The 144,179-nt window shown below is 38.9% G+C and overlaps 2 protein-coding genes across 10 annotated transcripts in view; one reads left to right on the top strand and one right to left on the bottom strand.

Moving 5' to 3' along the window:
- dhcr7 (7-dehydrocholesterol reductase) overlaps positions 1–212 on the bottom strand; it is a 7,909-nt gene extending 7,697 nt beyond the window's left edge. For both annotated transcript variants that reach the window (XM_042484428.1, XM_042484421.1), the window contains exon 1: positions 124–212. The gene's annotated coding sequence lies outside the window, so the exon portion shown is untranslated. The remainder of the gene's footprint in view (positions 1–123) is intronic.
- A 23,171-nt stretch (positions 213–23,383) lies between these two features.
- Positions 23,384–111,031, top strand: mtss1lb (MTSS I-BAR domain containing 2b). 8 transcript variants are annotated; one of them, XM_042484467.1, is made up of 15 exons: positions 23,384–24,031; positions 51,497–51,558; positions 52,186–52,259; positions 88,243–88,327; positions 89,736–89,827; positions 91,359–91,433; positions 92,613–92,621; positions 96,900–97,057; positions 97,848–97,955; positions 98,036–98,133; positions 99,255–99,540; positions 99,803–99,877; positions 103,959–104,114; positions 106,071–106,236; positions 109,148–111,031. In XM_042484467.1, the coding sequence occupies exons 1-15, from the start codon at positions 23,945–23,947 to the stop codon at positions 110,020–110,022; spliced, it is 2,406 nt and encodes an 801-aa protein (XP_042340401.1). In that variant the 5' UTR covers positions 23,384–23,944; the 3' UTR covers positions 110,023–111,031. The 8 variants fall into 8 exon arrangements, with proteins under 8 accessions (XP_042340401.1, XP_042340373.1, XP_042340380.1 ...); XM_042484439.1 differs by lacking the exon at positions 103,959–104,114 and adding an exon at positions 104,607–104,789; XM_042484446.1 differs by lacking the exon at positions 103,959–104,114 and adding an exon at positions 104,607–104,789 and having other exon boundaries at positions 99,258–99,540.
- Positions 111,032–144,179: the final 33,148 nt, after the last annotated feature.

Raw genomic sequence — 144,179 nt, forward strand, 5'->3', positions numbered from 1 at the left:
CGACATCTTTTAACGGTGCTACCTAAAAATACCGAGGATATGGACATTAAAAAACGTTAAAAAAACGTTTTACCGGATTGTTATTCCTGTAGAGATGCACTATGACACCGTGGCTCAACTCACCTGTAGGTTACGGACAGTCAGAGGAGCGGCAGCCTGCTTGTCTCTTCTTTCCTCCCTGGCCAGGTGCTGGTTATCATGTAACCGCTGGACAAAACTCACCGTAGCCACACAGGCTCCGCCCATAACGCCACTACTTATTAATATTCAACCAATGACATCCGTGCTAAGGCGGGCCTGGGGAGTGAACTGGCCCCTGATTGGGTAATACTAACTGGAGCCACTACCACCTGACAGACAGAGTGGTGGTTGAATGGTTTAAACGGAGTCAATAACTGGCAACATTATGAAACAGCTGTCATTATTGTCTTGTTGTGTGGTCCAATACTGGCCTTTGACATCCTATATTTTGTAACAGGCTGTTATATTACGATGATACCAATCATTAAAGAAAAACAAAAAAGACAACCTTGTCTTGGTTAACTGATAATGGTGTTTCTCCTTCAAGCATTTCATAGACAACTAATTGAATTTTGACTTTTGAATTTCGACATCATTTTTCTTGTGCTGCCTACAGATGCCATTCACGATAATTTAAACCTTTGAATCATGAGCACATTAGTTTGATTTATATATATATATATATATATATATATATATATGAGAGAGAGAGAGAGAGAGAGAGAGAGAGAGAGAGAGAGAGAGACTCCATTATTGTTTTTTGTTTTGTTTAGTTTTATTTTGGCACCTCTAGCAGGTCACCTCCTGTTTGTTTGTTTTTAATTCATTATTTATTTAATCTTTTTTTTTTTTTTTTGATAAATTTCAGGTAAATTTACCAGTTTCTTGCTGTTTTGTTTTATTTTTTTTTTATTTTTCTATTTTTCTTTGCCAATTTGCTCATGTTTGAAAGGGTTAAAATGCAAAGCCTTGAAATGCACTAACCAATCAACCAAATGTATGAGTGTGTGTCCTTTGACAGTTTCTTTACCATTTATTTTTGTTCTCTAATATTTTTTCATTCTGCCCTTCCCTATGCATTGTGATTAGGTTACATGTTACTAGCAACTAGGTAGGCTACCTGAAATAGTTACAGTACTGATTAGAAGTTTTTTTTTCTTTTCTGTAAGCTATAACATTTCAAAAGTACTGTTCATTTGTCACTGATAAATGTTGTCTGTGTGTGTGTGTGTGTGTGTGTGTGTGTGTGTGTGCCTTTGTTTTCAGGTGCATGTCCATTAACTAACCACTAGAGGGTAGCACTCAGCTGTAACAGAAACATGAAAAATATGTAGTGGCTGTACAGGCCAAAGTCATGAAACGCTCATGAAAAACTGATATCACCACCAGCAGCGCCTGTCCATGTAAGGAAAAGTGAAAGTTAAATTTTATATTTATTTCCAGCTAAAAAAAAAAAAAAAAAAAAAAAAAAATTCAGCCAATTTAGATTTGTATCATGGATCACACTGCACATAACTTGCTTTCTATGTATGATTACAGTCTATACTGAGCTCTGTTTCATACTGCTTGAAAGTCCATATAGGGAGTTAAATATCCCATCTGAATTTTCTATAACAAAACTCTTTGAAAGCCAACATTCCAAGAAATGTCACTTGATCACTATGGGAGCTCTACTGCTCCTTTTCTGACCATATTTAGTAATATAAAAAACATTTGGAGTAAAATGTATTAAACAGTTCTCTTCATTTTATATATTGTGCATAGTCATGAAAAAATATATTATGGAGACCTTTTGCAATGTTGTCTTTAAAAATGTATGGGAATCCTGGAAGAGCAGAGCATTTTCTCCAGCCAGCCTGCCATATCAAATATCAACGTCATGATGCCATGAATGGAGGCTGAGCTGCATTGGAGCCCATATTTGTGATCTTTCCGGACTTTTTTTTTTTTTTACAAACCTCTCTCAGGCAGTGTATCCACTGTTAAACATCCAAGTCAGTGTATTCAGAGTGGATTCTCAAATGCTGGATTATGGACTAAACCTGCCAAAAACAAAGAGCAGAAAAAAAGCAGAGAGAGAAAGAAAGAGAATTAAATGAGTCACTGACCGCATTTGAGTGTTATATCATATCTTATAGTCATGTGTATATATAGGCAGGCAAAGAAAAATGATGGAGAGGAAGAGAGAATCCTGTTTATTTTTATTTCCACTTTTGGAATGTGTTGAAATGTGAACAGTTGATTAGGGGTTCTTTCTCTGCACTGCTGGCTCTAATATTGGGAGAGGGGATACATTCCTGTCTCCTTTGTTGTGGATTTTTTGTGCTACGTTAGACATTCCGCCATCATAATATCCTCTTTATATAATCAGCACCAAACATACTGCTGAAAATCTTCAAGGCTCTGACTTCGCTGGTTAGAAATGCAGCCGTATGCTCACTGGACAGTAAAAGGTTTTATTTCAGAAATGTAAGCATGATATTGCTTGTTTCTTAACCTTTCAAAACTGGTTCAGCATCAGTTTTCTTGTGCTGTGTCTAGATGCTTCGCACAAAACTATTTAACAGTTTGAAACCTGAGCAAACTGGTTGGATTTCTTTCAGAAACATGAGGAAAAAGGCAATGGCCAACTTGACAAGAAATGTCCCACAAAGTGCAAGTAAAAGGTGATGAAGAAAGTGACTTGAAAAAATAGTTTTGAAAAAGGGGGGCGAACTATAGGAAAATTATCAAAAACTAGGGTAAATGTCCAGTTTTATGTTTTTTTTTAAATAATTATAATGATATATTTAAAATAATGTTACAGAAAGAAAAATCAATATTACACACACACAGACACACACGTTTGTTTTTGTTTATTTTCAGGTGATTTTCTTGTAACTTGATTAATTTCTTGCTAATTTTTGGGCCATGTTTTTTTAAGTTGCTCATTGTTTTTGAAAGAAATCCAACCGATTTTGCTTGGGTTTAAAATGGTTAAACTGGAAAAAAAAGACAAAAGAACGTGATCTTGATTTGGTTCTTTTCCAGGTCTGCTGGTTCCCTGCAGAAGAACTTCTCCTGCAGCATCATCTTGATAAAATTTCCTTTACTTTTATTCTTCTAGATCTATTAATCTCCCTCCTATTTCCCTCAGCGATTCCCCTTGTTTTTTGTTTTTCCAGCAGTTTTCTCTGTCTGCGTTCCTACAGTCCTTATTCTGTTTCTCTCTCTTTTCATTCCTATAGTCTTTGATCAGATGCCTTGTTGCTATGCCGTATCCAGACACTGTGATGTATCTGGGCCAAGCAGCAGACATCAGCGCTTTACAATGTGTCTGAGACAAAGAAGAGATTTTGTGCTGTTGGTACGTTCTGTTACTTTGTGGAATTTGAAGTTTGATGCAAAAAAATGTACCAATTTACTCTCAGGGAGCTCATTTCTTGAACACTTTGGTAACCTGTTTGACATTTTGGAATTTCTGTAGATGTTAAGATAACTTCCTTACTTTTTGGCCTGATTGTAAATGAGATGTAAGCTGTGCTATCTCTGTCTATTCTGTTGGGCACCAAAATGTTTTTGTTAAAGCAACATTGGCTTTTGGTTTCACACACAGGACACCGCAACAGATATCTTAACCTTTGAACGCTTTTTTAAACATGGGAAAAAAGCAATGAGTAACTTAGTATAAATCTTTTACTAATTGAAATAAGTTGATAGATTAAGAAATGTATTTTAAAAAGGCTAGGGACTATTTTTTTCATAACAATATTTTTTAAAATAATTTATGAAATTATTATGATTTTTAAGTACTTTTTCAAGCTCATGTCTGTGTTTTTTAAACTTTCTTTTTCTTTTCCTTTTTAAAATGCATATTTGCAGGAAATTTCCCTGTACTTTTTCATAATTTCTTGCTAATTTTTGGGTCATTCTTTTTTCATTGCTCATTACCGTTCTCGCTCAGGTTTTGAAAGGTTTAAAGCTGCAGTCTCTTGGCATTGATATCTGATGGCGAGGGGTGTGACAACGGGTTGGTAATTGATACCCTCAGAATTAGAACGGGCTGGTTAGAGATATTGGCCTTTTCTTGAATGTAATGGGACTAAATGGCACTTGGCTTGTGGTGCTCAAAGCACCAAAAAGATACAATTGAAAATCCAACAGCAATGTCCCTCTTCAGAAATCATGAACTGGTTACTTGGGATAATCTACAGACCTTGTTGTGAGCAGTGTCATGCAGGAACTATTTCTTTCTATCAAACTACACCCATGAATAAAAATGCACACTTCCTCCTGGGTGGTGATATGATTTGTGGGTGCAGTACAGTAGAAAAAGGTAGTTTCTATATTAAACAGCTCACAACAAGACCTGTGGATTATCTTGAGTTGTCTTTATCTCTGGAAAGAGACCTTGCTGTTGAGTTTTTCCAATGTATTTTGTTGGGTCTTTGAGTGCCATAAGTTGAGTTCCATCTAGATCCAACATATTGAAGAGAAGGCAGACAACTCTATGGCCGATATCTCCAACACTCTGCAACTCACACCAAAACAATCTAGACTGTATAAATCACACTACAAATGAGAGGAAAAAATATGTATTTTGGGTTTGGGGTGTGAACTTTCCTTTCAAATTGTGTTTTTTTTTATTTTTATTTTTTATCTTTAACCATGCCTTAACATGAAATTGCCACAAATACATATACAGTACATCTGTTTTTTTGGTCTCTTTTTCCAACATAGTTTTTAACAAACTGAATAGATTAGTACAAAAAAACATTGCCATTATTATTGTTATTGTTATTATTATTATTATTGCTGATCGTCTGCCATAATTATTGTTATTATTATTATTCTCATTTTATATGGAGGAGGGTATGTGCTCTGTGTGTGTGTGTGTGTGTGTGTGTGTGTGTGTGTGTGTATTTGTGTGATAAGTATAAAAAGAGCAGGCAGCGGTGTGTGTGTATGCAGAGCACATATGCGGGTGGGAGGGTGAGTTGCCTGACAAATCTTACCCTAATCAGCTCCCCTGGGACAGTGCATGTGTGTCTGTATGCATAACAGTGTGTGCATGTACGTAATACTCTGAATTTATGAATATTGTGTGTACATGTGCTGCTGGGATTGTGCATGCTGGTGTGTGTGGCTTTGTTGGTGTTTAAGTGTCTTATGAAGCTGGTCCATGCTGTATCAAAGCTGCAGTGCAACATGGCTTTTAAATAATTTATTGTAAATGAAAGTGAAAAATAAATGAGAGCAGATCCTCTCTCCTGTTGTCCTGATGTAAAATGTCTCCCTCCCCTCTCCTCCTTACCCTCACTGTCAGCATTGTCATCTAACATTAAAATCCATTATTTTGCTTTACATGTGTCCATGTTCCCCATATTTTAAATATAACTGGCTGCCAATGAAGTGTCTCACCTCCTCACAATAGGTGCTCACACTGAGGCTCTGCTGATCCATTCTGCTGCCATGTTTCGAATTTCAGGGGCCATTTACATAGCAACAGCTCAAGCATGAATCATTAAACTTTTGTCACGGTTTGGCCTTTCGTTCACATGATAAAAGCGTTATATGGGCCCAAAAAGCAAACTTTTGAAACCAGTTTCCAGAGTATAATTTTTTGAAAACCCTTTCTATTGCTGTGTAAACTGGCAATGCGCGGATCCTGTGAGAATGGTGAAGTCATGGTCACACTTAGCACATGCGCATTGTGTTTCAGGCAATTAGTCATTCACAAGTAGGAGGACAACAACAACAAAAGTTACCGAGCTGCGTTTGTGCTGCTGACTGTACTGAGTTTATTAACGCTGTCGGTTCTCGTGCGTGTGTTCAAGATTCATTAGCGTACTATCAGCCTACTTAAGGCTGTGTAATTACCACAACATATTAGTAGTTAGTGAATGTAATTTGTTGAAGAGAGAGCTGAATTATGCCGTTAATATGACAATATTAAACATAATCTTAATGGATGAAGAAGGTACAGAAAGTGAATAAATGGATAGACTGTTACAGAAAAACATCAAAAAAGATATAAAATAATGATACAAATAAGCAACATAACTATTATTTCCTAAAATTATTTGTATGTTTTTTTCTTTTTTTGTTTTTCATCTGAACTTGTAATTTGGTCATTTTCATAAGTTCGAATCAGTAGGGTATATTAATTCTATTATTACCAGAAAAGACTTCAGTGTAGTTAAAGAACATTCTGAACAATGGAACCACCTTACTGACAGTAACATTAATACAAGGTTATGTATCAGCTGAACCAGCAGCAACAACATTATGATATCAATCTCTTAATCCACAAAAAACTGGAGACCATGTTAACATAATAGATGGATAAATGAATACTTGAGACAATTAATTTTCATGCTCATTTGACAACAATGGCCTTCATGTTTGTAATGTCACAAAATACAACACAGGTCACATCTTGCTCTGCTTGTTCTAAAAGAAGGGCGTTCCTAGAATATATATGAAGGGGAGGTAATGTGTGTGAGATCGTGTTGACAGGATGTAACGAAACAAAAACACAGACCATCTCATGGGACCTTTTGAAAGCAGCCCAGATGGGCATCGTGATGATTCACTTCACAGTGATTTATTTAGAGAAATTCCAACAGAGAAGACCTTTAATCACAGCTCAAGGTGGTTTATGAAAAAGTGTGTCATATAAGCAGAGATGATCCTTTTTTCTTTTAATTCAGAGAACAAATGCTGTAAGATTGGTTTATCACAAAAAGGTTGATTTTACCTCTTTTGTTCTTGTTTTTGGTACTGATTAACAGTGGTTCGAATAACCAAGGTCGTGGGAGTGGACCATGTTTTTCCTGCCCTCAGCAAGTCCTGTTAGCACCAGTACAAAACCCAATGCATTTACAGTTCACTTTGTAGTGTGTTATTATGAAATAAAAGGTCAAAGGTTTAAAGGGGACCACATGTAGCATTTGCTTTTGTTCAAGAACTGACCCGGAGGCAGTGCTGAGTTCATTTCACATACCAAGGCAGCGCACACAATGAGACTGGGCAGTGGCCATTATATGGCACAAATACAGTTTTGGTCTTCACAGCTAATTTCAACATGCATGACATGTTTAAGGGCTTTGAGTGACAGGCTGTTTGCTGATGGAGTCCTCCGCTTCTCTGTCAGATCCAGCCCTCGCTCCGCCACAGACTCTTGCCCAAATTTGGTCACTTCTGGCTCCAAATAAACAAAATGGCAACAGTTGAAAAGCCAAACTTGAGGCTTCATAACAGGAGTCCACATACCAATGAATGATGTCATGGTAGCTACGTCCTGGTACGTTACATTCTATGGATATAACTAGAGACAGACTGTTAGAGAATATTTATTTCTATAGTTCTTCTGTAGAGTATATATTTTCCTTTATGGCAACTGAAAACATACATTTCTGAGGTGGTAAAAATGTAACTTTAAATGCACACTTACAGTATGTTGACTGCAATGGCTGTTATTAAAAAATATTTCTATCTGAATCTGTTTCTTTTTTTTTTAAATAAATTTACATTCTGTGAATTTGCTATAAAACATTGTCCACATTCTTCACATTTCAGCAGTTACAGCAACTTCAGCAGGCGCAGTCAGCAGACTAAGCTGGACCAGACTGGTGTGTGCATGTGTGTCTGTGTGTGTGTGTGTGTGTGTGTGTGTGTGTGTACATGGATGTGCATGTGTGAGTCTGCATCAGATTAATTTGCACAATAATCACAATATTTTAATTAGGAGTATTAAACCTCTTCATCCAAATCCCCTCTCTGTGTAAAAGCGTAAGACATGATCATCTTCAGATGTTTGCGTATGTCTGTGCGAGCATGTTGCAGATCATGCCTTTGTAAGCCAGCGTGTGTGTGTTCTTCTGAGACTGCTCTGTTTGCGTGTGTTTCTGCAAGCATATTGTAAGTGTGTCTGTTTCTGTGTGCAATTCTCTGTGTTGTGACGTATGTGTGTGTGTATGTGTGTGTGTTTAGTCTGTGAGATGCGTCAGTAACTGGGGCAGAACTGATTGTTGCTGATGGCTGTAGGCAAGCGCAGACCTACATTCTGCTCTGCCATGAAGAGGAGGAGGAGGAGGAGGAGGAGGAGGAGGAGGAGGCGTGCAGTAGGGTAATAAAAATTGGGGTCTCTCCTGTCAAGAGCTTCCCAATCTTTGTTTCCTTCTCTCTCCTCTATCCTCTGTGCATCTGTGCATTCTGTCTGTTCTGACACTTGACAGACACAGAGGCTTACTCAGCACACAGAGAGGAAGTGACTCTGGAAATGAGGGAGAAACAGCGTGATCAAAGAAAAAAAGGGAGAGAGAATGTAAGATGAAATCAGATGAATGAAATAGATGGAGGGGTGAAGTCAGAAAATAGTGCACCACTCTTAATATTCTTTTATTTGTTTTCCAGCATCCCAGGATTATGGACATTAGGGACAAATGAAGATTCATGAATATATGAGAAACAGTACAGAGAGATAACCACACCTCAGAGTGTGTTTTTACTTTACTGTGCTATTTTCTCTGCACAGATCTTTTTATTTTGCTTTTTAAAGTTTTTTTTCTTCTTAGACTTAGTAGATTTTTATTTCAGGCAGTGTAGAAAGGGCTCTGTCAGCACCTAGACCTTTTTTGTTTAATTATAGAATGGTAGTGCTTCATTTCATAGTTGAGAGACACTGAAGGGGATTTCATAAAGATTTATTTTTTAATTGCCTGAAGTATTTTCTTAGGAATTTTCCTGAAAAAAAAACTAAAAAACTATCCAGAACGTTAATGGAATTCAGTTCTGAGATAGTTAATTCAGTTTGTGTGGATAGTTTAAATCTATAATAATCTAAACAAGTCATCTTGTATTTCCTGTTGGAATGTTTTGTAGTATTTGTGAATATTTGTGACATCAGTTGACAGGAAGTAAACATAGACCCAGGCTGTTGTCTAGCAGTGCAATTCCACTGAAATGGTCAATGGAGCTCAGAAGGACGAGTTCACCTCACTAGCTCTAAAAAACTGCCGAAACCTCAAACTTTAAAGTGATAGTTGTGGATTTTTGAAGTGCGGCTGTATGAGATACTTATGTATAGTCAGTGTATTGTATACAGTAGTTGGCGGTCGGGGCCCTCCCGGTTTGCAGAGACAAATGGGGCGTGCATCCCACAGCTCAGCATTACCCTGATGTATAGAGAGGTTGATACCAAAACATGTTTTAGCCAATTTAAAAACAATATCCGAATAAGGTGTCAATGTAGTGAGAGTGTTTTCAACGTGAAGTTTAGTTTCAGTCTGATCGTGTAACAGCCGTTAACAGCACTTACTGCCCCAAACAGTCTAAGTTTAAGTTTTAGGCCACGTTTAGACAAGAACGGCCCTTCTAATAACAAAAAAATATATATATATATTAGTAGGGCAATTTCTTTTTAAATTGCAAAGGAACAACTTAAAAGTCTTTCCTTTGCAATTTAAAAAGAAAAATCATATGATAACACGGTGAAAACGATCCTTGTGTAAACAGATCCACAAAAACAACCAAAAACACTGAAGTATGCATGCCAGGCCAGTAGTTGCAGGTGTAACTTTGTAATGACACACCCATGAAGGACACCATGCGCCTGCGCCTAAAGGCATTCTTCTGCAGGGCGGTGAGTTTATACAAACATCAAAACAATAATGAAGGCAGGCACGAGAACCAACAGGTCAATAAAGTCAGTAGAGTCGCAGCACAAACACGGCTTTGTAGTCTGTCATTGTTATTGTTGTTGTCCTCCTTCTCAAGTATAGCCATTTGTGTAAAACATAATGCGCACAAAGTGCGGCCATGACTTCACCGTTCTCATAGGATCCACACATTGCCAGTTTACACAGTGACAACAAACCACAAACCAAGTGAGTACTTGACAAATAATTGGTAATTAAGATGGTCCAACATCCTGGGAACCGTTCATTGTAAACTTTTTTACCCTTTGGTGAAGCTAGGCAAGTAAAACACTGAGTTAACATTAGTAAAAGATTGTGGTTATGGTTAATACAAAAGAAAACCTTAACTACAGATCTGCCACAGGATGCAAACTAAGGTCTCCTGAGAGAAGGGTGGACAAACTACACACCCATCTACCTGCTCAACCCCCCCTGACTCTCAGCCTCCCTACATGAAGGGCACGTTCCTCTCTGCACTGGCACTGAATGTTGGCACTGGATGTAAACCATAAGGTGTGATTCCTATAATAGCATACTGGGATGTGAATGGAATCACCAGCTGCTCCTTTTTATTTGTCTCGTGTGTTCATGTTGTGTCTGCCTCCTGTATCAGCATGTTAGATTATTTAGTATTATTTATTCATTCTTTATTTTTTGCTCTATCAACAGTGAAACCAAAGTTGTGACTATTCAGTAACCAGCCAAAGTCACATACATGGCTTTAATTAACATATCCTATCAGCTCTTCGCCATTAAATTGTAGCAAGGGTCACTGACAGTTTTAGTTCCTCTTTTGCCAAAACAAAACCAAAAGTTCTCTTTCTTTGAGAGACCTTCCAGTTGATGATAAAACAGCAACCTGCCCGATGACGCCCAAACGAGCTCACATGTTGCCAGGCACTGCTTTGTTGAGAACTGCTCACATCTGCTTTCAGTCGGCAGCATCAGTTGCTCAAGTTCTGCTGCCGCTTCCTCTCAAAAGAAGTGTATAGTCAGCAGATTTCACGGTCAGCTGACATCTGACCCTTGACCTTGCCCAGGGTCCACCACAACACAGAGCTGGAAGCTGCTTTCACTCCAAACTCATTGAGTCACAACATGAATTCTAAAAATATATACTCACCACAGAAGAACTATATCTGAACTGTAAAATCTGACAAGTTGATTTTACTTAAAATAATTTTGGAAACAATTGCCTTGAAAAATATAAGAAATTATGACTTTTTATCCTGATTTCTGTTCACTGTATATCTTAAAGTTAAGTTTACTTTAAATTCATCTGTTTTACCTAATTTTGTGAAGTTGTTGCAACTTAAAAACGAACGTTGAAATTATCTTGTTCTTTAGTGTAAGCAACTTTAGTAAATCAAGTTAGTCTGGCTTAACTGAATCATCACAAAGAATTTTGCAAATGAAGTTCTGTTTTGTCAACATGTTTTAAGAAAATGCAAATATGATTGACTAGTCTGCAACCAGCAGAATCCATATATATAGAAACAACAAATTTTTGTAAACATAGCTTAATTTTAAGTAAACTTAACAATCAGATATAAAGTAAACATAAATTAAGACTTACTTACTTACTTTATTTTATTAAGGCCAAGATTTCCTCCATTTATTTATTTATTTTTTTAGTAAAATCTACTTGTCAGATTTTACAGTGTGTGATGTTTCTAATGGTTATTTTATATTTAAAAAAAGTAGGGAAAAAATAAACAACTATCTATGATGCACATCATAATCTATGTTTGTCAATAAACCTTTAAGGTAAGTAATGTGGTGGTAAATATGGAAAAAAATTAATTAAATACATTTATTTATATATTTAAGACATTATCAGTAATGACTGACATTGGTATAGATTTCAAAAACTTAAAGCTTGTGACAGTAACATTTGAAGTCATTTACAGACTTTTATGTATCCAAATTATGTGAGGGGACTGCAGTCAGTGGTTCAAAATGACAAGCTGAAGCTTCCTCTGTGCTGGATGTGACTCAGCCTCTTTGTATTTTACATCTGTCTCTTAAAACAGAAACATGTTCATGCTACGCCGACTCCATACAGGTCCAGCTTTGTCATCTGTGATTCACTGCGACAACTGAATCATCTTATATGCTAATTATTTTTAGGGTATGTACAAATACCCTTTGAAAACCCACTGTCCTTATCTTCTGCACAATTTTACCACACACATTTTAAGGCACAGGGGAAAATGTTTCCCTTTTCTTAATTTATTTCTCATGCTTTAGTGTTGTAACTATCAGCAGGTTCAGATGGTCCAGATTTTTTGCTCAAATACAGGTTAAGAAAGCAACAGATAGCCATTTAATGCAAAAATGTTTTTTTTAAAAAGCCTGTATTTTATGCCCTGGAAATGATTGTAAGACAGAGAGTTTGACTCTGAAATAGTCAAAGAGTTCACTTGATACCTTGGACTGAGAGAGCACTAATAAGCTGACTGATCACTTAAAATAAATGTCAGCATTGAGAATGAGAGTGGATTAAATGACAGCCTACTAAAGGAGTGAATGAGAACTTTGGGCTCACTTTAGTTGGTTTATTTTATTCAGCATTTCCACCATGTACAATGTGTATCCACTAAGACTTCAGCGCCCCTCCACAGCAGGCAAACAGCAAAAATTCCAGATATACTGATGATCCTTTCTTAGTGTAAATGTTAGTTGTATGAGGGGGGATTCTGTGATTTTAATCTATGCTGTCCATTGTCGGTCTGCAACCCTTTCAGTGTTCATTTTATTCTAACTGCTAGAGCCAAATTGGTGTCTGGAATTCAGTTATTACTGCTACTAGCTGTAATTTATCACTGGACCCCCATGTGTCAATGGTTCTTTGCATCAAACTATGATGCTCTAGGTAACCCTCTTGTGTCAGTTTGGGATGTCAGTTTCCACTCAATGCATAATGCTTTTTCAAAATAAACTTCAGTTTCATAAAGAAATGTACATTTTCTTCTTGTTACATACAATTAACTCAAAGTGGCATATATTTACTTTGTTTCGGCAACAGAACTACTTGCTCATGGTTTAGAAGAAAATCAGGAATTGGTTAAAATAATTTTGTTTGTTCCAACACATGAGATGAGACATTGCATAGTTAAATTAACTGAATGCTAGCTTTTGGTTACTCACAAGACACAAACATTGGTCTCCAGGGTCAAAGTCCAATGTTTGCTTGACCCTTCCAAAACCGCTCCCCTCTGCTCTACATCGACTTTATCGCTCTTTACACATTTTCAGTTGCTTGAACACAAAAAGGGTGCTCTTCGGGGCATTGGTTTTAGGCAACTGAGGGTCAGGACCAAGTGGCTACAGTTTAGTATTTAGTTAGTGTGAAGAAATGCCTGTTGTACAGAAAATGGAAGTCCTATTGTTCAAAGTGTAAACTGGTCAGAGAGAGCTAAATAGCAAGAGGTTAACAAGTGAAAAAAAAAATGAACCAGGATTTTCATTTGTATGAAGGGAAACAGACAGGACTGTTTGCCCCTTCAGTAGCTGCATGTGAGATACCTTCAAATAGAAAGTAGGTCCATAGTAAGGAATGCAGTAAAACCTTGTCAAATTGATTTAACCTGTCTGGAATCTGTCACTTTACCATACACAGCTGTTAATACAGCCACTCTGTTTTCATGACTCTTTGAAGTGTGCTTTCAGGAAAGGCCTTGTGGGAGATAATGAGACCCGAAGGAGGATATTGTTGCCACTGAACACGTGCTCCTCAGTTTTCTGCCAAGTCTGAGGGAACCGGTAAATCTGCTGGGTTTTACGGTGGCCAGAGAGTGTGTGAGCCAACTGTGTAGAGGACACACTTTCACGCTTAGGAACAGCAAAGAAAAGACAAAAAAGCACTGGCTATGTGATATGGATTACATCCTTCCTTCTGTCAAGGTTACAACAGAGGACCATCATACCCAAGTTAATGCTCGCAAACATATAGAGTGCACATATGGTACACACACACACACACACACACACACACACACACAAACTAGAGATGCCCACATGGGAGTGTCCTTTCCAGTAACCATATGAGGTCTCTCTCAGGATGCTGAAAATTTGGCATGAGGTTTGAGCATGTTTGTTTGTGTAAATAACATTGTGTGTTGTATGAAATTTGAGATTCAAGTTGGATTTTTGGAATTCTTCCATTTATTCTGAGTCGAGTTAATAACTTCTGGGGTTCCTTCAGCTTGCCTCAAAGGCCTTTCCAATGAAAATGTAACATTAAGACACCACGTTCTGAAATCATCATGAGGCTCTCATGTGACAATAACATCTTACTGCCTGAGTCTGATACAAGAAAAGGATCCTATCCACCACTATCTATTCCTGTCTCATTTCCCAGCACTTCTCCCTGACATGATTCATGAGTGGTCACAGAAATATCCAGGGCACTGTGACCTTTGACCTTTGAAGCATCACTCTGCTTGCTTACAGTATCATATTACTTAAATACTCCAAGTTATGGATCTATAAAGAGAACTGGATACAGGGTTGGAGCGCCTGGTCCTTCTTATGAAGCCAAAAATGTTTGCCTTCCAGGGTGTAAAATTACCTGCATCTTCCGCATTTTTATACCCACAGAACAGGTGCAGGAAAGACTTATGGCAGCCAAGTGGCCAACTTCAAATTTAGCTTTCCACTAACTTGAATGGGGATGAAGTTATTTGACTTATTAGACTTTTATTGTACCAAACTGATAAAATCTTTTTTACTGGGGTTGTGATACTCAAACAATGGATTTACAGATACCTCTTTTTTAAATGTATGTCTAATAGCAAAAAAAGTCTTTTGGTGTTTTTAAAATTAGTCTGACTGACTCCCTGGGGGCCTGTTCTGAGTACAATACTTTTTGCATTGGTCTATGGATGTAAAATATGTGGCGGATTCATCTTTTTATCTTTGTTTTACCTAAGCCAAACATAAGGAAAGACACTGGAACAGATCCATATTAGAAAAGCCCCAAGATGAAATCAAACAAAAGATCTGCACACTGTATTAAAAGCTACCAGTAATTTTTTAATTGTGCAACTTTTCGATCTAACAGAGATCTTCACAAAGCAAAGATCACAAAGCAGAGCAAGCAATATAAAGACACAAGCACGTTTATCTCAGGTGATTGTGATCTGCTTGATTGTGAGTCAATCCGCTCTCAGGTTGAATCAATCAGACTGGGCCAGTCAGAGCAGAGTTGACTGGCACTTTCTGATACTCTCGCTTGTCTCCATGAAAAGAAACCAAAAACAACAAAAAATACTATACTGAATACAGCACATCAAAACGGACATCAACTATCTATCACAAACCATAAAAAAATATAAAAATGTATGGAAAAAGTATTTAAAAAATGAAGAAATAGGGGGAAAATAAAGAAAAAAAATAACTGATTACTTTCCCATGCAGGTTTGAGAGATACCATCAACTCCACAATCTCAACGCATGCAAGAACTGCCTCAGAAAAAAAAAATGTTTTTAGCTGATTGAGGCTTTTACAGAATTGAAGTTTCTATGCTACAAGCATGGTGATATTAACAAGAGTTAGTATTCATCTAGGTCTTCTTTGTACTGCTCTTAGTCTGGCCCCTCCCCTGGCACTACTTTGCCTTGGGAGCTCCCAGAATCACCTAGACAACACAGTTCCCAGAATCACAGGGACACTCAAACCCCTCCACAACGTTAAGGTGGCGGTTCTCGGAGGGGTTATTATATTACACTATATTTTATTATATTATATTATATTGTGGAAGTAGTAGGAGGAGTAGTAATATTAGTATTACTGGTATTTGTATTATCATTGCTAACACCTCTGTGTATTATTATTATTATTATTATTATTGTTATTATTGTGCATATATATAATCATTTAACATACTGCTTTACATTTTGCAAACTGCTGTTAAGACTTATATATACATTATTATATTAGATATATTATATTATATTATATTATATTATATTATATTATATTATATTATATATTATATTATAGGGAGGAAGAGAGAGAAAAAGAAAGCGTGCAGGGGGTTGGGCAGGTGAGGTGGGTCCTTGATCAGCCTCTGGTGGATCTTAAAGTTTTTGAGGTCCAACAGGGCCTGGAGAAAACAACAAAAAGTTTCAACCTCAGATGTTCTATGTTGGCAGCAGTGGTCTCGCAGAATCTGCAGGTGGAGGCGGTGGCTGCAGGTTGCTGACAGAGGCTATCTGCGAGAATCTGCAGGTGGAGGCGGCTGCAGATTGCAGGCAGGGGCTGTAGGTGGAGGTAAAATGGTAGCTGTCTACCAGAATCTGCAGGTGGAGGGAGCAGCTGCAGGTTGCAGGGAGGCTACAGGTGACCGTTTGGCCATAGCTGTCTGTCAGAACCTGAAGGTGGAGGCGGCACCTGCATGTTACTGACAGAGGCTATCTGCGAGAATCTGCAGGTGGAGGCGGCTGCAGATTGCAGGCAGGGGCTGTAGGCGGAGTTTTGGCCACAGATTTCTTCCAGAACCTTCGGGTGAAGGCGGCAGCTTCAGGTTGCTGGCAGATGCTGTAGGTGGAGGTAAAATGGCAGCTGTCTGCCAGAATCTGCAGGTGGCTGGCACAGGCTGCAGGTGGGGTTATGGCCAAAATGTCAGTCAGAACCTGAAGGTGGAGGAGGCAACTGCAGGCTGCTGGCAGAGGCTGTAGGTGGCAGTTTGAAGATAGCACCATTTAAAAAGTTACGGTGGCTGATAAAGGCTCAGGTGGAGGCGCCAGCTGCAGGGTGCTAGCAGAGGCAGTGGGTGGTGGTTTGAAGATAGTACGATAAAAAAATAGGGTGACTACAAGGCAGTGGTAAATCAAGGTTTGGTGGCCTCCACTTGCAGAATCTGCAAGTGGAGGCGGCAGCTGCAGGTTGCTGGCAGAGGCTGTAAGTGGAGTTTTGGCAGCAGTGGTCTGCTAGCTGTGGAGGCGGCAGCTGCAGTTGCTGGCAGAGGCTGTAAGTGAGTTTTCTGCTAGAACCTGCAGGTGGAGGCAGCCTGGTGGCAGTGGTCTGTGCTGCAGGTTGCTGGCAGAGACAGTAGGTGGCAGAGACAGTAGGTGGAGGTTTGAAGATGGCACTGTTCAAAAAGTTAAGGTGGCCATGAGAGGCTCTTGGTTTCAGTGGAGCAGGACACTTTAGAGGTGGTAAATGAAGGTTTGGTATCAGCTGTCTGCCAGAATCTGCAGGTGGAGGCGATGGCTGCTGGCAGAGGCTGTAGCTGGCGAAGTTTAAACCTGAATGTGGCCGTTAGTGGCTACTGTGGATGTTGGGGCAGGAGACCAGAGACAGCAGGTGAATGCTCAGGCAGCAATTGGGTGGCTGCTGGCAGAGGGTGGAGGCAGTAGATGACTTGGATAGGGTTGTCTCTGCAGCAGAGTGACGAAGGCGGAGAGGTCTTGCAGGACACAGCTACTACTCAGCTTAAACTATAACACTTAACTTAAAACTACAATACTTAACACCATTAACTTAACACTATAATACTTAAATTGAAACTATAATGCTTAACTTAACGTGACAATATTATTTACATATTTATATATTTGAGCTTAAGTAAGAAACGTTTATTTCTTAGCTCGTTTATGAGGCGGTGTCCGGGGCTTTGGTTCACCTGAAATGTCCACGTCATACGGGGGGGGGTGGTCCCCAGCCCCGTATGACACGTCCACACAAACCAGTCCATCCTTACTGACTGATTCAGTGAACATTGGACGCTCCAGACGCTCCCACAGCCGCTGCTTGGTCGGCCATTCTTGTACCTGAGAGGAGCAGAGGAAACACAAATTAAGGCATAACGATGCGTGTCATTAAAAAGCTAATATAATCATAATTGAAGCAGATTATCTGATTTTAAAAGTCAGGATGTTGACAGCATACCTCAGCATGCCATCCACAACTTCGTGGTAGATCCTCTGGTACTCCTCAACAGACCGGTTGTGGATCACCAGAGGGGCGTCGTCAGGCGGCGAAGCAGTGGAGGGCTGGGGGCCCAGGGCCACATCAGAGCATGCCAGCAGGTCCTCAGGCGGGATGGTGGCAGAGGGCCTGGGGACCAAATTCAAAAGAGAGGCAAAGTCACCAGCTGAGGTGGAGGGCTCGGGAGTAGAAACTAAACTGACCACCTCAGGAGTCTCAGAAGACTCGGAAGGACGAGCCACAAAGCTCCACTTCCTCCTCTGGGGAGGGGGTGCAGCAGAAGCAAAGGGCTGGTGCTTCAGCTCAGAAGTCCGAACCTGGGGAAGGTCAAAAACAGACAAGAGGATGTCAGACTACAGTGAGTTCATTCATTACACAGATAACACTGAGAACAATGTAGGACAAAAACATTTTTTCTATCCAAAATATAAAATCAGATATCTTACCTGGTCACCGCTGCAGCACAGACACAATCTGCGGGTGGCAGGCCCCCTGGGTCTCTCAGACCTGCGTGCAGGCACTCTGCAGTAGTCGTGGTCTCGCAGGAAGAACGACTATAATACACACTCATGTCAGAATGACGCACAGTACACTATAAAAACCCATGCTATGGTATTTCAGTTTGAAGACATAATTATCAAGTAGAAATATTTAGCATATATGAGTAACCATTTATTTACAAATCCCTAGCCAATAGTCTTTATTAAATCTGATGCATTTTGAATAATTTCACATGAATTAATAAAATCATTCAATTCAAATTAAAATCACTCTTTTGCTTTTTTCTTTTCCTTTACCTGCCTATTTGTCATCTGCACACAAAGCACTTATTCTTTCCTGATACATAATTTCTACATGCAAAACCGAATGACAAAATAGACTCAATTTGAAACAAAAAAATATGGACGTTTTTATTTTTCTTAAATTCTGTTCACTGAATTAAAATAAAAACATGTTAATTTAAATCAATAAAATTGATGCAAACTGTGGCAGCAATTTCAAAGTTTTTTTAGTGGGTGTTATTTTTTACTGTGTAAATACAACTGACTTGCATAATATGTTGTGCATATCTATAATAGTAGCCTGCCGCAAGTTTACATTTATTTTACCATGAAATGTTATTGTATACAATAAAGTAAGACTGTTATATTTTCTGTCATGGAGTATATCACTTCACAGCTAAAAGAAAATAAAGCAGACTCGCTGCCAGTTGCAGTGACTTATTTTGATTGCAGAATTTATTTTTTTTTTTTTGGTCTAAATGATTGTCATTATTAGTACTTATAAAGCATTGAATATTAAAATGTGATTAATCAAAATCAGTTAAATATAAACATTAGGGCTTTTTTTTATTGAGAAAACCCACAGTTGTTATGTTTACTTGTATTTGTTAACAGGGCAGACCTGCCACATCCAACATGGGGCAACGTATGGCCAATACAATCATTGCAGCATCTATGTATTTATGTCTATGTTTGAAACTGTCTGAGTATAATTTGAAAGGCAGCCATTTGATTGCTATATTTAGCTACTTTCTTTTTTTTATTTAGGTAAATTTATCTTCTTGCAATTTATGCATTTTTAATTAATTATTTTTTTTATTAATATAAGACGAGTACTCATTTTTACTTCAGTAGCATATGTTTTGTTTACTAAGTGACAAGGGGAGTGGGGGTAGTATGAAAGCAAACAAAACAATATATATATATATATATTATCTAATGTGAAAATGTAGCCTGCACACCTGACTGCCTCCTCACTCACAGTGTCTGAACAGCAAGGCCTAATTTGGGGTTTCTGCAAATATTTGAGCCATATGGGCCCACTGCAACCTCACCTGGGCTTACTGTTTTACAAACTGCACGTGGAATGTTTACTATTTATATTTGACCATCTCTGAGTTGCCTACATCTAACTATGTTAAGTTTTGTCTCTTTTACTTTGCTCCAGAACACTTTAAATGCACATCAAAATTCAATTTTAATGTAATTAGCCATATTCTGTGTACCATCACTGAGCATGTGTAGGTTCACTGCAAAGTTGTGTATCTATTTTATTCCTCTTTTTGAGTTTGTTAAATATTTGTATTCATCACATAGCAGCTGGGTCGATATGTGCGTCTGCACATTGACAGAAGCGCTGTGCGCATTTTACGCACGTGGCGCATCACCTGTTACTTCATCAATTAGATCTATTTACATCGATAGCAGGATCGATGAGGATCTAACGGTAAGCGACCTTCAATGATTTCTACATGTCAAGCTGTTTTGCCCCTGATTTCTGGTTTACTTAGTGGAAAAAAAAAAACGTTTTCAGGATGAGTCCTGCTCCAGCGAAGCGGTCGGGACGTTCTTGTTATAATTTTCAAAAAAGTACATTTTCCCAGAGTATATATTTTTTTCTGCACCACCCAGGCAATTATAATATTTTCTAATGGTGCTGCTTACACAAAGTGTGCGTGGAACCACACCATTCAAGATGTTTGTGTTAGCAGCGATAACATTAAATGAGAAAAGTTGATCTACAGTATAATAAATATTTTAATAGAGATAATACAGAATGCCTTAGAGTCTTACTGCATTGTTTTGCCTCATATTTACCTAAACTTAGTGTTTTCCTGTAAATAAATAAATAGATTTCCAAAGTAAGTTGATGCAGAAAACTAATATATGTTCACTCTCATTATTGAAACAAAATGACACCCTTTTCTGCATCACTGTATGCGCATTAAAATAAACAAATGAATGAATATGTCAGCAAATAAAAGATGTGCTACTGTATGTGACTTTATTATTTTATTAACAGCTAGAAAACGCATTTTCTGCAGAATATGCATGTGAATGCTTAAAGCTAAAATGAATTCAGAATTGTGGCTGAAAATAGAGAAATATATGACAAAATGAAAAAGAAATGGCCAAAATTAAAGCTGAACTGCTTTAAAGAAACGAAAAAGTGTCAGAGGAAGAAAATTAAGTTAATTGAAAAAGTAAAAAAAATAATAATAACAATACTGTGAGGCATAAGATGTAGAAAAAAAAGAGAGGCATAAATGTCCTTGAAGAGCATCACATTTTGACATTTGAATGGTTTCTGTATGAAAGTATGCAAAGGTAATAGTTGATCAAAAATGGACTGGAAAATACTACTTGTATTATTATTATTAATATTATCATTATTGTTGTTGTTGTTGTTGTTATTGTTATTATTATGATTAGTAGTAGTAACAGTAGCACTAGTAGTAGAAGTAGTAGCAGTAGCAGCAGTAGCAGTTGTTGTAGTAGAAATAGTAGTAGTAAAAGTAGTACAACTAAAGTGAACATTCAAGATGCAATAATGTTTTAAAGAAAACATTTTAATCTAATGTTCAAAGAATGTTTTAAGGATGTTTATTATTTCAAATAATGTCCCTATGAAGTTAAACGCTGACTAAGATGCTATGTTATGAGAGATGACAGAGAGGTGACAGAACAATGTTATTTTTATGAAACATTCCCACAATGTTACATAAGAAAAAAGGAAGAACAAGAATCAAAAAATAAAACTTTTTTTTACTGTTTATCGAAAATGTCAACCTAACTTCAAGAAGAACGTTTTGGGAACTTAAAGAAAACTTACCGCTGAAAACATGACTAAAACATTGCATTGTTGCATTGCACCATTGTCAGAACATTTTTTGAACCAAAAATTGCTAGCTGGGTCCCCTCTTCAGAGCCAGTGCCAGCTGTGGACTTGTGGGCTTAGGTTTAGTACATTGCAGGTTTTGTGACATAACTGTTCTATATTAGAAACATCTTGTCCAGTGAGTGGAACTGTAACATTCTGCAGTCCTCCAAACACAGCTCCTGCCAAAACTCTGTTTGCATTTGAGGGGATTTAGGAGAACTTAGCTTTCTTCTCATACTGATACAGGAAATAGTGGAAATAGCTGACATGAGCTAATGGCTGTCTCACAAAAAAAAAGCTTACCACAACAATTTCAACTGGGGAATCAAGACTTTTGTGCTACTACTATAGTTTTGAAGAAACAAAGTACTATATGTAAGTCATTTCTTTATGGACCCCAAAGAGCTCTCTCTTAGGTGTCCTAAGGGTCCCCGCACCTATGGTTAAGAACTGCTGAGCTAGACCCTTAGATCATAGTAGACCCATTTCCACTGCAGAAACTCAAGGTAGTTTTACAGGGTCTTGCCTGTTGGTGTGTGTCTCCACCGCAAGAGGACATTTTTTTTTTTTTTTGCCCCGAGGGAGGGGGTTAGAATGGATTCTCACTACAACACATTCTCACTCCAAGCTTGTCACATTGTGCTGCTCTGTCAGGACCTTCCACGTCAATTATGTTTTAGGTATCCTTGTGCATCAGCTGTTTACGTTCTGGAATGCTGATGATGTCAACAAATGCATGTGGTGGGATGACATCAAGTTGGGGTGACGCAGTGCAGCCCATTACCATTTTGTTAACATGTGCGCATGTGGTGGGATAAAGCAGCACGGTCCCTGTGTTCACACAATAGTACCGACTGTCGCGATGGTTGGAATTAGGCACCAAAGTCACAGACCCACAAACCTTGTTTGCTGATGCTTATATCTTGTGCAAAACGGTCTTGCCTGCTGTTTAATTGGTTAATTGTTTATATCCTGTCATGTCGAATAACATGCGAACCACTTGGCTTATTTCATTTCATTTATGTTTTAATTCATGCTTTTAATTGTTTGCAGGCTTTCATGTATTTCTGTTTGAGTGGTTATCTCAACACCTAGTTGAAAATTAGCCAAGGGCTAACACTGGCACATTTACAGCAAAGTTTATTAATGTGCATTGTCCCTTTAGAAATAAAATCAAGAATTAAATAAATAGGTAAATAAAATATTTTCAAACTCTGCTGCTGTTTTTTCCCCTTTTTCAGACCCCCCCTACAAAGCCCAGCTCAACAGATTTCAGTCAAAACAGAGTGAAACTAGCTGTGCGAGTTTACTGCGTTGCATCCCAACCTGCTGTCATAATTTGACGTAGCTTATGTTCTGTATTAGTAAGCCAAATAAATGATAGGAAATCAATCCCACCACGTTTTAAGGAAGTTTCATGTATATTATTTTAAAATAACAGCCCAGCTAGCAGGGAACAAGCACACAATGCTGGGTAATGTTAGCTAAAAGTTGAAATAATGTTTTAAAGAAAACGTTTTTATTCTAAAGGTCAGAGAACGTTTTAAGGATGTTTATCATTTCAAATAATGTCCCTATAAGGTTAAATGCTGACTAAGAAGTAACTGCAACATTCTGAAGATGTTTTGGTGATGTTGAGAGGTTACAGATCATAGAATGAAAAAAGATATTTTTTAACATTTGTTGATGCTTATAGAGAATGTTACCAAAACTTTAAAAAGAACATTCTGGGAACTTCTTAAAACATACCGCTGAAAACTTTACTAAACAGTGCAGCAGTTGCACTGTACCATTCTCAGAACCAAAAATTGCTAACTGGGAGTCCTTGTAGGTCACTAAAAGGTTATGAAAGTTATACTATTAAAAAAATGAATCAGGGTCATCAGGACGCACTCCCACACACATGCACATACTCTTCTGGTAGCTAGATCTATTTGACATTAACCCCCTGCTGAATTTTAACTGGTGGTCTACGGGGTGTGTGTGTATGCTGTGTCTGTGCGTGCGTGCGGCCATGTGACAGGCCGTCCAGAGTGGTCCAGCCTCCTTTTTTTGACTCCTTTGCAGTTGCATGGATCGTATTACTGGCTGCTCTCCCCGCACCGCTGAGCCCACCACCTCTGCACCAATCACAGCCTGCCTTTACCTACGCGCACATGCATGCACGAACGCACAGACACAGACCCTGACATACACACACACACGGCGATCCACCGCTCCGGTTCTCCGCTGCCTTCACATGCGTCCCCACCGACTCCGCGTAGCGCTGGCTGCGCCAAGAAGAGCGGTCGTCCCGGTGGCATCTGAACGTCTCACCGCCTGACTGACCCAGAGCCGGGGAGAGAGAGAGACAGATAGAGAGAGAGAAAGAGAGAGAGACCATCTTTCCTCTCTCACAACCCATCTCCCTTTCGCTTGGAAGAGACCGCAGCAAGCTATTTCTTTCGGCATCTTTTCTTTTTTCCCCCACTTCCCTCCCTCCTCCTGTTCTTGCTGCATCCCTCCGTTAGTGTCGGTCTCCCGGTTTGAAGGAGAAACCGGAGAGCCCGGTCGTGATTTTGTGGAAATATATTTTTCATCTTCTTTTTTTCCTGCTGAGTGTTGGTAGCGCGCAGTTGGTGCGCGCTTCTGTAAATTCCGGTGAATGGTGGATTTGGCAAACATGGAGACCGTGGAGAAGGAATGCGGGGCCCTCGGGGGTCTATTCCAGGCGATTGTCAACGACATGAAGGTAAATAAAAGCTGGCTTTTACGTTTCACTGGATGTGTGATCGCGCTTAAACACATGTGCTTTCCTCCCTGCAGTCCAAATCATGTTGAAATAATATCAGGACACACACCTTGATATTTTGTTTTTAGCTTTTCAATACTGAGTTAAAGTGAGCGTTTTACTGAGTGATGCTGCGGCCCGATGGGTTGTTGGTGCGACCCCCCCCCCCCGTCCCCAGAATATTGGCTGCGCATGTAAACGCCAAGGCATCGGACATTCTTCTGATCCTCACCCACGTTTCTTTACAAACACCCCTAACACACACTAAAAACAGTTATTTCGCTTTTCCTCCCTGTGCGTTGGGCACATTTTGCCATGTTACGCATTTATTGTGTGTTGTGTGTGCTGCATGTATGAGCGCCGTGACTCTCAGGAAAGCTCTGTGTCCGTTGCCTAAATGAACTCCATTCACCTCGATGGGTTTGTGGGGCACATTGGAGAGGCCTTTAAAATGGAATTTGTGTCCGGTAATGGACCCACACACTAACAACGTTGGCACATTCCGTTACATGTGAAACCTAGGTGGGTAATTACATGCGATGCTTCATCATCATCACCGTCGTCAAGCCTGGGTCTGAGAATCCGGAGGCTACATGCATGACTGCTGCATGTTCGGCCCGTCCTTCTCGCCTTTTTTTCAGTGCGTGTCCATGAGAGTGCAGCGTCATTGATTTTGTGTCAGGCTGATCTGGCAGGAAAACATGAAAGCGTGAGAAGCCGCGCAGCCGTCAGACACCCAGTCTCCCTGCCTTTCTGTCTGTCTGTCTGTATAATCGGTGTGTCTGTCAGTCAGTGGTTCTGCAGCTTGATGGTTCCAGCATGGCACTCACAGCAGCTACTGCCAGGCTTTAATGGTCCAGTACCCACCCAGGCTAAATGCACCGATTCGCTCTTGCCTCTGCTGCTGCGAGATGCTGTGGCTGAAAAGTGTCCATCAAATGCTTCATGATACAGTCTCTGTCAATATGTCTGCCGTTCAGACGCCCATGCAGTTTTCTGTCTGCCTGTCAACCCATGTCTTCTCTCTGTCTTTGTCTCTGCCATTCTGAATATCAAACACAAATCTGTTCTCCTCTACACTCTGTGCATTTCATCACTAGAGCTGTATGACCCCAAGTGATAGAGGTCATGGCCAGCACTTCTCTTATTGTGCCATAAGAACAGATCATTGGCTTGCTGTAAGACATGAAGGAGGAGGTGATACGCAAGTATGATCCTGAATATCAAATCAATATTAATCGGACACATCCATCAAAGGGTATTTATAGAAAAGTAAATATATTGACTCATTTCAATCCAGTTAAAGTAATTCAGCATTTTGCTTTTGCTTTACTTTATTTATTTATTTTTTAGCCAGTTCAGTGTACAGTCCAGTTAGGAACAGCAGCTTGCATATGGCATGTGAAACATTGTGCCAGAAACACACATATATACAGTATATATATGCAAGAAATTGGAATTGGGCCTCAAGACTTGTGTAAATCTAGTGTTAGCCAATCAGATGCAGTATTAACTGTCATAGTGTATGTAGCATATCAGAACACTCAGTATTAAGCAACTTTGTAAAAAGATCCATGGGAGCACAGGTCAGATAAGATGATTTTGTGTTATGAGCAAAATGTTTGACAAATTTTTGAGTCTGACTGTTAGTCTTCTGAAAACTGACCGATTGTTATACTATATGTTGGGTGCAAGTGGACCTTTAGCTATAAAACCAATTATTATTATATTTTTTCTGGATTTACGAGTTCTGTCATTTGATAATTGTTATATTTAAGATCCTTTAGTGTAATACCAATACCAAATACCGACCCGTTCTCACTTTGAACTCATCACATAGCGCCGCTCTGGCGCTTTTGGCGTACAAGTGTGACATCAAAAGCAACCTTTCGTGTTCAACGAAAGGTGCTGGATGTCAGATGAAAACGCAGTCAGACAGAACCAGTAGAGTTTTTATTGTATGGTTGTGGACAGCCGGAAGGCACCAGGCCCATCCACATGCACGCAGCTAGACGAAAGCGGTCATGTGCGCATGAAGCACTGAAGGTCAGCATCAGGTGATAACGCTGCCGATAATCCTAACCATCATTACAATCCGCGCTGTTGCGTAAACGTAAGGACCATACTGCTTCATCCAACCACATGCATTTATTGACATCACCATAATGGCAGCGTAAACAGCTGACGCCAAAGGATACCTAAAACATCATAGACACGGAAGGTCACTGACAGAGTGGCACCATGTGGGGAATTCAGAGTGAGAAGGTGATGCAAATACTCGGGTTGTCTTTGTAATGTCAAAAAAATTGAACTGAAATGAATCATTGATTAACTGAATCATTTTCACTGAGTAGAAAATACTTTAATAATTAACTGTCAAAGTATTTTTTCAGGCGAAGATGCCTAACCTTCCCTGGTTCGAGATTCTAAACTGTTATTGCTGTTTTTCTTTGCGTTATGTGATAGTAAATTGAATTTTTTTTATTTTTCTCTTGGTCGAACAGAACAAGAAGCTTTTTGACATTCTGTGGGCTCTGGGAAATTATGACTAGTCCAACAATTTAAAACAACATCAAATTGACTAAATTCAGTCCACATGAACTGCATGTTCAGTATCATGGGCGTAACACTTGTTAACTAAAGCGCCTGGACTTTAGACATGGCAGTGATGAAAATATTTAGCATTTATTATCCTATGATAGAGCATTAGCAGTTCCAGCTATGCAGGCCATTCATCTGTACTCTGGAGTAGCTTCTTCAGAGAGCTGTATAATGGGATGCGCCAACCATGCAGATCATAAATCAAGGCAGTTTTAAGGGTTCCTACTAATGGGAAATCACTATTCTGCCAAATACAACGATTTTGAGATGATAACAGACTTGAAAAAATGTTCTACTCTCTGAAAACCGTGTGGTTTGGTTGCATAGCAACATCAGCACCTATGACACAGCATCTGTACTGCTGTTTTACAGAGTGCAGGCTGGAATAAAGTGAGAGGTTTTGTGGTGCTGTGAGATGTCAGAGTTGTTTCAGTGTATTTTTTTATTGAAACATGAGTTACATCTCAAATGCCTCTTGTTGAATCACCCCGTAACCGCAGGTAAAGGTTTATTCTTAGCAGTAGAAGTGTTTTAGATTGATAAGGTTTGCATGGAGACTTTGCTGAACTTAAAATAGTTCTACTCATTTAAATACAAATCATTGGCAGAAAACATGATATCATTATAATCATCTATCCTGTAGATCTTTTATTCTCTCAAGCGCTGATTTTCAAACAAGAGCAATGATGAATAAAACTGGGGAATCAGTGGTTAAGAAGTTCCACCTTACAGGCGTCTCCCTGCCTTCCCTTCTCTCACACTGTCTCTGTCTTCATCTATTATTCATTTGGTGTCTAATGGTCGTCTTGTTTATGCTATCCAGCTCACTCTTGATATATATGGGTCACTACAACCTCGATTCCCCAATCCCCAAGGATGCACTGCATGAATGTCAGAGAGTGGATGAGAATCATTGAGTCATCAGCCCTCAAACTCCCTTTGACTCAACAGCAAACAATGTGGCTTTAATCGATGTTTATAACTTGACAAAGAAGAAGCCATTCGTCAGAAGGAACAAACGGATTAATAGTTTTTTTCTTTGTTGGTTCTTGGAAACAGGCTGGTTTTGACAGCTTTAATTATTAGGTGTATGCAGGACTTAGGCATTGACATGCAAACTTTCTGCCCTTTTTTCCCCACAAGATCCCTGTTCAGACTCTCTGTATAAATGCCAGAGAGGGTGCAGTGTGTGGAATTGATCGGTTGCTGTATACTGATGACAGATTTCTCGTGTGAATGTTCAAATATCTATAATATCAAACTGTTAAATATCATGCATACTGTTATTAAACTGTCTCCCATTTAGATGAAGGTTTGGGATCACATTTTGTTGTTTTTTGTCATATAGGATAGTTAACTGAAGATTTGATTAGACTAAATAAACAATTAAAAATGTCACCTTTGGGTCAAATGCATATCGGTTCCAAATATCGGTTATCGGTTGCATTAACTACTAATAATCCCTACTGGTATCAGCACTGGAAAAACAGTATCGGTAAACCCTTAGTGCTTACATTATCTACAATGCAGTTAGACAGCCAACAACTTTGAGATTTCTGTGTGTTATGCTTGTAGTGGCTAATGTAGCCTTGAGCCAATAAAGCACAGATGAGGAGCTACAGAGGTTTGGTGAGCTGGCTTCTATCTAACTCTATATCCCCAGATTATTTTCAGACTGCTTTAAAAGATGTAGTCTTCAGTCCCAACTGGCTCTGACTTAAGTAACATCACCTGCGGCCAATTGTCAGATTTTGCGCAGCTCCCTTAAGTGACACAGATACATCTGCAATGTAGAAGTCCCAGCAAGGATTATCAATATTCTCTAATATTAAGATCATTTCTGTCCTGGAGATAGGATGCAGGGTCAGTCTAAACATCCTTGCAGCATTCAGTCGTACCTTTACCTTCGGTTTGTAGACAGCCTATATAACCAACATGCCATCCTGCCACCCCAAGTTTATTGTATGCTTTCATCCTCACTTGTGGACCTGATACTTAGTGTTTTTTGGTGTCATGCAGGCTCATGTTCAAGACAGGAGCCAAGCAAAATGCTGCTGTCTGCCAATGTCAGCAGGTTGAATCCATGCTGTTTAGAAAGCACTTTTTCTTCCTCTTTCCCCATCACCTTCCTCTTCCTCCTCCTGCTCCTCTCGGGTCCTCCCTTCCTCTTTCTCTCCTCAGCAGATCTTCCACCCAAAGCAAAGCAGTCACTTCTTGTGAGTCAGCTCTATGTGTGTGCATGATATATGCAAACAGTGTTTTTTTTTTGTTGCACTGACCTGATAATTGTCATTGAATACTGATGTGTTCTATCTCGAATATACAGTATAAACCTTCCCATATGCTCGTAGAGTAAATTGGGTGTATGTGTCTGTGTGTGTGTTTGTAACAGCATCATGTAGTTGTCTGCCAATGTGTATCCCTGAGGCTATGTCTCGCAACTTTCTAGTGAATTACACACATGCACACACACACAGGTCACAGAGGGGTAATATGATGAGACGTAGAGGTCATGTTCACGGTCAGCTTGCTATATGGACCAGGGATTACTGACTACATGTATTATTTTGTTGACTGTCGCAGCAGGATGGAATAAAGAAGAATATGATGTCCTGCTCCTTTAAGAAACAGAAGTGAAAGGCTTTTTTTTTTTTTTTTTTTTAAAAAAACTGTTTTCACCATGTTAGTCCTCTTTTTTGCCTAATATTAGCTCATGCATTTGTGCTCTAATTCTAAATTGCGGTGTAATATATAGAATGTGGCAAATAGATACACAGAAGATATACTGTGCTTTAGTTTAGGTGTTAAAACTCCAGCATCACTCTTGTTGTTCATGTTTTTTTGTCAATGTTTGAGAAAGTAGAAGATCAGAAATATAATTTTAAACTTCCATATATTGAACCCAATCAGAATTGGCTTTTAAACAATCCAGCACAAACACATGCAAATGAAAGTCTGTTACATTGCAGTTATATAGTAGTTCCAAATTAATCCCACTCATTAACTCAGATATACAGCTATAGATGTGCACATGCAGTATCAGTTGAATGGAGTTAAAATACAGTTTTTATTGCATTTACAGGTACTTAGGAAACAAGTATACATACTTGTTTCTTTACTATAGAAATTAAACCATGCAAATGCTCCCATTTGTACAGACAGCATAGTTTTGCTGTTATTACGCTGTTAAATTGAGCTATGCATTTCAAATCACTGTAAATTGAATCCTTTTGAATTCTAAGATTGTCGTTCAGACTAAATAAGGAGTTTTGAAGACATTATTTTTAGCCCTTGCATCTTGTGATTTCATATTTATAGACAACCTTAATGACTATATTAAAAATAGTGAGTTGCAGCCCTAGTTTCAAAATAAGAAGCATGAGAATATTGTCAGTAGACTGAGAGGGTTTCCCAAAACCAAAAACATCTAAACTAAATACTGTTGTGTCTGTACTGTTATAAATGTTCACTGATTGATTCATAGCAAGCACTGCTATAAAAATATGGGGAATAAGGACTTCAATATTCCCATGATATTATCAAGTGAAAATTGAACTAATATTAAATTAATTATATTTCTTTCACCAGTGGCAGATTTGTTTATTATTTATTGAACTTTTTTTCATCTTTTTAAAGTTTTTATTTCCATCTCTAATTCTTGACAGACATTGGCGTTACTGATTTGTTTTTATGGACTTTATCGTATTATTGCAATCATATGTTATATATCCTTTTAGCCAACCGGATGTGAAGTCATGGTTGCTGTAAAAGAGCTTAATGCTCTGTCAAGTTTCCCTGAATAAACACTTTTGTGATGATGAATTGAGGCCTTCTTATCGTCCGACACACAGACTTGTAGCATCTCTTTCATGAAGGAGTCTGCCCTGTAGCATGACTTGTGCTACATGCTGGCTGTACAGTTTCTGTGTATAAAACAAGTTAAATTCCAAAAAGTTATTGAAACAAATAGAATAAAACAAATAATAAATGCCATTAAATGTTGGTGTTGGGGTGTTCTGGTGGATGAATTGTTGAGAGTGCTAACATATGCCTGGAAAGTCCCCACTTCAATTCGGTTCCAGCAGTGGACCTTTGTTGTACATCATAGCCCTCTATTACCCATCACTTCCTGCCAATATTTCATTTACATACAGTATATATTCAGACCACAAACCCCACTTGGAGCAAGCTCACTTTAAGCTTTTTTAGGGCTGGATAAACTCCAACAGACGTGAGCATGTACAGCAGAAGGCGTTTGGTTCTGTTTTTGCTCCTTCAGGTGTCTGATGTGTTTACACATAAACAATTGGCAGCTGGTCAGTGCGTGCAATCTGTCTTCAATTTTGGGCTTCATGTGAGCATGAATGGTTGTCTGTCTTATGTGTCAGCTCTGGGATTTATTTATTTATTTATATAGTTTCTTCATAGTACACCTTCAGCCTGTTACAAACAAGCTGTAACTGATGTTTCACATATATATGTAATAGCTATTGCTAGTTTCCAATTCCTGTCCCTAGGTAGCCTTTTAGTAAAGACAGAAAGGAGAAAGGTAAGGTATTAAGGTTACATATAATAACATGCATTAACACTTCTGTTAAAAATCCAAATGATAAATGGTAAATGGATTGTACTTGTATAGCACTTTTCTAGTCTTATTGACCACTCAAAGCGCTTTCATATGTCTTGTGTTAATTTTATTTCAGTTGGTAGTGTGTTCCACATTTTAGAGCCTTTTATGGAAAAAAGCTGTCTGCCCCAAGGAGGTGCAATGTGCAATTTTACAGTTGCCACTGCGCCCCTGGTGTTCCTACCACTATTTTGCCTGCTGATACATTTGCATAAAATATCTGGTGTTAAGTTTTGAAGGCATTTAAAAACCAGTTTGAGGGATGAGCATTTTAGAAAATGATCAATTATCACGTGTCCAGGGTATACTGGGATTGTCTCCAGCCCCCAGTGACAGTGCAATGGATAGGCAGTTACAGATAACTGATGGATAGATGAATGTGGTGGACCCTTGCAGACATGGGCAGATGATGACATTTATGTCCTGCTGACACTGAAAGTGTAATCTGCCCTACAGGTGTGCCTCTGTCATGTTAGCGCACCTGTTTGTGCATTTTTTTCTCATTTTTCTTGCAGATCCTCTCAAACCCTGTCAGACAGGTTGGCAGTGTCAGTGTGTTAGGGCTGAAATGGATCAATTTTATTATTAATTAATCAGACTATTATTTATCAGTTAATTGACTGATCATTTGGTCTACAATATGTCAGTGAAAGTCGTTGCGATGTCCACAATCCCAAGCTGACATATTCAAATTGATTGTTTTCTTTGGACAGTCCAAATGTTATTGAAATAAAAAGGTTTAAGAAACAGCAAAAAGTCATGTTAGAGAAGCTGGAGTCTGTTAATTTTTGGCATTTTTATGCATCTGTGTCGAAAGCCGTGTCTTAAGGTGTTATGTTTTTTGAGGTTGTCTGGCTGTCTGTCCTGTTCTCGTGAATGTAATTTCTCTAGAACACCTTGAGGGAAGTTCCTCAAATTTGGCACAAACATCCATCTGGACTCAAGGATGAACTGATTACTGTGGTCAAAGGTCCTCAAATTTGGCACAAACTTTTCTTTGGACTCATCTCATGGGATTTTGGTGTTCAAAGTTCAAGATTACTGTGACATCACCAAAAAAATGCCCAGAAGACAATGATTTAAATGCTTATTCTTACAAAAATTCACACAAATGTCAAACAGAACACGTTGAGGGAATTTCTTCAAATTTGGCACAAACATCCACTTGGACAAAATAATGAACAGATTAGATTTTGATGGGCAAAGGTCACTGTGACCTTACAAAACATGTTTTGTCATCAGCTTATTATGACAAAATATTACACAAATGTTTTGTAGGATGAAATGATGATGTGATGACATTTTATATCCAAAAGATCGGAGGTCAACTACACTGTGACATCATAATGTTCTGTAAAAACATGCCACACTTATATTTTGCAAAACAAATCTGGCACACTTTTAAAACATTTCACATGCCTGACTTTTTCAGCATTTTGCAAGTGTATCCGATGTGGTTAAGCTGTCCCAGTTTAAATAATTCTCGACTGGAGAGTTTCAAATGTCGTTGTCTGAGAATGACTAATAATAATCAATGCTGATACATCGTGAATAGTATTGGATTAGTATTTCTTAATTAATGGACTATTAGGGATTTTGGGGTCACGTCGAATACCACGCCAATAATCAAATCATTGAAGCATTTGGGTCAGCCCTAGTTGCTACCGAGCCTCATAGGGGGTTGGTAGCATCTGGGTGAGGAGTGGCACCTATTTTTTTAGATTCATTATACAGTTGCACTTGACATTCAGGCCATGATGGTCACATTATGTCTAAATAAAGAAAGCCTTTTTATCTGATGCCCCCAGAGGCCACAGATTGGTAGGCAGGTTGTCACTCAGTCATAAAGACTTTATTGCAACACAGTTGCCCTGGTTGTCAGATGACTCTGTAGTTTGCAGAGTGCTTGTTGAAAGAATGAACTAATCAGAAAACATGTTGAATATGAAGTACTTTAAGTTTTCATTTAACAATTAATTTTTACAATGTTGCATTTGTATATTTTTCTACCGCTTAAACAAATACCATCAGTACTGGGGAATGAGACTGATGGCATGGAAACCGTGTTGTAGACTTATTTGCCTACTCATTAATCCTTAGGGACTGTTTGGCACATTTTGCGCTTTCCATTCTTCATTTTTTGGGATAATTTTGTCTATTTTAGCTTTGGCTTCATGCATATGGCATACATTTTTGGCAAGATTGTGTATATTCATACTGTTAAGTGCAAAAATTGCTCCACTGAAACCCATTTAAACTGCAGTTTTGATCACACAGCCATCAAAGCATAAAAACATGCACTGTATTATTTCTGGGTGTCATTCTGGGCTTTTGCTTCGGAATTTGGAATTTTTACTATTTTCCACCCGATTACATCATTTTTATCATATTTGGCATATTTGAAAATAATCTTTTTTTTTTTTGTTAGTTGTTTTTTGTTTGTTTCATCTAAAACATAGTAGTATCTTGATAAAAACCGAGCATTTAAAGGGTTAAAAAATAAACTCAGTGAAATCATATTACTAAATTAATTAATAATTTTTAGAGCCTGATTTAGACGAGCACATTTTATGTGCAGAGCAGTATGAGTGCTAAGTATTTGACGCTGCACAAAAAATAATGATTTTTTTTCTTAGTATTGCTGCTAATTATTGATATAATTTGAATTTGAAAACCACATTTTGTGTGCAAAATTATACAAGTGTGTGTTATATTAAATCCTGCCCCAGTAAGCTAGAAAAACAACAACATCAACAAACCAGGAGAACTGGAAGTAAACTGGTCATGTCCTCACAGCGACTGCCTATTGTTGTCCGGCCCTTTAAAGGCCTTTGAAAATTAAGTCCTGGGCCATGCTTCAGAACTGAAGATGCTCTGTGGAAGCATATCATTAGTCCAATCTGTGCTGTGCTTGTGTCTGTGTGGTCCAGGGGACTTCCCACCACAGCGCTGTTGTAAAACAGAGGGCCGGGGTGCGTGTCAGTGGAAAGATGGAGGAAAATGACAGTGACTGTTCTCTCGTTGTTGTGGCTTCTGTTATGTCCATGCAGTCCAGTTCCATCAGACCTACATTATGAGTCGTCACAAGGGAAAGAGTTCAGGTGTTATTCATAGCATTAATAATGGTTCCATTCTGTTTAAAGGTGGCTTCACAACTGAGCTGTTTAATGCATTTTATCCAAATTAGATCGAATATTCCGTTTTGTTTTGGTTGGTGTGGAAGCTATCAGTCGAGCTCTGGTGGGCGCCAAACTATCAAATTCTGGTCCATCCAAAAAAGTGGATGGCTGACACTGGTGAGAACCCAAATATAAGAAGTGAACCAAAAAACTGTGTCAATTCATAACTTATTATGACTATACCTGGCTTGTTGTCTGTGTAACAAGGACAACACATTATGACTGTTTCTGTCATCACGGCCCACATTCACTACTGTCTCATGTGAAGAATGTGATTCTTGACATCGTTCCATCTCATTTTTATTGTTTGCCTTCTTCTAAAATGTTTGAGTCATAGAAACATCAGAGTAAAACAAGAAAACCGAGTAGTGCATACATTTGGGGTTGCTCCATTATTTCTGAGACCAGGAAGTGTTGATAAGTTTCACTTGGATATCCTTTCCAATAGACAAGTGACTGTTTTGACCACGTGACATTTGCTTTCTATGTTTGGTGCACTTGACAAAAAGTGCATTGTGAATGCTAACTGAGCAAATTAAAAAAAAAAAAGCACAAATGTTGCAGCATCAAAAAAACCTTAGTTTGCAGAGCATCACAGTTGATTCAAGAAAGCCCCTGAATCATCTTAACCGAGTACATATTTTAGAAATGAATGCTATCTTTATCAGTTTGCAACATTCCTTTGCCGAAGCAGGGTTATATGTAAAGATGATGGTGCATCGCAGCTTGTAGGCTACTCGTTTATTGACTCTGGCTTTCTGTTTCCCCAAAGATAGTCTCCAAGACAGTTTGCAATTGTCAAATGCAAAAATTGGGAAGTCAAATTTAACCAAAAGTGATATGCAAAAACTCTGCACATATTTGCTTCACCCCCTTAACAATTATTTCATCAACAGCCATTCAAATGAATTTATTTCTGTTAGCCATTTGGCTGCTCTGAAAGCTGCGGTTTTGGACCCTTAGGATATTTTGACTCTGACATGCCGCAGCATCTTTGTATCTAATAAATTTCTACAGCAAATTCAATTTGAAGGTGAAAGATGTATTTCACTTTTTTCATTTTTATTCATTTCATAAGTATAGGACAAGGTGAAGAAAGAATCTAATTTGTAGAAAAAGCAAATTTTTAAAACCACAAAAGAAGAAAGGAGGCAGGTTTTGGTGTGTCTTGCATGTTAAGGGAAATTACCTTATTGACATGCATGGTTTTGTTTTTTAATGATTCAGATGACCTTGGAACTTTTTCATTACAAAAACAACCACGTAAAAGCATTCAGTTCAGTTTCGTAAGTAAAAGTTGCCAAAATGCCAGCCGAATCCCTGCAAAGGAGCATCTCCCTCGTTACAACTCGTTAAAATCTCGGAGGTAGTTAGGGCCCCGGGGCTCGTTAGAGCCGGTGGAGATGAATTAGGAGGACTGGTCGTGGGAGGCATGGAGGCTGCTGGGAGCCAGCCAAGACAGCCTCTCTCACTGAACCCTTTGTCAGGCCTGTCAAAGCCTTCTCATCACACTCAGCTGTTCACTGTAAAACACTCTGATCATTATGAACAGGCTAGAGACAGAGAATAACAATGAATGTGGCAAATCAATATTCTCTTGTTCATTTAAAAAATAAACTACTGAATAAACAGAAAATTATCTTCATGCTCTATATACCCCATCTTAAATAAAGAGATAGGTTTGATTAAATTCTGTGCTTACACATGTGTGGGGACTTGCATGATTATGGTATCAGTCTACAGGCTGAGTAAGCGTTAATTTATCAGAATACAGAATTTAATGCATGTTTCCTCTTTCATGCCAGAAGCTGCAGTCTTGAGCAGAATGGTACAGCTGTAGAGCAATTCAGAGAGGAAAAATTTACAATGCAGCATCTGCATTCAGCCATAAAGAAACTCCGCCCCTCCTCTCCATCAGCACAGGCAGCCTCAGCCTCACATCATACTGTATTGCTGTGCAGCCCTGCCTTGCTTCCTGTCATCTGTTTTAAAGTGCTTTGCATTTGAACATCCTCTAATACATAGGGCCAGGGACACCCCAACATTGGCAAGATTTTGACATTATGCTACAGTCAGTCCATACTATATCATCTTTGAAAAGTGTTCTGAGCACACAGCAGAAAGATTTCAATGTATAAATTATAGCTTGACTGAAAAGCCAGAAAGATATATGGGCCAATTAGTACATTGCAGATAAATAGATATTAGCATGGATGTCAGCTCAAAGTGACAAGCAATGTTAAGTACATAAATGCGAAATAAGTGTTTGAGGTATATTTACAAAATGTGTGGTTTTTTTACACATTGTGTCCACCAGACAAGTCACAACTAGAGATACTAACAATAAATGGATGATTGATTAATCGGTAGATGTGTAAAATTTAATCGACTGATCGATAGCCTATGCAATGCTGTGACAGTATATGCAATACGTTGCAGTGAGCTTTGATTGAGGAAAAAACAGATTTGGTATTTATTGAAATAAGCACTGTTTTTATTTTTATTTTTTTTTTCAAATAACAATCAATGAATCCAATCTTAATTTTAACAACAATCACTTAAGGAAGGTGCTTACAATTTGCAACCCTAGTTACAACGCTTTATGAAATTCAATCAAAAAAAAAAAATGTGATGTTGTTGTATTATATGAGATATTGTTATCAGATTAAAAAGTCAAATATCAGTATTGTTATCAGTCATTAAGTCATAGTCTAAATACACAAAATACTTGTTGAAGCTCAGTTGGCAGTTTAATTTTGGCATCAGTGGTTGAAAATACCATACTAAACATGTGTACATTGTAATCTAAGCGGTAAGAGAGAACACAAGACCTCTGCACCTCTTTCACTCTGTTTTCAGGCTTTAGAAAATCTAGAACAGCATTTCCAAATCCTCTCCTGGAGTGCCATTTGTCCTCCATGTTTTAGATCTTTCCCTGCTCCCACACAGCTGATTCAGATGATCAACTCATTATGAACTCCCGAAGCTGCTTAATCATGAGCTGATCATTTAATTCAGCTGCGTTGTGGCAGAGAGAAATCTAAAGCCTCCTACAGACTGAGATTTTAGCAACCATACAAGTTTAGTGAAAGCTGCACTGTGTGACAACTTATAAACTTGGGTGTGACAGCAAGTTTGTTGTATGCAGACTGTATTATGAAAATGCCCACTGAATTGCAGGCTGCGGCATACGTCCATCAACATCAACCTACTGGAGCTTTAAAGCCGCATTAACTGATACTTTAAGGTCACTTGGGGGCAGTGTAACAAGCTGGAAACACAACACTAACATACAGATTGTTATGAGGTTGTTATGGATAACCTGTTCTAACTCAGTTACCTTATTACTGTCACAATCCTGGGTTTTGTCTGTTATCTTGAGAACTTAGTCTTTGGGTCCTCTGTTGTGATTTTATTGATTGTGATCTTATTTTATGTTATTCACTTATGGTTTTTGTGTGTTTTGCTGCATTAGTTTTTGTCTGTTTCCTGATTGGTTTCACCTGTCTCTCACTACTCCTGCTGTCCACGTACCTTTTCCTCACTTTTCATGTCGTTCCCATGTGCTTTTCCTGCCATGTGTTTTCTCCACACAACCTGTTTTGTATTAGTCATTTGCTCAACCCTTATGTTACCTACCCTACACTTGTTGTCTCTCCATTGTTAACCTATCCTTGTGTTTTCTTCCTCATGCCAGTCCCTGCCTACTCCACCTGTGTCTCATTCTCCTGATTAGTTCTTTGTAAATATATAAATCTGTGCATCCTTTTGGTTCTTGTCAGTTCATTGTCAATGTTCCATGATGTTGCTGTTCACTTTTTGCTCTTCGTCTTGGCTCCTTGAGTTTTATGTCAACCAGATCTATTTTGGATTCATCTTTTTTTCAAGAATCTGGTAAATATATATGGTATTCTTCAAGTTCCTGTTGCGGTGTGGTTACCTTTTGACTTTTGGTTCACCTGCCTGCATTATCTCAGAGTTACTTAATCAGCTGGTATGGAGTAGCACTGGGAATTAATTTTTAACTTAATTTTTAAATTAATTTGGAGTTCTGTTCCCTGCCATTTATGGTGATTCTTAGTCCATATTCACTATACTTTTTGCTCAGTTTTGCTCTCAACCTTACAGTTACATGCTCTGTTATGTTTACCAACTATCTGCTAACTTAGTCTGTTTGCTGTTTGGTGCTGGACAAGTAGTTCATCAAAACCAACTTTACTGAAAACAGCTGCCTTCTGCAATTAATTAAGTAACTGAGGTTGATGAAAGTGGTAAGACTGAATCAGAACAGTGAAGTTGCAGGCTATACAACCAAAACAATGAGCTGAAAGACACTAGATGGGGGCCCATGGAGTTGATTGACATTTCTCTGGTTTATTTCTACAAGCAACCCCTTTTACATTACATATTTTTGGTAATGTAAAAATATCAATATGTGCATCCTTATTCTGACTTTTTCCTTCGATTTGATTCCTCCTGATACGTAACTGTAATATTGTATTCCATAGCACAGTGGAATTCTGGAGGTCAATAGTATCCCTTCTAAAGCCACAAACTGCTTCAACTACTAAATTAGACTCTAATGATGATCTGCCTCATAGGTTTTTAAGTTATGTGCTCACAGTGTTGAGATTTTAGGACACACACCGTCTCCTGATTGGGTTTCATCAGGTTTAGCCATCATCAAGTTCCTCTGCTCCTCATCTCTGCATACATCATCTCTGTAAGTGATGAAGGTCGCAGTAACGGTTGCCGTCACTTACGCTAAGTGGTCTGACGGACGCACCTTCAGCCTGCATCCACAGCCCTTTCACACGATTGGAGCAGTGCAGATGATAATGACTTTCAGCTCAACAAAGGAGAGGAAAGAAAAGGCCTAGTGAGATATTTATACCTTTAAGAGCCTGGATGATTGATGGCTGCTTGTGAACATACCATCCAATGATAGATAATGTAGATGGCCTTGTCATGGTTTTCTCTTTTATCAGTGAGCTGTCTGCGCTGTGTGTAAATTGCTCTCTACATTTCATGATTTATGCCTGAATATTTATGTTGACTTGTAAAACACAGATTTGGCATGAAAGCTACATAGAGCTGAACAGTTTACTTGCCATGGTTAGTGCTACTAAAGCTGTGAAAACTGGTGTCTGTGGCTCTGGAGGAGATTTCTAAAGTGACTGATGGTGTCATTAGGGTTATCTCGACTTGGATGTGAAGTATTTTTATGAAAAGTCTATGTTACAAATTGCAGGCATGCAGAATTTACCAAGCAGGCAGCATTTTGGGAAACGTAGTATGAAGTGTCTTTGGAGCTTGACACATACATGTGCTTTGATTTTGACTTTTTATATACCCCCATACTGGTTACAGCCATATCCGGTGGTATTGTGGTCTCGGAATGTCTGTATGTTCGTAATTGCATCCGTCTGTCTGTCCTATACTCGTGAACGCGATATCTCAAGAAAACCTCAAGGAAATGTCCACTTCAACTCAATGATAAACTGACTTGATTTTGGTGGTCAAATGTCAAGGTTACTGTGACCTTGGGTCCAACTCATTCTCGTTAACACAATATTTCAATAACACCGTGAGGGAAGTTCCTCAAATTTGGCAAAAACATCCACTTGAATTGAACTATGAGCTGATTAGAATTTGGTGGTACTGTGAACTTGCATCTATCTCACTCTTACAATATTATAATATTAAGCTCTCAAGAAATATGTCAAGAACACCTTGGGGAGATTTCTTCAGATTTGCCTAAAACATCCAGGATTAACTGTTTACATGTTAGGGGTTAAATCAAGATCAGCGCAACCTCATGTCTGTCTTATTCTTGTGAATGCAATATCTCAAGAAAGCCTGAGAGGAATTTTCTCAAATTTGGAACGAACATCCACTTGGACTCAAGGATGAACTGATAAGATTTTGGTGGTCAAAGGTCAAGGTCACTGTGACCTTGAGGTCCATCTCTTTCATGTAAATGTGATATCTCAAGAGGGTCTTAGGGGTTTTTCTCAAATTTGGCAGAAACATCCACTTCCAGTAACTTCCATTTTTAATAACTGTCAGATGTCATGGCTTCATATGTGTCTGGACAGAAATGGATTTCAACTTTAAGTGCAGCTTTACTGGTTTACAGAGGCGTACAACTGTAAGGTGGCAAATGCAATTTTATTTGTCTTTTTCATAGTTGCAACTTTCTTGAAGTGCAGAGCTGAATTGCTGGGGTGCTCTTTGCCATGAACTACTTTTCTTAGCTGCAGCTACTGTCACAGTTCAGGTTAGATGGGTTAAGAGCTAAATGGTTGTAGCCGCATCTGGAACTATTACATGACGTTCTTAAGTACTTTTTTTGCCCAAAACCTGATGCAGACGTCCTATTGGGCAGATGTTTTGCTGATAGGGTGTCTATGATCTCTGGCCTTGCCGCGCAGAGACACAACAACACACAGATGGTTTCCTTTTCCCCCTCATCACTATGTTTAGATTGGAATTAGCTGCTGCACTTCATCAATTATGCAGCGAGGCAGCCTCTGTCTCCTCATCTGCATGCTGATCCTTTTCCCTTTGAAACAAAGTGCCAGCCGATGTGCGTTTTACTCAGCATGGTAGAGGGAATCATGACTCCACTTATCTCATACTGCAGAATGCTTTTTTGTGTGATACAAGTTTTCTTCCAAATTTTAAAGCTTGATATCAAGTGTGTCATAATCTCTTCCATATTACTTCCTCTTCAGCTGTTTTTTATAAAAAACAACTAGCCCTATAGTTAAGGCTTGGTCATCCATCCATCCATCCATCCATTTTCTTTCTAGTCGGCTTGGTTTAGGTAAGGAAAGATCGATCGTGTTCTGAAGAAACCGATAGGTGGGTTTTCATTCCAGATTTGTGCAAAACTTGAGCGATATTTTCGAAATGTCGATAAAACACAATTGTGCAATCACTGCATTTCCACTGAGTGATGTTATGATGTTATGTGACTTTTCCTCTCACAATAACATTCCAAGAAGCATTGAGATACCTAGATATTCAAAACATCAGCAGGTTTAAATCTATCACAGCCACTGTACTAGCCATCATTATTTACAATCAAAGGCGACATAGGTGTGAAAAAATCGATTTACTGACAGAAGTGTGTCCAACTCCACCACAGCAGGTGAAGATATGCCCTCTTTCAGATAGTTGCAATAAAACTATATTATTTACACAGTTTATAATATAGACCAGATCACAATCACAATCACAATCTGCTTATTTGCGATAGCTTCGGGGTAGAAAAACGCAGCATCAGGTACATGTAATCAAACAGCACTGAGCAAACTCTGCCTTAACTGATTAGTTTTAAGCCACCTAAAAAAAATAAAGTTTAAGTGTAGCCTATGCTATATTTTCAATAATTCCCCCACTCTACCTTGCCATAAGACAGCACTTACCAATGGAGATTTGAAGCCATTAAATTAAAAAAAAAAAAATCAAAAGTCATTTTACTCCACTGAATAGAGGAGTTGCTGCTGTCTCCATCAGCTATTGTTGAAGGTAAAGATGAAAAAATAAAGAAATATATATAATATAAAATGTCCTTCACCTAAGTCCCTCCCTAGTGCTTTCATTTTTTAATGCCTGACCTGTTTTGCAGCACCTCTTCCATTCTCATTAGTAACAAACAGTCCCTATTGTACAGAATGCTGAGTCCAGTTGAAGTCCAACTGAGATGGCGTAATAGCTCGACTTCCAATCGAATTATCTGGGTGTGTTAGTCGGATTTCGAGAAATTCATTTTAGTCCAATTTTAGTCAGACTAATATGTTAACATATATTTTAAAAGCCCAATTTTAGTCGAGCTAACACAATAATTCATCTTTTTCTAACACTATTTAAACGTACTGAGTATTTTACATCAAGACAGTATCTACAGTATGTACAGTAAGGGAAACTATATCATTGGCTGGTGAGGCTGACTACAGAACAGACAAAAGACAGCATCATTCTTTTTGGGAGAAGTGGGGAAAAATAATATTGTTTTTTTTTTCTATGGACAATACATCCATCCCCAACCTTGATAAAAATGAGTGTGATACTCTTTTTGAAAACTCCCAGCCAGTAGATTATGCATTTGAAGCACTGTGAAATTAGCCCCTTTTGTTTGGTTCTCGCATTTCTCTTTTAACGTGTGAATTGGCTCGATTATACAACAAAAAATCGGGCTAATCCGCACATCCCTCTCTGCCTGCCTCCACCCGTCCTCCCTCTCCCTCTGTCTCCCTTGCTGGATTTCCTCTGTTTTTCTGTCTTGCTGTGGGGGAAACAAAGGGAACAAAAGAATGAGAGGAGACAGTAAGCTTCTCATCCACTGTAGTGAGTGGTGGAGTGGAGCTCTCAATAGAGTGCTGGGCAGACTGGGTGGACTGGTGGTGCTCTGAGAACTAGGCCAGAGGACTATTGACAGCACCCCAGAGTCTAAAGTCAGGACCAGATGAGACGGAGGATTACTGGAAGAAAGACTGTAAGAGGGAAATGGGAGGGAATAGTTGATATATCGCTCGGTATCAGTGATGAGGGATTATTATTGGAGGGTTAGAGGAAGATGGAAGGGTCCCTGTACACTGCTGGATTTAAGACAGGGATCATGAGGAGGGTAAAGCGCATTTTGCCTACTTTTTTATTTTTATACAAGCAAAATAAGAGAACCTAATTGATACAACCCCCTTTTTCTCAGTCATAACTCCGTTAAAGAAAACACAAGTGTCACACTCATACTAAATGCAGATAAATGTCTATAAATCTCATAATCCCATAATCAGCGTGAATAAATGTTTTGTTAAAGGTAAATTGGGTGATTGTTATCTGTGCAGCAAACAGACAAATGCAGCATCACTTTTCTTGGTGCAGGTTTACCAAAATGCAAACATGTTGGAGCCTGATCAGGAGTTGCCATTTTGTTTTTGCTCCATTCATATTCTGCGTGATGTGGACTTCTTTCACTTTTGTGAATTGTTGTGTTATTTGTTGTTTTTTTTCTTTTTTTTTTTCCTTTTTCTTTCTTTATTTATATTGTCTGTTTCCTGCCAAGGGACCACAGATGTAAATTAGCAGTTCTACTAACTCCGGCATATTTACATTTGTTTTTTCTAATGATCTTCATTAACATGCTGTCCCTTTTAAATAAAAATTCAATTGAATTCAATTCAATTCAATTTCTTGCTGTGGAGAGGTGTTATTTTGTTATGTTTATTGTACTACGTGACATATCTGATGTCTGTTTTATGCACCTGCTCCGGCGATAGCTGAGGACAGAGGAAATATGGTTTTGGGTTGTCTGTCCGTCTCATTTTCTTGTGAACACTATGTCTCACAAAGGCACTAGAGGGAATTTCCTCAAATGTGGCACAAACGTCCACATGGACTCAAGGATGAATGATTACATTTTAATGGCCACATGTCAAAGGTGAATGTCATTGTGAAAACGTCTGTCTCATTCTTGTGAGCACGATATCTCATGAAGGCAATAAAGGGAATTTCCTCAAGTTTGGCACAAACATCCACTTGGACTTAACAATGAACTGGTCTGAATTTGGTAGTCAAAGGTCACTGTGACAAAGTCACAAAACATGTTTCTGAACAAAACTCAATTATTTGTACACTAATTATAACAAAAATACACACAATTCTAATAGAATAAATGATAAAATAATGACACTTGATATTCAAAATGTCAAAGGTCAATTTCACTGTGACATCAGAGTGTTGCAAAAAGAATTGTCTGACTGTTACTGAACATCGGAACTCAGGAAGAGAAGGGGAGACATTTGGTCAGATACTGAAGTGGTGACACTAATCTTAGAGATAGATCTCTTGTGCTGCTTTGATGAAGATGCGTGCGAAGTATTCATGATTAACAGATATGGATGTAAGATGTTACTGCAACTTAACTGGTTCATTGAGGCATACTACTGCATGGTGGTATTTATAGTTTGTATTGGTGTTTAGTAGGACAAGTTAACCTCCTGTGTTTTGTTTTAAAATGTATCAAATGAATGTCTATTTAAGAGTTGATACACAGAAATCAACTTATATTAACTTGTACAGCATTGTCTCATGCATGCTTGTTGTCATTTTTCTGTTGCATTTTTCATGAATGTTGCTAAGAACCTAGCTATCTGTCTTTACACTTCTGACAAAACAGGTCCAGTTTATATAAGACTCATTTAAGCTGCCTTTATTAGAAAGACTGTCTTTGTCAGTTGACTTATTATTAAGAAGTTTATGTTTTCTTGGTTTTTGGTGATAACTTGTTTAATGTGATTTTCCCCTTCTGTGTTCCTGTGCTGCCTTTCTCTCTTTCACCCATCTACACAGCTGTCCTGCACCAGCCACTTTAGTCCCTCTCTGCTCCTCAGTTTCTCCCAGCCAATCTGCTCCCTGTCTGCTCCTCTGCCTGCTCCTCTGCCTGCTCCTCTGCCTCATCACATTATTCCTCTCACCTGAGCTTCTCCCATGTTTTTCTCCACCTGCACTTCATCCTCTCATCTGTGTAGTTTGTATCTAAGTCCTGGTTTTCAGTTCAGACTTAGTTGAATCCTTCATTTGTTTGCGTAATGTTCTTTGGCTTATTCCCTCTGTATCATCTCCCTCTCAAAATGTTGACATTTTTTTAGGGCGCATGAATACAGCACAGCAGACAGAACTCTCCTTGAGTTCTTTTTTTTCCTTCTCATTAGCAGTTTTTCCTTTGCGGGGTGGATATTTGATCCATTCACAGCTGATCAGATCACAAGGATTGATGACAGGAGCAGTTTGTAAGTAAAAGTACATTTTTAGACTCAGCAGAATATACAGTTGCTTCACTTCCAATGCGCCTGATGTTCTGCTGTGCCGTCTCTGTGCGCTATATTTTCCAATATCGCTCCTAATAACCAGTCTAGCTTCAAAATTCTATTTGTAGCAGTGCATGATTTAGTTGTGGTAGCCCGCCACAAATAGATAAATGAGTGGGAAACCCGTCTGTATCAATACTCTGAATTAGTGGTGGACAATATATCAAATATACTGTGGCTTGTTCCACATTTGATATATAACATGACTATATCGTGAACATGGTGTGCAAATTGTCATGTCATTTTCATAAGCCACCAACATTTTTGTTCTCTGCTCTATCTGGATAGCTGTTGTGCACTTATGTTGTCCACTGTGAATAAATCCTCACGGTTAAAGGCGCCGCAATATCTGTTTAACCGTCTGTCAACGCTTACATCCAGCGGTTGACTGGAAACTTGAATTCCACAACAAAAACATGAACGCTTTAGGCCTGAGAAAAGTCCTTCAAAATAGAAGCACTATGCTTTGATTTATTTAATTATAACAACTTTTTTAAAAAAAAATAAATTTTTTATTTAATTTAAAAGTACTTTATTTAACTTCCTTAATTATCAAATGTCATAACAGTAGTACATTCAACTTTTTTATGACAGTGGCTACTTTTTTTTTAAACTTTACTGTAACTGCAGGTCAGTAATTTTGTGTTTTAGTTGTAAAATTTGTTTTTAGGGCATTTAAAAATATTTATATATATATTGCATACCATGATGTTGCCTTGAAATATTGTGATATTATTTTCAAGCCATATTGCCCAGCCCTACTCTGAATATTGTGTAGAGCTCCTTTAAACTTCTTTACATATAGTACCACTTATTTCAGCTTATTCTGAAATGTACAATGTATGGCATTCCCTGCTGAAACATGTTATTACTATGCCGCAAGTCTGTAAATTATGGGAGGGAAAAGCAAAAGCAGTCAGAGAGTTCAGTTGCTAATAGCCAGTGATCATCAGCTAGGGGACAGAGCTTGTAAACCATTTTATTGAACAATACTAAGGTTGGGGAGAGGCAGCACTAGATGTATTGGGGAGTAAGGGTGGGGTAAAAAAGGAACATAGGAAAGGAAGCAAAATATATTTATCAAGATACCTCTGTGAACATCACAAAGTGTCACTGAAAGGAAGGGAGGAAGGAAGAACTAAGGGAGGAGGAGTCTAAAAATGTTCCTAAGGTTGGGACTAAAGTCACTGCCAGACCAAAAGTGTCAACGCTGCAAGGCGCCTCCCTAATTGTTCTGTCCAAAGGCAGTTTGCTGCTTGCCTATATGGTTGTTTAACTCTTTGAAACTTAAGAGATTTTTTTTTCAAAAATATGGAAAGAAGGCAATCAGCACTGACAGAAAAATATCCCCCAAAAATAGCAAGAAATTAGTAAAAAGTACAAAATAATTACCTGATAATTAGTAAAAAAAAAAAAAAAAAAAGAAAGAAAAATGCAAAAAGAAAGTCAAAAAAGGAAATGGCCTATGAAAATTGCTAAGAAAAAAATCTACTAATTTTGTAACGTCATTTTAAATATATTATTATGATAAATTAAAAATATAGTTTTTCCCTAGCTTTTTCTCCAAGGGTTGAGGTCCATGAGTGAAATAGAAGTCATAGATTACTATTTCAGTTTATGCATAAAAACACTACAGAAGGTGTGATTGATTGTCACGCTGCCATTTCCACAGCTCTTTGCAGCACCACAGCTCGTCACTTTCAGTATGACAGAGGAAGCGATAAGAAATTGGGAAGGAAGGGAGGGTGTAACGTAAGAAGGAAAGGTGAAGGGTAGAAAGCAGGGAATATTGCCTATTTTCAGCATAGAAAAAACATCATGGTTGTGTTCACCCTTTGAAACACTGAGTGCCTAAATCTGATATGCCTAGTATTTAAATTGATACAGAAAACCAAGGAGGGAAAAAAGCTTGGATACATTTTGAGTTGTAATATATTTTTTATACAGAGTTGAATCGGGTTGTGTCTGGCTCCGTATGTGTATGTGTGTGGGTGCGCAAGAAGTAATCATGCATGCCCCGCTGACTTTTCTGGTGACACAGGAAGTGGTGATGTAATAGTATACAATCCAAAAGCTTTTTCTCACACTCACTGTCTCCTGGTCTGTCTCTCACACGCTGATGTATTTGCCCCTCGGCCATCGTGATATTTCAAGTCTTACAATCATGTGAGCGCTGTGGTTCTCGCCACGGCCTTTGAGCTCTCTGGTTGAGACAAACACACTCACAGACACATTTATGGAGCATGGAGCACGCAGGCTGAGAGCTTTGCAACCTTCTTAAATGAAATGTTTCAAAAGAATTTGCAAAACAGACCACTGAGGTTGGACAAACAGGCCCTGTCTTTGTATGATTATTCCCACAATTTCACCACACAGATCTTTAACTTTACATCAAAGGAGTGTTGAAAATAATTAATTATGATATTTGCGTTGTGCACCAGAGATTGACTGAATTTATGATCTGACCTGAGTACCCTTAGAGCCAAAGTCTTTGATGTCTTTGGTTGTTCTCAGAAATCAAAGGTTTTCGTGGGGTTTACCATGCATACTAGATGTAATACAGCACATTTTATTAGAATCTAACACTTCATCATTTAATTTGCAAGTTTCATATCATCTTTTTTTAATAAATGTCCTCTGCAGTTGTCTGAGTAGCAAAAAGAATCAAATATGGGATTGGGATTTTTGGAGACAAAACCTTTTTTTTTTTCTTGCTGTGGTTCTGTCCCAAATGATAACTGTGTGCCGAGTGCTGAAATATTTGTCCATGTACCTGATGAAAACATCTACAGTGCAATCATGAGCACATCCATGTGTTTGTGCATAAATGTGCGATCCGCTTAAGGATCCTGGTTTGGAGGTGTGAAAATATGGTCACCCTAGTCTCTGGTGTAGTCTCAGACAATTCAAGTCTGCACAGAACACAAATACAGACAAAGGCACAGTCCCACACACAGACTCGGTGAGTATGTTGCAGCTACATTGCTGTTAATGTTTGTACAGTCGGTGCATTTATTGATTGTTTGAGGTAAATAAAAACAAACTGCACAGATGGTGATATTGTCAGTCTGTTCATCCCTTAATCCATCTGTCCGTCCCATTCTTGTGAATGCCAAGAACACCTTGAGGGACTTTCTACAAATTTGGCATAAACGTCCATTTGGACTGAACAATCAACTGATTAGATTTTGGTGGTCAAAGGTCACTGTGACCTAAAAAAAATATGGTCATAACACAGGACTTTATGTGCTAATTATGACAAAATTTCCCACAAATGTCTATTAGGATATAATGGTGAGGTGATGACATTTTATATCCAAAAGATCAAAGGCCTGCTTCACTGTGACATCATAATGTTCTAAAAAAAACGTTTTCTAGCAATTAATCAATGTCATATATCAGGAACAGAAGGGACGACATTTGGTCAGATACTGGATTGGTGACACCAGTCTCGAGCGTCCATCTTCAAACTGTGCTGATTGTAGAGATCTTCTGTGCTGCCTGGTTGAAGATGTGCAGCATCCATGCTTTAGAATATGTAATGTCTTTGCAGCAACATTCAAAGCATGACTACCTATGAGTCTGGACAGACATAGCTGTAAACTGTAACGACTAGTTCGCGAGGCTGTAATTCTAGTTTTATCATGTTCACAGTGCTGCTGCATTACTTCTCTACACCATCACATTAAACTGAGTTTAGCAGGTGACTTTTAATTTGGTTTGGTCAAAGTGAAATATTCCAGGTAATCATCCATGTCTTGGCTCCTTACAGAACCTCACAGCAGCACACTGACACAGTGGGGGAAGACCTGCAGGTACAGGAGCAGGAAGCAATCATACATACACACACACACGCACACACACATAATGTACACACTCAATCATCACTTGGTCACTTGCCACCAGGCTCTTTTACCTGAAATATGCCAATGAGATGCAGGGCTGCTAGTGGGTGTGTATGAATCTGTGTGTGTGTGTGTGTGTGTGTGTTTGTGTGTGTGTGTGTGTGCAAGGAGGAGGGCGGAGGGCACTTCAAACAACCTGCAAGGCAAGGGAGCAGGATGAGTGTGTGTGTGTGTGTGTGTGTGTATGTGTGTGTGTGTGTGTGTGCATGGTGGATGGAGGAGGGGGTTGCTCTTGGTACCAAGGGGAAATAGGACTGTGATTTCAGACCAAATTAAACCACATCAAACAGGCCAGATCAAAGAGTATACAGCCCTTACTGCCTGTGCCAGTCTGACATCACTACAGGATGCCCCACCCCCGGCACACACACACACACACACGCACACACACACACACACACACACACGCACACAAACACACACATTTCCTCCCTATTGTCCTTCTTTGCTTTTTTTCATTATTTTCTGCATTTCCTTAAGTTTCTTTCTTACATTTTGGCAGATTTTCTGTTTCTGTTCCTGATATTTGGACTTCATACTATACACTATAAATATAATACAACCACCCACCCCCATGCACACAATTTGCAGGCACTTAACAGGGTTATAGGTTAACCTGGATCAAGTATAATGTAATATGTGCTGAGGCTGGGGGTGTGTGATAGAGCAGTCATCCTGTCTACAGGCGGGGTGGCTGGAAGAGGGGGGAGCAGCATCCATTAGAAACACTGCTTCAGCTTCGAATTGTGTTAGCAATCCTTGCTGCTCCAGTCAGACCCTTTGATGCTGCCTGATGCCAGTGGCTGTCAAGTGATCAGTATATATGTGTGTGTGTGTGTGTGTGTTTTGGTGGCTGGATTAGAAGGCTGCATGAAGAGGAGAGGAGGGGAGGGAGGATGCTGTTTTGGGGGATGAAGGAAGAGGTGGAGAGAGTGTGAAAATAAGCTGGAGATGTGGGGTGCCAATGGAGCAGAGAGTTGGGTGTGTGTGTGTGTGCTTTTGGGAAGAGAGAATAGGAAATTGGGGTGACGGCAGAAGCTGTAAATGGGAAAGAGGTACAGGAGGAGAACAAAGCGTGAGATGCAGAAATGTTTATATAAGGGGGAATAGATGAACTGTTATTCAGTGCAATTAAAAACAAAACACTGAAGTGAAACTACAAATGTATTATTAGCAAAATGCAAAAGTGTTAATTAAACTAGTCATTATTCAGAATACTCTCTTCATCTTTTGCATCTTTTTGTGGTTTTAGGTCTCTTTGTAGTCATTTTTTGACTCTTTTGATTCTCTTCGTGCTCATTATGTGTTAATGTGAGTGACATTTTGCAGATTAAGGCCAGGGGGGGCCTGACACTTTGGGCCCTTGACTTGTGCCTGGGAGGCCTGTTCAGTAGTCCAACCAAAACTCTGCACACACCCAAACTTCAAAGTAACGAAAAAGAAGAAAAGCACATTTTTGAGGAGGACTTCAAGAAATAACTGTTGGTCAACTAATTGATCAATCTGTTGACTACAGTAACTGTTTAGCTACATATTTAACCTACTGTACAGTATATACTCTTTGACCAACCCGTAACAATTGTTCATATTTTAATAAAGTTTTAATCTGCAAAATAACTAAGATATTGTCAGAACAATGTAGCGGGGTCAAAATTGAGTTGAGGTATAAATTATTATAAACTGAAAAAACTCAAGTGCAATTAGTCATTGAGTAAATGTACTGTAAATGTCACACTGTTGTGTTTCCAAGCTAGTGTACTGTGCATTTCTCATGATTTGGCTTAGCCAGGAACTACTTTTGTATATGAAGTGTAGCTCCAAGATAAATCAAGGAAGCGAGAGGAACAAGGAACAGAGGAATGATAATACACCAGAAGGAGACAAGGAGTCAGTTTAATGTGGTTCAGTATCTGGTCCAAACAAAACACTGTGCTCTAGAATTTAAAGATGGAAGCAAAGTGATGTGACCTTGAAATTTTAGTAAATCCAATCAATTGGCTGAGAAACACTGACACTGTGTAACATACGTGTTTATAGAGCCACCTCAGACTACTGACCTCATCAGTCCAGAAAAGTGTCATCATAGTGCCTTCCTCAAAATGTTTCCCCACATTTGAAGTATCTTGTCTTTTTCCTGGCACCTGTTTCGCCATGCCAGATACTTTTTTTTTATTCAATATGTAATATCTTTTTTTATATTAATTACACATTAAAAAGTATTGTTGTCTCTGTGTTGCCAGTGCTCCTATCCTGTGTGGGAGGACTTCAGTGCCAAGGCCACTAAGCTGCATTCCCAGCTCCGGTAGGTTTCTTTGACAAGAAAAACATAAATAAGTAAATAATAACAACAGTTTTTCCAAAGTGTTCCAAACTGTGTTTGACTATGGAGAAATAATTTCTAGAGTATATTTTACTGTGCACTGAATGAAATATTTTTGGAAAAAGAAAGACTCACACTGACTCCAATAGTTAATTCTATGAGTTCCAGAGGTTTGGTGATTTGCATAATAATTAACTTTTTTCTGGATCGAAGAAAAAAGCCTTTAGCCCACCATATGACATCACGTAAATCATGGGCTGCCACTTGATAAATCTTACCAAAATTATGGGGTACATGTATTCTTTTAATATGAACTCAAAATTTTTTTTTTTTAAAAAGTGTATTTACATAAAATATGCAAAGAGAATAATTCTGTGTTTGATACCATTTTGTAGATGTGGGCAGAGAGTTAAAGGTTACAGAGGTGAATAAAACTTATATCAACAGGATGTAACAACATACTAACCGATACAATCTATAATTTTTAAAGTCTATGACCAAATTAAATATGCCTGCACTGCATTTCCAGTGCCAAACCTGAGCATTCAATGTGCAAATCATTACTATAATACAAATGTATCCAAAGTAACGTGTTTTCTTTTCATCTAGAACCACGGTTCTAGCTGCTGTGGCCTTCCTGGATGCCTTTCAGAAGGTGGCAGACATGGCTACCAACACCAGAGGTAGGATAACAGCTGTGTGTGTTTGTGTGTGTGTGTGTGTGTGTGTGTGCACTCGTGCATATATATAACAGGGAACATACTCATCGTTACACAGTCACCAACAGCTGTGTTGTGTTTTGCTCTTGTGAAGCGCCCTCCACATGGCAGCACTATTTAGGAATCTCATTATGTCGTTGAGATATTATCTACCAGCCTGCTAAATTCTCCTGTAGATGATGAAAGTCTTTCCAACAGCCTAAAGGGCACACTTGTTTCCCAAACTTCAAAGCGGTGGCACAGCATTGTTTACAGAGACAAAAAAAAATAAAAAATGATGGAAGTATCTCAGAGAGGTCAATAAAAGCTATTTCTGGAACAGGATATATTTTGTGAGACTTTCCAATACAATGGGAAGCTCATTTTGCATTCTAGTGTGATGTAAACAACATGTGTATTTTGGAGGCAGATACATGTATTTTTGGTAGAAAAAGCTCTTTGGTAACAGTTTATGCCAGTTTGTCAGATATTTAAAGGTATATGATGCAGGATTTTTCCTTTAAAAACAATGTCAAACAAAAGTAATCTCCCTCAGTTATCACTTTATGACTCAACTCTCAGTGTGTCCCAGTGTATTTATCTGTAGAGACTCTGCCCTTGTCAGTATTTTCTTATTTTCTTTCTAATTTGGGACATTTATGGGTGTGTACACCCAAAGCACTCAGGTGAGGTTTATTAAAAGGTAGCGCAGGCAGGTGCCAGACTGTAAGAAGCATGCATCCAAGAGGTAAATTGCCAAAAACACACAAATATAGCAAGGCCAAATGCCAAACATGCCAAACCTGGAGTTAGCTTTTGCTTTGACTATAGGTAGCAAATGCGTTAACAAACAGTAACCGTCACTCCTGCAGTATACCTTTAAATTTGATTATGTATGAAGCATCAGAATCCTGAAATCTGTCTTTTTTTTAGTTTTTTTTTTGTTAAAACATTGATGTAATTTTAATAATGAATAAATTTCTGAAGTATGTGCATCTCTCTGCATAGAGAGCCTTGTGTTATGTGAGAACCCTCTTGATATTGGTAAATTACTTCTGTAATTTTTGCAGTCTGCAAACAATGCAAGCAATTTTAAACAGTCGACTACATCACTTGAGTAAGGGGCGACTTCTGCACTTTGATTTGTGGCGCAGGTTGATGTTTTGGCAACTCATTTCTCATTACAAGTTGAGCTAACTTTGTGTTGGGGTTTGTGTTCAGGTAAGCATTTTAATTGTTAAAAAAGCTGCTGTTTGTCACTGCAACTCTGTTAGCTAGCCAGAACAAGGGAAGTGTTGGAAATGTTCCAAGGAGGCGTAAAAATGTACCTTCAAACATGTTTTTGACTGGTTTATAGCAACTTACCACATTTCCAACTAGTTAAAATGTCCATAATGAAGGGCAACCATGACATTATGAGAGTTATTTCTCTGCCCCTGCTGCACACACATCCTCGATATTTTGAATGCTCAACAATATATTTTTTTCCTGTGCTACACTCAGCCAAAAAAACTCACTGAACTTGATAGAATTATGGTGAATGGATTGTATTTTGTGCTTTTTGGCTTGACACTCTTGATATTCCCTGCGTGGGCTTAAAGCTGGACGCTGGTTTAAAATGGAGTGTGGGCTGAGAGCTGAGAGGGTCAGACAAACACTCACCGCCCGCTGAAGGCCATATGAATACTATCGTACCACTGTGGAAGAGAGGAGAGAATCTGTAACACAGGGATTTTTCTCCTTCTGTTGTGACTTATTAGTTGCAGTCGCCAGACATCTATGTGATGCTGACGTGTGTGTGTGTGTGTGTGTGTGCGGCCCCAGGTGGGGATCCTACAGAGGAGGATGCAGGAAGAAGCTCGTGCTGCTTTTTACAGGCCAGGCAGGAAATCACCAAGCTCTGTCAGCTCATTACACATGCCGCTACCACTGCCACACACACACAGAGGCAGAAAATATAACATAAATGATGTTGGCACAAAGATGCGGTCTGTGCATCAGAGGCTCTTTGTACTTTTTCATACTGATGAGTCATTCCTGCTGGAGTCCATTTGTCAGATTGCTGCACAATCGCTGCTCTTTTCTCAGTGTGTGATGTTCTCTAATAGATTTGTTAAATGGATGGAGGCAGAAGACAGCACATAATAATGCTCTCTGTCTTCCTGCCATTTGCTATATCAATGTGCCACTTATTACAGCTGTGTGTGTGTGTGTGTGTGTGTGTGTGTGTGTGTGTGTGTGTGTGTGTGTGTGTGTGTGTGTGTGAATCGAGCCCAAAGGGTACTGATGATCCTGTGCTCTGCTCTTGTACCAACGCTCCCATTTATGAGCCTGTGTTGGCTGCGTTTCCAGTCAGCATGTCAACTAAATTTTATGTGAAGTGAATTGTCTTCATCAGCGTGTTTGGAAAAAGGGAAAAAAAATGGCTCCTCTGAATATTATTTTTGGATTTTGAATATTTCTGGGAGTCATGGTGCTGTATTTTTTTACAATTCCACTGCATAGCCACTGATGATATTGGTAATACTGTGTATGAAGACCACATCTATAATGCATTATGGGAGCATTCTTAGTGAATTATGATGCATTCATAATGTTTTATGACTACACTCATAAGCACACATAATGCTTACTGAAGCACTTTATCAACAGTCATGAAACTCTGGAACAGTTTTCTGTTAGTTATGTATTGCTACATAACTTGATAAAAACTCTTTTCCTCTGTTTATTTGGAACATTTTAGCAGAAGAGAGACAAACTTGAGGTTTTTTTTTCTAGAGATGTCCTGTCGGATCCCCATCACTTTGGTCCAAGACAGAAATATTAGATGGATGTCATGAAACTTGGTACAAAGACATTTCAAATTACAGCAGCACTTTGTTAAAACGATACAGAGACAAATCAAATGATATTCTGACATTTTTAACCAAAATAATGAATTAATTGAATAAGCAATCAAACATGAAGAAAAAAAAGAGCATTAGTTGCACTCTTGCTGTAAAAGCTGCCTTTAAAATCAGGAAAAGACAACACTTGCTGGAGATCTGAATTCTTTAGACTTCTTTCCCTTCTCCACTGCACCTTGGAAATAGGTGAAGTTGTGGCTGAAACCCCGCATCCTGCTTTTATGAAATTTTGGTACAGACATACGTGGTCCCCAGAGGATGAATCCCTCTCCCATTTGGTGATCCCTGACTTACCCTGTGGACCACCATGAAGTTGACATTTGTGATTTTGAGTGAAATACATATTAAAATGCCTTGTCATTCGGTAAACTAATGTTCCCATGAGGGCAAATTGTAATAACATTGTTACAAAAAGCCTTTCTATGTTATGCATGTTGCATACTGACATTAGCATTTAATTTAAAGCACTGCTGTGCCATAGTACAACTTCAGTGAGCTGCTAGCATGGCTGTAGATTCTTAGTCGGGTTTTAAAACTTTATACATCATAATGTGAAAAAAAGAGCTTTGCTGGATGGAGTTTGCTTTAATTTGTTCTTGGGTTGTCTCTCTTTCCCTTTTAACCATCTCCCCAGGGGTTGGATAAGGATATGGGCCGGAAGAATTTGGGAAGAATATTTGTAAACACACCACAAAATCGCAACTTTCAGATTAAATTTTCCCCAGAGATAAAGAAAAATGTAGCAAACATGTCTAAAAATGTGTGGCTCTAGGTTAACATGTTATGTTACAGTATTTATTGTAACTGTTTTTCTGTGTAGTAATTTAAAATCCTGCACAAGTGATGGCACACATACTGAACAAAGCTACACGTTAGATCACATACTGTGTCAGGTGGGTACAATTTGCAAATATAGTCCCGCTAAAGTGCAACTCGTGGTTTATTTGTTCTGCTGAATCACGTCATACAGCCTGATTTTCTGCTGGACCCCCAGTGTTTGGGCACACCTGATATTTTTCTGTTGTGTTCTAAAGCTGAAAAAGTTAAGGATATAATATGGAGGGTGATGGAAACGTATTTTCTTGCATTTTTGATGGTGTGTGTGTGTGAGACAGAAAGAATTTAGCAAGTGGTGAAATCCAGGAGGAAATGTGTGAGTGTTTGTCAATTCCCTGGTGAGAGGTGAATTTGAGTGCACTTTTCAGATGTGTTCCTTACTCCCCTCTTATAGCCCAAACATTCACTTTCCCCAGGGCGGACTGGCTGCATGCGTGTGTGTGTGTATGAGACAGCATACCAGTAAAATAAGTAAACACACAACACGCCAGAGGCCCTGTTTGTGTGTGTGTGTGTGTGAGTGGTCAACACATTCTATCCACAGCTCGTCAGATATTGCCACTTGGTCAGTGGCGTTCACACGCCTGCATGTGACGTGCTAGGCATCTTCCTGCATGTGTTGTTTGATGTTCCCAGATGATTGGTCAATTATATGCCTCTTAAAATGCATTGCGCCTTTTCAAAACACACTTCCCTTTTCAGGAGGAAATGTACATTTTGGGGAGGGGGTTTAGAATTCATGTAGTCTTTTTGTAAATAAACATTGGTAAAAACATCTTGTATGTGTTATTCCTTGTGCAACACAAGCACATGGTTAGGTGTTAGAAAAAAAAAAAACATCACAGTTTGGCTTAACATTCATACAGGAAGCAAACAGCAGGCTCCTGGTTAAAAGTCTGGGGTTTGTTGGATCCATCCACCACCTCTTTTGTCTGCCCCATAGGGAGTCTTCAGCTCCTTATATGTCATTGTCACTGTCAGCGTGTTCAAACTGATGCCTCCCAGCGGTGTATTGATATCATTGCAAAATTTTAAACTATGCCGTCTGCCAGGGATATCATACCAATAGTGAAAGCTTTTAGCGTGTGGTGTCTGTTGCCACAATCACTAACCAAGCGGTGATCCTTAATAATAGTAATAACCTGTCTATATCTGCACTGTGTAAAACAACTCCTCTCGATCTTTTGCTTTCAGAGACTGTCACACATGGCATTTTCACATATTTCACACACTCATGCATATATATTGATATATACGTATAATATATATATATATATATAATATATATATAATATATATATATATATAATTATAGATAATATATATATATCCTTGCTTCATTTTAAACTTTTTACAGTAATGATTTTGTGTCACTTTTTCTTCATGCTGGAAATTGTTTGAGAAAGTTTCTGCTGAAAAAGCTGAAACCACATAAAAGGGAACATGTCCAAATTAGGCCGATGTTACATCAGTAGTTTTGATTTAATTGGAGTCTAACTGGCCTTTTTTTGATGAGTCATGATTGAGTTAAGACCACAGACTCTGTTTTGTCTCTCTGTGCAGATGATTTTATTTATATATTAATCTGAAACAGGCACAATGATTGATGATGAAAAAAAGACACTTTTAGCTTCAGTGTTAAGTTTGTATGACCTTTTAGAGAGCACAGCAGTCAGAGTGAGAGATCTTGTAGTGTTATTGTTTTTCTCATTTTGCTAACCGGCCCCAGAAGCTTTGGTCTGATATGACACTGTGATAAAGGGCATATGTGTTGATGCAACCAAGTACAAGAACCACAGACTACTGCAGACTGTGTAGCCTGCATAGAGCAAAGATATTGAGAAAGGAAAACAAAGTTGAAAAAACTCATATAATTGTTCATTTGTGCCACACCACCATGTTGGGGCATTTTTGGATGATGGATGCAATTTTCTGCCACCACCCTCTTCCTCCTCAGCCATTGCAAGATGTCCTTGCATGCATGATGATGATGTGAGCTACTGAATATTTGGCATCATACTTTCAGTTTATGTTTACTCGTCCCTGCACCCTTTTACCTTTGAGGTGGTTGTAGCTCTAGTGTTATTAGATTCATCTCATCAGAAAAGGTTCTCAATCCCCTGTAACAGGTTTCGACTTTAAATACAGTATGTAAAGTTAAAGTTAGCAACATGACAGTACTGAGAGAGGTCATAGCGTGCTTGTCTTTTTAATACTGTGGAGGGGAAACAGTTATATGAATCTCTGTAGAAAAGCGTTTGCCACCTCTTTTCCATTTTTACTGTTCACACTCATTAACTTCTCTCTCCATTGTTCCCATGATGACAATTATGGTGTTGTCTATGAGTTTCAATAATAATGATTGCATCTCTTTTATAGACCGGGGGGGGGGGGGGGGCTCTCTCTCTCTTTCTCTCTCTCTAATTTTCAACTCCACATACTCTCTTTGCAGTAGCAGCAGTAAAACCTGGGTCAATCCCAGGACTCTCAACTATGCATCACTTGGCACCAGGGAGAGCTGTAAAGCGCCACCGTGTGTGTGTGTGTGTGGTGAGTGTGTGTGTGTGTGTGTGTGTGTGGTGTGTGTGTGTGTGTGTGTGTGCATGAGATTGAGGATGATATGATCTGATGGTACAGAATGTCTGGTGCTTTTATTACCAGCTTCTCGGCTGCATCTGAATGCAAGGTTTCATAATGAATATCATAAATCTTATTAATGCACACACATACACATGCACATAGACACCACCACACACAACAACACAACAAACACAAACACACACACACACGCTCCCGTGCATATTAGATACGAAAATCACCGCTTTGGATGCTTCAGACTTGAAATGCAGTTAAAATGACAGTTAGGAAGAGAACAGTGTATTCTCCAAGACAGGGTTGGTTGTGCATTTAAACATGAATTGAAATAAGTCAGTTTTGGGCGATACCAAATCAGAAATGTCCAAAAAGACACTACAAACAGCAGGAATAACAACAACAAACATATACTTGAACGAACAGGTTCTTGTACTGGATACTTGGAAACTCAGGTGTTCCCACATCACATGAATGCAACATAAGACCATTTCTTGTGGGCGGAAATCAATAAAGCTTAAGGTGCTCCAAAGATCGAAAGATACAGATCACAAACTTTTTAGGTAAGGAGAAAATTAATATGAAAACGTACTTTTACTTTTGTGCCTGTTTTTTCGAACCAAAAAACATTGGATCCACTTGTTCCAGACACAAACTTTTCAAGATGACAAAACTCACCTATGATCATGAATAACTTTCTGACTTTTGATGCCTGGACATTTTTCCACTTTTACTGGTGAGAGGGGAGAGGCCGGCCGAAAGTCAAACTTTTGATCTCATAGTAGCATGAAGGACCAAACCATTTTTGGCATCATAGATAGGAATAGTAAAATAGTTTCAACCACTATGTCAAGGAAATTCAAAAAGATGAAAAAATAAAGAGGTTTTATATGAGTCACAAATGCTATGTATGATATATATATATATATATATATATAAATAATATATATAATAACTATAAGAAGCATATATTTCACAAATAAATTCTATAAATTCTAGCCAATTACTGAAAAGTCAGAGGGACTCCTGCCGCATGGCCTAATGGCCTAATGCCTCCGCACTGGGCGATAGCATTGAGGCCGAAGGCATTATGTCCGTCCGTCAGTCCTATTCTCCTGAAAACAATATCTCACCAACACTTTGAGGGAATATCTTCAAATTTGGCGCAAACATCCACGTGAACTCATCAATGAACTGCTTAGAATTTGGTGGTCCAAGGTCAGAGTTAAGTGTGTCCAATTATAATGTTCTGCAAAAACACTTTGTCATAACTCAGGAAAAGAAGGGAGTGAGACATTTGTTCAGATACTGAATTGGTGACACTGGTCTTGGGTGTCCCTCTTGGAACTGTGCTGATTGTTTATAGATCTTGGCAGAGGGAAGATGTCTGTGATGCATCCATGTTTTTTACAGACATGGATGTTAAGTGTTACACAAACTTGAATGGTATGCATCCACTAAATGTTTGTTATCAGAGATTATATACAAAATAATGATGTGATTGTGGCCCAGCGGCACTCAATGCAGACATCTAACTAAATAAATCTAAGTAAAGTCACTGAGAACATCTGACTTGTTTTATTCATATAATTATCTGGTAGTTTTTTATGCATTCTTGAGAGCATTTCAGAAAAGTACAATTTTGAGGAGATGTAAAAAAGCATTGTTTGTGAGTCAAAAAGGCCCAAATTAAAGAGTGCAACACTGCATCCAATGTAGCCACATTGCTCCATAATTTTCTGGCTGATGATGCCAAACAGGCAGATTGTTGTTTTTTTTATCACACCCTATACACTTGGTGATGTAAAAAATTATCTCCAGCTACATAAAGAAAACAAGAGTGATTCATTTTAGTTTATCCACGAAACAAGTGGGGCAGAAACAAGGCTAAGGTTTATCTCAGCTTCAGAAAGGAGAGAAAATAGGCTGGAAAACTCATTTCCAAACATGTTTATCTTCTTCGGTGAAGCCAAAGGAAGGAGCTTGGGGGCAGGAAGCAATGAAGTTTATGGGAAATGTGGTTTTGATTTTGAGAAACATTACCACTAATAATACCACTGGTTTGTGACATAGCGGCTGCCAGTGTTCCGGACCGTGGTCTTGTGTGTTTACAGTCATTTTTACCAAGGTAGGAATTTTAATTTGAGAATTAGTTTATTGGTGTTTTAAACTACTACATACAGGGCATTTAAAACTTGACAGAAAGAAGAGGAGGACATTGATTTCCTGTGAATAGAGAAACTTAAATTTGAGGCACAGTGGCGCTGTGTGGAGATTGATAGTTAATGTGTATAAATGGTGGTGGAGTGATGCAGAGCAACAGTTGAGGATTGTCCCAGACCTCGGACGAACGGAGTGATGAGTGTATGAAAAGACAGAGAAGTCCATGGTTGAGACAGCATTGAGTGAAGCAAGTAATAAAAACGGACAGAAAGACTGTTGTGGAGAATTGTGAGGAAGTCTTCAACGGCAGGCCTGTGTCTTTGCTGTGGATTAGAAAGTCAGTTGTTCCCAGCGTTTTATTTTAAACTCATAACCCACAGCCCTGTCAGATTCATCAAACACCCACTCTTCATGTCCCAAAATGTCTTCATCTTTAGGGTTGCTCCCAATAGAGGTCGCCATAGCAGATCATCTGTTTCCATTTCTTCCTGCCCTCTGCATCCTCCTCTGTTGCGCCAACTACCTGCATTTCCTCCCTCAACACATCTATAAAACTGCTCTTTGCTTTCCTCTTTTTCTCTTGCATGCCAGCTCTATCTTCAGAATCCCTCTCCTAATATACCCAACATACTCTCCTTTGCAAACGTCCAAACCATCTCAATCACACCTCTTCCTCTCGCTTTGTCTTCACACCGTGTATCCTAACCTTATGTTACAAAGTGTGATTGCTGTAATTGTTTTTTAGTGGATATTTCTAAAGACTATTAACTACAGGTTAATGACATTGTTACAATACATTTTTATGCAATATTACTGTCACTGGTTAGGTGGGTTTTGTTGTTTGCTTGATGTTATTTGCATTTTTAGTTGTTTCACCCATGTCTCTGTTACTTTTAGCTAACTATTTCAACTATGTTTCTATCACATAACTTACTATTTCAACCATGCATTTATCACTTTTAACTTACTATTTCAATCATGTATCCGTCACTTTTAAACTTATTATCTCAACCACGCATTTAGTACTTTTAATTTTAACTTAATATTTCAACCATGTATTCATCCCTTATAACTTACTATTTCAACTATGTATCCGTCACTTTTAGCTAACTATTTCAAGCATGCATTCATCACTGTTAGATTAATATTTCAACCATGCATTCATTGCTTTTAACTTACGTATTATCATCCATGTATCCATCATTTTTAACTTACTATTTCAACCATGTACCCACAACTTTTAACATAATATTTTCATCTATATAGCCATTACTTCTAGCTATCATTTTTTTTAACCATTTATCCAAGACATTATATTTAGCTAACTATTTCAACCATGTATCCATTACTTTTAGCTAACAATTTTGATTATGTAGGTTATCTGCTTTTTAGCATATTATTTCATTATTTTGATCTAACTACTTTTAACATGAATACCTATCCATTACTTAAAACTCACTATATCAACCATGTATCTTAAGCCATTTTAGTTATATATTTTATTACTTCCAGCTATTTAACCCATTACTTTTTAGCATTAATTGTTTCTACTATAATAACCATTAATTTTTAGTTAACTGTGTCAACCATGTATCCATAACTTTTAGCTAACTACTCACTCTTGCTCGTTTACATTTGTGTGTACAGTTGTTACAGCTGGCTTAATTTGGCATAATGTAATTGTTAATCATTTTGTAAATTTATGAAAAAATGCTGCTTGTTTGCCTTTGCTTTTAAAGCTTGCCTGCTGTGTATGTCTGTGCATGCAATGCGCGTATGTTTGTGCATGTGTGTGTGTGTGTTCACTCGGGAGAATAAAACGGTATTCAACACTCCCTCATTAACTAGCTTGCTGCCTGGCAGGGCATTCCATGCTGGCTGCACTTATGACTCCCTGGGTGGGAGGAAGAGAGGTAACACTCAGATGTGAGGCCACTTAAGTTCACTCAGCTACATACACAGACACAGTGCATACAAAACAGACACACATGCAACTCAGCAAGAGTGGTTTCCCTTATTCAGCTCGCAGCTTGGCACCCCCCTGCAAGGACCAACTGCTAGTTAATACCACTAACACACACACACACACACACACACACACACACACACACACACACACATTCTAGCCCCTACACATACAGTTCTGGCATGCATGCACATTATCTCACTGGCATGTGTATGTAAACATGAAGGCACTGCAGAAGCAATTGTGACCACACACATGCAAATACATGCATGTACGGTTCAGCCTGTTGAAATGACATGCAATGGGAACACTGGGCAGTGGGTTTTGCCCTATAGAGCATGCGTGAGGTTAATACTCTTTTCAGACGTGTGATATTTGTTTATAGCTCCTGCGTGTGTGATGCATGCATGTCTCCCCCTTTTCTCGCGGCCGTCGGCCGTCCTCTCAGCCAATCGCAGACAAGTGGGATCACATTTACGAGCGCGGTTGCCAGGCAACAAGCAGAGAGAGAGAGCATGAGTGTGTGAGAAAGAGAGGGAAGTGGTGGCAGAGAAAAAATAGCCATGTTGTTGCCAAGAGGAGAGGAGAAATCTGAGCAAGACGGCTTAATTGCATTTCACAGATAGCATGCCATTCACGGTCAACTGGAGACGCTTTTGATCTGATACAGTTGATCATGCAACCAAAGTGGCTGAATTGGGGTTTTGTGCTATGCATAACTGGGTTAGCATGAGGATTAATCACCTTAACTGCACTGAATAGATTGTGACCTACAATCTATAACCTATATAATCTCAATCTGTTATTTAACTGTCTGCCTTTCTTCAAGTTTGTCTCATTTTTCAAGTTTGTCTCATTTTTCAATGTCCATCAGGACAGTCAGAGAATAAGCCAATAAGCCAACCATTAAGCTACATCATTTTGTCTGGAGGTAAAAACAAAAAGTGAGTGCCACTTTTGGGCAATAAGCATTACTGTGTTTAGACAGAAGGCAAAAAATGTGTGCCTATATACAACAAAATACGAGAGAAATATTAATATTCCCACAGCACAAAGTGATCAGTGTATCCTCATACAACAATTTCTATGATATTCTCCAAATTTGCATCCCACAATGACATCACGTACTTAGCATTAAGTTTTGTAAGTAACTTAAAGTTTATGTGGATAGGTTTAGGAAAAGAAACATGGCAAGGTATACACAATTCCAAACGCTGGCCTCCTAGGAAAAGTCCTGTGTGCTGTGACCCTCCCACCACCCTAACCGGCCTTCTAACTGGAGGACTGCTTCCTTTTTTACTACCATCAATGCAATGGTCATGTGATCAAAGCCTTTCAGCATACATGGCTTCTGCACAAAGTACTGGCTCATCATTATGTGAGATATGTACTAATTTCGGTGCATCACTTTTTGTAAGAAAATGACAAACAGTGCGCACTAACAGCTGGAGGTTATCCATTAAGACAGTTTTTTTAAAATTATATAACCAACTGTCCAAAACCAGAAGACACATTAAGTTTAGTAAAACACTAAACAAAAGTATACAAATCTGTCAGTTGTTAAGCATTTCTGCTTGAAAATTGACAAAATGATTTATTGAATATTAAAATATTTGCAGATTTACTTTTTTTTCTTGACTGAGTAATCAGTTTAGCAGTTACCTGTTGCAGAAATTAGTAATGTAGCTAATTACTTAGATATATAATGGCCTTTTCATTGAGTAATATGTGAGTCATTGATTACAATTTCAAGTACTGTAACCTGCCAAGAACAGGCTACAGTGAGTGCATATAATATTCAGTCATAATCCTGATGTGAAAGGAAAAGCAGCCCATTTTTACTTCCGACTTGTCAAATAGCGCCACTTTTTCAGTGATCTTGGTGTCTGAGAAAGGTACAGAGAGGCTCCTTTCATAGCAGCATGATACACATCAGGTAGCTTGAGTTGTTGACAAAGTGGGCAACAACCCAACTTGTCAAATTCCACCGCATCCTCGGCAGTATGAAACGCACAGGCTGAGTGGATGGGTCAAACAAACTACGGACTTTCAGCCTTTAGCCCGCTGTTTGTTTCCTGCCTGAAAACAACAGTTAATGGAGTGATTTTAATAACAACATAATGTGCTAGTGCTATGTGTCGGTAGTGACATATATCAATTGACGTTTCATGGCATTTGTAACAACAGCCAAGCCATGATGTTGATTTCTAAACCTATCAATGCACTATTGTTGCCCAAACTTAAAGAAATAAACCTAAAAAGACTGTATGCATGTAATGAGCAGAAACTGTACATTTGCTATGTATTTTGAAAAGATACAATGCATGCAGTGAGCATAAATTCACATGCTGTCCCTGAATGTCCAAAATTGATGCAGGAGGGTACAGAATGTGTTATATTTTGATGTGTAGATCCAGTGATGAAGCAACAGTATTTGACGAGTTGGGATGAGAATGCACTGGTGAAACTGTGTGTTTGCACAACAATGTATAAACTGTGATGTCTTTCTTTCTTTCTTTCTTTCTTTCTTTTGTGTGTGTGAGCATGTTTGTTGGTGAGTTAGTTTTTATGAAGTTGATTGGAGCGGCACTTTTTCAGTTCGTGAAAATCTTTATTTCTTTTCCACCAGCTCTTCTCCCTCTGTAAGTAGGCCATGGCTGAGAGGCCTGGGTGTTGTGGAAGGCTACAAAAACATTATTGTCTTTAATTAAGCCTCAACCACAGTGTACATCTATTTCCCTCTCCACAGCCCCCCGTCTCTTTTCCTCCCTCCATCCCTCTCTCTCTCCTCCATGGGCCTTTTCTCTCACCCATCCAGCTCTTCTGTGCTTCCTCTACCCTCATCACTCACCCTAAATGATACTCCTCTCTTCTCTCCTCTCTAGTTCCCCTCTGCTCCCTGTTGCTTCCCAACACGTTTCCCCCATCGAATCTTTCTTTGCCCTCTTCCTTTCCCTCCATGCCTCCTCTCTCAGTCCCTGGCAGCTCTCTAAGGACATTTCCTGATGTCACAGTGCAGTATTGTCCCAGAGGTCAACAACACAGGACATGCTCTGTTGTGCGCACACACACATACACACACACACACACACACACACATGCAGGCTACTCTCTCAGTAGGCATGGGAAGCTGAGCTCAGTGAGTCCTGCTGCTCTGACGCCAAGTCCTGTTTAACGAGACAAGAGGCTGAAGTGAGGAGAGGTATGCATATAAGAGAGAGTGTGTGTATGTGTGTGTGTTGTGGTGGAAAGTCAGTGATATTCTTCCTAAATGTTGTGTTTACTGTTCTTTTTAAATTCAGTGTTTTCATTAAGTTTTCTTTGATTGCATCATGGACGATTTAGTAACTCTGACTGAATTTATCAAAACATTGTGGCAACACTGCACATAGGGAGAACTTGATATATTGTGTGCATGTGTGTGCTTCGAGTTAGTGAGAGTTGGGTGTTAATCTGCAGCATTAACAGCCATCAGCCAGGCGTGATAACTGGCGTGGCTGCTGCTGGCTCAGCTGTACACACATGCACACACCCTCGTACTGGTATTCTTCTGAGGGCCCTCCATTGACCATGTTTGACTCCATTACTCTGTAAGCCCTGACCGTAATGACCAGACCTACACACACAGCCCTTTCCCTGACCTTAATGGGGTCCTCCACCCATTGCTTTTAAAAGTTTTCACGGCATCAATCATTGGAACCGATTACAACAGACGCTAAAACTCACCTCCTTCATCCCACTCTCATCTTTTAAAAGTTTGGTGAAGGCAGCGGTTGCTGACTGTTGTACATGTTTTTGGCCAGGTCATCATTGTAAATGAGAATTGGTTCTCAATAGACTCACCTGGTAAAATAAAGAAAAAATAACTAAAATAAATAAATTGTATCTTTGGTTGTAACAATAAACAGTGGAAGTAGCGGTTCACATTATTAGGTAATACCAGTGAATATACTCCAGCACCTCAGATGCTCAAAAACATCTGAGTTTGTCAGCCACAGGAAAATGTGCTTTTAAGGGGAAACACCCCAGATGAAGAGAGTAAAATTTGAACCATGAAACTTCCCTAGATGGTTTCTGACATTGAGATATTTTTTTATATTAGTTTTCTGAAATATTATGTTTAAATATAGTAATGATTATCTGCAGTTGTAAGTGAATCAGCTCTTTTTTTTCAGCTCTTGAACTTCCAGTACATAAATATGAACTAAAATAAACACCTAAATGAGTATTTTCTTTCCAGTAGTATGAAAGAAGATGAAAATAGCCCAAAATCTGCAACCAGATTAGAATCTTTTTTTTGCATTGGTTCCTCTTAAAACTCTGAAAATACACCACAGCGTCTTTATTCCGGCATGTTTGCATCTTCTGTCCTGCATTTGTCATGTTTGTTACGTACATGCTTCATTTGTCCTTCATGATGTGCACGTGTCCATACAGGTTGGAGTGTATACTTCATAATATTTTACCCAACCCTTCATCCCTGTTTCTGTGCTGCAGCTCTGCCACTGGCTGTATTTCCATGGCAACAGTGGCACACACAGATGTCAGTGTGTTATGTTTTGGGGCTCTCTGTCTTACCCCATATTCCTCCACACATTTTTATAATACATTAACAGTCGTAGTATCTTTGAACATGGAAACTTGGTCTTGACCTTGTGCGACAAAAATCTCATCAAGGTCATCTGAGGGGATGCAGTTGATGTTTTGTCACACAGTGTTAACATAGAGGTTGTGTGCTTTGTTTAGTCTGTGGCAACATGATTTTGTGCTCAAGAAGCCTGTTCGTTACTTAAGCGAGCTGATGGGAATGATCCTAAGCTGCTTATTATTTGTTATGATGTGTCAACAGTTCTCTTGAAAGTCACTGCATGGAAGGACTGTTAAAGAGAGACTCAGTGAGAGAGAGAGACATTAGCAGTAACAGCAGAGCAGTCTTTCCCACAGCAATACCTGACCTCCTGCCAGCCAGTCTGCTCCAAACTAAAGTGTACTCGGGGACACGCTGTCACCTCCTGACCGTGTGTGTGTGTGTGTGTGAGTGAGTTAGCAAAAGAGAAGGCTTATTTGATATTTCCCTGACTTTGCTGTATCCTTCTTCTATGCTAAATCTGTCTGCAAAAATTGGTATTACTATAGATAACTATTCTTTCATTCTGCTAATTTTCATCCAATCTGGTTCCCTGTGATGCCTTTTTTGTGGGGGTCAGGAGTGCGCAGAGAGGCAGAGGAGCATACATGATGCCCAGACTACATTACCCACAATGCTATATTTAGTCTACTGCAGTGTGTGACTCAGCACAGCCAAGCCTAACTGTGGTCTGACAGCACCGCTCTTACTGTTTATGCCGACTCACTACATGCATATGTGTATATATTTTGCATGCTTTTTGAAAAAGACTTGGCCACAAAAGCAGAATGACGGCAATCATTTCATTGAACGTGATTCTGTTTATGTAGCCCAAAATCTCAAATTTGCATCAAAGGGCTTACTAATATGTATAGCATACGACCCCCTCTATCCTTACACATATTAGTAAATTTACCCATATTACGTGATAGATTGTAACCCTAGAATACAAAAATGCTTTAAACCTTTGAAACAAAAGCATATTGACTTGATTTCTTTAACAAAACATAGGAAGAGGGTGACAAGCAACTTGACAAGAAATGGCCCAGAAAGAAATAAGACATTTGTAAAATCTTACATGAAAATAAACCAAAAAAGACAAGTTAAAAGAATGTGTTTAGAAAAATTGATTAAAAAAAATCTGTAAGACAATTTTATATAATTAAGATAATTAGAAATAAAGTTTTCCTGGCGTTTTTCTCTTGTTTTCGATCATACAAAATAGCTAATTTTCAGATAATTTTCTTTTCATCCCCTTTTGTTCAGTTTGTGAAACATCTCTCGTCAACAAGACCATCAATTTCTAAAATTTCAGAGGTCTGAATGCATGTGAAAGAAGAAAAGTGATGTCGATCCAGGTGTTAAAGGGTTAAAAAAGGGATTGGTTTATATGGTTAATCTGTAGTATTCAGTAGTTATCCATGTGTGAATGTATGTGGTATATGTGTTGGTCTGGAATGTATTAGTCTAAGATTAAAAAGGCATTATAACCATAATAAGGGTTAGAATCCATTCATAAGCCTATGTGTGTGTGTATAATACTCTTTGCTATTCCAACACACCCAGACACACAGACAGCCCCCGTTTCCCTCAAGCAACTCATATGATGCATCCATGCAGATGGCATGCTGCATGTTACAGTAGATACCATCTGTAGAATGCATGCTCGCCACTGTGCATACTAACGTGTGAGCACTATTAAGAATGTGTGAGAAGTCGTGCTCACATTTTACATGCATATAAGCATATGCCAAGCTGTGTTTTACTAGGTATGTAGAGAGCATGTGTGCTCTCTGCAGCAGTATGTAATCAGTGACATGAAGTGTGGATGAGCAGTGAATTCCAAACACCTTTTCCATGCAGGGGCGTGATCATGTATGTTAGTCATGTTTCCAAGCCTCTCTATGTGCTCTACATGCAAACTAACGTGTAAAGGAGGTCATGACTAACGGTCACCCCGAGGGCTTCATGTGTGGGAGATTTTTCTCAGTTGTTGTTCTTCTCCTGAAGGGTATGTTAAGAAATACCAGTTGACTTGACTGAAGTTTCATCACTCCCGGTACATTTGCATGCACACTATCATTGCCCTCTTATTCTGAATGTGACAATATTATAAATTTGATACAGGTCTCTGAATTAGGCCTTATTCCAAATGTAGCATTTTCTGATTAAGAAATAAGATGAATTTATTTATTTTAATTTATTTTGTTTATTGAACAAGGACAGTACACATTAATCAACATATCAGCAGTAAGCGTCAATGTACTGTAAATATGCCGGAATTACCGCAATTGCTAAATTTCATCCATCAACGTGGGATATGCCGGTATTATTTGGGTTTTAATAGCATTATTTGGTATGTATAGAGCTCCATGCAAACAGCTATTAGTGGAATACTCATTTTCATTAGCCACGTAAAAAGCTTAGTAAGAATATTGTCTTTATTATTTTTGTAAAAACCACTGTATTTTGTACATGAAAACAAAGTCAAACAAATACTGTAAAAAAAAAAAAAATCCCTTTTTATGTTAGAACAGTGATCAAAGCTCATTTCTGCAAGTAACAACCTTTCTAGTGTCCTTGAGTAAGACCCAGATTCCCTACCACCTCCAGAGTGTCCTCCCTGACCCCTGACCTTCCTGTGTATGTCCTGTTTTGCTCAATAAAATATCACCTGACAAGAACACATGATTGCGGGTGAAAATATTCAGTTTGATAGGTCAAAACTGCTGCACCAAGAACAGATATATCATCTTGTTTGTGACAAAGATGCCTGCATCATTCTTGGGAGCAGTGTGCTTTATAGTTCCAGCTGGTGGCTCTAGCTACATGTTTATAGTGCTGATACACTCTAAGATTGGTATCAATCTTCCAATCTAACTCTCCAGTCCATATTTCCAAAAATGTCACAATATTTTAATCTGATTTTCTTGAAGATATGTGCTGCATAGAGGGTGTTCATCTAGATTCAAATACATTGATATTCCAAGATCATTTTTGGAGATTTTCTATGGTAAACTTGTGCAAAAAACCAAACACTTCACTTCCACTTATGGCAATATTTTCTATACCTTCACATCGGCAATAGGCATGGCTGGGGGAATTATTTTTTTGTGTTGTCCATCCCATTTGCAATACTTGAACACCGCCTTGAGGGAGTTTCTTCAAATTTAGCACAAACGTTCACTTGGACTCAGCAATGAACTGATTAGATTTGGTGGTAATGGCACAAAGGTCAAGGTCACTATGAATTTTCTCTAATTTGGCAAAAGTCCACTTGGACTCAATGATAAAATATTAGATTTCGGTGGGCAAAGGTCAAGGTAATTGTAACCTCATCCATGTAATTTCTGTAAACTTGATATCTTTATAGCACATTGGGGGATATTGTTTTTTCCCTTATTTGACACAAATGTTCACTAAGACTTTTGGCCATAACTAAATAATTCATACTCTAATCATGACAGAATTTCACACAAATGTTTAATATGATATAATGATGAAGTAATGACATTTTATATCCAAAATGTCAAAGGTCAGCAAAAACACATTTCTGGCCATTACTCAACATCATAACTCAGGATAAGAAAAGGAGACATTTGGTCAGATACTGAATTGGTGACACTAGTTTTTGGGTGCTCACCTTGTGCTGATAGAAGAGATCTTTTGTGCTGCAGGGGGCTGATGTTGTGTGTGAAGCATCCATGTTTTCACAGACATGAATATGAACTGTAACTGCAACCTGACTAGTACGCAGAGGCATACAACTACAAGGCAATAATTCTACTTTTTCTTTTGAGGGAAAACAAATAATCTGCACTAGATTGCATGAGTCATCTGAAAAGACATTTCAAAAATACCTCACTTGTCTGTAGTGATAACCTCCTGTTCATTATCCATGAATGTTTATTCCTTATTGGGCTGTTGCAAGTACAAAGGGTAGAAATTTCCCAGCGCTCGCAATAATGGACAGTTGATAATCTCAACACATGATGCATGCACACACCAATAGAGTGACAAAAATATGTTACGGAGATATGATTTCACTTAAATGTAACACAGAGCGGCTTTCTTAGTATTAACCAGAGCAGTGAGAGCTCTTAGAGAGGTTTGGAGGTCCAGACAGCGCAGAAAATCAGCCACCCAGCAGCCAATACTGAGAGAAGGTCTGCCGTGTACACTGGCATCAAACAGTGTCTTTGTTTACTGTTCAGGATTCTTGCAAAATTATGATGAGTGGATAACATTTTCAGGTCTGGATGTTGAATTTTTAGATGATGCCCTGGTGTTACAATTACAGAGCACAATAAGGTACTGATGTGAAGCTGATATAAGACCTAAAACTGATATTCAAACTTCAGCATTTATATTGATGAGAGGAAAAATGTCAGTTTGCCAAGGTGCGCAAATGTATTTTCAATTGATTTTGCTTTTCATTGATTTGTGTCAGTGCAAGGTTGCTTGATTAGAGTAAAGGGGTATTAAAACAGTAATGCACTGTATGATAATGTTGGTGATATTGCTTTTCCATGATAAAGACAAGGCATTTTATGATGCATTAGTAAGGTCATCAACCATGAAGCTGCAGGGACTCAGTTTCCTGCTTTTCTTTTTTTTTTTTCTTGCTTTTTGTGTTTTTCCTTTGTCCAGAATCAGTTCATGATATAAAATGCAACTAAGAAAAAGTTGTTTAGTTGTCAACTTCTTCATTTTTTTTTTTTTGTTTTGTCTCGGCACAAATTTAGCCCAATCATTTTTCTGCTCCCTATTTTCTCCACACATTTCCCATTTTCCTCATCACATTTCCAATATTCACCAATTATATCCAAAGCCTTTGGCAATAGAAGCAGATGGCACAAATTTGTCACCACATGGGGCTGATTGCCTGTTGCTCTGCTGAAATATGATTGGCCATTTTCCAGGTACTGTTGTCGTCATTGGCTTGTAGTTGGCAGAAGTTAGTATGTGATTTAAAAATTATAGGAACAATGTTGTTTATCGTCTATAGCATATAGCATATAGCATCTGTTGGACGTGCTGGTACCCCACCTCACAACCCATTGGACTCAAAAGTATTTGCCACCCATGTCCTGGTGCCATATACCACAGGATACCCCCAGAGGTCCTATGTCCTGTCACAGAGGGGATGATATTTGGGTGGGTGGTGCATTATTCACTTCATTTGTAAGTGGTTTTAATAGTTTGGCTGGTACTTGATCAAGAATAGGCTTTCAGGACCTCAAGCACCTTTTGGAGATAAAACTAAAGATAAAAGCAGCAGAACCACAGGGTAAAAATTGCACAGTAGAGCAAACATAGCAATCCAAACTGATAACACAAGAAACAAACAAGGAAATGAGCAGTTTAACTACCTTAAGTTCAGGAGAACAGATGTGTCCTTCATCAGATTATTATTATTATAATATGATCATGTTAAATGTTTGTCTGATAAACGTTTACTACATGTTACTACAATAACTACTGCGTTTTCATCGAAGACACAGACATGGTTTTACCATACCAAAGGGCTAAACCTCCATGCTAGCTAGACTTTGTTCAGAATTGTTTATATAGCACTCCTATATCTATCAACTTTTACTTTACAACACTCATTGTTCTCCTTAGTGGTAGACAGAGACAGGCAGACAGATCCAGTGGAAAACCTGAACTTAACTTTTTTCTTCCTCTCTTTTCCACAGTTTCTTGTGTAATGTCAGAGCAGTCTGTCCCGCCTGCGTTCACTTTCTCTGTTGGTATTTTTAGCAGCAGAATCTGTTCTTTGCCAACAACCCCCTTTTTTAGAGTAAATATGCCCTGTCTGGAGGCCTATAGTTCAGTCCTGCAGTGGTCTCTGGGGAACTAGTGTGTATCTGTAGTCACTTTGTATATTGGTGTGTGTTAGTGTGTATGTGTGTCAGAGAGATTTAAAGCCTCTGTAATCAAAGCCAGAAAATGTGCATGCTTTCCCAGGCCCAGCTGACTCCACTCTAAACCATTACACCAGCACACTCACTGTTCTACAGGATCCTGCTGATTCCTGTATCGTAATGGGTCCAAGGCGCTCAGCTTTGAGTGTGTACATGTGTGTTTGGCTTGTGAGGGAATTGTCGGGCAGTGGGCTTCCTCCATGATGTTAAAGTGGGCTCTACAATGTTAAGGTGTTTTGCCAAATGGTCTCTGCATTCATGGAGTATTGGTGTTGTTAGCAGTGAAGTGCTGAATTCATGTCCAATCATCACAATCTCAGGGTTTAAAAATGAACCCTAATGGTGGAGGCCCCGATCAAACAGCATTGGAAATGACATTCAGTCAAAAGTAGATGGAATGACACTGACATTTTGTATTACACAGGTCATTTTGTCAGATCTTAAAATTAAAAGACATGAAACAAATACTTTCTGTTCATTTATTGCTATTAGGGCTGACATTAAAGTGGCCGTGAGTAGTTGTGATGTTTAAGAGTTCATTTTCTGGTTCATACTTGTATTTTGGGTTGCTGATCATCTATATTCACTTTCTGTCTGAGATGTTCTGTTTAAGTGCATATCTCTTAAATCCTGGGTCATATCACCAACACGTTCGTAACACATTGCCACTTTGCAGTGGACTTCCGCATCTACATATTACACATTAGGTATTACACCCATCCACTTCCCCTCTGCCTGACCTATAGGGACCTTCATGCTCCTTAAATGACATCAACTTGTTGCTGTCCAGCATTGTTACATACGGACGCACCAGGTTTTGTCCGCCCACCTTTTCACCTGATGCTGACCTTCTGCGTATCATACTGCCATCTGGCCATCTACTGACAAAAAATAGCACCATGAATGGTTTTGTCCAGCCGCATTCTCAGCAGCATATCATGCAGACGCGAAAGGTTGCTTTTGGCATCAGAATCTGATGCCAAAATCACTGAAATCTTAACATCTTGACATGTACCAGCAGGAATCTAATCTGAAATCAGGGACAAATGAACAATATCAGCAACCAAGTTTCCTGTATGTTAACATGTAGCTACATGTAGCAGTGTAGGCTATGTGATGTAAGCACCAGCAGTAGCATGCCTGGAGCAGATGACCATATGAAGAAATCCATCACTAGCTGATGGCAGCTTGTCTTCAAAGTACCTTGAAAACAGAATATTCAGAATGATCAAAAGCAAATGTTTTTTTCCTCACAGAGATTACTTTTACATGACCATGCACCTCATTATTTGAAACTTTGGCTCTTTTAATATGAACAAGCATAAAAGGACCCCTTTTAAACAGAAAATACAGTGTATCCTTCAGTAAGCGGATATAAATGAAGCTGTATGTGACTTTAAAGAAATACTGTGCAACACCAGTATACAGAAAACTTTTGCAATGCTGTTTTATGGCTTCTACACTTTAAAGTTGGTGCTTTTGAGCTGTCAAGTTGTTTAGAAAGTTTCTCCCCTGAGTCAGGAAAGTAACACATCTCTCCCTTAGACAGGAATCTGTGAGTTTTAAAAAGAGACAGAGAGGACGGGAGAGAGCAAGACTGAGATAAAAAACAGTGTTCAACATGCAGTTATCCTTAAACAACAGTACACATCTAAACTCAGGACAGATGTCTCCAGTGACCTTTGAGATAAAGCTTCTGGCCCTGACCTTTGACCCCTTTCTGTCCAATACAAAGACATTTAGGCCTCTAAAGGTGACTTATCTTAACATACATTAAGCTCTCTCCTCACTCTGGTGTCATCCTACTTCTCTGTCAATCAATTTGCCATCTTCTTGTCTGCCCCATAAGAGCGGCTGATATGGATAAAATCTTCTCAAACATACATTATTTTTATTGAAAAACTGTTTATGGCAGGATAAGCATGTCTTTTTCAAGTGCAGGCTAGTTAAATCATAAATATGACATTGTAACATAAATGAACAAAGCAAAGGTACAGTTTATTGCAAGACTGTTGCACTGGATTAAATTGCAAAGCTGTGCATGTTATATAGGGCTTTAAGTATGTCCAGCATCTCCAGCATATTACAACGTTACCAGGAGCAACAGTTACTGCTGCAACGTCATCATCAGTGACTGACCGTGTTTGTGAACAAAAAATATGTGTGTGTTCGTTTATTGCACAATACGATTTATCCATAACAATTTCTCAGCCACTTCTTCCAATATTTATCTTCTTTTTTTTTTTTAGAAGGAAACACTTAAAAGTTGCTGTATCATATTGCAGTATTGTTGTATTCACTTGCTCATTTTTAACTTAAAAGAAATCATAACCACCCCACCCAACCCCCCCTCTAAAAAAACATCAAATAAATAATAAAAAAGAAAGAAGGTAGCCTATTATCATGTTTAGAATGTCCTTATGACAGATTACATGATGAAATAGCTTTATGTGCTAATTACCGTAAAGGCTAATTTGAGTACTTAAAGGCATTAATAGCAGATAATCGGGGCTGAATACACTATAATCACTTCACAGTGTACAGAAGCTAAGATTACGCTCCTGTACACTGCATTTACTTGATGTTTTGGAACAGCTCTCATTAGACAAATGAGCGAAAATTGAACTAAAAAGGTTCCTCACTCCCAGGTATCCCATTACACTGTGATGCAGCTGAATTTCATTCAGTTTTTTTGAATCAGCAATACGATGCTGGATTTCCTCACCAAAAAAATGACTTGAATATTTTGTATGTTCACCCTATGAATGAAAATCAGTGCTACAGATAAAGAGATTTTTCGTCTTCACATTATTTTATGACGGAACTGACTGGCCGTGGAAATCAACCAGACTGGACAAGAACAGCAATTTTTTCAGGTTCAACATCGCAGGCACTCATCTGGGTCACATTCTCCAGCGTGATGGGATTCTGATTTTCAGATTTCTGCCCTAACTTATAAAATATAGGAATTTTGTTATTAAACAAATTATAACATGTTCCAGTGGGAAAGTAAAAACAGAAAATGGCAAATAAGGAGCAAAAAAGTAACACTGGAAATATGTTTTTGCAAAAGAATGAGAAATTCAAAAAAAAAGAGAAGAAAGATGAAACAAATGCTTTGTTTTTTTTTAAATGTGGTTTTAAAACGACTACTTGGAGTCAAGAATGAACTGATTAGAATTTGGTGGTTGAAGGTCAGGCTCACTGTGACCTCACAAAACATGTTTTTGGCCACAACTCAGTCATACACTAGTTATGACAGTATGTCACACACATTTCTAATAGGATAAAATGATTATGTGATGACATTTCATATCCAAAAGGTCAACTTCACTGTGACATCATCATGTTTTACAAAACATTGGCTATTACTCAGAACCATAACTCAGGAGCAGAGGAGGAGACATTTGTTCAAAAACCAAATTGATGACACAAATCTTTAGTGTCCTGAAACTGTTCTGACTGTATAGCTTTTCTGTGCGTCTAGGAGAAGATGTGTTAGAGGCATACATGATGTCACAGGTATGGATGTGAACTGTCACTGCAACTTGAGCAGTTCGCGGAGGAATACGACTGTGAAGCAGTAATTCTAGTTTAGCCTTGAGAGCGTGCGTCAGTCCAACTGTCATTGGCAGTCTTATCCTCCTGTCACCATGGCAACAGCAGTTGGGGTGGAGAGATGTCTTTTGGCAGGAAGTGACCTCGCCATGACCTCCTTTTGCCATGGGTACAGGGAGGAGGTCGGAGGTCAAAGCAGGCATGTTGTGGTGTGTGTGTGTGTGTGTGTGTGTGTGTGTGTGTGTGTGTGTCTGTGTGTGTGTGTGCATATGTGTGTCAATTCCTGTCAACTAGAAGAATTTCCAACTGACAGGAAAACTTGTACTTACAGTCTTGTTGAAGTCTAAAATATTTTAGCAGGAATTTGGTTCACAAATTACCCAGTTCAAGTTTGAACAAAAGCATTTGGAGGTCAAACCAGGTTACAGTTGCTGTTGAGTTAAGCTGGGCACTTAACCTATTTTTGAGAGGTAGAAATTATCTTTAAACATATAGGGCCCCTAATTATTCAGAATTATTTTTCACACTCTGAGTACAGCTGGCAGATCAAAACTTTGCGCAGAAAGTCATTTTGAGGTATGAAAAAATGGAGATGTAGATATTTTTGTTTGGACAAAAGGATATTAAATTAAGGCAAATGGGATCTCAGTTCCATTTTGTCTTTTAACAATCCAACATACATACAATTGGTGTTTGCTTTAGCTCCATGGTCCACCATCAAGTGTCAGTTTTGGCCCTCCAGCGAAAAGTTTGGCACCTCTGATATAAGGTGTAGGGCAGTGATACTCAAGTTGCTTTGCACGGAGGCCACTTTTGCAAAATGACAGGTGGACAGGGGCCAGTTGTAAAAGCCCCCGACAGGTCAGCTGTACTAAGGGCATTTAAAGGATGTGAGGACATTGGAGGTTCAGGGGATCTCCCCTGGGTTTTTTTGTCAATAAACAAGCTCTACTTTAATGCTTTTTATGTGTCCTGACATCTTTTTTAATATAAACAGGGTGTCAAGGTACTGCTAGTAGAGTATCACTGGTTTAGGGTCACTTACACTGCTTACATTGCTCCTAATCCATTAAAATCTTGTAAAATTTATTGATGTGTTCCAACAAACTGCTAATAGAGTTCAGCCAGCCCGTTTTAATTCCAATTCTTGTCAAATATCATTGCTTGGTCAGTGATTTTCACATCAGACACCTATGCCAAAAACTACATTTTGTGGCAGCAGGATACATGGCGCGTTGTAGGTAGACATGAATGGCACTGACCAAGTGGTAATATTTTATGAGTCCATTGAAGCCTTTTACATTTGTGTGGAGCATACTTTTGCCTTATTACTTGTGAAAACCTTTACTTCTGCTGCCTGTGATCCAAGCAGAAGGCAGACAGGTAAACATACTCACCATGAGCTCATTTAAAATTGATGCTCTGGCTGTAACGGCACACAAGTCAACAGTTAGTCATGTGGAGCTGTGATATGTTGCAACAGGTTTAGGGTATCTGTGTAAACTGGACATAAAGACAATTATGTTTTAATTTCCTTATTGGACAAAGCTACTTATAGGACCTTATTTTTCATCACTTTATTAAGTCACAATCATCACTTACTCACCACATTGTTAAGCTACATTATTAATTAGTGAACATAATGAGCCTTTACACTGTTATCACTCGTTATCTCCTCAACCAAAATGCATCCAAACCACATCCTCTTGTGGCTTATTGCTTAAGTCTAATGTTTCATGCTGTAATGCATTCCTGCAGCATGCGGTATTTGAGGTTTGCTGCACAGGATTTACCCTGGAATACACTTAAGTGTGTAGATGCCGTTGTATCAGAGACTGGTGGCTTGTTTTGGTCGGGGTGACTGGTTGCCTGGTTGTCTGGGAAGCACAATCTCTGACTTGGTTTCATAGTGAGAGGAGAATCTAGGCCTCATGAATTATTCTGCTTTATCTGGCGCTGCTACAACTGCAGTCTCTCTGCTGCCTGTCTCCCTCTCTTTAATCTGTCTCTTCCTCACCTCCGTCTTTGCCCCTCTTTGTCTCTCCCTGCCTGTCTTTCTGTCTTTTGGTCGAACTCTCTCCCATTCTCTCATTGTTGCTGTGTCACCGCAGAGATGCTGTGTCAGGGGAACAGATGGGCGGCTGCTGCAGACGTCTGTAACCTTGGCAACCACAGCCTCACCTGCTTTGGCATTAACTCTCCCTCCTTGTTATGCCATCCGAGACACAAAAGCTCCATCATCCACAACTCCATGTTCCTCTTCCTTCTTATACCACCTACTACTTCCTTTTCCTCTTCCTATTTCTGATATTGTTTTTCTCCCTCCATTCCTCTTCTTCTCTTTCAACTACTTTTAAACAGTGCCTTATTGCCAGTATCCAGTGATTATGTTATCGCCGCGGTTGCTCTTATGTACAGTTTGTACTTATACCTACCTGTTATCATTCCATTCATTTACCACCGCTTTGAAAGTGCTTTAGGCGTAAGATCCTGACGCCAAAAGTCACCTTTTGCATCTGCATGATACACTGCTGGATGGCGTCAGTTGAGAGTGCAGCCGGATAGAACTGGTCCCAGTGTTATTATGAAATGGCGGATGGCTTAACGGCACCTACCGACGGATGCTGTCACTTGAGAATGCAGCTGGACGGAACCTGTCATATGCCCATGATATGCGATGGATGGTATGGATCCAAGGAATCCAGGGTTTTCATGCAGGAGTCTGGTAGTCACTTTTAATCTGAATGTGTTGGGGTTTTTTTGGGGGGGAGGGGGTTACACCTTACCGTGTGCCTCATTCCCCTAATCTGTGGCAGCATGTGCATTTACGGTGCTTTCCATGTGCAGTTATTACCATAACATAACCATGTGCAGCGTAATCCCACCATGTGCTTGTGTTGAAATGATCCAGAAGGATACAAAGAGAGTAATATGTAGACGTGGAAGCCCACTGCATTGTCAAAATATGCGATGACTTAGGATGAGAACGTGTTGCTTATATCTACTAAAGTAAGACATTAAACGCTGTAGCCTATATAACCCACATAATCGTGAACCAGTAGGCTGTGATGATGTGACTTCTGTCCTGCAGTCTGTCCTCCCTCATCTGAAGGGGGTAAAAGAGGTCAGGTCACTTAGTATAAAGAGAAACAAGGTGGAAGGTGGACAGGAAGGATGGACAGGTCAAACAAACAAAGGCCTTTGACCCAGGAGACCAATATTTGTGTCCATTGTGAAACCGAAAGTCAATGTTGAGTTAGTTTTAGTTACATACGTATGTGATGTCACATCATGGTAAAGTATACTATGCTGAATTGTCAGTTACTCTTTCTAAACTCTTTCACTGACAAGTGAAAGTGATTAATTTTATTATTTAAATACAAATTACTTCTTTATTTGTCCACTTGGGGTTTAATTCTGTTTTTATTTTCATTTGAAGTACACAACCTGTGCATCACTGTGCTGGACTTGAACCAGCTACCCATCAGTTCCCAAGCCAAGTCCCTGCCTTAGACTGTATAAGGTCTGTACGGACTGAGCTACTACCACCCTGCTATTTTTTTAAAAAAAAAAATTTACAGTTTAAACAAGACTACAGAAGTCTGTCACCAAACACAACCTTTCTCTCTGGTGTATGGTCATGTAATATAACAGGGTTATCCCCCACTGCTAGCATCATACAGTTAAGTATTATAGTGCATAGTTATTGACATGCTGGAAAGAATATATGGTCATAAACATAGAAATCCACAAGAAATATTTGGGTTTGCATTTCTGGTGTGTTTTCAAACCTTACAGCTAACACAACAGATGCCGTCTTATTTAATGAGAGCAGCAGACAGGTGTTTGTTTTGGGAAGAAGGCTGCTGTTCATTAAGGTTGCAAAGTGCTTTTTAGCTGACTGTGTCACAGCTTCGAAATAAATGCACACTGATTGTGTTTTTATTGGTATAGCTATTATAGGGCTAGCCCAAGAGATCGACCAGGCTGACATATTGGCCAATATTAGCCTATTGCAGATACATGTAGGCTTATATCACATTTGGATCAGGCCATAAGAACACATTAGCCTTTTGGCCGACAAAATTCCTCCACAAACAGATGTGATGTCACGGTTATGATGTGTGTAAGAAATACTGTGCAGGGCGATCAAAGGCTTTAAAGACTTTAGAAGAGACATGCTGTGGTTTAATTTTGGTAATATTGTACAAAACAGAGTATGATCCACTGCTAGAATATTGGCTGCTTCATTTTCACAAAGTCGCAGACTGCGGCTGGTGTCACTGTAACTTTAGGTGTAATAACCTGCCTGACAAAGCAAATATCCAAAGTAGACTGTGATGTCTGCCATTATGTTAACATGAATAAAAGCCTTTGCATGTCAGTACATTCCAACAAATAACCTCCTTCTGCTTTGAGGTGAAATTAGGCTTGAGTTATGAAGATAGCGTAGTGTGTGTGTGTGTGTGTGTGTGTGTGTGTGTATGTGTGTGTGTCAGGATGTGTGTCCTATGTGTGTTTGTCCCCATCTAATTGTGAGCTGGCCCAGTATATCAAACCTAGATATCGTGTATGAAATGTGAAATAAAATGTGACTTTATCTCTGTCACCTTGTATAACATAAAAATATGACTAGACTAGACACACTACACACACACATGCTGGGTGCATTTAGCCGAGTGAAATACATCATCAGTACCACTTTTGCAGTTGCATGTTTGCTTGCATTGCACAGCAAATGAAGACACAGAGGCAGATGAATCCCTCTGCAAGATCATAGATAATAGTTGCCATGGAGATGCACTGGTGGGAAGGCCACAGATGCCCCAGGCAGAGAGAGAGAGAGAGAGAGAGAGAGAGAGAGAGAGAGAATGTTATCATTAGAGAGCAGACTGTTTAAAGAGGCTCATTGATATTCTCTGGGAAAGCAACAGTATACGGCAGCATATATGTGTGTTGATGAGGATGTGTCCGTCATCATAAAGTAAATGTAATCACTCCAGGATAGTAACAAGATGAGGTGGTCCCTGGGCAGTCCTGCTACTCTGTTGAAGGGACAGAGTATATGAGGGCTATTGGATAGTAAAAATTATGCAAAAAAAAAAGAATGAAAATGAAAAGAACGAAAGAAACAAACAAAAAAAAAATAATTCGTTTTTTTGCATTTCTATGTCCTCTTTTTAATACATACTTAAATGGTCACTGGTTGCATAGTAGGGTAATTGTACATACACGATAAGAAAACAGTTGCAATCTTGGTAATTTAGTTATTATTTCCAGAATTGTGTGTGTGTGTGTGTGTGTGTGTGTGTGTGCGTGTGTGTGTGTGTGTGTGTGTGTGTGTATGTGTGTGTGTGTGTGTGTGTGGTATTCCCTCTCTGTCCTTCAGTCTCTCTCTCTCTGTTGCAGTGACGTTCAGACATGCGTTTCCTTAGCAGCAGACAATTTGACCTTAGCAACAAACATTCTCGTTCTCACCTTAGCAACAGGCCAAGATCTGCGCTGTCATGGAAACCGTAACAAACCTGTCAGTTAAGTCAGTTGCTAGGTGACGAGAAAGAATAGTTACTTTGCCATTCACTGGGTAGACTAACACTTTACCCGCTCTGTGACTAAACATGATCAAATGTGTTTTGAACCAAAAAAACAAAATTTGACCAGAAAAAAATGTATGTGTTATAGTCCTATATATAGCCTACTGATAAAGAATATTGCCTCTAGAATTGTTTTACTTATCAGGACTGCACATATCATTGTTGAATTTCAATTCTAATTTTGTAACTATTAGGTGTGTTATGTTTGATAGTCCCCTATATGCACCGATGTTGTTAATATTCTAAATAATAATAGTAATAATATTTAATACTTTTCAAGTTGACTAAAGGCTTTCTAGATTTAAAGATTAACATAATGATATAAAGCAGCTGGATCTAAAGTCAAGGCAATAACAACATATTTAAACAAATAAAATGCAAATATAAAAGATAATATCACAAGACTGATAATGATCTTATACAAAGTAGATAGGAAGTCAAGGATTCCAACAGATAAAAGTGCAAATATATAGAAATGCATGTAAAAATACGAACATTATGGCACTACTTTTGTGTTGGTCAAAGTTTACACACAGCTCAGGTATAATTTAAATACTTGCTGCATCTACTACAATAGATAATCACATTTTTCATGATATATAAGTGTTATGCAGAAATAATAGAAAACCATACTACATCACTGAAGCTACAGTACAAGGCTAGTATTCATTACTTTGTCTGGGTGGGTCCCTCACAAACACATACATAGACACACGTCTTTTTACACGGAGCTTTGCAGCCAGGAAGCAGATCAAAAGCAGGAAGGGGAGATCGAGTGAGGGGGAGAGGAAGGAAAAAGAGTAAAGTCATATTTCCCTGGAGGGAGTCCCTCCTGCTCTCTGCTGGACGCACAGACACACAGACTGACAAACAGAAATTAGGTCGGGAGGGAAGGATTTATCTCAGAATGCTAGCACACTTTATTAAGAGAAAAAAAATTATGTATTTTAGGATTACAAAAAGTCCCATGGCTCTGCCTTTTTGCCTTAAACTCAGCTTTTACCTCCATTTCCAAACACACTGAAAATGGAAGCTGCATTCAGGTTTTATGTCTCTGTTTAGCTGCAGGTTTTTACAATGTCTTTGCTTTTTGTGGGACATATACTATAGATGATTACTGCATTTTGTTTTAGATAAAAAGAACCAGAGAAGGCTTACTGAACATTAGATCAATGTACATACAGTGTACATAATAGTCAGAATATTGCCATTTTTCAAAATAATGTACTGCTTATTATATTTGGTAAACCTGCATTAACTTGGGGGCAGTGGAAAAAATGCAGACATATTATCAACTTTTATGTTGGTATAGTGAATTTGTTAGCAACCGTTGCTTATTTTCACATCGGACAGCAGACACAGAGCAGCAGTTATTTGAAGAAATGTGGGCACTAGAAAAATGTGTGTTCAGTATTTAATCTTCTTTATATGCCAGTGTAATGCATCCACTTAACAAAATCAAGCATCCATTTGCTGTTTTTTTTCTGAATTAACAAGATGATTATCTCAGAATTATGAGAAACTTTTAACAAAAAGAAACTGTCGTTTTAGAGCAAAACAAGATAATTATCTTGTAAATTTAGAAAAAAAAATTAAAATTTACACCATTATTATCTTCTATCTTCTATTTTCTTTCGATGACCACTACTTCAGAATTCTGAAATAATCATCTAATTTAGTCAGAGAAAGAGTTTTTTTTACACATATGTACTTTTAAGCCCTCCATCCACTCTTATGGGAATATCTTATTGTTCTTATATTAATTATGTCTTTAACTGCTAAATGTTCCACTGTACTGTTAGTACTGGGCAGATAGTGTACAGGGTTTTATCAGAGCTTTTTCACTAAAAAAAGCTGTCTGCTGCATCTGGAAACACCACTGATGAAAACAGTGACAGTAAACCAAAAAGTAAAGAAAAAACAAACTAAAAGAATGCTCCTAAGAGTTGGTATTGGTGATTTAGTGATAATTCTCTGTGTGTGACCATCTTTGCATTATTTATAGTCATTTTATCTAGTGTCAAGAAAAAAAAGATGATTGCAACTCACATTATACCCAGTATCACAGATTTAATTTTGATGTTTCTGCAAAAACACTTTGCCTTATTACAACAGACTTTTTTTTACATCACATTTATATATATATATATATATTAAATTTGTCTTCCTTTCAGCTCTTTTTTGGCCTAATTTTCCAGCCAAATCAATATTTCAACAATACTAGCAAACAGCATGTTTTCATTATCCCATTTCATCTCATCCCATTTTATCTCATTTCATCCCTCATAGACAGGGGTAGGCAGGTAAACAGAACTGATACAAATGCAGGTTTACTTGTTTTGCTTATTTTGCAAGAAACAGCATGCTAGACAACATGTTTCGAGCCATTGCTGGGCCTTTTTAGTTCAGATAAAGTGCTAAAACATGTTGATTTGCATTGGAAGCAAATGAACACTGACTTATACACACACACACACACACACACACACACACACACACACACACAGTAGCTGTATTCCAGATGTGAGTGTGTTCTGGGCTGCCCTTCATCTAGTTGTTGATCTCCTATGGAGTCTGAGAGGCAGGGTAATAACAGACAAACAGGAAGAGGACCAACATAAATGTAGAGATCAAAAACTCACTCACTCACAAACACACACACACACACACACACACACACATGCGCACACGCATTTGGCTAAAACTCCAGTCCCATGTTTTTTCTCGCCAGCAGTGAGCTCATTAAAATGAGCAAAGCGACCCCTCTCGTCTTCACGCTCTCTCATCTCTCCTCCATCTCTTCCTCTCTAATTTTTCCCCCAATCCTCCTTTTCCTTCAAAACAAAATCACACACACACTCTCTCTTCATCAGATTTATGTTGTGTGACTCTGCTTCCCTCTCCACCATGTCAGTTTAAGATCCACTTATTGATTTGGCATCAGATGACACTGTCAACACACAGATAATACTGTGTCAGTTATACAACTGATTGGCATGCATGGTGTAAACTTGAAGCGTGTGTGTGTGTGTGTGTGTGCGTGTGTGTGCGTGTATATGAATGTGTGTGTTTGGGGGAGGGTGGCTCTGCTTTAATGAATGGTTGCCGGGTAGAACGGGAGGCGTGAGGGAGGAATTTGTTAATTATGAATGGAGCACTTCTCTCTGGATGTGAACAACACACAGTGTAAGTGTATGTGTTTGTGTGTGTGGGGATGGTTTGGCATTAGTAAGTGTATGGGTACATGGTAACATGTGAGTATGTGCCTTATGATTGTTTTGAACAGAGAATTGCTGGTTTTGATCTTGCTGGTGAAATTGAACTAGTAAATATAGCTACCATTAAGATGCTGATGAGTAAGGCATGTTGATCAGATCAGGGCAGCACAGGATCATTATTTTTCAGTTAGATCCAGAAGAAATCCCATGCTGAGATTTACAAAATCTAATGTGTGAGATAATGTGGTTTTATCCAACACACTGCATATGAACTATCACCCTGAACAACTGGTAATCAAAGTGTGCATCATATTCTTAATGTTTTAATGTGAAACAAACAGAGGTTTTAGTTTTATTCTTGTAAAACATATATATTAAAAACATTTTTTTTAAAATCTGATTTGTGATATTGGGCTCTAGAAAATAATAATTTCATATTCTTATTGTATTTTATTTTAAAAAAAACCTTTATATATGTTACTTGTATTTTGTAGTTCTTGGTTTTGTTTTATTCAATATGTTTATTGTCACGCACCAAACTACCAAAGCAAATTCCTTGTGTGAAAGGCTACTTGGCAATGAACCGGATTCTAATTGTTCTTCACAATGGTCCTTTGAGCTAAATGTTAACCTCAGCATGGTAATATTTTCACAAAGATAGTGCTAGCATGCTACATGTCTAGCAGGTGACATTAAGAATGCTGTCTTAGTTTAGCAATTTAGCTTGCTAACATTTGCTAATGAGAACTAAATGCAAAGTTAAGTTTAGGATGATGCTAATGCCTTTTTTTTAGTACTAGATGATGTTACCAAAGTTCTTTCAACTGATTCTTTTGTGATGATACATATGTAGAGATGTCCAGATTTCGTACTCCTAAACATAGGAAGGGACAATATAATGGCCAAAATGGTGGACCAGCCGATATTGCCAAAAATTGTTGTGGTACAGGGACTGCCCATTGTTCAAACTGCTCATAATTACGAAGGCCCAATAGTCAGGTAAACATCACATAGGACCAAGATTCCATTTCTCCAACAGCCCAGTATCTCGAAAACAACCATACATTGCCTCAAAGGGCAAAATATGCTACACACTCTCCCAAAAAGAAGCACATGACTAATTATTATGTATGATGACATGATTGGACCTTCCTGCCCTACTCTGCCTCTGACTGACTCTTACTCATTGCCTTGGTCGGTTGGGTTGGTTTCGATTTAGGCATAAGGTATGAGAATGGTTAGGGTTAAAGCAAGGATAACAGGGTGAGACAATCCAAGGTAAAGTAGGATGGGATATGGTATAAAAGCAAGGTCCAATGATGTCATTCTATGTAATTATTAATTAATGTGTAGTGTATTTTTTGATGATATGTCCCCTGCACATTTGTTTTCAGGATACTGGGCTGTAACAAAATGGCATTTCAGTTCAATGGGACATTTTTTGGACTATTTGGGCTGCACAGTTATGAGCTGTCGGAACAATGACGTGGCACCCATGTGATTAGTGAGACTACAAATATTCACCATTTATGTGATGAAATTAGAGTGCTGAAAAAAAAATGCTGCAGTTTAATGAAAGAATTCAGTTGCTTGATTTGTTTCCTTAATAATGTGGTCACGGTACATGAAAGGTGTAGCAGGAAAAGTTCCATCATTTATACTGAAATTATTGAGTGAATCATTTCGGAGAAGTTACCACCCACCTCTTTTTTTCCAAACACTGAATTTTTTTAGTTTTGGTGAAAATAAAGATGAAAATATTAATCTGGTGCAAAACATTTTGGAATAACAACCTTCCACCCTCTGCACTGCCTGTATTTCTCTCTGTAAGTCTGTCTAAGCCCTCATGATAAACAGTGTCTCTTGAGGAAATCCCATTTGGCTGCTGTTTAATCTGAATTTTCCAGTGTGTACATTTCAGTGGCAGCCGTGATTATAGTATTCACAAGGCACTGCATACTATATAAGCCATACCTCTGCTGGAGTCTTTAAGAACATTACATGAGACTAAAGCTATAATAAGTTTTTTTTTTTCTTGCTGGCTTTCCACCTGTACAGCAGCAGCAGCTCTGAGCACCTTGTTTGGAAGTTAGTGGTGTCTGCCATCAGTTAAACTGACTTTAACTCCAGGGTCAGCTTTTTCCACTTGGGTCTACTCTAGCTTAAAATAGACTGCTGTTTACAGTTGCAGGTTAGCAGCTCACGAATCTGGGTCCCTGAGCCGTTGGCTCTCACACAAACACACACTCACGAGACACTACTTTATTTGGACGAAGAAGGGAGAGTGTGTAGTATCTACAAGAGGCAGACTGGGGTCTTGTGTAAATACTAGCTAAATGTAAAAGGATACAAAAGCTTGGTCGTCGATCATCTGATGAGGAATACAATGCTTTTACCAGCAGTTACTTTGCACAGCATACTAATGCCTGTAATGTAAATATTGATCCTAGCTTTGTGTGGTTTCTGTGCAACAAAAAAAGGGCCTACGGTGATAAATGTGCAATAAGACTAGCATCTGTATGTGTATGCATGTCTGTGTGTGCATTTCATCATATGAACCTGGCTATTTTGTGTTTCCAGGGGCAACCAGGGATATCGGTTCAGCTCTGACCAGGATGTGCATGAGGCATCGCAGCATTGAGGCCAAACTCCGCCAGTTCACCAAGTAAGATACATGTCAATTCTTTCTTTCCTTTCACCGTTTCTGACTGTTTGAACCTCCTTACTTTGATTCCTTTGATTCCATTATTGTCCTTAAAGCCAAAGATGTAGTTGTGACAAAGTTCAACTGTTAGGTTGCCTCTTGTTGCCTGTGTCTCAGCCAAACAGTTGCACCAATGGCCAACTAGCACATACATTCTGCACCCACGTGAGAGGAAATAACAAAGGTTTAGATATTGTAACCCTAGTAACCCTAGTAACCCTAGTTCTATTAGCACAGGTGGAGCCTTCTACTGGGCTCTTTGGGAAATACTTCTGTTATTACCTGTGTGAGACAGAACTCTTCATAGCAGCAGGTGGTGGTGGTCAGTATTTATCTTTCAAAAAGGGAAACCGTTAGACTGACAAGATGGATTGAAGACACCAATTAGCCAGTAAGCCGTTTCTCAATGGCTCAGTGGCTAAAAGCACAATCTTACCTAAGATAACAAGTTTGTTTTAATTTCATGCCCCCTTAACTTTAGCCGTTTGTTTGCTGTCCTCACTCCCAGAGTGATTCATTAACTGAAAGGCTCCACTGACTCCCTTGCCAATTCAACATGCTGAATAGGCCAACAAAAGGTCGACAAGGACCAACTAGAGCCAACAATGTGAGACACACAAAAAAAAACTAGGACGACAGACATGCACCAGTGGCCTGTCATTGACCATCAGCCTGGTGTGTCAGGGCCTTTACGCTGTAGCCAATTGGGATTTTATAGAAGTCAAACCTCATGTGTTTTTATCTACAGCTGACCTTGTTTTTCAAGTTAGGTTGGGGCAAATGCTTTTTGAGGATTTCTTGTCAGCTGTATGGCTCCCATTGGGAACATTGCACTGTAATACAACAACTGGTGCACAACTCAGACCACTCAGGAAACCTCACCAAGAGTCTGTTTTCCACCATTGTTTACCTTTACTTCATTCTCCATGCTCTCTAATGACTTTTCCAAGGCATAGGCTATTATACTGATGGAGATGATAATGATGATGATAATCTATTACCATGGTAATGACAGGGGTCCCTTTGAAGACTGTCTGTATTTGTGTATATGTGCACATGTTCCATTTCTTGTGTGTGCATTTGTATGTATGCACGTGTGGATGGGGGGGGGGCTCCATGTTCCAGATATTAAAATTGCAAAATGAAATGACTTGTGGAGGGAAAAATGTGTAAGGATCTCCTTCCAGAAACTTGGTGGTCGGGAAATGGGTTTCACCACTGTTTACATTAAGTCACATCAAGTCTCTTTTCAAAAAAACACACAATAACAACATTTCTCTGATTTTCACTGAAACAAAGTAGTATTTATTGTATTTATTGGCATTCTGTCTCTTATGTAATGTTCCTTCTTGTTGAATGTCTCCTGCAGTGCTTTGATGGAGAGCCTGATCACTCCTCTCCAGGACAAGATTGAGGACTGGAAGAAGACAGCCAACCAGCTGGATAAGGATCATGCCAAAGGTAAACACACATCGAAGGTCATGATGCTAATTCATAAAACCGCTGTATTACTAAGCTCTAGTCCCACATCCTCCTTTTTGAAGTAGCCTTTCAAACCTACTTCCTTGTGAAGTGCTGCACTGTGGCTTGTTGACCACTATAAAGGTTGGACTAAAGAAAAGTTAAATCAGACAATATATCTCTTGATGTCAATTATCGAAGCAATCACTTAACTAAACTCTAAAAAGTATTTGTATTTTTTTAACAGTACCATTAAAGCATTGTGAGTTAATTAGCCCCCAAACTCAACACAGCTGTTTTCAGTAGTTCGAGAGAAGATTTACAACTGTCAGACCTTATTGTCTCAACAATCCCAAAGTGAACTGTTGATTTCCCCAATTCATATTATAATGAAATCTACCAGGGAGGTGCACTTGCAAGTATTTGACTTGCCAATTTAGGATAATGCTGCAAAAGCTGAGCCAGGGTCAATGTTTGTACCTGTTTTTGGATGGACCTCTTTGTGTCAGGTCCTTTGATATGACGTATGTAGTGGTTGAAATTATGTTTCAATGTAGTGCTGTTAGCAGTCTGATCACAGCTATAGCATGCTTTCACACTTGTAGCTAGCCCAGAGCAAGTATTAAAAAAAAAAAAAAGTTAAAAAAAAAACAAAAACTAACAGGTGACTCATTCTTTGCACAGTTTTTGGACTATCATTCTGAACCATCGGCCATCACATGGGGAATTGAAATTCCACTGGCTTACTGATCTTTTCTGAAACCATTTATTTTTGCTCTGTGTTGCTAAAAGCGCACAAATGAATAAGGGACTAAGAGTATTATTGGTAAAAGTTTCAGTCTCTGAACCAATCAGTCGTTGGTCAGACGACAATAAGCCTGTGGGAGCAGTGGTCAGTATTTTGCAGATCTGGTGAAAACAGCCAATACCTGGATCAACTTCTTCTTCCACGCACCACTCATTTTAGCTGATTTTGATAAATAGATACCTGCAAATAAATGCAGATGAATAAAAGAAGCTGCTAACATAATATTAATATAATGGGCCATAAAATTGTGTGAGGGAAAGTTACTTTTTGGTTGCTACATTTCACTAATTGTTAAGTGTTGGAAACTGCAAAAACACATGCTTGATCAGGGAAAACCCACTCTGTCACGTGCTGAAGCATACTGATTATGTGCATTGTTAGTAGAGGTTGTAAACTGTGCATTGCCCCCACAGGCTCATTGTCACAGGACTAATAGCCAATGGATTCAGATGTTACTCATAACATAATTACCATGTTTGCAAGATGATAAGATCATAAATATATGGATTGCTGACAGAGACCGACACATAAAACATTGTTCAATGCTGACTGTAATCACTAAGGATCACTGTTTTTCTCCAATCAATGTGGAATTTTTATCACTGAGCTCTTGGTTTTATAGCTTCTGGAGCGCCTCTGTATAAGTCGATATTGTAAATGCGAGATAATATGAGTTCACACAGATTGCTGTTACTAAAGCATCTTCATTTATTCTGTTTCAAGAGTACAAGAGGTCACGCCATGAGATCAAGAAAAAGTCATCTGACACCATGAAACTACAGAAGAAGGCTCGTAAAGGTAACAGTCAGGTGTTTGAGCTCAGGTTACTCTCACATAAGACAGAAAATCACATTGTTAGAGGTCACATTTTGCAATGTCACAAAGACAGCATCAATTCTTGCAGGATCAGTGGTGTTTTTGTCTAGCGTCTGTGCTGTAACTGGGGATATTCGCACATTAGGTTCATTTTTATCACTGTTATCCCTATGGCTACTGTTGCTAGTGGTGCTGATCAATATAGACACTATACAATGCAATATAGACACAAACAGCAATATTTCCAGGGCCAAAACTAGATGTTGATATATGGCTTTCATCTGACTTGGATGCATGTTAAAAGCAATTCAAAACAGACTCAAACTACAGTGATTCATTCAAAGCCAACACAAACATACAGAAAATTGAGTCATTCACTGAGGTCAAGAACCACAGACTTTCTACAGTGTAGGTCAAAGGAATTGTTGGTCTGTTTTGCCATCTCGTGGTGCTCAGTAGAATTGCAGCTCTTTTCTCATTTGTCCTGGAACACTTCACTCAGCAATGCAGCAGCCAATAATTAGTGCTGTCTTTCTGGAGCCGCTTCCATTCAGTTGCTGGGCAGATGAATACATAAAAGCACAGCGTCTGCAAAATTGCTAACAAGATTAGATTATTTTTTACAGATATATTCTATCTTTTCTTAAAAAGAACCTTATTGCTGTGACTTGTGTTATTCACTTAAACCTGTTATTATTTTATGTAAAACATTAGTAATTACAAAGATAAACTATATTATCTATGTTTATCTATATAGAATTAGATAAATACATAAACAATCTAAACAAATACAATGTTTTGTCAAACTGAGAGCAAAACAGTGTGGTGCACCTTGCTACTATATTTGTGAGTGTGTCTGGTTAGCCCTGCCAGTGCTGGTGCTTGGTGATATTATTATTTCTGGATTTAGCTTTTGGTTGCAGCGGCAATGTTATTTTGCTCTAACATGTGGCACTGTGGCTGTCTTGTGATGGCTTCCTTGTACTAACCTTAACAATGAGTTCTGCTATTTCTGCTCTCTCTCTCTCCCTCTCTCTCCCCTCTCTCTTTCTGTCCCCCTCTTTCTCTTTTCTTATTTTGCTTCCCTTTTGCGGTCTCCCCTTCTCACTGCCACCGTCTCTCTGTCTCTCCCTCCCTGTGGTATTTGTACCCCTGTAATAGAGATCCAGGGTGAGTATTAGCCTATCGCTCGCTTACAGCTCTGCCGCATCATCTCCTGTTTAACTCACACTCTCAACCTTTGCCTCCACATTACCATACAGGCATGTGTGTAGTGGAAGCTAAAACCTAGCTGAACTCAGTTTATCTGCAATATTACTTTGTGGTTATTACTACCTTTGTGATTCAAGAGTTCCCAGTGGTCATGAAAAGTTAGGGAATACTTTACAGTCATATGCAGTCATAGTCTTAGTCTTCAGGGCAATCGGGCCAAGATAAATCCACCAGGTAATTGATTAAGCATATATTTATCTGGTAAAATAGACCACATGAGCAAATTGTAAACCAAAGTATCAAAAGCCCGGATTCTAAGATTAGGCCTCAAGATCAGGTAACGATGCTAACATGCTCTCACTCCCAACTCAAAAATGGCAGCTGGGTCTGTGGCCCTACACTTCAAAGTATGACCCCTCAGGTAACCCTGTGATGCACAGATACAATATAAAGAGACTGGATACAGAATTGGAGGCAGAGCCCTGTTTATTCCTATGACAGTTGCTCAGTGGTGCATGGAGCCAAAAATGTTTGACATCCCAGATATAAGATAACTTGAATATTCTGCAATACATGGCCCTTAGATCAGGTGGTTTAGACTTCACCAGCTTTTGGTTTAGCCCTCTGCTAACTTTATAAAACAAGTCATTTTGTGGGGCATTTGATACTCAAAACAATTTATCTGCTTAAATGTAGACATCTCTTTCAGTGTTAGTCAATAGGAAAATGTATTTTTGGGCCCAGTGGCATCCGGATGATAGACCCAAAAGTTAGAAATCCATGGTTTGGCCACTAGGTCAAAATTGGCTTCAAAGCCTGGTGTTGTTCATGGGAACTTCTAGTATACGTTTTGTCAATTTTGACACATGACATGCACAGTGTCTTTTAAAAACAAGCTTCTTTTATAGGATATGCAGGTTTTGTCCCCCAAACTACTTAAGCTGTTGGCAGCAAAACTACTTGGTTGGGTTTCGAAAAATGGTAATCGTTTGTGTTTATATAAGTACGTGTGTCACCTATCCTTCTGAATAATTCTAGGTGCAATATCATAGGCAACTACACTTGCATGTGGTTCTGGAAGATATTTCACGTCTTATCTGAGCGGCTTCTTCTGTTCTAACAGAATAGTCAGTGGTGTAGGGCTTGAAACCCTGTGTGGCAGTGAACCTTTACTGACCTTAACAACCTACACGATGGCTAGGTGGGTCAGTGACTCACATGTGACCCTAAGGATTCTGTAAGGGTCACAGGGGGTTTAAAGCTTGAGACTCCTGACTAATCTGTTAAAAGTAAAGAAGCTGCTTGGATGAGAGGTGAAATAAGTCCAGGTCCAAATCCATTAGTCTATCCTATGATATAGCACCTAGAATTACCATGACCTGGATGACTGAGAATCTTCACCAACATCCCACTAAGTAACTTAACGAGTATGTCATGTTACATACGTCACATACATCACATGACATTGACTAGGTAGCATAGTTTAAAAAAAAAAAAACAAAAAAAAAAAACAATGACTTTTGATATTACACGGGACACAAACAGCATTCTCTGGGTGAAAGTCCTTTGTTTGACCCATCCACCAGCTCTCTTTCTATCCTGCGTAGTCTTTCTGGTTCTTTATACTATGTCACTGCTTCAAATTGGTTTACATGGGAGTTAGATGAAAGCCTGGCATGTCTAATACAGATATCAAAGGGGGCCTTATGCATCAGAACCAGATCACTCGCCATATTTGACCCCCTGAATGAGAACTGGCTGACAATGCAGATGCAAGTCCCCTGCAGTTTGAGTTTAACATAAATAGTGGGTCTTCAGACACTCCAGGGCTAAATTACACTCTAATTCCTCCATTTTATTCAGTGAGTCATTGTTTTTCAAAGGACTTTATTTTCAAAGTTTGTACATTCCTTAGACCCAACATTTGTAGGAATGTCTCTTTTTCAAAGGTTCTGAAAACAGTTTCTCAAAAAATAAAGATGTGCCTTCAGCAACTGATGAGGAGAATCATATTTTTGTGCCAAGTGGTCAATATTTAGTAGAATTTGAGCATGAGTATGACAATGTTAGCTCGGAGGACATGAGCTTCGACAGCTATATGCAGTGCACACAGCCATGTTGCAGTGACCACAAGTGTCACCGAGACTGATTTGTGATTACTCTGCTGATGAATTCATGATTGATAAGCGCAAGTCATTGAGCGGAGAGAGCGACCTTTGTGTAGCAAAGTACAAAAGGGGATATAAACAGAAATTATGAAAAAAAAAGACAAAGAAAAAGTTAAAGACACATTTTGAAAACAACCCTTTTTGAAGCCGTAAATGATTTAAAAAGAAATGAAGAGCAATAAATTAATACTGTGTTCTAAAGGAACGTTTGGGAATTATAATTTGAAAAGGATTGAAATATGCTTTTGTGTTGCATACAACATTAACAAATTCAATTACCACAAACTAATTGCAATACGTTGAACATGAAGCTTCTGCCCCCCTGAGCTTCATTTAATGCAGCAAAAGGCTTTCTTTGAGTTGGTCTCATTATCACTGACAGGAGGCCATGTATCTTATCTTTTTCTTGGAAAAATCTGTAAAACCAGCTTCAGTGACTCTTTTTAGAAATCTAGTTGCATCACTATGGTTCCTGGAGAGGCTTCACTTCAGGTTTTGTCTTCTGATGACAGATTAGAGTTCAGCTTCTGTAGCTCATAGTTGTCTGAGGAGTTGGAGTCATGCTGTTTCACCTCCGACAATGCATGATGTAATTTAACTTCTTCTTCCTTGACTCCTGCATGATTTCTGTAGCTGTTACCATTACCCTTTTCTCTTTCGTACTGTCTGTCATTCTGCCTCCATTACTGCAGACAACTTCGCTAACGTTTTTTTTTTTTTTTTTTTGCATGCTGTAACACTACAAAGAGTTATTTCATGCCTTGCTTTCCATTGATTGCATTTCTTGTTTTTTACTGTTGACAGTAGCTGGGTTTAGATTTTCTACACCTACTTATGCACCTATGTCTTACCTTCTGTCATTAAGTGATTCCTGTGCAATTATAGCAAGAACTGAAGTTTTAAGGCAGACACACATTGTTTGTGTTTTGGCTCTGTAATGGCATTATGTTGGGTGTTGACTGACACAGTCAGTATGTTTACATGCACAGTTAATTGGAGCTACGTTATAGCTTTATTAGGCCAGCTAATTGGAATTAGTTAATCCTTGTCCCAGTACACAAGCACCAGGGGAGAATCGTTTATTGAAGTATGTCCAACTCTGCCACTGTTGGTGGCCATATGCCCCCTTTCAGCTAATTTCTACTGGACCATGTCACCTGGACCATGTTCTATGTCACCTTCCAGTTGACATATTATTTTACATACCAAACATGTTGCCAACTTGATGTCATAAATGCATAAAGATGGCGTACAAAAGTCAATGTTTAGTCAATGGTAAGAAACTTTTTTTATTTATTCACGTATTAAATATCCATTTTTGATCACATGTAAAGTTGATTATGGTATTAATGTTAACTGCCATCCATATAGAGTGACCTAGATTAAATATAAAAATATAATGTATGACATATAAAATACATAAAAAAATATATAAAAAAATATAAATAAACTGGAAACATCTATCAAACTCTTGTTTAATGCTCTCAGCATTAAAATGCAACCCGTCTTCTTTGTAGCTTCCACATTATTCCCACTTTACATCCTCAGAGCACATGAACACAACAAAGTCAGAAGAATGACTTCCCAACTCAGAAACTATGACCTTCTTCATCACATGAATGCTGCATTAGTTTATTATATTGTAATGACACATGTTGCTCTTGCACTTTGGTTTACACAGAATAACTAAAATGTACTGAGCCAAAACATCAAACAAGGTGTTGCTGCTTATTGTTTCACTCAGTCTGAGTTCCATGATGTATGCTAGTGGCTTGTTGAATAAGCAGTGCATTATGGGAAAGAGAGGCTGGTGGAGAGTTACCGCATCAAGCCCACATTGTGTTTGTATTTTTTTCCTCCTTCTGTACATACCCACACACACATTTCCTTTTCACTTCTATCTGCCCCTCCATCTTTCTTTCCTACTTCATTTTCATCCACCTCCTCTGGTGAAAACCTCACCTCTTTCCATCACACTGCCATCATCTTCTCCCTGTCCTGATGCCTTTCTCATTCTCTTCTGTCTCATATTTTTTCTCTCTCCACCACTACACACTACCCAACCCAGGACGAGTGGACCTGCAGCCTCAGCTGGATAGTGCCATGCAGGATGTGACTGACATGTGCCTGTTGATGGAGGAGACAGAGAAGCAGGCAGTGCGCCGGGCCCTGGTGGAGGAGAGGGGTCGCTTCTGCACATTCATCGGCTTCCTTCAGCCTGTTGTGGTGAGGAGATAGAGGAGGAGGGGTGATGGTAGAGTGACAGGAAGGGAGGAAGGAAAGATGGATGGACTGGGGGCAAGCACTTTTTGATACACACACACACACACACACACACACACACATATTATATATATATATATATATATATATATATATATATCATTACACCTGATATCCACTGGGAGGCAACATGCTGCAATGTAACTGACATAGGTTTGGTTCAGTCTCATGTAAACAAAAGATGTGACGGCATCAAATTATCACACTATGATTATTTTGGACAAGAATATAACAGTTAATCTTAAAATTACAATAATGCATGAGGTTTTCTGAAATATTACCATTAAGGCTGAGACATAATGAATTTGCGCACATCATGTTGGCCTTATACAGCAGTATAATGTTATCAAAATTCATTAATTATGAGGTATGACAGCATTTTACTAATTTTCAGATAATTTACTTGTACTTTTTACTTATTTATTGCTAATTTTTTTGTCATTTCTTCCATTATCGTATATTGCCTTCTCCCCAGTATGCTCAGTTTTCAAAGGGTTAGGTATTATAAAAATATTACTAAGAGATTTAATGAGAAATCTGGTAAAGTTATGCACTAATTATTGTACAGCTCTCCGCATTTTTTTTCCCCATGTCTAACATGCTACAGGAGTTGTAGGCTGCGTCACCTGACGTGCCATTGCACAAATCTGATGTGTTTTAGGAAGGAAAAAATTTATTTTCAAAATAGTGAGGTCAGCAGCAAATTCGAGTTTTGTTCCATCATGTTTTTCAGAATGGAGAGATTGCCATGCTGGGAGAGATCACCCACCTCCAGGCCATCATTGATGACCTCACTGTGCTGACGACCGATCCTCACAAACTGCCCCCAGCTAGTGAACAGGTGGAATACATACACAACATGTCTAGCACAGAGGAAACAGAAAAAAAAAACAAATAGTAAACAAACTCTCTCTCTTGCAGGTAATTAAGGATCTTAAGGGGTCAGATTACACCTGGTCCTATCAGACTCCTCCTTCATCCCCAAGCAGCTCTGGCTCCCGCAAGAGCAGCATGTGCAGGTACTCACACATAAATACCAACATGTACCTGTGTACTTGTGCTTGCTCTGCAGTATTTATTGCAGTGGTTTAAGAAAGAGGAGCCTTCCCTGACGTTTATTTTCCACCGTGAATGTCAGTCCTTCCGCCTGTGCGTCAGTCCATCATTACTGTTTGTCCAGTCATCTTCAGTTTAGTGGGACCTCTGACCTTCAGACACAGAAACATTCTGTGATAGTATGGATTTGTTTTATCAACATTTGATCGAACCTGTACATACAATACATTGAATTTTGACATAAATAGTAGAGCATCATCAGCATATGAACAACTCCAGCTCTAAATACTACTAGAATACTAGAAACTAAAAATCTTTTGTTTTTATATTCTTTGTCTGAAAAACATCACTCGATGTATGTGTGTGTGAACCAGTCTCTGTCAGTGTGTGCATGTAGTAGCAGTCGCCCTCAAGGCGAAGCTCTAAAGCATGCAAGTTCACAGTCTTTTGCCTGCAGTGTTTAGTGTGTGTTTCTGTGTGTGTGTGCCCTGAATCCTCATAAGCTTACACACTTTCTGTTCCCCCTCCTGCCCTTTTTTCCCACCCCTTTTCCTTCACCACCACCATCATTCTTTGTACTTGTCTCTTTCTCCACTTGTCTGTCTTCTATTCGGTGTGTCTTGTTTGTGTGCACTCATATGATCTGCCCTCTTTCTCTTGTTTACCTGGTTTCCTCTCTTCTCTTGGGACGCTGTTTTTACCTGTGCCTGGTGCGCAACTTTAATGTGTCATCCTTTCGTGGGTTAACACTAACCTGCAAAACCAACAACTTGCTGTGAAATACTTTGGAACTTCAACCCTCACCATTCAACCAATCACAAAATCCTCCAATACACCGCCCATCCTCATCAATTCATTGTTCGCCAATAACAACTAACATCTTACAAATTCTTCTTTAACTGCGTCTTCTTAAATCAAACCAACATTTCGGCGCATCCCTGAAATCACCCTCTCTCCCCCTAAATACTGTCCTTACTTCATAATGGCAATCATTGCCTTCATCCTTCCCTCACACTCCTCACCCTTTCATCACTCCACCCTCCCCCTGCTCTTCTGCACCTTTCCCTCCAACCTCCCCTTGCAGCAGTGTCAACAGCGCCCACAGTAGTGCCTCCCGTTCATCAGGGGGAGGTGGTAGTGGTGGTGCTGGTGGAGGTGGTGGAGGCTCCCAGCCCCACTCACCCACTTCATCCTCCTCCTCCTCCTCCTATCGCTACCGCAGCAGCCTGCCGCATCAGCCCCCACCACCGGGAGGAATTGCTGCTCACCGCCTCAGCAGTGTCTCCTCCCACGATTCGGGCTTTGTGTCCCAGGATGCAAACATCTACTCCAAGCCCCCCTCACCCATGCCCTCGGACATCACTAGCCAGGTATACATACATACATACACACACATATTTATCTACACAAATTAATAGTTAGCGTGGTAATGAGCCTAAAAAATGTTGTTGCATTGCTTTCCCACAATGAATAGAATAACAAAATGTTTGATTATCTAAACTGATGAAAAATCAGCCAGAATGATCTCACTTTACTGGGTTTTTAACTGTTTGTCACACAAACATATGCACTCTTAATCAATGTTGGCAAATAAATGGATAAATATTATTTTCCTCTGTTTTCCATCTTTAGAAGTCATCCAGCTCAGCATCGTCAGAGGCCTCAGAAACATGCCAGTCAGTCAGTGAATGCAGTTCCCCTACCACTGTAAGTATTCTCATTCACAACACTCATTGGCAACACAACACACAACACTCAAACCAAACTGAACGTACAAAACATAGTTTAAAAAATGAAATTAAAATGTCCCTTATCCTGCTACGTCATTTGGAGTTGAAGGGGGAGTTTAGGATTTTTGCAGCCTGAAAAATGAAGCTGCTGTGTAGTCTAGTCATTCGGCAGCAGATACTAGACCAGACTTGGCTATTTCAATGTGATTGAAATTGGCTGATCCTGGTAGCAGGAGCCTGCTTTCATCACCTACCAAGTCCTGTTGTCACCGCCCAGTCCCTGCTCTCTTTCCAACCAACTACCTTGTGTGTGCGGGGGGCGTGTTTTAGCACCACCTCCTCCCTGCCCTTTTTTGAGACTTTTTTTCACATTCCAGGGAGGAGGCACTCAAGCCAAAAGTGGAGGGTTTAGTTACTTTTTGATATTGTAGATAAGGATATTCAATAAATTCCATCAGGCACAAACAGAGGAAAACTGACATTTAAGACTCTGATACTGAGAAATCTTCCAAATCTCAGTAAACTCTAAGTCTGAAATACTGACTTTAGAGTTTAGAGATAAAATTTTAAAAATCCTTGAGTCCAGCTGTTATCTCTAAAATAATCCTGCCTGAGCTCAAAACAAATTTTTCAAATTTGGGTCAAAATTCTAAGTTCAAAACCAATAATTTAATTTTGGCATCAACAGCAAATAAATTGGTTGTGATAAGACAATAAGCTCCAATTTTTGACCTAAAGGTTAATGCCAGTTTAGTTTGTTTTTTTTAATGCTCCATCCCATCAGAGTCCACAGAATGTCTAAACCCTCTGATGTACTGTATTTGCTACGGTCAGAAGATACTGCCATCTGTTCTGCAGTGAGTTTTCTCCACCCAAATTGGACTATTGGGAGTTTCAGAAATCCATTAAAACACTGAAAAAAAATAATTACCTTTTTTAACTGAAATATTTTCATTTCTCCAATAATGCTTTCTGGTGGCAGTGATGAACAAACCCAAACACTCATCTCTGGTCAAATGGAACTAGAGCTGTGATGACTGTGGTGGTATAAAGTCATTATAGACCAGAATTATGAGACACATGCTGTTTGAAATGATGAGTTACATTTAACAAAGGTGTGGGAGTTTCATTTTAGGAGTTTAATGGATTTCTGAAAACAATGGGAGACTTTGACACCTGGATATTCAGGGAAACCTGCATGAACAGACAGTAGTAGCTCTCCAGGGGCTCAATGGGCTCTCCAGCAGAGAATGCTTTTTGGTGGTACAATATCAACCAACATGAAAACAAACACCATCAACCTACGAGGGAACAATATGTAAAAAAGCAACTTAGACCTGAGTTTTTTTGTTGAATAAATGTATTCCCATGTATTCTAGGTAAACAGCATGTTATTGCAGGAATTAAACTCAAAGGGTGAATTTTTGCAGACAATCCAAAGTGGTGTTATCCTTAGTACAAAGGGAACAATTTCCTCACTTATGTTTTGCATATCCGTGTATTTTGGTGGCCTGCTAGGATGATAGGAGAGGCACAGAATGTCACTGACAATTCAGTGACAATTACAATTTTGGTTTTAAGATTTGCATCCATTTGCATCTTCCTCCACTCACCAACTCAGATCAACAGCTAAGTATGCTGGATTACTTGTATTCTGTGATGTTTTCACCTCTTCAGTTAGTGTAGACAAACTTACATAAACCTCTCCAAAATCACAGATTCATTTTATTTATGTTAGAGAGCTTGTCACTTTTTCTTTCATTATACATGCTCTGACCAGTACGCACATCTGTTTGCAACATAAATACAATGCCAATGATGCTCGTCAGGCAAAGTAAATATTCATGTCGGATTTTAAGCAGCATTTGTCATCGGCAACAGCTTGCACATATGACTGCCTTCTCTTTCAGTTGATTAACAGCCTTTATGACCATCTGAAGGCAGTACGTTTGTGATACATCTCCGATTTGAGTAACAAGCATTGTCAAGATGGATTGCGTGCACAATATCCACATCTTGCGCAACTTTTGCAAAAACAATCACACAACCTTCTGTCTTCTTCTGCATATTAAACTTGTTGGTTATATCTTGGGTTTTTTCGTAAAGTTCTACCACTTCACTGCACTTGACTCCTTGTACCTTGATTCACAGCAACAGTATCATAAGCATCGCTGGTTTCATTCCCAGCACCACTACTAGTAAACAGTCCCATTGCTTCTCAGTTAAAATAAAAATACTAAAGCACAGATTTCAATATGGAATCGTCTCATTGCTGCCCCTTGTTTCTGATGAGGAAAAACACTCAATTGGACAGCAAGCCTCGCTAACTGCAGTTGCAGTTGATTCATATTCTGGCCTCGGGGGGCAGTAATGAGCTTGTTACTCAGCTTGTGGTGCTCAAAGTGCCAAAAAAACACATTTAAAACTCAACAGCAATGTCTCTTTCTAGATATTATGACCCGGTTACTCAAGTTAATCCACAGACCTCGTTGTGAGCAGTTTCATGAAGGAACTATTTTTTTTTGGACACACTACACCTACCACTGTATCACAGTTGGTTCCTTCCAACATGTTCTCATCCCTGTACTCATCACATATTGCCACTTTGCAGTCGACTTCTACGTTAATGTATTACGTTTTAGGTATCCTTCTACATCTTCCTTTTACTTTGCGGGATGTTGCTGTCTACGTTGCGGGATGCTGCTGTTGATGTCAACAGATTGACATGGTGGGATGGCACGTGGTTATGTTTAGACAACATGAGCACATGGAAAATTATGCCAGAATGTCAACAAACGCACATGCTGCCACAGATGGTTAGGCAAAAGGGTTAGGATAAGGGGAAGAAGGCACAGTAAGTATGGTGGTACAATAAGGGGTAGAAAAAAACCCCCATCATATTCAGACAGGAGGCGAACACCAAACTCCTGCATGAAAGTCAGGGGTGTGTAGGGCCCATCTACCAGCCCTCCTACCAGCCTGAAGGTGCCTTTGCACTTCTTATATTACGTTGTTACCGGCAGCGTTTCAACCTGACGCCATCCTGCCGCATTTCATGGGCATGCAGCAGGTGCCATCTTGCCATCTGCTGGTGGATAAAAACACTGGCTCTATATGGCCAAGTTCCCACTTGACCTCATCCAACAGTGTTTCATGCACATAGGAAAAGTATCTTTTAGCCAAAAGCGCTGTCAAGGGGGAGCTATTTTATGGGTTCCGAATGAGAACAGGTTGTTCTTTCTGTGCGGTGATACTGTTGGCTGGTGCAGTTTGTTAAAAAGAAAATGATACATGAACATTTGTACAACATCTGTGGATTATCTTGAGTAATCATGATTCATGATTTCTGAAAAGGGACAGTGAGTGAGTCTTTCAAATGTATCTTTTTGGCGCTTTGAGCACCACAAGCCATGCCATCTAGTTCCATTATATGGGAGAGAAGGCAAACATCTCTACAGCCGATGTCTCCACCACTCTGCTCACAACTCAAAACAAAGCAATCTCGACTGATAAACAGCACTACAAGTAATAAGAAAAAATACATATTTTTGCATTCCACACTTCTGAGCAGCAACCCTAAGCTTTTCTATAGGGACCATCCAAGACTGTCTTCTACACTTTGGCTACACCAGTACTTAATATTGCTGTGATACAGACAGTCTTATATCAACACATCAGAAACAAGGATATGCTTTTTTCATCTGATTATTAATGCATACTGCTTTAACACATCCCATGACCTTTCTAACACACATATATAAAGTAGCTGTGAAATGTAGGATTTCAAAGCTTCGCTGACTTACTTCTTCTAGTCATTAAGATGCATAGAGAGCAGTGACTAATTGTGTTTTCATGGCTCTTCCTTTTGTAAAATCTACTGCTAATCTGCTCCTGCTCTTCTGTTTCACACTGTGGACTCATCAGTGTGGATACATGTGTTCTTATTCTCATGTGTTGGGCCCAGTGATCCTCCTCCACAGCCGGCTGTCTCTATTTCTCTCTTAGTCTCTGTTTCAGTCTTTGTCTCTGATGACGTGACTATGTCTCTCATCCCGCAGTTTGGCACATCCTTCGCTACCTTCCGCCCTGCTCTCTCTCACTCTGGCTCCACCAGGCCTCTCTCTGTCATTCTTCCTGTTCCTGCGTCCCCACCCTATAACTGCCCCCCTGGATCCAGCTCCTCTTCTCCCACATCAAAGGTTCCTATCTGGAAGGTTTGTTCTCCATTCGCTGCCATTTCTTCAGTTGCACCGTTTTCTTCAGTTTCAGTTTGAGACGTTTCAGTTAACGCATGGGGCTTTTTTTCTTTTAATTTTCATCACCCAATTAACTCATTTATAACCACATTGCTTTGCTGCTTGAAGTATTGATCCCCATATGCTGTGTGTGCATGCACATTATTTTGGCGTCCCCTATCCCACTCTCTAGTTTTGCAATCTACTGACTGGAGATTGGCCAAAACTAACCAGGTGTGGAGAGCTGACCAATCAAACTCATCAACATAAACACAATCAAATGCTCAAAAAGGCCCCTGCCCACATACACTCACCCACATACACTCCTCCAAGCACCCAAACACATCTGCCCAAAAAGGCCCTCTCTTTCTGCACTCAGATGAAGGGCTTCAAACTGCTGGATAGCGGACAAGTCTCTCCTGCTAACCCTCCCTGCTACTTCCTGTTTAATCATTTAACTCACCTCCTCAGGATTGGTCCAAAGCAGGTCAGTATGAGCAGCCGGTGGCTGCAGCAGCAGTTCAGAGGAGAAAGGAACCTCTCGATAGACTGAGGGAGAACGAGATGTCACCAAGCTCCCAGGGATATGCCGGCCCATCACACCTTGATGATGCACAAAGACCAAGAATGACCCCGGCCACCATCGCTGCCAAGGTAACACTGGACGGTGCTGACAAACAGGCTGGAGATAAAGTGAAGTAACAGTAGGACAAACCAAAAAAAAATAGATTAGGTTAGTTGTGTGTGAAGCAATTTTTGCAAATGTGTAAAAGTGTATGTAGAGAGAGGAAAGCCATAGTAAGCCATGCTAGTCATTCTGGTCAATCCGATGTGGTAGCAGTACTTCCTCCAATTAATGTACAGTAAGTTTGATAAGCCGATGACTTGCTCAGGCTGATCTGCCATATGTACTAAGTTATATATATATGAATGTGTGTGTGTGTGTGTGTGTGTGTGTGTGTGTGTGTGTTTAGTATGCAATGTAACAGTGCAGCAACACGTATTAGTAGTGCACTTGCCTTCCTCAGAGTGTGACCCACTATGAGCCCAATTAGCAGTGTAATTGCACATGCATTAAGATTACCTCAACACATACATGCAAGCACATGTTAGACCACTAACAGAACTTTTAATGATTTAATAATTTTAATGATTGCATACTAATTAACTGCACTAACCCTATGTTAACATCCAGCTAATTGGTGTCAACATGAGAAGGACTTGTAAACAGGCAACTAATGGTTGCAGACATTATGACCATGCCCTGGACTCCTCAACTGTCACAGTACACCCTAAATGATAGGGTGTACATAAGCCCGTCCAGTCAAGAGTTGGTGGTACATTTTATGCTGGAAAAACTGTTTCACTACTTTGTTTTCATTTGAGGAGCAGCATGTTGACCAAAAAAATGTTGTAAAAATCTAGAGACATATCAACTACAGAAATAATAATTGAAGCTGATTTTAAATATATTCAGTCTTGGCTTCTCTCTTGGTTTTGGAGCAACAGGTTTCTTCTGGTCCAGCTGAGAAGCATTATACTATGTCATTGCAATAGATAGAACTTCAATTTAATCATAAATAAATATTCTAACTAAATATATCATATTCATATATAATAAAAAAAGGGTGAAACACGAGTATGTGTTGAATGACTAGACAGTCATAAGCAAGACTTGGCAGAGGTTTTATTTGAAGTAGACTTATTATTATTACAGTGCATAGTATAATCATGTTATTTATATGTGTTTTAGTAGTAGTAGTAGTTTGAATTAGTAGTACATTTATGTTTGTAGTGATAACCCGATTCTTAAATTATTATCCCACTTTTCATTAGTAAAAGGACTGGGATAATTCTGTTTAGTTTGAATTAAGTTTTTAAAAAACTGGCTGAATCAAAATTATTCCAATGTGGCCTCTCAATGTATGTCCTCAGCATGGAGAGGAGGTCTCTCCAGCAGCCAGTGACCTGGCCATGGTGCTGACCCGAGGACTGAGTATGGAGCAGCAGAAGAGCAGCAGAGACTCCCTGCAGTACTCCAGTGGCTACAGCACAGAGACCACAACCCCATCCTGCTCCGAAGACACAATCCCCTCACAAGGTGAAACTTTATTCTCCTATCCACCTTAATCCACTAAAGCGCAGAAACATTTTGGCCTTCTACTTCCCTGCATAGTCACAAAATTGGTAAAGCACTTTTGAAGGAACACTTTATTTCTAAAGGCAGCAGTAGAGTCCAGCCAGAGTGTCAGTCAAGCGGAACATATAGCGTGGGAGGTACAGATGGAGTCAGCTGTTGTGCATTGTATTGCTATGGAAGTCATGTAGCCATGAAAGGTGTACATGAGAACAAATGTCTCCTCTTTGTCAAATGCACGAATTACTGGTTTTGTGCTTTTACGGCCGAAAAAAGAGATATATTCATGTTTCATAGTAATGTCTGTTGTAAGTGAGAAAATGATCATGATATAATCAATGATTTGCTGCCTTCATGTGCTCCTCAGAAATATCGTAATTACCTTATTTACAAGAACATGAAAGGCCCTTCAAAGTCATCATTACAAGTGGAAACAAAAAAACACACAAATAACAGCTTTACTTTACTTCTAGCGTCCATGTTTATTGATTTTATTCTGACCAGAACACTTCAATGCATATATGTCATAATTACGACTGCGCAACTGAGAAGTACGATATTTCTGAGGAGCATGTGAAGGCAGCAATTGTCAGGGGAGAGTCAGGGCTTGCATGCACAGATGAGCAGATAAGGTGGAATTAGTTTCACCTTTCCTCTCACCTGTTCTCACTGTCCCTTGTGGTTTCCCTGTGTCCTTAGTTCTTGCTCATTTTGCCTGTTTCCAGCCTGTTTTCTTTTCTGTCACACCTGCAATTCAGCTGCCTAGTTAGTCCCTCCCTGCTCCTCAGTTTCTCACAGCCAATCAGCTCCCTGCATGTTCTTTTGCCTCATCACCTTATTCCCTTCACCTGCCTTTTTTCTCCACCTGCATTTTATCCACTCGTTAGTCTAGTTTGTATTTACACTAAGTCCTGGTTTTCAGTTATGTCTTAGTTGGATCCTTGTGTTAGTCGTGTGACGCTCTGTTTTCTGTTTCCCTGCTCCAAACTGGAATACAGATCTGTTTGAGTTCCAGTTGCCTGCAGTACCCCGCCTTTGGATCCGCCTGCTCCACATTACATGACAGCCTCTAGATATAAAATGTCCTGTGCCAGGCCAGCTCCCACTCACTGATGAACTTATTCTGAAATGCAGTGACCAAGCTGCAGAAAACAACTTCAAATATTTTGCATGGGCTTAATGTCTGACACACTCAGACTGAGCTAGTTTCATTTCAGGCTGTTTTCATTCACTTTTCATACTTATATTTTCTTACTGTATGCCCTTTATTCTTACTGTATACTATACAGTTTGATCAGGTGAACTATGTAATGCAAGCTGTCCTCTCTCATATATAAGGAGCAAAGGATGAAGTCAGGTGATGTAGTAACAATGTAGCGTGACAATGTACATGTTAGGAGGTGGTTGGGTTATGGACTGACTGGTCAAACAAACACAGAACTTTGACCCAGTACAACATGGCTTGTGTCCTATCTGAAACCAAAATCTCCTTAACAGTGCTGTTTGAAGAGGCATTTGTCGCAACCTCGGCTTGCAGATGAATATGCAAAGGTTTTTCTTAAATGCTTTAATCATGGTTGTGCAGATAGTTTTCATTGGAAGCCATGCAATTATAGGTCACGTAAGTCCATCCATTTTGTGATATACTGTCTGTGATGTACTAAAATGCATGTTCAGATCATATATCACGTAATGGGTCCTTCATTTTATAAGTGTCAATAGAACTTTGATCTGGTAGGGATATTGTAAACGCACTTCTAGCATATTCTTCCAGCGGTGACACAATGATATTTAGTGCTTCAGGAACCTCAACAATGTAGATAGTAAATAGAGTTGCATTTGTACAGTGCCTATCTAGTCTTCTGACCACTCAAAGCATTTTCCCTGCTACATTCACCCCATTCAGACACATTTATACATCGGTGGCTGAAGCGCTGCAAGGTGTCAACTGCTCATCAGTTAAACATTCACCTTTTACCATTCACTATTCTACCTCCTGACCCACAGTCATCATAGAATGGAGCATCAAAGTTGTTCTGAAACATGAAGTACCCTATTTCATCAAACTGATCTCATCTTGCAATAATTATGATCTTTAACTGTTTTTGCAACCAACAGAGCATACGTTTAATTCTTTTAAAATACAATTTAACATTTATGAGCTTGCTGTTTAGTATACCTTTGCTATTGGCTGGCTCTGTTTGTTATGTCAGTGACTGCTGTAGGTCATACATTTGCAAGGTCACAAAAAACTAAGAAAAAAAAGGCAAGTGGAAGTTGCATTTTTTTCATGGAATCATCCATTTGCTTCTGAGGAAACATGAAATCACTACTTCTCTAGGTACTGCAACTTTCACTCGGATTCTTCCTAAAACACCAACAATTATCAGATTTCTCCTAGATACATTCAGTATCTCATATTTTATAAAAACTCAGGACAGGCAACTTGTCAAGGAATGGTATTATGAATTTTTTTGAAGTGAAATATCAATATTTACAAGCTGTGCACCATTTTGACTTTATCTCTTTCCCTAGAACCTCTGTCTTTAGTTACCAAAATCAAACAAGGTGAATCTTCCATTTAATCATCCAAGCAGCTGGCACAGTATATGACTGGTCTGACAGTTTCCTTGACAGCAGCTGGGAGATGATTTAAATTACATAAAGATGAGATTAAATAAAATTAAATCTGTTCCTGCACCCTAATGCTTGCTGTCAGTTTCAGGCTTTCTTTATCCAAATACTCTACCCAAATGAAGTTTCTAGTCCTGTGTGAATCCAAGAATGTAACCACAGCACATTGTCTTTTTCCTTTGTGATGCCAATTGTCTCCTCAATTACTTTTTTTTTTTTTTCGCTTTCCCTCCCACGTTAGGTTCAGATTATGATTGCTACTCAGTGAACGGTGATGCTGAAGGCCCTGATGGACAGACAGATTTCGACAAGTCCTCAACCATTCCTCGCCACTCTAACATTGCCCAGAACTACCGGCGCATGATCCAGACCAAGCGGCCAGCCAGTACAGCCGGCTTGCCCAGTGGGGTTCTTGGTCCCGGGGGTCATGTGATACCAGGTCAACCTGGCGGGACTGGAGGTGGATCAGGTACTCCAGGCACTGCCACAATCCGCCGAACCCCATCTACCAAACCAGGCGTGAGGCGCACACTGTCCAATGCGGGGCCAATCCCCATCCGACCACCCATTGTGCCTGTCAAGACACCCACTGTTCCCGGAGACTCGCATTCACCTGGCGCATCTGGTGGGTACGCAGGTGGAGGGCACTCAGGTGGCGTGCCCGTACGCGTGGGCAGCGAGGAGTGCGTTTTCTTCACCGGTGTCGAGGATGCACAAGGAGCGCTTGATTACGTGAAGGCGTCACCGAAGCGTCTCAGCCTGCCTAACACTGCCTGGGGATCAGGGGCGGCCTTAGAGGTCTACGCCCAGCAGCATGGAGGCCTTGCAATGGTAACAGGCTCAGGGCCCGGATCAGAGGAGGATCAGATGATCGCGGCCAATCGGCACAGCCTAGTAGAGAAGATTGGCGAGTTGGTTGCCAGCGCACATGCCCTTGGAGAGGGGCAGTTTCCTTTCCCAGCCCTCCCCGATGACCCCACCCTGCCGCCAACTGGCCCCACCGACACAGGGACAGAGGGGGCAGAAGGGACCGGTGACATGTTAACCACCATCAGGAGAGGAGTCCGCCTTCGCAAGACCGTCTCCAACGACCGCTCAGCACCGCGCATCTTGTGATTGGAGGAGAAGCAGGAAGAGGATACTTGTCAGCCAGTAGGGAGTCAGGTGTTGGTGTGGTGCAACCCAACCGCCTAGTACATACACAAACACTTAACTATGTAGGGAAAGCTATAATATAACAGAAGAGGAATGAAAAAAACATACACAAAAAATAAGTTTAAAAGACACCATTAGAGTAAATGATATATAATATAATGATAATAATAACAACATTAATAATGTTAACTCATGCTGACAATTAAAAGTGAAATACTGAATATTGACAGGCTCCTAGCAGGCCACTATAACTAGTGTGTGTTGGACGCATGTTTGTCTTCTCTACACCTTCACCCAGGGACGAAAAGACTTGCAGGAAAAACAGATAAGATTAAAAAAAAAAGGCAAAAAAAGAGAGACTGGGTTCTGTTTGTCAATTTATACCCTTCCCCATCCTCTTCTCCAACTAACCCAAATCCTAGATGAGAGACTTATGACTAAAGGAAGGCCCTGTGGGGGCGAGAAAGAGAGAGGGGGGTCAGAGTGCCATGTGACCAGCTGGATTTGAACCCAGGCTGTCTCAGCAGCAACATACTGTACTTATTAGCCCACTGAACTGAAGCTTTGGTATTAGCACGGGGAGCTAACAAGCCAGAGGGCTTCTCTGGTTCATCCTAATGTAAAAGAGTCTCTAAAAAAAATACTGTTGGCATTGAACCGTGCTAGTGCCCCCTTCCCCTCTCTCTCTCTGTGTAGTGTGTGCGTGCATTCATGTGTATGCATGTGGGCAAATGCGAGCACATGTGATCGATTGTGTGCGAGGGGGGTTGGTAGAGCTCTGCTGCAGGACAGCTGGTCACCCAACGAGGGCAGGGCTTTTTCTCCTGTGTGTCGTACGTGTATTTTCTTGTTTATATCGTGACGTCATTTACCTTGTTACAACCGTACGAGAAGTTACAAGAAGTAATCCAGGCGTATAGATATATTCATATATATTTTCTAGAACCAGAGAGAAAATGTTGAATCAGAAATGGAGCAATAAATGTGTTTTATTTTCTTGTTTACAAGGAGAGGATCAATGGGGTGGGTGGGTGCAGGGGGGGGGGGGGGGGGGGGGGGGGGGGGTTGTCGGCCCTCCCTTGTCACATTCAGGCAATCATCAGGAATTCTAAATTACACATCGACTGTGAATTCATGCCCAGCCAGTTTTGGCATTGTCTCTCTCCCTGTCCCAGTCTCTTTCTGGTGAAGGCAATGGATTACTAAAATATTGAAAAAAAAACAAAAAAAACTGTAAGCACTTTGATATGTGGTAGAGTATGGACAATAACCACTAGGTGTTGCTGTGGTCATACTATATGATAGGGAGAGTGTAAGTGAGAGAGATAGTTGCCAATAAGACTGTGTCCTGAGGAACTTATTTAATTTGTAGAAGGCGAAGAAGAGGACAGGGAGGGACAAAGAGGAAGTGATAGAGACTGGGGGAAGTGGAGTGATTGGTCAAATGAGAGATGGGATAGGAAAGTAGAGCAAACATATTTATCTAAAAATGGATTGGACGTCAGGCCTCTTCAGGGTTCTTAAAGCCATCGCCTGCTGTGGATTGTGAAGCTTTTTAATGATGTAGTTGCACTGGTTTATGAGCATATAATGTAAAAAAAATACACTACATAGATAGGCCAGACTACATTTGGATTTAGGCTTTAAAGGATTGTATGACCCAGATGACAAAAAAAATCTCTCTAGAAAAGCAAACAGTTTAGGTTTTATTTGTCTAAGTTAAAGATATCTAACTGCCCTCCATTGTATTACAGTTCAGGCAAAATCTCAAAACCTAGACAGATAAAACACTAAGATAATGAAGATAGACAGTATGAGAGACAATATATTTTTATGTATTTGGGTTTAACAAAACTTACATCAACGATGGACTTGAAATATGTTTGCACATATATATTACGTTCATTGGACATTGGATACAGTTGTGTGGCATTATTGTACTCTGTAGTTTTCAGCACTGAATGCTGTGAGATTGTATTTCCAATGCCCAAAATACTGTATATTACAGAGTAGTCTTCACTCATGTTCATGTGCAAATACATATCAGCACACCAGCTTATCTTCAAATATATTCTTACCTATAAATACTGTATATTTTTGCATTATGGGAAAGCGAACCTTGAGCATAGCTGAACAACAGTCTTCAGCCCCAAACTGACTCCAGATAAAATCTTCCTCCTTTAGAAAATGAACGACAACAATCTCAAATTTCATTTTATCGCTTTGAAACCTGGATTGTCATCAGTTGTTTGTGCAGTGTTTAGACAAGTTTTTAAACCTTTGAAAACTGAACAATTTGGTTTGATTTCTTAAAACATGGGGAAAAGGGCAATGAGCAAGTTGGTAAAAAATGCCCTGCAAAATAAATAAATAAATAAAATTGGGAAATTCTCAAATAACAAGGGAAATGTCAAGTTCTAATTTTTAAGGAACTATTTCTTCATGTTTTTTTGTTTTTGTTTGCTTTTTTTTCACTTTTTAGGGGCTTATTTTGGGATAATTTCATTGTTACTAAAGATTTAAGAGCCATTTCTAAAGTTGCTCATTGCTTTCTTCCCATGTTTTGAGAGAAGGATTAGAGGACACCATACAAATAACCTAGTACAGAGAATTATAGTTGCAAAAATGTTACCAAAGGAGAAAAATTATGAAAAAAAGGCACTTTGGTTGAGGGTAGGATTTCTCTGAAAGTAACGAACATATTGACTACTATTATTGTTAAATAATATAAAATTAGTAATTATGACATTTTTAAAGAAATTTGCCCAACACTGGTCACTAATGAGTGGTGTCACCATAAATGTAAGCATTTAAACCAACAATTATGCAACCACAGTAAGTAAATGTAGTTCCAGTAATTAGGTGCTTTAAATGATTGTTATGTAATAACCCTGTCTCCTAGAAATTATATTTGTATATTACTAAATTGCGTTCATAGATATAGATAGACATTCTACGAAAATGCAAACATAACAATTAGTGTGATATCCTATGAAATTGCGCCCCACGAATGATGTTACCTACTTAAAGTTACATAGTAAGCATAAAGTTACTGTGTTTAATTTAGGAAAAGAAAGAAGAAAGATGATTTTCGTCCTATCCAAAACCCCAACTTACCTCCTGAATGGACCGGTCAGGACCTCTTCCTTCTTTAGTCCTCACTGTGTATTGGTCATATAATTGCGCCCTTTCAAAGTATGCGGCTTATGCGCAAATTAGTGGCTCATTATCACGCAGAATATTTTTTGAACATACATACAAAGTGCAGGACTGTGACACCAGAACCTGAGTTTAACCTCTAGACTCCTGTCTCAGGTTTAGGCAACAATAATACTTGGGGTAAAGTTAGGGAAAGATTGTGATTTTAGTTAAGTTGATATAAAAAATAATAATGCTTTAGTCCCTATGTGTGGATAGTGTTTGGCACAGTTGCCTGTTTTGGCAGAACACAAATGAAAACATTTTTGGGACTTGCCAGGTACATTTATCAGCTCCATATCTTCATTATGGTAAAAGAAAACTTTCAATGTATGTTTCCCTCAAGAATGCATTTACAGTTTCACATAAGTAGTAATTGAACGTAATTTCTAGGAGACGGGGCTGTGAACTGTAAACACCACGGTTCAACTCAGTTCAGTGCAGATAACCCAGTTCAGCTCAGGACACAGCTGTATGAAAGGATCATTTATGAAATGACATGAGGAAAGGTGAAGCCTGTTTGATGATGACAAAGAAGCAGGAAGCTTTAAATTTGACTTGTGAAGCTGACAGAGAGAGGAAGACATGTGTGGGATAAGCATTTCACTGCCTGTTCATACAATATGTACTGTATGTGCTGTACTTGTAAATGAGAATCAGGCGCACAGATTTGGTATAAAGGTTTGTTAGAAAATACTACATGGAAAATTCAGTTTCAGTATTATAATTATTTTTGTCATTCTACAGTATTGTTTGGATACTTTATTAATTAATTAATATAAAAAGAGGAAACAACTCCAGTTGTAACACAAACTGCTAAGCTGTGTAACATATGGATGTAGGATGCTTGGGCTGAGAGTGAGTGTGTCCTTGTTTGGCTGGTGAACTTTTCATCAGCATGTCTGTACGCTCTTCTAGCAGTGACCTGACCATAGCCAGTGACATCAGCGCTCTTACAAACCCTTTTTTATTATTTTAGTTATAACTTGTAATTTTGGATAGAGCACTGTTAACATATTTGTGGCCATTTAAAAAAGAAAATTATAATTTAATTTAACAAAATAGAGAGGAGAATGATTGCAGTTTTTAGACATTGTTACCTTCTGCCAGCACTTTTTTTGTTGAACATTTAAACTGTGCTTGAGGCGAGGGGGATTTTTTTTTGTGTGTGTGTGGGGGGGTGGGACTAATGTATGTGTGTTGTCACATGTGGATGCTGCGTGTTGTATCAGATGGATCTGACTGGGTGAGAGGGTGGAAGGGGAGAGCAGCGGGCTTGGACTCCATCCCCCCCCCCAAAGAACAAATTTCGGGTCAAAAAATCTGAAGAGTTTGTGTAAGACCACCTGCCGAAGTCACACTGTACATGAATACGCTGAATGTACTGCAAGGTGAAGGGGGGACATCCAACTGTTTGACTTGCTTGAACCGTTGCAATGTCATATGTTTGTTTTTGTGCAACTGAATGAAGTTGAAACAGTAGGAAAGCAATACAGAGATAGTGTGCATGTACATGCATTCACAATGATGTTCCAGTGTGGGGATGTTAAAGGAAAATACCACTGTTTTGTCCACTCCAGGATGCTTGTGCTATTCCATATTGCATGGCTCTAAAGGTATAATTTGGAGTTTAGAGACCCTTTACTATACATCCAAGGACACTGCTAGAGCTGACTCCACTAGTCTGAATGTGTATGTGTTGTATTAATTCTAGTGCTAACAACTAAATTCACTGCCAGTTATCTTCAGTACATCATTGCTTGATTAAAGGGTTTATAAAGCCCTGCGGAACAGACATGCTGCTTATTTCCAAATGATGGATAACAACTCAGGACAAGACCAGGATGCTAATATTGTGGGGTTTTCACATCGGTTGTGATCAAGATTAAACTGCACACACTGGCTTTAGAATGAGTGTGACATGAGAGTATGATTCAACACTGCTATTTTCCTTTAAAATGCCCAGTTAACAGCACAAAAAGTTATCTAACTAAACAATAATGTTTTTTTTTTTTTAAATGCTGAATTAACTGTGTACTGAACTAACTGTCTGAACAAGCTGAAATAACTACTCCGCTACAGATGTGTCAATATGCCCATTTTTATGAGTGTATGTGTATGTGGGTAGAATTAGGCCTACCGGCACGCGGAAAAAGCGAGGGCTGCACAGAAAACAGGATGCTCCACTGGAACATACACATATCCAGATTTACATGCGTGCAGGCATGCGTGCGTACACAAACATATATATGTCACAGGATATACACACACAGAACAATCCATACTTCCACAGCTGAGAAAATGACACAGTTCTAACTACTGTACAGCATGTCAGAAAGAAACTAGCACTGTAAAAAGTAACATTTTAACATCCAATTCATAATTTTATTGAGTTAAAGGTTGAAAATATCCTGTCTGAACTTTCAGTGACATTTCTGAGTTTTGATATCTGTTACTGTTAGCCGTCTTGTTGCCTTGCAAGGCTAGCGGGTAAGCGAGACAGCGTTTTGATTAGTACACAAATGAAACAAGGTACATTTCTTTCATGTCACAAGCAGTTACAAACAGCACACTTGATTAAAAGATGAAATAATAACTTCAGAAAATACTGTGTTTCTATACATATAACTAGTCCAACAGACTATAGTGCTGTTGAGTATTCGTATCTTTGACTAATATCAGCTTATGTAGACAAATGTTAAAGGAATTGTTTGACATATTTGGAAATGCCTACCAGCAGATTACTAGCTTAGTTTAGTAATTATGAGCCAGCCTGACCTTGTCTGAAGTCACATCTAACAGTACCTCCAAAGTCATCTTATCAATGCACTATATTTTGTTTAATACACACAAAAACTGAAGTGTAGAAAGGATAAGTTGTGGTTGTATCGGGTGTTGTGTTTGAAAATGTACCCTCAAACAATGGTTTGTATGATATCTTACAAAGTAGCACCCCACAAATGACGTTACTCAATTGACATTAAATTCGGTACAAATTTAGTTATGGTGGTTAAGTTTAGGCCATAGACTGTATATATAAAGGTGGACAACACGCCTTCACTTTAAACTCACTGTACAAAAATGATGCCAAAATATCCCAGTAAAGACATAATTTGGATCCAGAGTCTGAGCAGTGTGGATCTTTATGGTATGGAGTTCCCGTCGTTTGACCAATCGTAAGCACACCTGGTGGCACCTGCAACTATCAAACATGTCGTCAAAATCCCTTTTTATAGCATCGAATAGTGAATTAAAACCAAACTAATAAGAAAAGCAAACTCTTGAACAAAGATCAGTTTATTTGACATGTACTTTGAGTTTTTAGTTTGGTCCATGTGCATTCACTAACATGGAGGGGGCCTATACTGTAGCCAGCCACCAGGGGGTGACTGAGAAATTTTGTTTTTTTTATATATACTTTATATACAGTCTACAGTATGCTCTAAGTGTAATAGCTAGACTTGCTTAAGTTTCTTGAATATGTTTCACTGCTGACCATTAAGGTTTTTTCAGTTGAGAATGGATTGGTTGGGAGACTCCCAGTCAGTCCCATGAGAAGTGAAACCTCTTCAAGAAATTCAAGCAAGCTAGTTGCCTATGATATAGAACTCAGAATAACCATGACCTGAATGACCAAGAATTTTCACCAACTATACTGTCTATCGCATAGGCAAGTAAAGGTACCGTGGTTAGCTTAAGAAAAAAAAACATGGTGATGACATACCTTGAAATGACTCAAAATTAGCCCCAATTTCACACTGTTCTGAACATAGGTCTCCGGGAGGAAAGTCCTATGTATCCCAACCTGCCTCCTCAAAGAAGCACCTCCTTCTTTAGTACCGTTGGGGTATTTGGCAAGGCATACACAAATTAATGGCTTATGATTACATCGGATATGTATAAAAATTTGTGCATTTTTTTTCTAAGAAAATGTATGAACAGTGTATGAGAACAGCCTGTGCTGGATTGTTTCTTGTCCAGGGGCCAAGAGTCTCTGCTGGTTTTCTGGCACTCATTGAAAAGATTCAAGCAAGAAATAAAACTAACAAAACTAAATAAAACTGTCTAAAAAGCCAGTTTTCCAAAATGTTGAACGATTCCTTAAACTTTTAATGAAAACTTGGTGAGATGGTGGGACCACGGTAGAATTGAGACATCAACACTCAACAGCACCGTTGTCTGAAAAGCCTGGAGGTGTGCAAATTCCACCGATTAAACCACTATCGAATTTGTGTTTCAACACTCACGTATATGTATAGAGACTCTTTCACACTTTTGTATCTGCCTTCTCTTTCTCTATTATCTTCCTCTTGTCTTACTTACAACCACCCATGGGTGATTCAACCGCGGATGCCGTCTAGCTGACAGGTTAGAAATAATGCCTGTCATGATGAGAGTCCCATCGGCTGTACTTGGTCTCTTTGTGCCTCGCAGCCCATCAAAGCTAATGAAACATAATTCTGATGAAGTCTTTATTTACACCACAGTCAATATGAGCTCAACTCTGCTTCTCTCTCAGTCTGTCTCCCCTTTGCTATCTTCCTTCCCTTCTCTTCATGTGTGTCCGTATGTCATAATGCATGTGCACCATGGTTTGACTGTGTGTGTGTGTGTGTGTGTGTGTGTGTGTGTGTGTGTGTGTGTGGTAATGGCTAACGGGTGGTATCATGATGGGTCCTGGGTGTGCTGTTCCAGGAAGGGCTGGAAGCATAAGCCAGGGTGAATGTCTCCCCGCTGTACACGGTAACATGAGCTGGCTTCAAGGAGAGCAGCTGGATGCCTGACAGTGCTAGATTACATTTTAATTAATTTTGATCAGGCTTTTTAAAACATCTTTTTGTCATCATCTCAAAGGCAGCTTATAATACTTTGATGGTTTCTTTGTGAGCTTCTGTCAAAGAAACTTACAAGTATGAGCAGATTTTTTTTTCCATTATTAGAAATCTTCTGGTGTGTAAAGCACATGGTTAGTAAGAATTCAAAACACTGAATTTCAATCAACAAAGATTGGTACTTCTGATAAAATTAGCTTAACTGGCTTAAGTAAAAATCCACTCAAAGGGAGAGTAGGCAACTTTTGTTGAACAGATGTCCTGTTGCCACAAGTGGCAGCTTGTTGCTAAATAATAAAACTGTTATAGAACATTAGCACAATTAGTCAAGAAGTGTAGAGTAAACAAAACTAATATCTATTTAAAGCTGCTAATATTAGATACTGCTAAACAAAGACCAAACGAGGCTGTAGCAGGAAAAAAGTGTATTAAACTGAGGAAAGATTTGTTCACGTCTATGAAGTCCAAGTTTAAAATGGAGAAATGTGTTTAATAATTTATTTCCTCTTTCAAAAGTTACACAGCCTGACTGTCCGCGCACATTAAAACCAATCTCGTAATGTCAAAGTATTAAAGGTTTAACATGAAGAATTTAGTGATATCTAGTGGTGAGGCTACAAATTGCAACCCGATTAAAATTCTCACGGGTGCCGAGTGTGTAGAGGAATTACAGTGGCCAACATGAAAACTTGAATGCCCACATTTAGAGCCACTGTTTGGCCAGTCTTGCTTGTCTGTTCTGGGCCACTGTAGAAACATGGCTGACCCTGTGGAAGAGGACCTGCTCCGAAAGTACATACCAACTTAAGGTAACCAATAAGGTAACAACAAACAACAACAAATCTGAGTTTTTAATTATACACCAATGAAATATAGTTATGGCTACTATATTCAATTTTTGCTAATACATCCCTCTAAATCCTACACACTGGATCTTTAATGTAAAACTTTGTATGACCAAAATGCTTTAAAAATAATAATTTAAATAATAATAATAATAAGACAGGGAGTGATTTAAAAGGTCCTTAGGCTCCAAATGCAGCTGTATATGCACTTTTCCTACTGCAGGAACTAAGCAACCCATGTAGCCACTGTCATGGGTTCTGCTTTTAATTCCACTGTTCTCTGCCCTCTTTGTGGATGTGCTTCTTCTACTAAATTTTGGCACTACACAGGAGGTGATACTAAATCCATATTTGCATAACATCCCTTGCAAGCCAGTTAAACCTCACATTACCGCATCAGTAATCAACCACTCTCCAGCCACAGTTTGAATTCCTTCTGTAGACTTCTACAATAATGTTCCAGAGATCAAAGAAGGTTTAAGCCTCTGCAGTCAACACTGTGTTGTGTTGTTGATGCCAGATGTGACATGACAAAAATAAAAGTAGACTTGCTTAGGCTCTCTGTTGATAGTTAATGAACAATCAGCTATGGCCAACTTCTCCCAGCCAGTAAACTTGTTGATCATCCAGTTTCCCTGGTTACTCAGATTTATGGGAAATTGGCAGACTTCCATCGTGAGCATTTGCTCGCAGCAGGAACACACCATTACAAATTTATGTGGAAATGTTGTGGAGAATGGCATTACTTTTGCTGTGGAATGCTTCATAACTTTGCCTTCCTTTCAAATGTCTACACACAGGAAGCTTACTGTCGGTCTTCAATAAATATGATTTAAAAATGTCACTGACTTGAAATACTTGAACATGCTGAACGTCTTTTTGCTGAATGAGAAAGATCCCATGATGGCCATTAAGTGACAGATTGTGTTGTATTTATGATCAGACCAAAAGAAGTATTGTGAATTTGCATGTACAGTATGTAAATCCCACTCCTTTAGCCATCTGCCCAGGTTATATTGAGTGTGTGTACGTTATGTATGTGAGCACAAGTGTGTGCATGTATGTGTGTGTTGAGCAAGGACACTTAGTTAAGACCCCTACTGGTCCTCCCTCCCACCTCCCACACACAATCTGTCAATCCTTCCTGCTGTCTAATACTGAAGAAATACACTGCGCACACACACACACACACACACACACACACACACACACTCGTCTGAAGCAAACATGACCAAGGTATATTCACAGAAGACACACGATGGTCTGCTGAAGTCCTCCAGGGGCTCATGATGAAACACGCTGCAACTTCCTGTCATACAGCAACGCAGAACAGAGTGGCCAAAGTGGCCTCCTGGTGCCACCACCACTGTCACTGAACTGAATGTCTTACTGTCAATACTCCAGTTCTCAGTAGTGTCTCTCGCTTGCTCGCTGTCCGTCTCTTCTTTTTCTACAGCCTCCAAATGAACTCTACTAGGAAATTTCTCCACAGCTCACCATTGAGACGTTGATATCATTTCTATGGGGCTATTTTGTTCAAAGGATAACATTGTGACATCTGCTTTATGTTTCGGTACAAACCGATCTTTTTTGCCCCCCCCCTCCCAGCGTAGCCCTGCAGGCACTTTGGTCTTGTCTTTCTTCTTTCTCTCCGCTCATCTGCTCTTCTTCTTTTATTTATTGTGGATTGATTTACAAGGTTGTTTCGCCTCTTTCGCTGATGATAAGGTTTTCTTTTTCTGTCTTCCTTTTTGTAAAATTGACCCTTTTTTTGTTAACTTTAGTCACTGCTAATGTAACAAAACGCACTGTGATGATTCCAGTATTAATAAAAGTTGTACTTAAACTGTGCACCTCCATGGGAAGCGAGTCTTATTCTCTGAGAAAGAAATAAGGTTTAGGTCCTAAACAGGCCCACACAGTTCAGTAGATACTGTACGCTGAGAGGAGTGAAGAGTGGGTGAATTGTCTGTATGCCTTATAAAGATCACTACAGGGTACACAGAGGACAGAACTGTCGGCAATTAACCTAAGAAATAATAACAGTGTGACACTGATACTTTCACAGTGGAGCATGAAACAGGATAGCTGTAATTTTATCAACAAAAATATTAATAAATCAGATATTGTAAATAATAGATTTACAGCATTCTTAATATTTTAGCAGTAAATAAATATATAGCTTATATAACTGAGTTGGTGAGGATTAAATATGCTAAAATAAATCAATAATAATAATAATAAGTTGGTGTAATGACAATTGCTGTGACTGATTAGGTACAGCAGCCTAAGTAGGCAAACTGCACAGTATTTTCTTAAAACTGCAGTCATGTGACTTGTAGGTCACCAAAGGTGCTGAAAATAGTGTTATCATCATAATTGTTCCAAAAAAAGCACAATTACATTTAGATAGTATAGAAATGTGTAAGAAAAAAATGACCATGAATACTAGAAAAAAACATATTGCAGCTATGTTTGAAAATAATTGTTTAACAATGGGGGAGAGGTTGAAGTTCCATTTTGTCAACGTGAAGCAAATTTTATATCCTTTCAACTTATTTGGCAAAAATAATTTTCCAATTATTGGATTATATTTTAAAATTTAAAAGTCCAGTGTGCAGTATTTAGTGGAATGTATTAACAGAAATTGAATATAATAAAATATAATGTGTATGTTTTCCTAAGTTATAGTCACCAAAAAAGGAACCACAATGACAATATTAAAAATTATCTGTTACAACAGAGAAGTTACTCTGTAGTGTGGGTTTTCAGGGTTAGAATAAATTAAACTGTACATTTATACAGCAGTGACACCTTATTTGGAAGCTAAAGATAATAAAATATGGCAATTACAACAGTTTCTCTTGGTTACATTCAGGCTGTAGGGAAAGTGATGTAAAGAAAAGTGTAGAGTGCTAGCTCACAACCTGGAGGTCCAGACCTCTAAATCTGAAATGGCACAAGATAATCAACAAGATATAAAATTGTGAATAGATAAAATAATCCAATCTGTGATGAGAGATTGTGAGTATACACAGCTTTGCTTTAACTCTTGGAAACCTGGACAAACGTCACTTTTCTTGTGCTGCTTTTTTGTCTTTTTTTTTTTTTTTTTTTTTAAATTGGGAACATTTCAACATAAAAAGAAAAAAGCTAAGTACATATTTAAAAGTATGTTACAAAATTAAAATAACATTAAGCACTTTTAAAGAAGTTAAAGTTAAAGTTGCAAACCACTGGTGTTAAACGCTGTTAAATTACCACTACACAACTGCAGCAGTCACTTACTTTAATACTGAAATCCCTGAGGGCAATAGTATAAATGTAAAACTAGAAACACTTGCATCATTAATAACAAAGTGAAGATAACAGACACAGCGTGTTGGAAAAGCATTGCTCAATTATACATTGGAAGTAAGCGACTATACACAGAATGGTTGTGATGGCAAGAATAGAGAAAGTAAACCAGGTCCTGTTCACACCTTTGTGGACATCTACAGTTTCCCTAAGTGAATGCTGAGTGTGCTGTCTCCACTTCAATTCATTTGCCTTTTATCCAGGTCATTGCCCATGACAAAGAGTTGTAGTGTTCTCACGGAGGTGGAAACCAGGGCAGAGTGAGTAAAACTTAGATTTGTTGCATTGGGTGCTGGTAGGGGGCACCCAAGTCCTTTAACTTGCACATGCAGAAGTCGGTCTGAGGCTGATGGAGCGGTGATGCTACATGTTGCGTTCCCACGGACAGGCCATTTCCACACAGATATGTCAGACACATGAGGTGTTTAAGAGGGAGTCAAACAAGCAGTCAGGTTATGCTTTGCTTCACACACATACACCAACTGGACTCATACCAAAAGTGGAATTTTTTCACTCGTGCATTTATCTTGCATCTGTGCAACTGGTGTACTGTAAATATTTTAAACTGTTGAGCTTGGCACCTTGTTTTTTTTTTTTTTTTTTTTTTTTTTTTTTTACCTTTTTACTATTTGGCAACTTCTTGTTTTGTTGTTGTTTTTTTTTTACCTTTTCACATTTTGGCACCCTGTGTTTTGTTTTTTGTTTGAGTTTTTTTTAAAACTATTTTTAACTATTTTCATTGTTCTTTTGCTTGCGTATCTTGTACACACCTGGCTGCTGCAATGATGCAAATTTCCCCATTGTGGGACAAATAATGGATTATCTTATCTTATCTAACTTATCTTATCTTTATTTTATTTTATGTTATTTGATTTGATTTTATTTTATTTTATTGTGAGCCTACAATGGGAACACAGCAATAGATGGATACATTTAAAACAAACACACACACACACACACACACACACACACACACAAAAGCAGTAAAAGAAGGAAGGAACTTATCTGTTTTTTAAGCATGCAGTAGCACTTAATCCATAAAAACTGACAACATTTTTCATTTTATACTCTTATCTGTTCTTGGAGATTTATGTTCAGTTTCAAACAAAAACCAACAAAAGCTGCAGGCCATCACCTACTGTGAATAAGCGACAAGATGTGGTTAACTCAACCACATCTTGTCAGCCTGTCTTGATTAAACCACAATGACAGAGCAAGGACATCTTTTACTTAACACCTACTCCCACGTTACAGGCATGCAACCACACAAAGAAACTTTAATTAAAAATAAGTGGGCCACACTTAATCAGAGGCAGGCACGCTTAATTCAAACTCGCAGCAGCTTGAGACTGTAAGCCCAATGCACTGTCTCGTGTGTGTGTGATTGTGTGTGTGTGTGTGTGTGTGTGTGCGTACTTAGCTGAAATGGTGAAACGAGAAGTGAGTGGGTGTGTGCCTCTGCCTCTCCGTCCTTCTCATGTAAGTCGTCTAATTAAATGTTTAAATGGTGTGGCTCAGTGTTAACACCACTGGTAGTGAGCTGCTGAATGACATACCAGAAGAAATCAATTAGTATTGTGGTTTATTCACAGAAAAGCAGCACACAGACAAAGTAAAATATGAAGTCACCCAAAGTTTAAATCCTAGATCTCTTTAATTCAGTCCTAACATGTTTTCATTGATGCAAGTTTTGCAAATAAACACAAGGTGAATAGCTGTTGAGTGTTAAATGCCTACTTTCTGATGACACCTATGTGCACATACTGTATAACCGAATATAAAAGGTAAATCGCCCAAAAATGCCCTTCAGCTCAAGGTGCAATTTTTAAAGGTTCACCATGTGCTCCAAAGAAGTAGGTAGCATATCAGTTGACTTACGACTGGGTCCAATCATCAGTTTTATTTATTTATTTTTTTAAACCTTTTAAAATCTGAGCAACAAAAGAGGACATGACCCCAAAATTTGAAAAGACATTTGAAAAAAATTACAAGAAAATTACCCAAAAATTAGTTAAAAAGAAGACAGAAAAAAAGACAGTTTTGAAAAATGACAATGAAATGGCCTTTGAAAAAGTGCTTAAAAATTATAATAATAATGTGATTAAATATGTAGCTATGATAATTATAACTACAGTTTTTCCCAAGCTTTTTTCTTTTTTTCCCTGGCTGTAACAAAAAATATATTATCTAAATCCACCAACCTTCTTGAGATTTGTGCAACATTTCTTATCAAGTTTCACATAGCCATTTTCTCCACGTTTTTGAAAGAGCTCAAACCAGTTTGCTCAGGTATCAAAGGTGTAAATACTTGTGCGAGGTGTCTGAAAGCAGCACAAGAAAAGTGCTGTAGATCCAGGTTTCAAAGGGTTAAGGCAGCTACTATCTAACAACAGGGAAAAAATTCACAAAATTTAACCAAAGTGCTTATAATCGTCATCTGTGGTATCGAGGTATTTAGGGCACCACATTAACACATACCTGGGTAAGTTAACTTTGTGTTTGGGACAGTGAAATGCCTCATGAAGTTGTCTGCTCAGGCCAGTGAAAAATAAATGTGTTGTCAGATGTAATGTTATCTGAAAATAAAATGTGTACTTTACTGCTTATTTCACTGCTGAAAAGATCTTTTCATAAAAGATTGTATGCAGTAAAAATAAACAAATTGCAGGTGGTTGATGTATTTGGAGCTTGTCCATTTTTTGACAAGAAATGATTTGGCAGGTCTGCTGGTAAAAAATGACTGAATGATTGAATTAAGCAAAACAGTAAACTAAAACTGAAAACATTTTAGGGCGATAAATGGGCAATACAGTTACTTTTACTTTGCTAAAACACTAATCTCGCATAGTGGTACAGCCTCCACGTGTCATGGTTCTGAATTACACTTTTGTTAACTTATTCACATGGTTTGTCTGTACACTCACTCACCTGTTCCTCATTCCCACATTAGCTCTTTAGTATATATACTGGTCACAAGATGTCTGCTAGATTATCTTTGTGCCCTGTGCCTTAACTTTGCTGCATTTCATATCTGCTCTGTGATTTTTTTATCTAGATTTTCGCCCTGCCTGTATTTTGGATTCTGCCTCAGCCTGACCCCTTGTTACTTGGTTGGCTGCCTGGATCATTTTGTATTCTTGTTTTTTTTTTGTTTTTTTTGTTTTTTTTTTGCTTGGACTCCTTGTTTGTTCATCTGCCTTCTGAGTCATGCTCTTAGGTTTTTAACTGTGACTCACACAACTGCATCAAACATGACGGACAAGGTACAGTTGAATGAAAATTGTTCATTGACAACGTTACCTCTTGCACTCAATTTAATATGATCAAGAATTATTTTAAAGAAAAATTAAATTTATTAAACATTTTATTGTGATGTGTCGTATCTGCAGGGGCCCTCTAGCTGAGTGTGCGTCCCATATATGAGGGCTAATTGTTAGCATTGGCCTTGGTTCAATAACAATCTTTGCTGCATCTCTCTCTCTCTCTCTCTCTCTCTCTCTCTCTCTCTCTCTCTCCTGTCAATGAGCTCTATCAGTGTCATTTTTTTTTCTTTTTCTTTTCCTGCAGCACATTATGTGAACTCCTTTGGTTTTCCCTTAATTTTACCTTAATGTCACTCGCTATCATTTGTAATTATTTTAATGACATAATTATTTTTACCGCCTGCCTCACAGTCCGCTTTAAGTGAACTTGCGATCCTTATATCACGTGATTACCGGCAGCGTTATTACCTGATGCTGTCTTTCAGCGTTTCATGGACACGTGACTGGTTTCATCCAGGCGCATTGTGATGTGACGCCATCTGTGTGTGTTGCATCTGGATGTGGAAGGTGGTTTTTGATGTCACACTTATACGCTGAAAGCACTGACAGAGCGGCGCTACTTGAGAGTTTGTAATGAGAACGGGCTGGTGTATCAGGCGGTTGGGGGCGATAGCCGTGGGTGATTTTGCTGATGCAAACTTTACATCAACAGGCTCTTCACTGCTAGGAGAGTCATACATGTTAGCTTGTAGCTCCTGGCCTGCATTTGGTTATGTAAGATTTGACTTTCGAAGCTCTGTTGTGTCATCTTGTGACTGTGAGAAGTGCCAGTGTACAAGAGTGGACAAGAGTCACAGTACACCAAAGAATACAATACACAAGTCCTGCAGTGAGTAGCAGCCCATTTTAAGCACGTGGGTAAGACTTTAAGGACTGATGTCGAGCTAAGTCCTTGTACAAAATATTCATGCCTTTCTCTCTGGAAAGTTTCTTCTTCTGTTTCTCGCGTCTTTCCTGAAAAAGCCTATTAGACGGCGACAGCTCATGAAAACTGAACATAAGCCTCCAGTTGTGCTTTCACTGTGTCACTGAGCTGGTTTTAAAATAGTGCTGCTCGTTTACCCTCTGGTTTTGGGGGCATAAATACAGCTCATAGTTGCTTTTACAAAGTGAACTTCCCCAGTCATCAGAGACTGGCTTGGTGCTTCTTAGACGAAACATGGCGAATGAGCATTAAGTAATGGTTGTAACAAACAAATATCTGTGATAGATGCTTATACATTTCCTGGCTGCTACTTTTTCTTAAAGATTGAGCTTACATGTTATTGATTATAGTTTTTCTCAGTTTTTTGATGTTGGACTTTGAACAATGGTGAAATATGTAGATAATAATGTAGATAAATGCCTACTACCTCTTTCTCACACCCCTTTTTGTTTAGAGATGGTTAAGTAGAGTGCAGTAGGTGTGTGTGATGTCCACTTTGTCTCTTTGAAGATCAAAGGTGTAAAGACGTCCCTTTATCTGACACCACACACAATGGATGAAACTGGAGGAAAACACTCATGAATAATGCCATGAAGGTTTTTAAAGTGTACATGTGACACGTGAAGCTTAGAAACCCAGTGACATAATTTAACATTCTAACTGTCATACTTTATTTTGTGCTCTGAACCTTTCCAATTTCCTTTGTTCTGATGAGGAAAGCCACAGCTGCTGTGTATAATTTCATGCACTGACAGAAACAGTATGTGTCCCGTGTCCATGAGCAAATAAAAGCCAAATTTCATATATTAAAAGTTTAATTTGATTTTGATGGAGATCGGAGGGAAATGTTATTGATGTAAATTAATGGATAAAGAGTCATGCATCATCAGTCACACTAATGATTTTGCAGTTATTAAAGCAGCACCTCTTTTCCAGGTTGTTGGGCTGAAGCCTTTTAGTGACCGCTGTGCTACAATCTAACATCAAACTATTGTTATTGATAAATCTATTTTATTTGTCACATGAGATCAGTGACCTCATTTAGGATCCTAGTGGCCTAAGGGTGGGAGCTCTTTCTGAGCTCCTGAGCGCTGATACTTTCTTTCAGACCACAACAGGTAGAAAAAGCAGTGGCCTTTTCCATTCAGCACCTGGTGTAAACATCTTTTATACACGGGGTTATGCACCTGCTATTATATGCTCCATTGAATGAATCACTCTTAACAGAGTCTTTCTGTCCCATGCTGTTTCCATACCATGCTGTGATGCTCCCCATTATTGTAATCAATGAGACAATCCATTATTGGAAAGCCATTTCTGAAAATATGGGTCAGTTAGGTATATTAAGTATATTATACAAGCAAGGCCTAAGGCGAGGCTATTCAATCGGGCTGTATTTTAAAACCGGGAAATGTCAATGGGCCAAACATTTTCAGCAGCCTTTTCAAAACCTTTTATGTAGCTTTTGGTATTGACAAATTTTAAGCAAATGCAAATAATGGTACAACGCACATCACAAAATGCAGAAACTGGGAAAAAAAGAAGAAAAAAAAAGAGCTGTCAGTGATATTAATACACAGAACCAGACAGAACACCAATACACACCCTATATCTCTCTCTACTTGTATCTCTTGCCATCTCTGTCCAACACACACACACTCCACCGCCATTAATTTCTTGTTTGTTTTTACTATATTATACTACAAATATATTTTAAACTTAATTTTAAATCATTTTAAATAATATTTTTATTTTTGCAGCTCTTGTCTGCACTTTTGCAATTTTTAATGGTGATTTTTAAAATCATTTAGTAATTTAATTTGACCTTTTATATATATATATATATATATATATGACCTTGTATATATATATATTGATATAACACCCATTTTCAAAATTCATACATGTTATTCATATGTTTTAAAACAGTCCAAAATATTGATTAATACTAACAACTCTCTCCAGAATCTAAAAACTACTATGCTGCAATCGTGAGCAAAACACTGCAATGCTCATGATGAATAGCTTACGCTATGCTGAAATGCTTGCTTGAATGACTTGAATGTGACGTAGTATGAATACCTAAAAAAAGTTTAAAATACATTGAATTAGATACTAATCATGTTAAGCTTGCTGAAAAGCAAGCTGAAATGCTTGCTTGAATTTGTTAGAAGATGGTGAAGTAATAGGAATATCTAAAAAAGTTGGAATGGGTTTAAGTAGTATGAATGTCATTAAAATATTGAATAATACTCTTCATGTGGAATATCTTAAAGCCTCTTGAAAGCACCTGCTACACTGAAAGGCTTGTTTAAATTTGTTAGAAGATGGTGAAGTGATAAGAGTTGTTGAAGTGTGTAAAGGAGTCTAATTAGTTTGAATATGGTTGAATAATATCTAGAAAATTCACAGAACAGTATCTTAAATGTGTTGGTTTAGGTTTAAAACTGCTTACAGAGGAGCAGGTTGTTTGATTTTGTCATGTGTCAAATCCTGTGCATGTCTGTGTCTGTGTCAGAATGTTGGTGTTTCCAGCAGGCCCCGCATGTTACCGTGGTAACAGTCACTACTGGGTGAGGTCCTGTATCGGCCTGTTAATGTCAAAGATTTGAGGCGAACAGCCACTCTCAAACAACTAGCCCTCAGTCAATGACAATACCTCCAGGACACTTCAGAGATATACTGCTAGAGAGATGACAGCCAGAGGAACATAACTGTGTAAATTTTGTGTCTGAAAAGTGTAACATGAGAGACTGAGCAGAGGTTAAAGAGAGGCATGAACTGCTGCTCTGAAGAGATTTCTTGACTCATTTTACATGGAGGTATATGGGGCAGTTAGTGTTTTTTTTTTTTTTTCCTTTCAGGCTCACAGTAGGAGCTCTGTAATTCCGATTGGTTCCAAAGTCACATTGTCAGAAAGAGCACAATTTTTACTATATACTCACCAATGATGGTGTGTGACTAGCAACAGCTGTAGACACCATGGCAAGCTAAAGAGAAATGTTTGGTAGGCTGTCTGCACTCTGCCAGTTGGTGTCCCTCACTCCAGCTGTGAGTATTCTCTGCCATAAGGAGCAATGCTAAATCTTGATTTTGGCATCTTCACAAAGTTTCAATCAAGTTTGAATATTTCAAAAACTATAAAAGATATTAAAAAGTTGTATCATTTCTCTAATAAAAACATGTGTGTAATATTTTAAAGGTGGAATGAAATTTTAACATGAAAGTATGAAGGAGCAAAGAAAGTTTGAAGATGCTTGAAAAAAGGTGATGTGTTTCAAGGTCAAACATTCTTTCCCATAGACAACAATGTTAAATCTTGAAATTGGAATTTTGACAAAGATTCAAACAAGTTTGAATATTTCAAAAGTAATGAATGATACTTGAAATTTGAATAGATATTTGAATATTGACATGATGTGAAATATTTTAAAGGTGGAATAATGTTTTTGGGTGAATGTATGAAGGAGGATAAGGGTTTTGAGAATGCTTGAAAAAAGTGGAAATTTTGGCATGTTTGAACATTCCGTCCATTTAAATGAATGGGGAAAAATACCAGAAAAACGTTGAACATTTCAGAAAGTATGAATGATATGAAGAAGTTGAATGACAGCAGTCGTGTTGAAGTTATGAAGCGCTGAAAAAAGTGGGCTGAAGAATAATAATTATAAAGATGCATTCACACCCAATAAAGCACATTTGGGGTAAAAAATAAAAAATAAAAAAGAAAGAAAGAAAGAAAAAGAAAGACAGAAGAAAACAAATGTTCAGTTGGTCCACATACTTATCATCCTCATCTCCCATCAATTGTCTATGGAGCAGCTCCCAACTTTATACTTGATGTCATCACAGGTTTAAGACTGACTACTTTGGTTTTTGGCTTTGAGTGACATCAGCTCATGTTCACAAATACTGACTGAACTTTCCTCGGGATAAGCAAGGATAAGTAAGCAGGCCTTGGGATGAACAAAGTCTGTAATTCACTCAAATGTACAAACATTATCCCCCAGATGATGTCAATGCCCTTCACAACATCTAGTTCCTGAACGACAACAGCAATAAGTGTGAAGAAGAAAAACAGGCACTGGAAGAGAAACTCAGTTTGATTGCTGTGTAAGACGAATGCTTATGCTGCAGTGAGATGGGCCTCATGCAGTGGCACCCAAAACACTGTCAAAACTTACATTTTAATTTGCTAATGCAGTTTCTGAAAATACTTCTAGGAAAGAGGCATAAAAGGCATGGACCAAACATATAATCTTAGTAAACAAACAAACAATAAAAGACCCCATATCACAGAAATGTAAATGTGCACTGAACTAATCTTATAACCTGACCTCTGTGTTTGGTAAAATATGGAAGGTGATTTTTACATGCATTTGCATGGGATTAAGATCACAGAAAACCTCAGCAATTAATGGCAAGTAATACAAATCACTCGATGTAGGTAATACTATTCTGTACAAAGAGGGCTTCAGTCTTCTTTTCTAATTATCTCTGCACCTTTATCCTACTTTTTGCAGCACTGATTTTAATAAGTGCTCTATAAATAATCAGAATTGTTTTACTCTTAAATGAAAAAAACTAACACCTCCTCACCTCAATCCTGCAAATTAGCCAGATCGCCTAAACCGATATTGAATCCCATAAACATGTCATATCAGTTATTCAACAATCTTTTGACACGTCTAACTTCCCTTTATGTTAGACATGCCAAGGATGTTTGTCACCAGTCACGAAATCCAGAAAAAGGGCACATACTGTAACTATATCCAGAATGTCTAGGGGTGCATTTTCTTTTAGAGCTGCAACTTTTGAATGTAGGGCAAGAAGCTGGTTATCATATTGAGCAGAGAATGATGAAGTAAAAGTTGAATAAATCAACAAACAGGTTAAGACAGTAATATATAACATTTACAGGTAGAACACGTGCAGCCACATCACTGCATCTTTATTCATAGCCAACCATCACAGTTTTAAGGTGAAGGGAGAGCCTCTTTATCAGTATCCTTACACTTGATTATTTTCAGGATTTTCTGGGATGTAACGGTAATATTTTATAATGAATCACTATAAAATATATATAGTGACTTAATGTGAAAGTAATGCAACTAGTTGCCAGTGATTTATTAAAAATGCACAGTCAATTTTACAGTGTTATCACTGTCATTTTTACAGTAATTTGTTGTGAAATATTACAATTAGATCCTGTAAAATCCTGAAGTTGCTGAGTTGATGTTGCAGCCTTGATTATAAGAATTCTGGAAATGTGGGCGGGTTCTGTAAATAACACCAAGGTTTTAAGAATCCCAGTGGAACCGGTTCAAGAACAAGAGATCTTTTGTGGTATCAGCGCCAGCAATAATAGCTGTGGAACAACTCCAGACTTTATACCCTATGGCATCACAAATTTGAGTTTTTGTCACAATCTGCTCTGTCTCTCTCCTGCTGCTGTGGGATTTTTCCATTTACTCTGCCCCCACCTCTCTCTCCACCTAGCCACTCCCCCTCATCAGCCTCATCACCTCCACCTGGTGCTCCCAGCTGCTCCTCATCTCCAGTCAAGCCAGTATTTAAGCCGCCTCACTCCACTCACTCTTTGCCAGATTATCTTCGCTTCCATGCCTGACCTGATTGTTTTCCTGGTTTTGACTCGGCTCACTTCTGACCACCTCTCCTTGTCTCTGCCCCAGTAAACCCATGGATGTATTATAGTGAAATCTGGATACAGCTGTGGGGGCGGGGCCTCGTTCATTCCTATGAGAGCTGCTCAGTGGTGCATGAAGCAGAGAAAACTCTTTCTCCGGGTTTAGAAAAGTGTAAAATACCCGGATCTACTGGCCCATAGAGCATGCATAGAAGTGATTAACGACAGCCTAACGCAACCTCTGTACCTGAGTACCGACTCCGAGTCACTGGCTCACTCACACAGATGACCCGAGTGCTCGAAGCGAACAGCGCTCGTTCACAAGCATTCCTCTCATAGTAGCTTAGCTTATTAGCAACACCCGCTTATCGACGGTATGACGATAGCTAGGCTGTCGGTTTTAATATTTATGTAATAATCAGATAATATCTATCTCTCTATACACACACATACACACACAAATATACATACAACTTATCAGGGAATCATATCGTTATCACGACCGGAGAAATCAAATTAACAAAATCAAGACGTGTGAGAAGTGTGCCCACAAAAAGGTTATAAAAGGTGGTGCCTTGTAACATTGCCCCGTGTATTATTACACAGCTCAACTTTAAGTAAATACTACCTTCAGTACCGTTTAATAACTGTCACTGGTGTTCTGCGCTGCTTCCTGATAACCGGTTGTCTGAATACAGACCGTAGTCTGTATATACGGTCTCTGATACAGACACGGTAAGACGTCCATATTACAGCTTTACAGCCAACAGTGTATGGGTGTGTTGTAAGATGGTCAAATGATGAATTACAATTAAAAAATATCCATTACTACGGCCGGCATGAAGCCTGTGCTGTGTCAGGGACGAGAGTTACATGCGCAAGTCCCGCGGGTCCAATGTGTGTTCATTTTATGTCTGGAGAAATTTCTCTATATTCGGAAATGCCGCATTTTATGTCTTTAGGACTTAATGTTTTTAATAATGGCTATGCAAAAAATGCGGTCTGAAAAGTCAACGTGTCTCAAAAAAATTATCCAGTGATTTAAGGACATCTCTTTCCCAATGTTAAGCAAATTGGGAAAAGTCTTTCTGGGCCAGTGTGCATCATGTGATGCTGTAATTCCACTTTCAGCCACTATGTAAATTTTGCTTCAGAGGGTGGCACACTTCCTGGGGGCTTCAGTAAACCTAACAGCCTTTTGTCTCCGACCATGAGTTCTGCCTGTGCACTACTGCTTCAGCTCCTTCAAGAGAGATCGCCATTTTCCGGGCATCTTCAGAGCATCCCGCAGAGCTGCCTGCCTGACTGACACCAACTCTGCTTCCTCCTTGACCATGAGCCCTGCCTCCCCCTGGAGTCCCTGCTTATCCCACAAGCTCCCTGCTGTAATTGGTTCTGCAACTTACCTTATACATTCACCTGCCAGTCCACTCCACAGTCACAATCCCCCCACTCAAACTCTGAACTATCACCTGTAAACGTGAGCTCACACCAGTCTCCCCACGAACACTGCTCCACCCATGAACACACCCAGAACTGTTAACTGTCCCTACTTACCTGCAACCTGATTATACTCACCTTTGCTCCATCCAGCCTGTCAAAAGATTAAATAACGGTCATTACCAACTACTCACCTACTCTGTGTGCTGCAACAGGGTTCTTCCATTCCTCATTACAATTTTAGCACCCTATAGTTTTGGGATTTGGGAGAGAGTTCATTTTTAGTAATATTTTTGACTGTCTAAGACCCTAGGATTAACATGTATGAATTTTGAAAATGAGTGTAGTTGCAACTTAAATAAACGCCAGTTATAGGTATGTCATTTGTGCTCATTGCTCATGTCCCACTTCTGGTTGGGTTCCCTTGATAATTGTTTGTTCGGAGACCCACTATATCTGACTGAGATCAGACAGTTGCATATATTATCAACTGTGTAATCTGATAGATCTGTGTATGAAGCCTGCTTTTAGAAACTATCATACATTTTGTATGGATTGTGTTTTTTTATCCAGTACCATGTTGGCAATGCCTCTGAAACGCTTTCATTTTTTTCATTCTTTATCTCTCTCTCTTTTCTTTATTTCTCTCTTTCTTTCATTCTCTCTCTCATCCAAGCTGTTTTTTCTTTCTGTTTTTCCTTCCTTCCATTTGTCACATTAAACATTTTACTAATGCTAACCCTTTGTAACCTGTGATTATTGGTCTGTTTTACAAACACATGGGAAGAAGGCAATTAGCAGCTTAAGAATAAATGACACAGTTAGCAAGATATTATTTTTTAAAAAAAGTATAAGAAAATTACCTGAAAATCCGTTCAAAATAAACTAAACAAACAAACTTAAAGCCAAGAGTAAAAAAAAAGAGAGAGAGAAAGGAAAAAAAAACACAGGGAAATGACATTGGGAAAAAAGCTTAAAAATATATAATTAGTTTGTAAAATACACTTAAATATATAATTATGATAATTAGAAATATAGTTCTCCCCTATTTTTTTTAATTTTGTTTTTTTTTAAAAGAACTTCTAGTCTACTAAATCTACTAATTTCTTGCATTTGCAGGACGGTTTTTCCTGCTTGCTCATTGCCTTTTTTCCCCATGCTTTAAAAAAAAAAAAATGCCATTTTCTCCGGATTTAAGGGTTTAAATACCTACGAAAAGTATCTGAATGCACCACAAGAACACTTGAACACTGGAGACACCAAATTCTAAAAAAAAAAAAACATTCATCCATTCATGACCCTCTAGAAAATAAAAAAAAAGTTTTGACTTCAAACGTGGACAAACAGATAACATACAAAGAAATAGAGCATGAGGCAGAATAGACAAAAAGGAAGGAGGGGAATAAAGAGCACTAGTTTTGCTTGTGCTGAAATGGAATTCCAATCATGGAGCAACAAGGCCACAGAGTGACATGTTTTGATTATCACACTGATATGTGGCCTACTGCGAGAACTCTCAATGAATGAGTCAGATCTCATGTTTAAATGTATATATTACTGAAAATAGAGGGAGTGCGTGTGAGGAAGAGAAAGGGAAGAATCAAGAGAGAGAATAACAAAGCAAGGTTGCCGGAGATGAAAAGAATGCCTGAGTTTTGGTGTCTGAGAGGATGACAGAAAAATGTCGGTCGTCTCTGCATTTCGTGGCTCTCATCATATCCCAACATGGCTGTCAGGCTTCAGGGAGAATGGCGCCTCCTTTGTCTGAAAGCTGCTGAAAGCCAAATCAGAAATCACAGAATACCTCGGCTCACTGCAAAAAAACGCATCAAGTGTGTCTTGTCTGCATACCGAGTGGCCTCGAGGAAGAGTGGGGACGGGAGAGGAGGAAGAAAGAAACGAGTCTTGATGGAGGAAAGCCTGTCTCGGTAAATGACGTGCTGTATGCTCTCACAGCATGTCCACAACAGTGAATGACAAGGAAAAAACAATACAAGAAAGTCATCTATGAAGAGTAACACTGCCAGATGACAACAAACACAGAACCATGCATACATTATAACTGTCTGGTTCTTACTGATATACTAGAACAGAAATATTATTGAGATTCGACAGTGTTTCAAATTACGAGTCCCATGTACGGTGGCCTTGGTAGGACATCTCAGGGTCCACTTGTGAGAGTGGATTTTTATCAGCCTCACCAGCAACATATGTCTACCCTCTTTACTTAAACTTCAAGTTTGAAAGAAAACTAGGGTTTATCACAACTTGGGTTTTATTTTTGTAGCTCTTTGGGCCTGAAAGTCTGAACCAAGGTTCAAACAAGGGTTTGCAATTGTGTTACATTGTGCATATTTTATCAGTCTTGTTCTGACATTGCAACTGCCCCTTGGTTAATTTCCATCCTCGAACACATACTGGCTAATAATAGCATAGCACTGGCAAGCTTCAACAACTATAGAGCCATGCTCCATAGAATCTCACGCAATCTTTTCACGTTTATTTCATTTCCAGGCAAGTTTTGTGGACTTTGAGCTTGTCATGGTTAAACGTCAGTCCTAAGGCTCGTGTTATAGTAATACTTGTTACCCAGAGAGGTTTGATGGAGAAAATGTTAATTACTACACATAACAACTCAAGTTTGCACTTTTATGCTACGCTAGCTCCTGAAGTAAGTCAACGTCAGACTGAATGTGTAGACGTTTTTGTTTTTCAGTAATTGTTAGAGTGCTTCACAGGAACAATGTTTCACAAGGAGGGTTTCCATTAGCCCTGAAATTATGAAAATTGAAATTGCAAATATAAAATAAGCCTAATAGAAACACATCAAGTTAAAAAAAAAAAGTTTTGCAAAAAAGTTTTTATGCGCACATGATGTGGTAATTCAGGCGATTAAGGCATATTTCGCAAAATTGCAAAGGAAACATTTTTTCTGCTTTTATAAGCAACAAAGAGTGTCTGTAGGAACTGGCTACCTCGGGCATGATGCAGCAGCTGCTACAAGAGGTGTTATTGCATCGAATAACTCTTCAAAGGTTGAGTGGATCATCTGAAAGTTTTGAGTCCACAATTCCTCTGTGAAATCGTGGACTATCACTCCCAGAAATCCCTCATATGTTGCCGCTCCCATGTATAAGGGGCTTGCCTTTCCATTATCACCTTGATTGGGGAAAAATGATGTCTAGTGCAGTGGCTGCAATAGAACGAAACCTGCTAATATTTTCAACATCCATCGCCATGCTTCTTTGAATTTTATCATGAGTGTATCATCACTCGGTGGAAACGCAGTCATCTCACAATTGTGTTTTATCGACTTTTCGAAAATAAGTTTTGTGCAAATCTGTAATGGAAACCTGCCTACTGTCTTGATCACCAGGTGATGTGGTGTTTCACTTTTACACTATGATCTGTAAGCTTTAGCTTCAATCTGTCTTCTTAACCTGCATTCACTGCTTTGTTAGTTTAACATCTTGGATATATTTATATTATTGACTCTTTTGTCTGCTTCTCTCACTTTTTTGATTTTAGAAAAATCAGACAGTTAGTTACAGTTTGATGAAGCATTAGCACCTAACAACAAGTGGGCCAGGATTGCACAGACAGGTTAGATTTATGTGAGGGCCTTCTTTATATCAGTAAAATACTTTAAGTTACTGGTGATACAAACCAAACTTTTCCTATGTTTGCTAGTACAAATTAGAAGAATTGAAGTGGCAAAACACAGGCTGACTTTTATTGTTTGGCAGTCTCAGTCACAGACATTGATACTGAAAGTGAATCAAAAATATGAAAGTCCTGTGCATTTTTTTGACAACAGATTAGTTTTAAATATTGCGAGGAGTAACAAAAAAGTCAGAAGCAGCCACAGTGAGCTGGTAGGTGAAGAGCTGCAGGTAACAAGTTTCACACCTCAGCAGGGTAACCAACTTTACTTCCCTCTTCTAGGTTGAAGAACTACCAGTTCTGTGCACAGCATTAAAAATAAGCTCATGTTTGCTGGTGGCATGATGGAAAGGGGCCAGTTATTGACTTAATAAAAAAATGTGACTTTGTTTTGCTGCCCTGTAAACCGATACACCAACAGCTTTTGCATTTTATCATTCGAAAAAGCAGGAGTTTGCTAGTTTGCTTAAGTATTAAACTGCACTTGCTCCATCAGTATCTACAAGTGCCGCCAAATCAACCCAGCAGACCTGAGCTTGGTATTTCAGCATTGCTCCAGGCGATATATGATTAAGCTTGACATGCTTTGTTTGCTATGTGTGCTATATGTAATGGGCACTTGAAGGTTATTGCATAGCCTTCATACAACATACAACACAGACTAAGCCAAATTGGGGTTCATTTTTGCCCTGGGGCCCCTTAAGAATTATTCCAGCCATGCCTAAAATCACCATCATACTCTTGAGAAACATGTTGTGACATCATTATCTATATGCTCTTACTCTGGGTGAGAATCTGTTGTGTTGAAGCCCAGGTTTTCGAAGTTGTGGTGGCTACAAATAAAGCTTCTTCGAGTCATTGCAATACCCAACATTTGTGGATGCATGTCAAATTATATGTCTGGATTCACATTCACTATAATGATACACTTTTGGAAGGCAGTAGTGGGCTGTCACCAGGTTTTCCACACCTTTGTCATTCCAGCTGGGGTCAAACTGAGGGGAAATGTACAAACATACAAATCAATTGGTCAACTTTCAGACTCCATTCCTGCAGCACCTGGCACATTTTACCAATTCGTTGCACTTATTTACATTTACAAACATTAGTTGATAAGATGAGACATGCAGCCGATAAGTCGATGAAGTGCAAGGAAAGGTCAGTGTAAAATACTAAACAAAGACTGAGAGTGTGGTTCCCAATGGCTAATTACAGTTGTGAATGCACATTGTTGAGAGCCACTGGTTTCTAAAGTCAAATAACATAGGCCCTGGTTAATATGCAAAGTGATAAAGCTGCTCTGCAACATATCAAACTGTGCCAAGGATATGATTGGTTTCTCTGTTTACTGAGCAAGACAGAATTGCATTTTAGTCTATACCCTGTTATTCTTGCACAGAATGATACAATATTGTTCCTACTTCTTAATCTTTAAAATCAACCAATAGTCCTCTGTCTTACTATCCTCAAAATCCTTTCTCTCATTATCCATATTTTTTTGTATCAACGTACTTGTAATCCAACATGTTCTCATCCCAAGTAATCACATATCGCCGCTTTATCAGTGGACTTTCATGTCTACACATTACGCTGTAGGTATCCTTTTGCATCTGCTGTTGACGTTCCAGGACACCACCATCAACACCGGGACATCAACAAAAGCACCTGGTCAAAATTAGGCTATAGCATAAGTGGTTAGGTTTAGACGACAGAAGCATGTGGTTAGGGTTAGGAATAACATTATGGTTTGGCTCTATATTTAGGAGGGAAACAAACATCAACACCCCAGGTGAAAGTCCAGGGTTGTCGGACCCATCAACCACCCCTCCTGCAAGCCCGTCTGCCTGCCTGCCTGCCCATCTGCCTGCCTGCCCGCCCTATATGGCACCCTCACACTCCTTATTTTATGTTGTTACGTGCAGTGTTTTAACCTGAAGTTGGCCCATGGCCTATCATAAAACTGCAAAAGGTTTTGTCCAGCCACGTTATCACCTGATGCCACCCATCCACATGTCATGATGCCGTAATAACACCATAATGGTTCTGTCTGGCAGTGTTCTGGGCTGATACTGACCAGGGGCGTATCATGCAGATGCAAAAGTTTATGGCATCAGGATTTTACACTGAAATGACTGAAAAGTGGCTGTATTTGATGACTTCAGAATGAAAAAGGGCTGGTCTTTCACATTAAGCATGAAGGCTCTGAAAGTTCTTGCAACATTCTTCATGCACCTTTGAATTTTTGTAAGTAGGTGCCCACTGCACATGCAATGTATTCTTCAGTAACTTTCTGTTATGAACTTAGAAACCCTTGGGGAAGACTGGTTGAGCAGGTTCACCAGTACAGGCATCTCTATAGCTCTTCATTGAGAGACCAAGGGTACAGTCAAATTATTATTATTATTATTATTATTAAATCATTATGAAATTATTAGAAAGAAATACCACCACACCGGGAAGAGAAGAGTTTTTTGTTTTTGTTTTTTTTTGCTGCATGGTGTGGAAGAACATAAGAGATCTCTGCAAAGGCTAAAAAAATGCCTGGTGGAAAGAATAGCAACCTGGGTACAAAGTGGTAATTTTTGAGGTAAGTAACAGTTATTTTTACAGTACTCAAATTCAATGTTTGGCGGTACTTTAACATTAACAGGAACAGTAGATCTAGTAATGTTCTTTCAATAACACTTAACTTCCTGCTCATCCACAGAATATTTTGTTTGTACACGGCTAAGTGTTTGCAACATACAGTGCGATGAGCATTAACCCCCCTGTGCATGCTTGTGGCTGGCGCCAACTATGGAGCCCCATGCCATGGTGTCTCACACAAGTGTAAACAAAGCTTTATGTCCCAGGCTGTTTGGGGATGGTGTTTTTCTCTTGTCTGTTGATAAGTGGCCTGGTCTTGGTGGCTGCAGTTAGCCAGAAGCCCACAGCAGCACACTCTCTAATTAAAGACAGCTAATGAACGACAGCATTAGCATATCAATAAAGGCCCCCGCTCGCTCTGCCCGCCAGCCTGGCTGCTCAGTTCTCCATGATGCTGTGTCCATGGCCAACCACACAGAGCCAGGCTGCTCAGAGGAGGAAAAGGGCAGCTCAGACCAACAGCAAACATATACACAGGTTTTACAAGACAGAGAGCTCACAACACTGATTAGGCAATAATCTGCTCCATAATCAAGTATTAAATACTAATTTCTATTATCTCTAAAAAAAATCACTCAAATATAGTCAAATAGGCTTATGTGAAATTCCTTTAGGTACTGTGATTACTGTTAGTGGGAGGTGACATGATGCATGACATGACCTTCCCTAATCTTTCTCTTACATATTGCTGCTTCATGCATTTCAACAATACTGAAATACCCTGAGTATTTTATCTACAATTATTGCCATTTCTTGTGGCTATGGTAATTAAAAACATTAAACCTTGTGTTTCACACAGATACTTTATCTCTGTTGGGCAGTGCCACTGTATAAGGCTTAGTTAGGTAACTAGAAAACAAGAGAGAGAGAAAAAAAGGTGGTATCTGGAGATGTGATCTGGATAATAACGTGAGCATTTGCATTTCTACACGTCTTTAATAAGCATGCAACCCCCCCCCCCCCCCCATATCTTGATTCTGCACACTAATGCCTTAATGATGTAAATTAAGTAGGGGGAACTGACAGACTTTCAACGTACTTCTCAGGGCAAGAGTAGTGATGGCGGATACTCTCAGGGGATGGCTGTATTATACAATACTACTTTTTAGTAGCCTCTCTAACTAGGCAAATGTTACTTACATCTCTTTTTGACCAAATACTGTACTTACAGATGCTGAGGAGCCATAGAAACTACTGCATCTCTTTTTGAACTGTGCAGTTTAGACCAATTAGTCAATAGCAGATTAAAAAATTATGCAGGCCTTGGAGATGACATTATTACAAGGTCTGACCCATATGGAAATCAGTGTCAAAATCTATATGTGAATGCTCTGTTTTTTTAAACCATTACCCCCAAAATCCCCAAAAGCCCATAAATCAAGAAATAGAAATACAACATAATTTATTGAGCATCAACATTCATTTTAATCATTCTCAGATAAGGACTAGATTTGTAACTACAACTATTTGACCACCTTTGACACGGTTGCAGATATGCTAGCATGATGTCAAAAGAGTGAGGTAGATTTTAAGTAAGTAAGACTTTAAGTAACAGCTTAGCCGTCGTAAAGTGTTTATGTTTCTAGCTATTGTGGCTTATGTTACTTTGACCTGCATGCTAACAAAATGGCTATTTGTCCGGCTACATTGCCTAAATGATCAGCAAGTCTGTGACACAGAACCTCTTGTTGCTTAGTTTGGCACCAGTCTCCACTGCCACCACACTGCCAGCATAAGCAGCACTGCTCAGGCGTGGCGTGGCTGCTGCTCGGCTGCTGAACTTCTAGAGTAACAGAGTCTCGCCAATTTTTCTAACGTGATGCACGTGTTCTTCAGTAGAAAGAACATGGAGTTTTAATGGTCATACAGATTGTTTACCTCTTTTCACTAGTTTTAATGTCTATACCCATCACAGACATTAAGGAATACAGCAGCACCATCGCAACAACACTGTCTGTGTCAACTACTACAAAGCGTGGAAGCCGCAGCAGCTAGGCAAGGTTGCCTTCACATGCTGCTCACGCATGCGGTGTAACATAAATGCTGCATTACTGCTGATATTTCTCATTGAAGCTTTAATATCCAACAATTCAGGAAAGCACTAATTATCACATAGACGGAAACAACAACACAGATTCAATGGTTTTTTGTTGTTTTTTTTAACTGTAACTTGGGTATGTTTCAAAGTTTCTACACTAAAATTGCAAAAAAAAAAATATTTTTTATGCAACGTGATTAAGTGATCCTTATCTAACATGAAGTGATTACACTGTACAGGAGTTAGAATGGGCTGAAATGCCAGGTTTTTGTTGGGTTTTTTGGCTCCTTTTTGTCAAAATCACTTCACTATTTCTGTAAATCACTTTAAAGACATTAAGGAGTCTCGAGTGATTGATATTGAGCATTGAAAATAGAACATTTCAGACAGCAGTATAGAATAATTGTTTGGAAGATCAAGAAGTCACAGAAAACAATATTAAAAATGAGGCTTTCATTTGTCTGTAGTACTTCCTTGAATTGTCCTTCAATTGGTGCTTGAAATAAAATAATACATACACAAGCTTGCATCACAGAGTGAGTATACTGTCACTCTCTGATGCAAGCCTTTTCACTATGCTATTTCACAAAGCCACAGAGACACATTGACTCACTACTGTATGTGATCCACTTCTTTTCACAACCTAATGTCAAGAGCACAGCTGACACTCTGGGGACTGACACTTTGAACCTGCATTTGTACAGCGCTGGCTGAGCCTCGGCCTACTGTGTGTCTGATCTGGTGTAAGCCTATTCACAGACTTCTGTATTCTCAGACTGAGACTGCTCAGGAATGTCTGGTTATTATCTCATTTAAGCTCACTTCACTTACTGTACAATCACATGTATCTCATAATTATCAAATGAAACTGTATTTACATAGAGAGATGTTCAATTGCAATGAAGAGATGGTTAACTGGCTCAGTTCTCTAATAAGCTACACCTGTTCATCCTTGAGGGTCACAGGGGGTTCGAGCTGATCCCAGCACACAATGCTTGTATTTCCATTCAATTGTCAAGAGAATTTCAACTTTTAAAATGCTGCAAGAAACAGATGTGTATTTGATGCATTTCAATCAACTGGTGAAAAATACTAAGCTCAGAAGTTGGTGGTAAAGGTACTGCTTTAGGCACTGCTAATCTGCCAGAAACGATGGCAAAAACCACCTGAAACGAGCGTACAAACCTTGTTGCACAATTTAGTACATTAATTCTGCTGTTTCCATATATGTCCTTTTAGTACAAAACTTCAAATTGTGCATAAGAATACGTTCATGGAAACAGTTTGGCAAGAGGCAGGGTACACCCTAGACCACTGGTTCCCAACTGGTCTAGCCACAGGGTCCATGATTTAAAGGTCCACACAGTCAATAAATTACAATATATTTAATTCTATTTCATAAAATGCAAACAACGCATTGGCGAAGACTACAAAGAAATAAAACTATTGCCACGAGTAAACAGAATGCATTTCAAAATAAAAGCTCTGGAAATTCAATGTAGTTCACAATAACTACATTTTGTTTTTTGTTTTTTTCTTTTTTGGTACAAACTGGACACCTTCATAAATCTCTTGCAGTTTATTCAGAATGGACCTGTGACCCACCAGTTAGGAAGCACTACCCTTAACAGGTCACCATTGTGCGCCCTCTAAGAGCCGACAGTTACCATTGATCAGTGTCGGGCCGTCACTGAGCAACTGTTGCCCTAGATTTTGCAGTGTGTCCCAGAACATTTGCCCTCATCAGTCCTCGTCTGCTTTTTTCATACACATATTGATCCAGGGTCAGTGATGACGGAGCCTTTCTGTGACTAAAATCACTCTGTGATCGCTAATGTGCGGTTCAGCTCTGTTCACGAAAGGAAAAACGGAAGTGAGGAAAACAAACTGCCAAATTCAAGAGCAAATAAAATCGAAATAAACTTCATATATGTTGTACATTCTTTTGCTATTTATCTTACCATTGAGCTCTTTGGCAAAAACATTCCATAATGTTATCTTTTCACTGGCACATGATAAAAAGCATTTGTTCTTTCAGCATCCAGTTTGTATTGTTTATGTGCTAACTGGCTAACTAGCATCTTGAATCCGTCCCGTCAATCTTCCAGTTAACCTTTTTAAAAAACGAACACAGACAACTGTTGTATGCGGGTATTGAGGTATTTTCTCCCACACAGGTGCAGAATGTATGTTCTAGCTGGCTG

This window comes from Plectropomus leopardus, chromosome 1 (assembly GCF_008729295.1).
Source record: "Plectropomus leopardus isolate mb chromosome 1, YSFRI_Pleo_2.0, whole genome shotgun sequence".
Taxonomy (NCBI): Eukaryota; Metazoa; Chordata; class Actinopteri; order Perciformes; family Serranidae; genus Plectropomus; species Plectropomus leopardus.

Coding starts and splice junctions, on each gene's coding strand:
- mtss1lb (XM_042484439.1), top strand. CDS start 23,945: ATGGTGGATTTGGCAAACATGGAGACCGTGGAGAAGGAATGCGGGGCC. Junction 99,541..99,802: donor CCTCGGACATCACTAGCCAG/GTATACATACAT, acceptor TTCCATCTTTAG/AAGTCATCCAGCTCAGCATC. Junction 99,878..104,606: donor AATGCAGTTCCCCTACCACT/GTAAGTATTCTC, acceptor TCACCTCCTCAG/GATTGGTCCAAAGCAGGTCA.